Genomic DNA, 144,179 nt, shown 5'->3' on the forward strand with positions numbered 1-144,179 from the left:
CAGATAGCCCTAGTGGGGATGGGGTTGGGTGAAGGAATTGAAAAAGGCTAAAAGGTAGAGATAAAACAATGGATGGAAATACATTTAAAAATAATGGAAATAGGTGGGAAAAGAAAAATCTATATAAATTATCGGAAAAAAGGGGGATTGGAAAGAGGGCAGGGATGGAGGAGAGAGTGAGAGGATGGATTGAAAGGAGTGTTTGGCTGCTTCTGGCCCCAATTCATTACTTGTGCAATCATTTATTTGCTGATTAAACACTCCTTTCAAGTGAAGCAGCATTTCACTTGCACTTCCCTCAATTTAGTCTACTGTATTCGTTGCTCCCAATGCGGTTTCCTCTACATTGGAGAGACCAAACACAGACTGGGTGACCGCTTTGCAGAACACCTTCAGTCTGTCCATAAGCATTACCCAGACCTCCCTGTCGCTTGCCATTTCAGCACTCCAAACTGCTCTCTTGCCCACATGTCCGTCCTTGGCTTGCTGCATCGTTCCAGTGAAGCTCAACGCAAACCGGAGGAACAGCACCTCATCTTCCGACTAAGCACTTTACAGCCTTCCGGACCGAATATTGAGTTCAACAATTTTAGATCATGAACTCTCTCCTCCATCCCCACCCCTTTTCCGATTCCCCCCCCTTTTTTCTAATAATTTATATATTTTTCTTTTCCCACTTATTTCCATTATTTTTAAATGTATTTCCATCCATTGTTTTATCTCTACCTTTTAGCCTTTTTTGATTCCTTCACCCCACCCCACCCCACTAGAGCTATCTGTACCTTGCTTGCCCTGCTTTCTACCCTTAATTTGCACATTCCTTAGATAATATCACCACCTTCAACACCTCTTTGTCCTTTTGTCTGTGACATCGTTTGGTTATCTCCACCTATCACTGGCCCTCTATCCAGCTCTACATGTCCCACCCCCCCCCTTAAACCAGCTTATCTCCTCTCTTCTATTTTTACTTAGTCCTGTTGAAGGGTCATTCGGACTCGAAACGTTAACTGTGTTCCTCTCCGCAGATGCTGCCAGACCTGCTGAGTTTATCCAGGTATTTTTGTTTTTGTTTTAGAGTGTTATAAGTCTTTCTAGGCCTACCCTACAACAGCCATTTCCTGTGGTTACTAGATGTATATCCATTGGCTGCACTTCACACCTGCTCGGAACACACTCATTTCATGTTAATCACAGGGACCTGCAAATTACTGTGCTCTTTCCAACACGATGGGTGTACTTCCAATGCACAGCAGCAGTATTAGCGCACACACCCTCCCCCAGCCCAAGCATGATCAAGATCATCCCGAATATCCTACTGCTGTCCATTTGGCCTATTATAATGAATTAGAAGCTGAAAAAAACTTTGGCAGCAAACAGCAAATGATTTATTGTAGTTTACGAACATTGCTGATAATCATGTACAGAACATTCAAAGTTTCAATTAGCATAATTTACAAACAATACAATATAATGTCATAGTTCCTTCTGGAATAAAATATGCATTCAATTGTATTTACACAACCTTAATTTAAAAAAATCGTAGGTTTTGCATTATTTCATACATGACTAAAACTTCTCCTATATTAAATAGATGCATAACTAAAACTGCTTACAAACATATTCCAACAGGTTTTATTTCTGCAAAAGAACTGAGAATTTTCTCTCTTCTATAGAAATAAGATAGATTTCCCAACCTGTCAGAACAATTTCTTTACTGTCTGCTAGACTCCCCTTTTCCTCCAAGATCAACTGTCACTTTACAGAATCCTTCTAACTATAATGTTGCTGTTCTCTCATTCCCAGGGTTCAGTTTCTCCCTCATTTATTGAGTTGTTACCAATATCCTAGTCAGTTATTCTCCTAAAATAATTTGTAAACATAATGAACAAATGTGAAGTTCTCAATGTCAAGAAACTGTTGTATACTCCTGTCCTTTTACTTCTCTCTTTGCTGAAGCATGTTTTTCCAATAGACATGTCTAGCAAGTTACCCACCTTCCAGCCACTATCTTGTTCCTCTTATCACATAACCCTCCTCCCAGCACTTAGCTAGTTCCTCACAATTTCTAAAACCTAAGGTAATGATTCATCTCTCCTCATTGCTGTGCTGTTCTTGGAGGTCATCACTTTATGGTTTTTACATGAATCAACCTGCATTAATGTTGAAGGGGAATTTAAACATTGAATTTTTTGGAAATTTATACAATTTTCCACACAATAGTCCTTATTAAATCAATTTAGGTTGTTTTAAATCAAGGGACAAAATCTTAACAAATAAATGGTTAAACAGAATTCATAGCAGGATCTTTCAAACTAGAAAAATGATGGATGATTGAGATCTTTTGTAGAGGCATTTAATCATACAGGATACAAGTGGCATCATCCCATTACTAGCCATGTTACTGCTAACTGCTTCCATACATGGAACTTTGTTCTTTTGCTATTTAAACAAAACGTACAGTTTTCACTGGTGCTATCAACAGCACAATAAATAACATTGAATAAAGAATGGTGTTAAAACATGCCAACATGTATTATAACATTAACTAGCAAAGGCACATGCTAAATATTATCAACCGATTCCATTTTCCTTAAAGATTTTAAATGCTGGTTTAAATTAAAACGGAATGAAGAGTCAAAGGCACCCAGTCTAATGCTCAGATATCAGTGCAGTTCAGTGTAGACTTGTGAATTCCATCCCCAGACTTCCCTGATGTTTTCTCTTTATTGTTGTCATGGTCATCCAGTGCAGCACTCAGAGGTTTGGCCTTTTCATCAATTGAGTGACTGTTAATTGTTTTCTCTGTCATCTTGTGCAAGAAAGAAAATGTAAATATTTAAACCAGGAAGCCAGAGAAAAAAAATAATCTTTACTTTTCTAATGGCAGGTTGAGAAAAATATCCACAATGCTCCATCCAGCTTATTAATTATTAGCCTTTGTGTAATATCCCTGGCTGTCACCTTTGTCACAGGTATCATGAGAGTCACAGATTTTCGTTTATTACATAATTCATCTTACTTTTTATTATTGTTTACAAGATGCTGCCAACACTGGCAAGGCCACACTAATTGTCCATCCCAAATACAGAAGATGGCGCAAGGGGAAGGGGTGAGTGGAGGAGGTGGGGGGGGGGGGGGGGTGCATGGAGGGGAGACGGGAGATTTGGGTGAGGGTGGTGGTGCTGCAATTTTTTTTAAAGCTAGACTTGTTTTTTAGGGTCTTGGCTAATTCACTTTCTAGGCGCCTCCAGTGGGACTTGCTGTGCACTTCTAGATACTGGTGCACCTCATTTCAACTGGCATATTGCCCTCCAGTGTTATGGTAGGTCCCCTATAAGTCAGGAAAGTAGATTCTCTTGGAGTCTCTTACCCTGATGCCACCACCTTTCATCATTGCCTTCATTGGGTTTGGCTGGAGGTTCTACTACTTACAAGGCTAACCAAGAAGTCTCAGAGTCAACAGGAATCTGGTACAGCTGAATCTCTGCTGTTTTCCAGTAGCTTCCATCAGACTCTCACCAGAGATATTGTGGTATTTCAACTGAGCCCTAAAAGTAGTTCAGGGACCACATTTAGCTAGGGATGAAATTTCACTAAATGTGTAGCATCAAAAGAAGAAATACTTTCAGACTCCAATGCAAAAACGTTCATACTTGTAGCATTTTATTACTTTTGATGAATTTTTGTGTATATAAATGTTAGAAATGTTTGTACTGCAAAATTGAACACTTTCTTATTTCAGGCACCATGGGCTGAATTTTATACCGACCCCCCCCCCCCCGCCCCCCTTCCCAGGTGATGGGATGGCCGGTGGGGGAAGGGGATAAAATTGGGTGCCATGTAGAGCGCATGCCTGTTGCCTATCTACCTTGTTGGGTATTTTACCCATAGAGGAGGAGGCATCCAAAAGATCGCTCACCCATAGATGCACTGAGGCCCTTAACTGGCTAATTAATGGCCACTTAAGGCCTTTCTCCAAATGTTGCTGCAATTCTCCACAAAACATCCTGACTGCCCAGTAAAAGCAAGTGGCTGGACCATGGGGATGCTTTGGGCGGGGGGGGGTGCCTGATGCTGGTGGTGGTGGTGTGTTGTCTCTTGTTTGGGGAACTTGTGCCCATTGGAGGTTACCCCCCCTCAAGGTTTTCAACCCCACCACATTTCCCCTCTCACCCTCGCCCTGTCCAACCTGGCTCCCCAACTGCCTCGCCAGGGTCTGCCAACCTGGCCACAGCAAGACCCCAGACTCATTTTTATATTTTTTCCTTTATGGGATGTGGGCTTCGCTGGCTGGGCCAGCATTTATTGCCCATCTCTAATTATCCTTAAGAAGGTGGTGGTGAGCTCCCTTCTTGAACTGCTGCAGTCCCTGTGGTGTAGGTACAACCACAGTGCTTTTAGGGAGGGAGTTCCAGGATTTTGACTCAGTGACAGTGAAGGAATGGCAATACCTTTCCAAGTCAGGATGGTGAGTGGCTTGGAGGGGAACTTCCAGGTGATGGTGTTCACATGTATCAGCTGCCCTTGTCCTTCTAGATAGTAGTGCTCATGCGTTTAGAAGGTGCTGCCTAAGCAGCCTTCGTGAATTCCTGCAGTGCATCTTGTAGATGGTACACACTACTGCCACTGTTTGTTGGTGGTGGAGGGAGTAAGTGTTTGTGGACAGGGAGCCAATCAAGTGGGCTGCTTTGTTCTGGATGGAATTTCTTGAGTTTTATTAGAGCTGCACTGATCCAAGCAAGTGGACAGTATTCCATCACATTCCTGACTTGTGCCTTGTAGATAGTGGATAGGCTTTGGGGAGTCAGGAGGTGAATTACTCACCACAGGATTCCTAGTCTCTGACCTGCACTGTAGCCACTGTATTTATATGGCTAGTCCAGTTCAGTTTCTGGTCAATAGTAACCCCAAGATGTTGATAATGGGGGATTCAGTGATAGTAATGCCACTGAATGTCAAGGGGCAATGGTTAGATTCTCTCTTGTTGGAGATGGTTATTGCCTGGCACTTGTGTGGCACTTGCCAGCTCAAGCCTAGATATTGTCCAGGTCTTGCTGAATTTGGACATGGACTGCTTCAGTATCTGAGGATTTGCAAATGGTGCTGAACATTGTGCAATCATCAACAAACATCCCACTTCTGACCTTATGATGGGAGGATGGTCATTGATGAAACAGCTGAAGATGGTTGGGCCAAGGAATACTACCCTGAGTAACTCCTGCAGTGATGTCCTAGAGCTGAGATGACTGACCTCCAACGACCTCAACCATCTGCCTTTGTGCTAGGTATGACTCTAACCAGCGGAGAGTTTTCCCCCGATTCCCATTGACTCCAGTTTTGCCAGGGCTCCTTGATGCCACACTCGGTCGAATGCTGCCTTCATGACAAGGACAGTCACTCTCACACCACCTCTTGAATTCAGCTTTTTTGACCATGTTTTGTCACCTGATTCCAGGCTCCTAGTTCCTCTTCCTCAGGTGATACGCTGTAGTCCAGCCTGTGGCTACAACTCCCAGCGGCGTTGCTGAGACAAGCTGGGGACAGATATCCTGCCTCAAGTCAATTAAAGGCCCAGCGGCTGTTTAATGACTGTGGGGTGAACCAGCCCAAGTGCAGGCAAGCACCCCAGTCCCCTGCATAAAATTCAGCCTAATATGTCAGCCTCGAGCATTCCAAACCAGGTATAGAATGGGCTAGATACAGCAATAAAGGGTCTTCTCTTTTGCCTTCAACAGAAACCCTATTAAAGCAGATGACATTTCTTTTTCTCATACCATTCAACCTTGTGGCATCTATAGGTGATACAGATGACTTGGTATAAAATTAGGGCAATTTTACACTGTGGGTCTACATTAGTAACTGCTAAATTGATACAAACTAGATTTTCCTTTTGCAAGAAAGATTTTTTTAAATCTTTCATTTCTTATACAATGCTTCTGAAGTATATTCACTGCTGTAATGTAGGACCCTTATATATAGACAACAGACAATAGAGCATTGTAGATTTGAACCTGGTCCAGAAGTGAAAGGACAGAGCTGAAAACCCTTGTATCACCCAGTCTTTTGAGATGCAAAGTCTCCGAATAGTTTAATACGTTTAGATGCATTGAGATTAACATGGATATTGTGTTGTGATAGCAGTAACACTTAATGTACATAAATACTTCATCAGATCATTGTTCAAATCTTGATAAAAACAAACACATCTTGGAGCCACATTTGTACTGCTATTAAATTAAGCACAGTCAGATTGTGATATCAAAACAGACACTTAACTTTGTTGCACTTCGGAGTTTTCATTTTTCACTTCCATACTACAAATATGAACATATTTGTATAACACATTTTGAGGGATGTTTTTAAACTTACCTCTAACTGGCTTGATTTCTTTGTTGGCATTTCTAACAAGGTATCAACCACATTCTCATCCAAAGAATTAATACTGCAAGAAATATAACATTCATTCTTACGAAATGGACAAAAAAATTAAGCTTGTCTCTCAAGCTCTGTTATTTATAAATGTGAACCAATTAGAATTAACCCAGTTTTGTCCCAATTTGTACAATCCAAATCAAATCCACCAACTCCTTTAGTATGCTCCAATCATTATAGTTAAGAATTAATTCCAAGAATACTAATATTGGAATAGCCTGTCATGTTGAGAAATAAAACCTAGATTCAAAATTCAGAGATCCATAACGAGAATTCTTATTGTATCAAAATGCAGATTTGCATGATATGTTATGTTCCACTATTATCTTAGGCTACAGAATATGCTCCATGAAAATGCTCTATGGTATACCATTATACCTCCAAAGAGAGTTAAGAAGTTTCCATTCCACTTCTTAACTGCTATATAATAATACATTACACATAAAAAAGTGAAAGATTGTTCTACTCCTCTGGAAATCATTTGCACATTTTGGATTGATTTTAATGAGACACTAGTCCATTTTGAGGGAAAGACCTTATAATCGTACTGCCAGTATGCCTCAGGTGGCAAAAAGGGTGTTTCACCAACAGCCTGCCATCATTGGGATATCCAGAAGTTGACTCAGTAAGAATCAAGGCAGATGCAGGTGGTGGAGAATGAGAGGGGGTGCTCAGGGCATAAAAGGTTCATTGAATTGGGAAAACCCAAAGAGGCAGAGCCTAAGACCATCAATTTTCACCTCCATCCACTGTCCAATTATGCTCCTGCTTCAGCTCATGTATTGCTGAAAGGCTCATCAATGCTTTTATTATATCTACACTTGCCTATTCCAATCTACAGCTGGCTGGCCTCCCATATTCTACCCTCTATAAACTTGAGTTCATTCAAAATTCTGCTGCCCATGGTCCTAATTTGCATCAAGTCCTGTTCTCACTGACCTAAACTGGTCCCCCACGCTAAACAATACCTTGATTTTAAAATTTTCATCCGGGTTTTCAAATCCATGCATGACTTTGCCTGATACAGGCAGATATTTTAGCTGCCCAGCTTAAGTCCTTTGAAAGTTGACATTGTGGGAACATGGTGGCCCCCATTTTTGAGCCCTAATACCCTGTTTCCATCCAATGGCATCAATGCAAATCTCCTCCTTTATATCAATATTAATTCTCAGGGATTGTTTCAGATTTTCATGGAATTATTTTGACCTTCATATAGCTCCCCTTTCCCCTCTCCAGATAAGCAGTAGATTCCTAAAATTCGCAAAAGCTGTGTTTTTAAATTTTACCTTGCACTGTCTGAATTAGCTTCTTCAAAACCAAGGTCTGCAGAAGTAGTAATATCAGTGTTCCATACTGGATTAGCACTAGAAAAAAGAATAAAAAATGATGCATGGAATTGTAACATAAAATTGGGTTTGTTTACTTCATTTCTTTCAGATTTTTATTTTACCATTAATAGTCAACAATTTTGTTTTCCCCCTAAATTTCTTAAACGCTTTCTGTTGGAATAATTATTCACAGTTGGTTTACCAAAATCATTACAGTTAATCTTTTTTGTTTGTAGCCTCATTTGAAAACTTTGAGCACGGCACCTCTGAAAGGATATGCAGATATTTGAAGCACATGCAGCATAAACTCACTAGGATGTTACTGGAGTTTAGGGTTAAATTATGAGGGCAGGTTGCATTAAATTGTTTTGTATTTCCTTGAGTATAGGCAATTAAGATGTGAAAACAACTGATCGAGTAAATAACGAGAAACTATTTCCTCTGGTGAGGGAGTCAAGCACAAGGGAACACCTGAAAATTAAGGTTAAGCCACTGGGGAGCTAAGTCAGAAGAACTGTTGCACACTAAGGGCTGTAGAAATTTGGAACACTTTCCTACAAAAGGCTGTGGATATTGGGACAATAGGAGCTTTTAAGTCTGAAATTGATAGATTTTTGTTCAGTAAGGGTATCCAGGAATGTGGAGCAAAGGCAGGAAAATGGAGTTGAGATGGAGTTGGTGCAGATCACAAAATCTAATTCAATAGCAGAGCAGGCCTGAGGGGGCTGAATTGTGTTTCCTGTTACTAATGTTCCTATGTTAAAGGGTACTTGCAAAAAATGTAATGCTAAGTGCAAAGCAGTTCTCTTAACTTTAAACTCAACTACATTTTCAATAAAATTAGTAACATGATGAAATAGTACTCACTAGTTTATTAATTCTTCACTGTTCCTATATTCCAGAGTTGAGACTGCACAATTCATTTTACCACAAAATACCAATGTCCACTTAAAAATTATTGCCCTTATGTAATAAAAAGTGATCAAACATCTTACATTTCCGCATATTACACATGGTTGAATTATAACGTGTGAACGCAAAAGGCGAATTTGGACAAACAATACAAATCAGTGTTTGTAACTCATTCGAGTACAAACCCGTTTCCATCTGTTTCAGATGAAGTTACATTGTTTCATAGTTTACCATTGTGAGATTTGAACTCTTGATGAAGACGGATGGTGTCTGGTGAGAGAGGGTGTTCTGTACGTTATTCCAGTTGCCCTCATCTTCTGGGTACCAAGAGATGACGCAACCGCAGAGTTACATTGTTTCATAGTTTGCCATTGTGAGATTTGAACTCTTGATCACATCACTGGGCTCCAGGGGTTAAGAACCTCCTTTTTCAATTGGCCAATGGTTTGGCCTGAAACTATGTTCTGCCATGTAACTCTTTCAAGTACAAACACGTTTCCATCTGTTCCAATTCAGATGAAGTTACTTTGTTTCATAGTTTTGTCATTGTGAGATTTGAACTCTTGATCTTGGGGTTATAAACCCAGAACCATAACCACTTAGCTATTTAGGCCAAGCAAAAATTACTGTCTACTTCAGAGTTTTGTGAAAGAGCAGGCCATTAGTAACTCGTTCGAGTACAAACCTGTTTCCATCTGTTTATTCAGATGAAGTTACATTGTTTCATAGTTTGCTATTGTGAGATTTGAACTCTTGATCTTGGGGTTATAAGCCCAGTACCATAACCACTTGGCTATTTAGGCCAAGCCTAAATTTTGAAACTGATGGAGTAAACGGAACTGTAACTAAGCAGGATTTGAACCTACGCGGGGAGACCCCGATAGATTTTGTAGTCCATCGCCTTAACCATTCGGCCATGACTCCCCTTATAGTTTTGCCATTGTGAGATTTGAACTCTTGATACTCTTTCGAGTACAAACCTGTTTCCATCTGTTTCAGATGAAGTCACATTGTTCCATAGTTTTGCCATTGTGAGATTTGAACTCTTGATCTTGGGGTTACAAACCCAGTACCATAACCACTTGGCCATTTAGGCCAAGCCTTGAACTCTTGATCATGGGGTTACAAACCCAGTACCATAACCACTTGGCTATTTAGGCCAAGCTAAAAGGGACTGCCCTTTAACTCTTTCGAGTACAAACCCGTTTCCATCTGTTATTTCAGATGAAGTTACATTGTTTCATAGTTTGCCATTGTGAGATTTGAACTCTTGATCTTGGGGTTACAAACCCAGTACCATAGCCACTTGGCTATTTCGGCCAAGAAAGCCTTGTAACTCTTTCGAGTACAAACCCGTTTCCATCTGTTTCAGATGAAGTTACATTGTTTCATAGTTTGCCATTGTGAGATTTGAACTCTTGATCTTGGGGTTATAAACCCAGAACCATAACCACTTAGCTATTTAGGCCAAGCAAAAATTACTGTCTACTTCAGAGTTTTGTGAAAGAGCAGGCCATTAGTAACTCGTTCGAGTACAAACCTGTTTCCATCTGTTTATTCAGATGAAGTTACATTGTTTCATAGTTTGCTATTGTGAGATTTGAACTCTTGATCTTGGGGTTATAAGCCCAGTACCATAACCACTTGGCTATTTAGGCCAAGCTAATGCTGGCTGTAGTCTGTAACTCTTTCGAGTACAAACATGTTTCCATCTGGTCCTATTCAGATGAAGTTACATTGTTTCATAGTTTGCCATTGTGAGATTTGAACTCTTGATCTTGGGGTTACAAGCCCAGTGCCATAACCACTTGGCTATTTAGGCCAAGCCAAATCAGTGTTTGTATCAGGATTAGTGAAGAAGCCATTGAGATAGGTTTTCCAATTAGATCTCCGATCAAACATTCACTGGGTAATGTATGATGATCATTAGTATATGGACAACACCTGCTTTTGCAGAGTTAGCTTCATTTTCAAGCGTGAGCAAGTTCCCAGCCCAGAGTGAGCTTGACCTAAAACACAGTTTATAAAAGTTGATTGCTACCATTAAAGGAATATGGCCACATGAAGGTAAATGGCTCTATATGGGAATAAAGACTGGACAAGAACAACTACAAGCCCCCCCATAATCCTATTGCCTGCCATTGGTTACCAGAGACTAGGGTTGAGTTCCCAACACCACCGAGGCATTAAGGCCTAAGGGAAGGACGAATTGAGAAAGTTAGCCAAAAACCACACAAACAATTGCTGCCACAAAGATTTGTACATTCCACTGTTATGTCATAAAATGCAGCATTCAAAATGTGTAAACTATCTAAAAAGGAATGGCTTCTTGGAACCATATATAAATGTAAATGTTTCCTCTTTCTCTCATTAAAGCTATTTTTGCTGCAGTTTTTCTTCACTTACCCTTCCAAAATATATTTGTTTGTACCAGGAACAACAGGCCCACTCTGCTGTGCATCAATTGTAATTGTTTTAGCTGTGTTCATTGCAGTCATTGATTTTATTTTCCTTTTGTAACTGTGGAATGAATATTCAGACAACATAGTTTTTATATAAACAACAGAGAAGAGATCAAATGCATATCCTGTACACCAGATGCATGTTCAATCACTTTCACCGTATTTCAAATTCTATCTTACACAAGTGAACGTACATTTAACATGACTAGCTATGAGGAGAGATTAGAACAAAGAAGGCTGAGAGGTGACTTGATTGAGGTGTACAAAATTATGAGGGGAATAGATAGAGTGGACAGGATAAAATTGTTTCCCTTGGTGGAGAATTCTAGAACCAGCGGTCATAGATTCAAGATAAGTGGCAGAAGGTGTAGGGAGGATATGAGGAAGAACTTTTTTTACGCAGAGGGTATTGGGTGTCTGGAGTTCGCTGCTCAAGTTGGTGGTAGAGGCAGAAACGCTAAACTCTTTTAAAAAGTACCTGGATCTGCACCTTAAGTGCTGTAAGCTGCAGGGCTATGGGCTGGGTGCAGGAAGGTGGGATTAGAAAGGGCACCTGGGTGTCGTCGGGCTGGCATGGACAAGATAGGCTTTTCTATGGTTCTATATTACGTATTAAGTGGCTACTTCGTGTCAGTCTTGAATAAAGATAATGTTGCTGAGTTACCAGTAATACAACATAGATTCCTAAGGTTGAAAGGCTCAAAATGGATGCAGATATAGTGCTGGCTAGAATAGACCTCAAAACAGCCCTGATGGCATTCATTAGAGAGTGCTCAAAGATATCCAGTCTGTGTGTTGAGATCCATTTACACTGAGGTTGTTCCCATGGATTAGCAAGATGCCCATGCTGCGCCTATATCTGGCAGAACAATGTCAGAACAAGGAAACTATAGGCCTATTTGCTTGATTTTGGTTGCAAGCAAGTTGCTAGAAAGGATTATTTCGAGATACACCATACAATCACCTTGACAACATAGAGGTTACTGGAGAATTTCAGTATGGCTTCTGGAAAAGTAGATCCTGTCTTATCAACCTGGTTAAACTTTTTGAGGGAGTTATAACATTGGTGGATGTCAGAAATCCACTTAACAATGTGTATCTTGATTTTCATAAAGCTTTTCCAAGGTGTCAAACAAAAAGTTACTCAATAAGGTTGAGTCCCACAATTATTAATAGTCATGGTTCTTTGTGGAAACCAGTCAGTAGCGAAGTCCCTCAGGACTTTAATGTACTTTAATGTAGTTGTCTTGCACTATTTTTATCAATAATCTGGATGAAACTGACTATCTTCAAACTGGCATGCGACATAAAGATATGTCATAGTGTAAGGATCTTGGATGAGAAAAATAATTGCAAACAGGTTGAAATGCAACGGGTTCATATCTGACAAATGTTTTATAGTACAGATAAATGTAGTGTTATTTAGGGAAGGGTATTGCTTAGTATGTATACATTCTCCAAGTAAAAGCCTCATATTATTTCAGAAGCTAACTGGATGGCTGAGTGAGGAGAAGTCTATAACTTTTTTAACTCTGGATGGGTGAGCTATAAAGGATCAATTAGGCTCCTGGGACTGTACTGACCTTATAATCAAGTAATGTTAAACGCAAAGAATGGCCATTTGGGTGAGATACTGAGGTCAATTAATGTCCTCGGAAAACTACTCTAGCAAGAATTTAATATCCCAGGAAAATAAAAACATATGCCATTTTTAGCATTTTTGTACATATTTGGTAAAACTCATTAATTTATTCCAAACAATGCAAAGATCTCTTTCATACAATGTATGTGAATTGAAATAATTCTGAAAATAATCATTTTCTAAAGACATAATTGTTCGTGAAAATGGTCTAGCTGGCCATATGAAGGAGTACAGGATTGTAAGGGCAATTGGGAGAAGCCCTGGAATCTGAATCAAGTCTTCTTTCTATCAAATACTCAGATGTATGTACTTGCTCCAGTCAGAATACCCTCAGATCGCCCAACCACAGCTCTAACTATTGTCAACAGATTGGCCTGCCTTTTGGGTGTTAATATATGAATCATGATTAATCACTGCAAAGTGACACTTTCAGCACAGCACCTGTGTCAGCCTGTACATGATCAGAAGGCTGCAGTCTGGAAGCATATTTTCACAGTAGGGAGTCAGGAAGTTATCACCTACCATTTCCTCAATGATCATTTTTAAAGTAGCATTCTGTAGTGTAGGTGACATTGTGTTATTATATTCTATTATGTATACAGTGGAACACTGTACACCAGTAAATCCTGACCGATAAACCAGCCATGTAAGGAACAGAAACATTAGGGGCAATTATACCCCTTCCGAATATGTGGGGAGGCAGTTAAAATCACCCATGCAACTCACCCACCGAGATCTCTCACATAGCCCACTGCTTCTGTTTTTAACTTGCTCTTCTAAGCAGGCAAATGGGGCGTAAAAACAGTTTGCATTACGAAAGAAATTTAACACAATGCCATTTTAGTCAAAGGCCTGCAAGGAAAAACCACTGTGGTTTTCCTGCCAGCCCAACCTAGTGGGAAGAAGAGACCCAAAGAGAGAATTTTGTTATATTTTTGTGGGAGTCACTTCTTTTGCTTTTCATTAACAGCTCAGTAACTGCCTCAGAATGGTCGCCCCACTGCCTGTTATACAGATGAAGAGGCCAGCAACATTTTTAAAGGGGCTCAGCATTGGATGCCAAAGCACCAACCTGTCTCAGATGGTTTTAATATACAAATTGGGGTCTTAGGACCCTGGTAGTCAATTTAGGTTGGAAATGGGCAGGGTGCATGCCATGCACATTCAGACCAGTTCCACACTAATGGAGCCAAGGTAAGTTTGGAATTATTTTTGTGGGCCTGGAGGAGCAGAAGTAGGCTGACTGTGGAACTCCTCCTGTTGTAAGTGACATTAGCAAGTCAGCAAAAACCAGGGATCCATCCTAAAATCTTCCAATAGATCAACTACTCACTGGATAAACTTACTGAGCCATTGGGAGGATTTAAATAAAACCTTTTATAAAGAATGCACATGTAGATTTCCATTGATGATCTGTGTGATGCTGGTACAAATACCTTTGACGATTGCAAACCACAATGGTAATCATGATGGCTAACACAATAACGAAAGCTGCTGCTAAACCACCTATAGTAGCAAGAAGCGGTCTTTCGGGATCAGTAGGTTCAGTTGGTTCTTTCTGAAAGATACAAAATTCAGTGACACCATGTTAACATTAGAATTAATTTTATAGCAAGTGAACCAAAAAATTCATGTGTCAAGTATAAATGGGATGGAAATCTATAGGAGATGGCCACAATAGAAATCCTAACAATGATTTCAACGGATGAACCAATTCTCCCACATTCGATTCAGGATCACAATTTCCAATCCCCCCACCTGAGACTGATTGAGGATTGGTTGAAGGACAGAAAACAGAAAGTAGGAATAAATGGGTCATTTTCGGGATGTCAGGGTGTAACTCATGGGGAGCCGCAAGGATCAGTGCTTGGGTTTCAGATATTTACAAGCTACATCAATAACTTAGATGAGGGAACTCAGTTTAATGTGTTCAAGTTTGCTGATAATGCAAAGTTAGGTGAAATAGTAAACTTGAGAAGGATGCAAAGATGCTGAAAAGAGATGTAGACCAGTTAAGAGATTAGGAAGAAAGTGGCAGATGGACTATAATGTGGGGAAGTGTGAAATTAACAATTTATACTTACATAGCACCTTCAACATCATAAAATGTCCAAGGCGCTTCACAGGAGCATCATAAAACAAAATATGACACTGGGCCACGTAAGGAGATGTTAGGTCAGACCATCAAAAGCTTGATCTAAGAGGTAGGTTTTAAGGAGCGTCTTAAAGGTGGAAAGCATAGTAGAGAGGCGGAGAGATATATGGGTGGGAATTCCAGAGCTTAGGGCCTAGGCTTACTAATGACGTGAATATAGGATCATAAGCTGATCTTGGAATAAATATGACACCAAGGTTGCAAACAGATTGATTTAGCCTCAGACTGTTGTCATATGTATGGAGTTAGGAGCAGAACCAAAAACAATGGCTTCAGTCTTTACAATAGTTAATGGAAGAAATTCTGCTCATCCAGTACTGGATGTTAGATAAGTAGTCTAATAATTTAGCAACAGTGGAGGAGTTGAGAGGTGATGGTGAGGTAGAGCAGGGTGTCATCAATGTACATGTGAAATCTAACACTGTGCTTTTGGTTGATGTCACCGAAGGGCAGCATGTAGATGAGAACTAGAAAGGGGCCAAGAACAAATTGTTGAGGGACACCAGAGATAATGGTGCAGGAGAAGGAAGTGTACCACCGTGTATCTTGTCTTCTCATGTCCCGTTGTTTTCACCAGAACTGTTTTTGAACATTTCCACTCCAAAGTTTAGTTGCTGGACATTGAAATTCATTTGGTATTTCATCCATGTTGCCTATGTGACTTAACGGTTACCTATGTTTTTGCCACTGTCTGATGATGAATTGCTGGAAACTGCTAATTTTGGCATTGAGGTCTTTTGGTAGTGTCTGGGCAATCTTAGTATTTTGCTGCAACACTGGACTGTTTTGTTCTATAAAGTGGCTACACCACATAGCTGTTAGTCTCAAATCTTTGCTGGACTCAGGATTTGATTTGGCCTGCTTAAGTGCGTAAATACACATTGCATTTCTGGTGACCATGTAACCATTCTGACGATTTTATAAGGACCCATTCTGATACATGCTTCTCAAGATCAGGCTTGTGGCTGGTCCCTGTTCTAATGGTGCATTCAGTCTTGGGCATCTTCAGGGTGGATTCCTTCTTCTTCCATTCTCATGTGAGTTTTTCATTAACACCAAATTCCACCACTGTAGCACAGTTATTTGATGAGTTAGCAAGTGTTACAACTCTTACCTTGAAAGCAGCTTCATACTTCATTCTTTTTGCTGGAGGTCACATTCCTGTTTGTCACTCTCCATGCCATGCGTGGCCTGCTCTACGTAGGCATGTTTTGTATTAAACTCCCATGTATGGGGTAGGATTAGTAAGTTTGTGGATGACACAAAGATTGGCCAGGTGGTTAACAGTGAGGTTGAATGTCTTGGGCTACAGGAAGATATAGATGGGAGGGTCAAATGGGCAGCTCAGTGGCAGATGGAATTTAACCCTGAAAAGTGTGAGGTGATACGCTTTGGAAGGAGTAATTTGACAAGGAAGTATTCAATGAACGGCATGACACTAGGAAGTTCTGAGGGACAAAGGGACCTTGGCCTGTGTGTCCATAGATCTCTGAAGGTGGAGGGGCATGTTAGTGGGGTGGTGAAAAAGGCATACGGGACACTTACCTTTATCAATCGAGGCATGGATTACAAAAGTAGGGAGGTCATGTTGGAGTTGTACAGAACCTTGGTGAGGCCACAGCTGGAGTACTGTGTGCAGTTCTGGTTGCCACATTATAGGAAGGATGTGATTGCACTGGAGGGCGTGCAGAGGAGATTCACCAGCATGTTGCCTGGAATGAAACATTTAAGTTATGAAGAGAGGTTGAATAGACTTGGGCTGTTTTCGTTGGAGCAGAGAAGACTGAGGGGCGACCTGATCGAGGTGTACAATATTATGAGGGGCGTGGACAGGGTGGATAGGGAATAGCTGTTCCCCTTAGTTGAAGGGTCAGTCACAAGGGGACATAAGTTCAAGGTAAGGGGCAGGAGGTTTAAGGGGGATGTGAGGAAAAACTATTTTACCCAGAGGGTGGTGATGGTCTGGAATGCGCTTCCTGGGAGGGTGGTGGAGGCGGGTTGCTTTAAAAAGTACTTGAATGTGCACTTGGCACATCATAACATTCAAGGATATGGGCTAAGTGCTGGTAAATGGGATTAGGTAGGTGGGTCAGGTGTTTCTCATGTGTTGGTGCAGACTTGATGGGCTGAAGGGCCTCTTCTGCACTCTGTGATTCTGTGATCTTCTTTGCAATGCAGCCCATCTCGCCTGCATGATTCCATGTGCTGACTTAGAGTATAAGGCAAGTAAAACATGCATTTCTGGGATGAAAAATTGAAGCCAACTGTAAATATGAGTATAGCATTTCATAACAGAAAAGGGGTTCAACTTATATGCTGAATATGTGCAAAAGCAGAAATATTTTGGCGCCAAAAAGATTAGGTCATCTTTTACGCCAGGTTGACTTCTACGCCACGATCTACAGTATATTCTCTGGAGTTGAGAAGAATGAGAAGCAACCTCATTGAAACTTATAACATTCTCAGAGGACTTGTCAAAGTAGATGCTGAGAGGTTGTTTTCCTTGGTTGGAGAGTCTAGAATTAGGGATGGTTGTCTAATCATTTAGGACTGAGAGGAGGGGAAACATCTTCTCCAAGGGGGCTGTGATTAGGCCATGTGGCCTATTTCTGCTTGTATTTCTTCTGTCCCTAGGTTCAGTGATGGTCACCAAATAATTGTTACAATTGAAAAACAGGCTGGGAATATCCAGCGTTTCAATGGTGAATTAAAAACTATATGAAATGGGCTGATTCAAATAAAACCCAAATTGCACAGGCACAACTGTTTCTTTTTCACAATGTGATCTGTTTTAATGCCTTATCAGCTGTGCATGCGAAAATACATCACGCAAGTATTCACCCTATTGTGAATTTTTGGATTACACTCCCTCAATACCAGTGCTAAGTTTTTTCTCACTCTGCAATAAGAGAAAGCGAGAGAAAGCTATCAGATCAAGATAGGCTGTGAGGACAGGGAGAAGGAAAAGACAAAGATGGAAGCAAAAAAATAAAAACAGAAAGGCAGGCACAAGGCATAAAACAGGAGGAAAGAATCTAATCATATTGTTTGGTCATCCATTGTAACCAATGGGGGTCATTTTCATTTTCGGTAAAATGTAAAGCTGACAGCAGCAGATCCGATACTGGTTATGCAACCAGCCCAATTTCCATTTCCACTGATCTGGTTTAAAAGGCAGCCAATCGGCTCCTGCCAGTATTCTGCCCTCACCAAAATATGATTGACATAGGTTGCCATTTTTTACCAATGTTATTGCTCTTCAGGCAACTGAGTATCTCAGATATATAACTCATGACTGGAAATATCACACTTCCAATATGCCCAATTTTGACAGTTCTACTTTTCAGGTTAAAAAAATCCTCTCCGCTCATTTATTTTCCAAACTTATTTTACTACTTACAATATTCAAAAGGCCAAAGTCTATCAGTTCTTTAACAGCCTCGGGATTAAACTGCAAGATGCTGCAAAGTAGAAAATCACATACAAAGTGAGCAAAATGTGGAAATTAACTGGATGATATAAAATGGTAATCTCAGTCATGAAGTGTTGCTGACTACTATAGTGAAAGGCCATTCTAGCAATACTTACATTGAATGAAATCTGCCTTCTTGACAACGGGGGGATTTGATGCTTATTCATATGTTAATTAGAGAAATAAACAGCATCATATTTCTAATGTCACTCAGGGACTAACCTGGTTAATTGCAATTGTTTAAAAAATTGTTTGAGGCGGAAAGTAGAGAACTTTCATGAGGATATTAATTAAATAGGTTAAATAACTTAGTGACAATGCTAAATAGCAATAAAGAAAGAACAAAAATAAATTGAAGAAATTAATGTGAACATGTTAACTATTATATTAGAAATGTTACACAGCAAAATTACAACCCCACCAATTATGTTAAACCAAAAGCCTGTTTTGGTGGACATGAAAAGATCCCATGGCCATATTTAACGAAGAACAAGGAGTTCTATCGATGCCCTGACCAGCATACCTCTCTCAAATGACACAATAAAGATTAACTGGTCATTTATTAATTTGCTTTTTATACTGTATGGAAAGAAGCTGCTGAATTGATATTTATAAGGGAGATTGTACTGGGTACGAAGTGCTTTGGGACATGTGTATGTGAGAATGCACCATGTAAACACAAGGGATAGAATTTCTGTATTCTTGCGCTGTTTGTTTTGGCACAATTCACCCAAAATCAGCATAAAACTCTGCAATCTTTTGCGCAGGTTAAGTGCAAATTACATCATGTAAATTGAGTTTCCGCAATTTTTGAACTAGTTTAAGAAAAATCACATGTGATTTCAACAGCACCCACAAAATTGTCCATGCCCTCAGAATGAATAAATCACCATTGGGAGTTCCCATTAGTTGTGCTTATTTCCTGGCCTTAAAGGAGTCTCGGGGCAGAATTTTCTGCCTGGCGGGAGCGCGGAGCGGGAGCGGACCCGATCGCCATCGACGCTGCCATTTTACGCGGGCGGGCCAATTAAGGCCCACCTAGCATGTTTCGTGGCCCCCGGGGACAGCGGGAGCGGGTGGGTGGAGGCGGATCGGCAGTCGCCGCCAGGTCCAATGGCGGCCCTGTGGCTTGTTTAAAGGGCAAACTGCAGCCTCTCCAAGGCTGCCGTACATGGCCAGAGGTCAGGGCCAATGCAGATCCAGGCTGGCCATGCAGGAGGGTAGGGCGGGTGGTCAATATGCACCCCAGTTTTCGGACGAGTGCCTTGCTGCCCTCCTCAAGGAGGTGGCAGCACGGTGGGAGGTGCTTGTCCCCCAGGATGGGAGGAGGGGCCCACTCCACTTGACAAAACATGCATGGGGCGTAGATAGTGGAGGTCGTGAGCTCCCACGACGTGGTGCAGTGCACATGGATCCAGTTCCGCAAGCGCTTCAGCAACCTGCTCCGCAGGGGAAGGGTGAGTAGCATGTTGGCATCGTTCACTTCACCCATCATGTAAGCTTCTCCCGCCCTGGTGCCCCACCCATGTCTGAGTGGCCTGAGTGCAATGAGTCATTGGCGGCATGTGTCCTTAGCTGGGCGGCCCAGCAGATATTCCTTATGCATTGGTCAGCCTGAGAGGGTGGTGATGAGATGGGTTTTGCACCCGCACATGTGGTAGACTGACACCCACATGACTGTGGTGGGGGCACCCTGGAGCATCTGCACCCAGGCGCACTGCTCGAACTCCAGGACATGTCAAAGTCAGGGTGATGACATGGTGGGATGGCATATTCAAAGTGGCATGGCACAGATGGATCTGCTTCCCTCTGCACTCCACGTCATTGTGCCTCCTTGCTATAGCAGGTTAAACTGTGTGCTCCCAAGTGTGCTGAAGGCAGCATGTGGCCAAGGCAGGGGGGTGAATGGGGGGGAGGAAATAGCTGGCATATTTGTCTGAGTGTTCGGCAGCAGCGGGGTAAGGATGCATTTGAGCTTGGGTGGTCCAGTCGCAAGGAGATTGACAGTACAAGTATCACTTATTAATGCTCTTTTCTCATTTCCAGGAGAAGAATTCTCACAACACCGCCAAGTGGGTGAGGACTGGCAGTGAGCCAGCCCAGGTAGTGCTGCTTAGCCACTTCGAGCAGGAGGCCCTCGACCTGGAGATGCGCCATGTGCCCAGGTGCACCGGAGCCGGAGAGGCTGAAGTTCCACGGGCAGGTATGTATGACCAGCACTCACGTCACCAGTAGTCGCCCAACAGCCATGGCAGTGCTGATTGTTGAGCGAGTGACATTACTAACATGGCTTGCCCAGTGCGTGTGGAATGATGAGCGCTTGCTGAGCCAGGGGACAGGCATGTACATTGACATTTCCCGCAGGCTAACTGATCGAATGTCCTTACTCTTCTTTTCAGCATCAGTGGCGCAGGGCTGGGACCCAGAGCAGAAGGGGCCCCTCTAACACCTGAGGGCCATGAAGTTCCAACATCACAGGCATCACAGCATCTCTGCCAGGCAGGCACCAGCACAGATACTGGCACCTTGGTGGGGATCATTCGGCTAGTGTCCCGGGACACAGTGGTGAGGGCACTTCACAGTCACTGGAGGAGCTGGCGGAAACAGAGAGGCCCATGGCGCCGGCAGTGGGAGGACTGCAGGGGCCCAAGCACGTGCTCAGTCCATGGCTGATGATGAGCCTCTGGAGTTGTCCGCAATGTAGCCAACTCATGAGACGTAGCTGGCTGTGCGGGACCGTCTGGTGGAGATACATGAGGCTGTGCTTGGCTTGGTGTCAGTGGTGGAGGAGTCTATGCGGACTGTAGCCAATGCACTGACCCTCATGGATGAGCGCCAAGCTTCCTCCATTGAGAGAGTGACGACTCTCATGGAGAGGCAGCTCCAGGAACAGGATCAAGGGTTCCTGGGGTTGCGCTCGGACCTGCAATCCCTCACAGCGGCATTGACCTCAGGTGGTCAGTGTCTGTGTAGGCAGTGGTTTTGGCACCAGGTATCCCACCTCGGTGCCCATCCATCTAGGTAAGCAGGGAGGGCCGAATAGACCTCACGTCGGCAGAGCAGCTGCCTGTCGTCTCTGCTGGTGCCTCTCAGGGCGCTCTAGATGAGGCCGGCAGCCCCTCTGCCCCTTTGCCAGTGACCACAGCACCCAATGAGGCTGTGATGACTGGGTAGATGCCAGCTGCCGAGCTGGCAGCTCCCTCCCAGCCAGGGCCACCACAGGCCAGAGGACGTCCGCCAAGGTCATCAAGGCCAACAGGACAGCAGACAGAGCAGGCTGTCTCAAATGCTAGTGCCAGTGAGGGGGCACCATAATGACATAGTACCCACAAACGTAAAATTAAGGCACCTTAGGCACACCCCGGGTTCATCACTGGTAGTTTTTCTGTTGGCCCCCCTACGAGTTCCTTCTGATTGTGTTTGCAGTGCAGCACCATTTTATTTGTGTTATTTTAAGAGACTTTTGTGAAAAGCATTAAATTAGGATTGTCTGACATGGATGGGGGTACCTCTTTTCTTGGGCAGGTGGATGGATTCCTGAGATGTTGTGAGTAATTTGTGTGTCATTGACATTCATTGACTGGGCGCATCGTCAATGCTCCTATCCTGACAGATTTTGCACTAAAGTCTCCAGAAGGAAGGCTGCAGCCCAGGCTTGTGTTGGAGGTCCATATGTGCTGTGCTAGCTGAAGGTTCCTTAGATTAGAGCGTCTCGGGTGTCCCTGCCTCCCTGGAGTATGCCTGGGTCAGCATCTGCCCCATCGGCGTTTCCCTGTGCATGCTCATCCTCGGACTCACTACTGGACTCATTGTGTTCAGCCGCAGCCACAGCGTCTACATCTTTGTTCACGGCGTCCCCCCTTTGCAGTGCAAGATTGTGAAGAGTGCAGCATGCAACCACTATCACCGACACTTGATCTGGGGGGTACTGGAGTGCGCATTTTGAGAAGACCGATGGCTCTCTCCACCACAGCCCTTGTGGAGGTTTGGCTCCTATTATACCGCTGCTCATCTTTTGTTCTTGGATGGCGGAGAGGCGTCATGAACCACCTTCTGAGGGGATAGCCCTTGTCACCCAGCAGCCATCCATCAAGCCGTGCTGGAGCACTGAAGAGCCCCAGCACCTGGCAGTGTCTGAGCATGTAGGTGTTGTGGGAGCTGCCTAAGTACCTTGCACAGACTTGTAGATCAGCATCCTGTGATCCAAAAGATCTGCACGTTCATGGAGTGGAAGCTCTTCCTGTTGACAAAGGCACCGGGCTCATCTGCTGGTGCCTTGGTGGCCACATGTGTACAGTCTATAGCACCCTGGGGGAAGCCAGCAATGGCCATGGAAAAACTCAGCAGGTCTGACAGCATCTGCGGAGAGGAATACAGTTAACGTTTTGAGTCCGTAGGACTCTTCAACAGAACCAAGGAAAAATAGAAAAGAGGTGAAATATAAGCTGGTTTGGATGGGGGGGGGGAAACAGGTAGAGCTGGATAGAGGGCCAGTGATAGATGGAGATAGCCAAAAGATGTTATAGACAGACCCAAAATCCACAAATAGGACTGACCCGACAGACTGATCGTGTCAGCCTTTTCCTGCCCCGCGGAACTCATTTCTCGCTATCTTGACTCCATTCTCTCTCCCCTTGTCCAGTCCCTTCCCACCTACATCCGTGATTCCTCTGACACCTTACATCATATCAACAATTTCCAGTCCCTGCCTCCTCTTCACCATGGACGTCCAAACCCTCTACACCTCCATCCCCCACCGGGATGGTCTGATAGCTCTCCACTTCTTTCTCGAACAGAGGCCCGAACAATCCCCATCCACCACTACTCTCCTCTGTCTGGCTGAACTTGTTCTCTCACTGAACAATTTCTCCTTAAGCTCCTCTCACTTCCTCCAAATAAAAGGTGTGGTTATGGGTACCCGCATGGGTCCCAGTTATGCCTGTCTCTTTATGAAGTATGTGGAACATTCCTTGTTCCAGTCCTACTCCGGCCCCCTCCCACAACTCTTTCTCCAGTACATCGATGATTGCTTCGGTGCTGCTTCATGCTCTCGTCTGGACCTGGAAAAATTTATTAATTTTGCTTCCAATTTCCACCCCTCCATCATTTTCACGTGGTCCATCTCTGACACTTCCCTTCCCTTCCTTGAGCTCTCTGTCTCAATTTTTGGTGATAGACTGCCCACCAATATTCATTACAAGCCTACCGACTCCCACAGCTGCCTCGACTACAGCTCCTCACATCCCGCTTCCTGTAAGGACTCCATCCCATTCTCTCAGTTCCTTCACCTCCGTCGCATTTGTTCTGATGATGCCACTTTCAAAAACAGTTCCTCTGACATGTCTTCCTTCTTCCTTAACTGAGGTTTTCCACCCACGGTGGTTGACAGGGCCATCCACCATGTCCGGCCCATCTCCCGTGCATCCGCCCTCACACCTTCCTCTCCCTCCCAAAACCATGATAGGGTCCTCCTTGTCCTCACTTATCACCCCACCAGCCTCCGCATTCAAAGGATCATCCTCCACCATTTCCGCCAACTCCAGCATGATGCCACCACCAAACACATCTTCCCTTCACACCCCCGGTGGCATTCTGCAGGGATCTTTCCCTCCGGGCACCCTGGTCCACTCCTCCATCACCCCCTACACCTCAACCCTCTCCCACGGCACCTTCCCATGCAACCGCAGAAGGTGCAACACCTGCCCCTTTACTTCCCATCTACTCACCATCCAAGGGCCCACACACTCCTTTCAAGTGAAGCAGCATTTCACTTGCACTTCCCTCAATTTAGTCGACTGCATTCGTTGCTCCCAATGCGGTTTCCTCTACATTGGAGAGACCAAATGCAGACTGGGTGACCACATTGCAGAACACCTTCGGTCTGTCCGCAAGCATGACCCAGACCTCCTTGTCACTTGCCATGTCAACGCTCCACCCTGCTCTCATGCCCACACGTCCATCCTTGCTTACTGCATTGTTCCAGTGAAGCTCAATGCAAACTGGAGGAACAGCACCTCATCTTCCAACTAGGCACTTTACAGCTTCCAGACTGAACAATTTTACATCGTGAACTCTTTCCTCCATCCCCACCCCCTTTCCGATCCCCCCTTTTCCAATAATTTATATAGATTTTTCTTTTCCCACCTATTTCCATTATTTTTAAATGTATTTCCATCCATTGATTTATCTCTACCTTTTAGCCTATTTCAATCCCTTCCCCCCACCCCACTCCCACCAGGGCCATCTGTACCTTGCTCATCCTGTTTTCTACCCTTAATGTCACCTATCAGCACATTCCTTAGATAATATCACCACCTTCAACACCTCTTTGTCCTTTTGTCTATGGCATCTTTTGGTTATCCCCACCTATCACTGGGCCTCTATCTAGCTCTACCTGTCCCACCATCCCCAGCTCCCCCCACACCACCACCTTAAACCAGCTTATATTTCACCTCTTTTCTATTTTTCCTTACTTCTGTTGAAGAGTCATACGGACTCAAAACATTAACTGTGTTCCTCTCCGCAGATGTTGTCAGACCTACTGAGTTTTTCCAGGTATTTTTATTTTTCTTTGGATTTCCAGCATCCGCACCTTTTTGCTTTTATCTTAATGTCTGTGAACCTCTGGCTCACTGTGTCTGGCTTGCCTAGTCCCAGTGGAAGTGGATGAAGGTCAATGAACGTCTAAACAGAATGTCTGTAACCTGCTTGACACAAGGGTGGACAGCCGATTGGGAGACACCGCCAAGATCACCCACTGACCTCTGGAAGGTGCCAGAGGCACAGAAGTTGAGAGCAGCTGTGACCTTTAGAGCCACGGGCATGGGGTGTCCACCCACACAGTTAGCTCAGATCTCTGGACCAATCATCTGACAGATAGTGTTGACTGTCTCCCTTGACAGACGGAGCCTCTTGGCATTGCACCTCAGACACATTGAGGTAGCTGCTTTGCCACCTGTATACCCTGGCAGCAGGATAGTGGCGTCTTCTGTGGCCCCTTCTGCCTTGGACTACCTCTTGGCCCTTCGCCACTTGTGCCTGCGCCTGTTCTCCCAAAGGTGGCTCCTCTGGAGGCTGAGTGTGCATTCCTGGCCTCCTTGCCCCTTCTAGCCCTCCCTTCCTCCTCAGAAAAGATGCCTCCTATGGAGAGATCACCTCCCATTCTCAGGGTCAGGGAGGCTTCCTTCAACCTACAGGCCCCAAAACAAATCCTCATTGCAACGTGCTGACCTGAAGGTTATGAGTCCAGTCCAAGTAGTTGGTATGCGTTTTGAAGTTTTCCAGCTCTCACAGGCAAATTTCAGTAATTTTTGTACAATAACTTTTAAATCTGTAGAATCACAACCCCACTGAGCCCTCTTCTCCTGCTCGTGGATGAGGTTTAAACAAATATGTCCTACCCGCCTGCCCGCTGCGCCCGTGCGATGAGCTAAGATTGCACAGGTGCTGCAAAATCCCTGTCAATTGGAGTCTCAAGGGCCTTAAGTGGCCCGTTAATTAATGGCGGGCACGCAACTGAGATCATCATGCGCGCGTCCATCGAAATATCGCAATGGCATGAGGTGACATCGGGACGCTAGCCCGACGTCACCGCGCATCATTTTACGCGTTGGCGTGCGAGTCCCGCCCCCACAGGGGAACATTCTGCTCTCTAAAAATTAAGCTGGTTCTTTGGGCAGAAGGACACTTATAAGCATGCTTTAAAAGCTTTTGAATATGATTTTTCTTAATTTACTAAGAAGCTGACCTCTGTACAACTAGCAAGTGGTTCTGTATATTTTTTAAGAGACATTTTTAGTAATTAAAATCAGTGATGGATTGATAGGGTAATTAAAAATCTTTTTATGATAAACCCATTGTCAACTGTATTAATCAAATCGCACCCAATGAAATATATGAAGGCATATTTATAAAGCATTTTTTTCTTTCAAATGTTGCCTGGTTCTAGTAGTTCATGACAGATTTCGCATGCAAAGATATGCGGATGACTGAATGAAAACTCAAACTGGACACAACTTTGGGCACAATTTTGCCAACCGCACTCAAATCAGAAACTTCTTTCTTTATAGAGGAAGAGGAGTCGTGATGTATATTTTGGTAGGCCATTGCTTGTGTGTCATGGCAATAATCACAAATACTTAAGTATTAATTTTAAATATAAAATTCATTCATCCCACCTTTTCTTTACCTTGATATAAAACCCACAAAATAATTCATGGAAAGGATGTTCTCCCATGGCAATTTTGTTAAATTAGCCTACGTAAATTGTTTTTCACAGCATTAGTTCTCAAACCAATTCTTTTTCCCCCATGTCAATCTAGAATACTAGCAAAAGGCTAACAAACAGAAAAGCTGAAGCAGCCACAACAGTTGTTAGCTCAAGAAAATCACTGATTACAAACCTACGCCATGTGAAAAGTGCTCGTTAGATTGGAACTTAAGCTGTAAGTACAGAACATTCCTTTCATTTATACTAGAAGACAATTAAATATAGGTAAATAAAATTTTGAAGGATTAAGCACAAATGTGAAGGATAAAATTGGTTCTGAATTTCTGGCAGCCCCAGAGTAGAATGTTGAATATTTACATTAAGTGTATTTGAGTTTTGTTTTGGCACTTTTATAGTTCACATTTGATAGATTTCTAATCCATATAAAACAAGCAACATCCATTTCTGCCCTTTCTTTAAATTATTCCTTTCTCTACGATTGCATTACTATCCATTTCTGTCATTCCTCTTCCTTTGCACTGCCATCTGGTCCTCCATTCCCCTCAATGCCATCCATTTCCCTCTTCCCTCTCCCTTTAATCCTGCTTCAATCCTGCTCCTATTTCAATGTTCTGAGTGTTTTGCGGAGCGAGTTTGCCGATAAGAAGGTCCTGAGTCAAAATGTATTAATTGCCAGCCGTTCTTTGTCTCTCCCCCTTCATTTGGAATATTTTTATAAGCTTAATTACATACAAGTTACAAACAAATACACATAAGACATACCGATTCATATTTGCAGGAGGAATGGCTGTTCCATTGTTATATACAAAATACACCTCCATAACAGCTTTGGCTCCGTTTCTGTAAGAAAAATATTTCTTCCAATCATTTGATAATTAAAGTCCATCTTCAAAATATTAAAATAATGTGTTCAAAACAATTATCACATTATATTAGTTGATTGAAAAAATGTAGTTTATGTTGTGTGTGACATCTATTTTGAAAATAAATACTAGTTAGACATTGCATTTTCTGAAATCTCAATTCACTTATAGAAATTATCATAAAACTAGTTCTGTGTACATTTGACATGATTGTCAAGCGTGTACAAAAAGCATTAAAGTAAAATTCAACCATCTAACTATTTTTATGAGTATCGTCATTGAGCTCCAATCTGCAACTATTAATTAATATGTTGCTACCCTTTAGGTAAATGAAGCGCCTTTTTCTGAAATAGTATTAGAATATTGATACCATACCTGTCTAATGTTTGTGCTCTTTCATTGCCTACAGCATTTACACCTGCCACATATGGATTTGAATGTGTAGCTTTCCGAAGTACCCTATAAACAGAATAAAACACGTTAAAAGATCTGTAGGAAATTAAATACAATAAATTACAGATACCAAGTGCAACCAGCACCTATTTTGAGAAGAGGCTTGATAACTTACGCAATTATTTCATTCAAATTTTGCTGAACTTCCTCAGGTGCTATACCAAACTCTAATCGGGTCTTGTAACTCTCATCCACTGTAATTAACTATAAAAAAAGTGTTACAACATGCACAATAAGTGTAACAACAATTATGATTGTTTTACCTAATTTTGCATCACTTTCCACGCTCATCCTGCCTTTACGCTGTCTTCAGGTATCACAAAGCAGTGTGACAGTACTGTCAGTATTACGATTCCATATTCACCAACAGAAGACCTATGACATGTGTCTTAGTGCCACATTATCTTAAGATCAGAGAGCTGTGGGTGCCAATCAGGCACTTCCATGCAGCTGACTGATGAGGGCCTATCAAATTCCTGCCAGCTTTAAGCTGGCCATGATGCTTAGGTAAGAGAAAGTGGGGAGGGAAGAGACAAGCAGAGGAGGTTACCCTGGGTCAGCAGCAGTTCAATGCATTAATGTGGAATCAAGAGGAGGCTTGTTCAGCAGCCTCTAGGACGACTGGTCACGCCATTGCAGATCTGGAAAACCTAGTCAAAACCTGTGCAGTACATTCTCTACCTAAGACTTAACAAGTATAGCAAACAAGTCCTACAGCAAATGCAGGGCATTCATTTCAAAGGCCTGCATTCATTTCAGATGACTACCAGGGCTGCCTAAAAAAAGATAAATTTAGCAGTGGCTCAATTCATGCACAGATTGGTACAGGCCATTGCGCTTCTAAATTTCTCATTATTGCCATTGTTCCACAAGCATAAAACAGTTGCAACGATGCTGACTTTCTCCCCTAAAGCTCTTTCAGGTTGATGTACAAGGAATATTTGAGCGAAACTGACCAACACTCTATGGGTGGAATCGTCTACTCCTGTTTGCGGCGGATGTCATAGCAGGCAGGAGTGGAAAACATCAGGAGATCGCAAAAAATCAGTTTCATGTCGTAAAACCAGGGCTGCATTTCCCAACGCTGCATGTTGGGAACCTACTTTCTATACTTTAGCATCTCATTATAAGCCCCGCCTGCCAGAGTCAACCCCCACCCCCCGCCCCCCTCCAGGCAGCGTGATTGCACACCAACGTGTTTTGCAACTGCACATAAGCATTGTGCACCTGGCAATCTGCACTTTGCTTGAGACTTGGAGGTTTGTTTGTCTACCTTGCTTCGGGCAGCACTCACAGTCATCAGTACCAGCCTTCGCAGGCAGCACCACATCACTTTTAGGGGGGCTTACAGGCAGGTCTCTACCTACTAGACCAGCTGTAAGGTAGGGGTGGCTTTTCAATGACTGCAGGGCCAGGGCCTGCTTGGGGAAGGAAAGAAAGTGGTCTCATGCAAGGGAAGAGGCTGCAGTGTGAGGGTTGCACTGGGGAAGTGGGGTATACAAAGGTGTGTGTGGGGGAACATGTTGATTTACGTAAGTGGCCTCAAGATGGTGAGGGCTGAGGAGGCAGTCTCCAGAGGAGATGAGACCAGATGGAGATGTGAGGGTGTGTGTGAGAGAGTGACTGGTGATGTCCCCTGACTGGCAGTGAGTGAGATGCCAGTGAATGTGTGGTGGCCTTGTGAGTGTGTGAGTTTAGAGTGATGAGATGGTTGCCTTACCCTGGCAGCACAGATTAGATCATTCATCTTCTTTCTGCACTCGATGGTCAACCTTTTCTGTGCAGCACTGGCAATGACCACCACTGCTACCACCTACCAAGCCGGAGTGGTAAAATTGCTGGACTTCCTACGGCCAGAGAAGGGGTGGAGGACATCACAGCAGTCCTCCAAAAGGCATTCCAGTGACGGGTCACTAAACTCTTTTTGGTTTTCAGGGCCATATCTTCACTGCAGCAGTCCTGGGCTGCAAGCATTGAGAACTGTGTGCACACAACTGCATTTTAAATATGGCGCCCTGTGTGCGGAAGCGGTGAGGTAATGGCGTGGTGGGAAATTCAGAGGCCACCCACCAGCAAGATGGCGTGTTTCCTGTGGCTGCATAATTAATGAGGCATAAAGTGCAAAAACCCGCCATTGCGGCCATTGGGAAAGACGTCATTTTTCACGCCCACTTAGTGCAAACCTGGGATGATTCTGACCTATGTTCATTCAACAAGAGAAAATAATTTAATCATTTAGTGCACTAAGGAAGACATGGGGGAGAATTTTTACATCAGTGTGCAGGGCAGGCCCCGCATGCCAATGCATAAAATGATGCGCAGTTACGTCGGGCGTGTGTCCTGACATCACCACGTGTCATTCAGATCTTCCGTTTGGTGGGCACGCACCAGAGGCGACTGCGTGCCCACCGAACTGTCAAAGGCCTGTTAACGCCACTAAAAAACCAATTAACGTCATTATCAATGCTGCCTGTCCAACCTTAAGGTTGGCAGAAGGCGAAAAGCCCAAGCGGCCCTCACGTTTGTCATGAAACCTCATCCTTAAATTAATAAATAAATTTTGCTCAATTCATAAACATGTCGCAGCTCATGTGACACTGTCACATGAAGGGACATGTTTGAATAATTTTAATTTTTTTTTCAAACTTTAAACCTGAACTTAATCTCCCTGAAGCAGTTCTGCGCCTCAGGGAGATTTCTGCGCTCTTTCGCACGAATGCAGGCCCCGACTCTCCCTCCTCCCCCCCACCCGTACAGGTAATGCTGGGCGGGTCTTAATTGGCCCACCCACGTAAAATGGAGACACATAGCTGATTGCAGGGAGCAATTGTCTCCTCACCCACTCCCGACCGGCCTGCCTGATAGGCAGAGGTGTCTGCCCATGAATATCATAGCAAATTAAATAATTTTTACAATACTTACGTCTAAGTAACTTTTTGCAGTTAAAGTGGGCTTGCCTCCATCTCTAGCTTCTATAGTCACCTTGTATTGCCCCTTTAATGTTTTGTCCAGCGAAGATTTAATCCTATAAAATAGTAACAAAGGACCACTTTAAAATGATTAGGCAAGGTAGTTTAAAATTGCTCTTTAATGAGAAAGTATGCTGCGAAGCTGTGTGTCACTGTCTGTGTTAGGGAGAATGGCAGCAATTCTAAGATCTCACCTACATGAATGATATTTAACAAACTAATTGACAAATCAAAATTTAATATATATTTTGGATTTTTGACTTTGGAAAGAATCCTGAACATCAATAACAAAAAGGTTCAGGTCTCTGATCCCCATGCACTGGGTCTGAATCTTAGTCAAGCTGTTTGCTGGTGGCATCATATCAAGGTCAGCTGTAACACTAAGGAAGGCTGGGATAATGACTGAAAAAAAATTCAATGATTTTGTACATAGACTAATGTCCTGTTTATTTGTCATTTCTGAAACAGTTATAGCAAATTCAAAGGAAGGACCTTTATCATAGAAAAGGTAGAATTGTGTATTGATGAATTACAAAGTGATGAGAACAATTCATGGGAAATATCGCAATAAGGTGACAAAAATTCTGCAACTATTTGTAGAACCCCAAATGCACCTCCAATGCAAGATGCAAGCAAGTGATGGTGCAGCACAGTGTTTAATGGCTGCTGAAATTGAAATGGCTTTTCACGAGATGGCTGTAAGGTCCTCTATGCAATTCTACAGTGCTATAGGTTGGCATTGTAGCATTCCTACAAGGACAAGCCAAATTTCAGACCACAGCTGGTCAATACTGTCATTGCATGTGCCAGCATATGCTGCATGATAACTGCAGGTGTCCTTCCATTAAATAGCATAACTTATTATCTCATTTTCTATTGATTCCGATTCTGAGAAAACAGTTTACTTCAGTCACTGTCAGATTCATATGCAAGGGGCTACAAAAATGCTTGGAGGCATCTTGAGTTCATCCAATTCAGCTACCCTTGCTCTTGATCACATGGGCATGCCTTCTTTCATGCAGTGTCACTAAAAGAATGACATATTGTAATTGGAGTATTTTCATGAAGCATCCAACATAACAGCTTATGAGCCATTGATAAATCTTAGTGATGCCATTGTCCAGTGACCTTTGGAAAGTGGAGTGTCCTCCTGCACTAAATAGCTGCAAAAGAATGTCTAGCTACCACACTTCCTGCAGATGACACTGTGGGGGTGGACATAAAAGCATTTCTTGTGAAGCCTGACCAACCAGGCATCCATCTATGGGTTTGTCTCCTCAACTAAACAGGTGAGATGGAGGGATTCCTATTGGGTAACTTATTGACAAAGGCCCAGGTAGGAGATGAGGAGAACTTGTTTTACACAGCCAGCTGGTATGATCTAGAACAGACTGCCTGAAAGGTTGGCGAAAGTAACTTCAATAGTGAAAAGGGAATTGCATGGATACTCAAGGGAATTATTTGCAGGTCCATGAAACAAATTGGAAAGCTCTTTCAAAGAGCCGGCACGGACATGATGAGCCGAATAGCATTCTCCTGGAACCATGCCGACGCATGGTTGCCCACCATCTTCCAGCCTGCTATCGAGTCCACTGCCACCCCAACATAATTTAGCCCTAAGAATGGCTGAAACACACCTACCTTAATATTTGTCCATTCTGTAACCACCAGCATACTTGCCATCAGCTTGCAATCCTGAGTTTACATTTGTATTTGTCTACAAAAATGGACACTCCCCGGAATTAAGACCGAAAGGAAGTGCATGCCTGTTTGAGTTTGCCACTCCCACCCAGCAGAAATGCATCAGAAAGAAGAAATGAGACAGAGATCTGGTGGGACACCTGCCGATTTTCTCCTCCTGGCCGCCTGTTGTATGTCAGTCAGGGCAGCAGGGTCTGATGCAGAAAATCTAGCATGGATGGTCTAGTTGTGTCACCAATAATTTTCTGTTATTATAGTTGTATTGCTACTGTTTTTCAATGTGCACTGTTGACTTAAGATCACTTGTTATATGAATTAATAAAGAAATTTACATTACTTGATAGTTGCTGTGTATTCACCACCAACAAGGGTAGCTCTTGAAGCTTCAAATACTTCTGGCAATACTTTGTTTGGTTGCCCATCCGAAAAAATGAACAAAACTTTGGTGACAACAAAATTAATTTCTGCATTTTTTCCGGTATCATTGTCACTTGCCTGTCAAGAAAAGCTTTGCGTTAGTTTACATCTTATTTATTACTTACTACTGACTTACAGTTGATTTTAATGGTTCCTTCAGTAGCTACACTAAGAAGACATTAGCCTTTCAATGATAAACTGCCAGGGTTCAGGTTCAAATGTCTATATTAGTTACTATTTGGATGCTTGATGGGGATTCAAGCAGTCAAAGAATATTCATCAGCTGACAGGAAAAGTAGCAGATCTTGTAAATTATTTGCAACAATGGTTCCAGGAATGAGTTATGTGGATAGACTGGAGAAGTTGGGGCTGTTCTTTTTAGAGCCGAGAAGGTAAAATCATGAAGAGTTTTGATAGAACAACTAAAGAGAAACTGTCTCCAAAGACTGAAGGGACAATGATGAGAGGCCACAGATTTAAGTAACTGGCCAAAGAACCAGAGGCAACATGTGGAAAAACTATCTTGTTTATGCATCAAGAGGAATGCACTGCTTGATAGAGTTAAGGATGCACATTCAACTGTAGCCTTCAAAAGGGAGCTAGATTAATACTAGGATAATACTGGGGAGCAAAACTAGCTGAAGTGCTCTTCAAACCCACAGACTTCATGGGTTGAATGACCTCCTTCAGTGTTATACTGTTCTACAATTCTACAAAATTATATATTTTTATTGCCAGCGTACGCAGCAGTGATCATAAAATGGAACAGTCTTCACGCAGACTTCTGACTCGTTGTCATGGAACCTTATTTTCGGATCTGTCTCATGAACTGGCAGTTTTCACAGGTTCTGCAGAGAACAAGTCAAGCTGACAAGTACCACAAACATGGTACATTAGGACATGTTTCTAAATATGAAAAATATCCTTCAATCTAACAAATCCATTGATTCAAACCCACCAACCTACTTTTTTTGTCAGATGATAAAACCAGTCAGTGTAGTATGTATATTCTTACTGCACACATACAATATTCTTGTGAATTCAATTTTATACAGGCATTAACTGTTTAAAACAAATATATTAAAAACAAATAGTTTAATGCCTGTGTGACAATAGTATACATTTCAAGTGCATTAAGCATCTGAATGTGAACTTTGCGGATTGGGAGTTCGACCCTTCATTAATCATAGCTCTCTCTTCCTCAATTAATGCCTCTGACATTTGAACCTCTTTATTTAGGTAACTATTTGCTTTCCCTGATTATGAGTAACTCAAGCATATTATCCTTTGAAACCAAGTGATGTCAACACTTGAGATTTACATTCTTTACAAACTTTTAAAACTTTTGGAATGTAATTGGTCTATGCCAGTGGCTTGAAATGGGCTGGTAACAATATTGGCAGTTGATTCTTCACTTGGAAAATATTGCCAAGATTTTTACTTTCAAACTAAGGAAAAGTTACCAGGGAGACAAGGAAACGAGTCTCTGAGAAACAGTTTAACCATCATTCTGTGAATTTCAGTGGAAAGAAAATCAGGTGCTGTGAAACATCAGCTGCAATTTGCTATGAAGCCATTAATGCTGTTGCCATTGACCCTTCATCCCGGCTGATGCCCGCTCCCATTTTATCTTTGTCTCGAGATGTGTTTGGGCTTGTTAGCTGTAGTTATCATCAGGCTCTTTCGTGTCACTTTGAGCTGTAGTGCCACATTATTGTTTGACAAAAGCCAGAAAAATCAAATCCACAGACTGAAAATCCTTCAAAAACAACTTTATATTCATATTGGGGAGCTGATCATTTTCAAACTATTATTACATTTGTCAACAATATGTTACAATTTACAGGCAACATTTAACATATAGTTAAGAAGTGTTTTAATCAAATTTAAACATTAATTTGTGTTAGGAAAAATTGAAGGAAAATCAGAAACTATTTCTAAATCACATTTATCCTCATTCAACTCATGCATTTTCTGTCCATTCATTTCTGAAAACTGCCTACAAAAGCAAAATACTGCAGATGCGAGAAATCTGGAATAAAGCAATTCTGAAGTAAGGTCCTTGACCAGAAATGTTAACTGTGTTTTTCCCTCTCCCAAAATGCTGCCAGACCTGCTGGGTATTTCCAACATTTTCTGATTTTTTTCAACTGTCTACAAAAGGTAGTTAGTGACTCTAACAAATTCAGATCTCCAATATGAGAAAGATGCTTGTTAAAACAGGCCACATTCCAAGGGCCCTTTTTACAGCATTCATTTCGTGACAAAGTGTTGTTTCCTGTGTTTATCAGAAAACAGCTTTGTACCATAGTATATTAATGCAGTGAAAATGGGCACCGTTCCTTTGGATTTGAATGGTAAAAATATCAGAAATAATCTGTGTGGCTATTTTGTCCTTTTTCCAAACAAATTAAGCACTCACTAGTGCAGGTTTCATTGTTGTATTGGGTTAGTATGTTTGGTGCTCATGCAGGTTTTATATTAGAAAGACTTCAACAAACGGGAAAGGTAAACACTCTGTGAGGACTCAGAATAGTCATAAATCTGCACCAAAACAAAAACAGAATTACCTGGAAAAACTCAGCAGGTCTGGCAGCATCGGCGGAGAAGAAAAGAGTTGACGTTTCGAGTCCTCATGACCCTTCAACAGAACTTGAGTTCGAGTCCAAGAAAGAGTTGAAATATAAGCTGGTTTAAGGTGTTTGGGGGTGGGGGGGGGGGGGGGGGGGGGGGGGGGCACGGAGAGTGAGAGAAGTGGAGGGGGGGGTGTGGTTGTAGGGACGAACAAGCAGTGATAGAAGCAGATCATCAAAAGATGTCAATAACAATGGAACAAAAGAACACATAGGTGTTAAAGTTGGTGATATTATCTAAACGAATGTGCTAATTAAGAATGGATGGTAGGGCACTCAAGGTATAGCTCTAGTGGGGGTGGGGCGAGCATAAAAGATTTTAAGATATTTAAAAATAATGGAAATAAGTCGGAAAAGAAAAATCTACATAATTTATTGGAAAAAAAAAGGAAGGGGGAAACAGAAAGGGGGTAGGGATGGGGGAGGGAGCTCACGACCTAAAGTTGTTGAATTCAATACTCAGTCCGGAAGGCTGTAAAGTCCCTAGTCGGAAGATGAGGTGTTGTTTCTCCAGTTTGCGTTGGGCTTCACTGGAACAATGCAGCAAGCCAAGGACAGACATGTGGGCAAGAGAGCAGGGTGGAGTGTTAAAATGGCAAGCGACAGGGAGGTTTGGGTCATTCTTGCGGACAGACCGCAGGTGTTCTGCAAAGCGGTCGCCCAGTTTACGTTTGGTCTCTCCAATGTAGAGGAGACCGCATTGGGAGCAACAAATGCAGTAGACTAAGTTGGGGGAAATGCAAGTGAAATGCTGCTTCACTTGAAAGGAATGTTTGGGCCCTTGGACGGTGAGGAGAGAGGAAGTGAAGGGGCAGGTGTTGCATCTTTTGCGTGGGCATGGGGTGGTGCCATAGGAGGGGGTTGAGGAGTAGGGGGTGATGGAGGAGTGGACCAGGGTGTCCCGGAGGGAGCAATCCCTACGGAATGCCGATAAGGGGGGTGAAGGGAAGATGTGTTTCTGTTCCTCTCTTTTGCCTTGCTCACCTTCATTGCTTTCCATTTCCCTCCTGGTGTTTGACAAGGTGTTTACTAAAACCCGCTTTCACAGCCATATCTCCTTTCTCAGTGACTGTCTCCGTCTCCGACTTACCCCACGTGGATTTCAACTGAAATTCCACCCCTCATGTTTCGAACCCGCCCAGGATTACAGGTATCTCCGGGACATAAAACGTTTCTCGGACTGCTGTTCCCGTCACATTCTGAAATCCACACTCAGTGCCATGCGCTGCCATATGAACACACTCGACCTCCCCTCCAGCAGCACCGCCATACCCTTTTTCAAAGCTGCGCGTGCCCCCAGTTTCATTTTATTCTTCGGCTCATCCGACGCCTCAACAAGAAACTTTTTCTCTTTCTCTCAAGTGCTAAGGAACGCAAGCTCCAACAACTCATCGGCACCAACACCCATCTAGGACCCTCCACCCCTGCCCGTCCCTCCGTCCCCACCCCATTTTCCAATCCCAACCCCAGCCTTATATTCACTATACCCCCTGACCTTCCCCTCTCCGATGCTGAACGTTCAGTGCTCAGCAAAGGACTTAGTTTCATACCCTTACGACCTCACCTCAATGAATTTCAGGCTCGGCATGATGCTGAACTCTTCTTCCGCCGTCTTCGTCTCCGGGCTCACTTCTTTGGGCAGGAGTCCTCTCCCAGTTCAACGGATCCTTTTACCCATCTCCAATATTCTCCCTCGACCTGGACCCCTCCCTCTGGATTCTTACCTTATCTTGATCTTTTCATTGAGAACTGTCGGCGCGACATTAGTCGTCTCAATTTCTCTGCTCCTCTCATCCATTCTAACCTGTCTCTCTCTGAACTTACTGCACTCCATTCTCTCAGGTCCAACCCTGACATTGTCATCAAATCCGCTGACAAGGGCGGTGCTGTTGTTGTCTGGCGCACTGACCTCTACCTCCCGGAGGCTGAGCGTCAACTCGCAGACACTTCCTCCTACCTCTCCCTGGACCATGACCCCACCACTGAACATCAAGCCATTGTTTCCAGGACTGTCACTGACCTCATCTCCTCTGGGGATCTTCCTCCCACAGCTGCCAACCTGATAGTCGCCCAACCTCGGACGGCCCGCTTCTATCTCCTACCCAAAATCCACAAACAGAACTGCCCCGGTAGACCGATCGTCTCAGCTTGCTCCTGCCCCACAGAACTCATTTCTCGTTATCTTGACTCCCTTCTCTCTCCCCTTGTCCAGTCCCTTCCCACTACATCCGTGATTCCTCTGACACCTTACGTCACATCAACAATTTCCAGTTCCCTGGCCCCAACCGCTTCCTCTTCACCATGGACGTCCAATCCCTCTACATCTCCATCCCCCACCAGGATGGTCTGAGGGCCCTTAGCTTCTTCCTCGAACAGAGGCCCAAACAATCCCCATCCACCACTACTCTCCTCCGTCTGGCTGAACTTGTTCTCACGCTGAACAATTTCTCCTTCAACTCCTCTCACTTCCTCCAAATAAAAGGTGTGGCTATGGGTACCCTCATGGGCCCCAGCTTTGCCTGTCTCTTTATGGAGTATGTGGAACATTCCTTGTTGCAGTCCTACTCCGGCCCCCTTCCACAACTCTTTCTCCGGTACATCGATGATTACTTCGGTGCCACTTCATGCTCTCGTCGGGACTTGGAAAAATTTATTAATTTTGCTTCCAATCTCCACCCCTCCATCATTTTCACGTGGTCCATCTCTGACACTTCCCTTCCCTTCCTTGACCTCTCTGTCTCAATCTCTGGTGATAGACTGTCCACCAATATCCATTACAAACCCACCGACTCCCACAGCTACCTCGACTACAGCTCCTCACACCCCGCTTCCTGTAAGGACTCCATCCCATTCTCTCAGTTCCTTCGCCTCCGTCGCATCTGTTCCGATAATGCCACCTTCAAAAACAGTTCCTCTGACATGTCCTCCTTCTTCCTTAACCGAGGTTTTCCACCCACGGTCGTTGACAGGGCCCTCAACCGTGTCCGGCCCATCTCCCGCGCATCCGCCCTCACGCCTTCTCCTCCCTCCCAGAAACATGATAGGGTCCCCCTTGTCCTCACTTATCACCCCACCAGCCTCTGCATTCAAAGGATCTTCCTCCGCCATTTCTGCCAACTCCAGCATGATGCCACCACCAAACACATCTTCCCTTCACCCCCCCTATCGGCATTCCATAGGGATCGCTCCCTCCGGCACACCCTGGTCCACTCCTCCATCACCCCCTACTCCTCAACCCCCTCCTATGGCACCACCCCATGCCCACGCAAAAGATGCAACACCTGCCCCTTCACTTCCTCTCTCCTCACCGTCCAAGGGCCCAAACACTCCTTTCAAGTGAAGCAGCATTTCACTTGCATTTCCCCCAACTTAGTCTACTGCATTCGTTGCTCCCAATGTGGTCTCCTCTACATTGGAGAGACCAAACGTAAACTGGGCGACTGCTTTGCAGAACACCCAAGAATGACCCAAACCTCCCTGTCACTTGCCATTTTAACACTCCACCCTGCTCTCTTGCCCACATATCTGTCCTTGGCTTGCTGCATTGTTCCAGTGAAGCCCAACGCAAACTGGAGGAACAACACCTCATCTTCCGACTAGGCACTTTACAGCCTTCCGGACTGAATATTGAATTCAACAACTTTAGGTCGTGAGCTCCCTCCCCCATCCCCACCCCATTTCTGTTTCCCCCTTCCTTTTTTTTCCAATAAATTATATAGATTTTTCTTTTCCGACCTATTTCCATTATTTTTAAATATCTTAAAATCTTTTATGCTCTCCCCACCCCCACTAGAGCTATACCTTGAGTGCCCTACCATCCATTCTTAATTAGCACATTCGTTTAGATAATATCACCAACTTTAACACCTATGTGTTCTTTTGTTCCATTGTTGTTGACATCTTTTGATGATCTGCTTCTATCACTGCTTGTTTGTCCCTACAACCACACCACCCCCCTCCACCTCTCTGTCTCTCTATCTCTCCGCCCCCCACACACACACCTTAAACCAGCTTATATTTCAGCTCTTTCCTGGACTCGAACTCAAGTTCTGTCGAAGGGTCATGAGGACTCGAAACGTCAACTCTTTTCTTCTCCGCCGATGCTGCCAGACCTGCTGAGTTTTTCCAGGTAATTCTGTTTTTGTTTTGGATTTCCAGCATCCGCAGTTTTTTTGTTTTTATAAATCTGCACCAGAAGAGCGGCGCTTCTTCTGCAGGTGCAGTACCACTTCCAGATCAACACTAGTGCTTATGACTAATCACAGTACATCACAAAAGATTAACAACATTGATCGTAATTTTGACTTACCTTAACTGTTGCTACTTCAGCAGAAATTGGTGCTAATTCTGGCACGATAACTGAAATGCAAGATAATTCAATTAGTTACTGTACCTCAAAAATGGCTTTCATATAACTTCAAATGGAAGCACCTTTTCCTTAGTGGCCCTCGGATTGTACAGTCACTGAGGTCACTTTTGACTTTTTTGGTGAACTACAGGTAGAAGTGCACTTGTTGTCTGTCCACTCCTGTAGCAAAGAGGCTGCCGCTGTGTTTAAATTCAGTAGGAATGTTGTAGGGCGTCAAAAAGATGTCTTTATGCAACTCACCAATTAAGGCCTAAAAATGGGCTGGGGCAGCCGTTGAGAGGGTAGAGTCCAGAGTGGTGAGGGTTCCTAGGGTGACAGTGGGCAGATTATTTTTGTGTGACATCGAGGATCACTCCTTCTCCTCCAAGACCTATCATTTGAACCAGGTAGGCACTTTGAACACCCAGATGTAGGCCTCTTTAAAAATACAGCCAGCCATATTCAAGCATGTTAACAGGGTGGTAATGCTACCAACTTCATCGTGACGTCATTAACTGTTGTTAATGCCAGCCAAAGCTGATGAAAATTGACCCCACACAGCGGAACCCTGGACTCATATCAGAAAATTGATTGTGAAAGCTGTTGGATTTTTGTAAAAACTTGACTTTCAATGTCCTCAGTGCAACTAAAGATGGGCTATAAACACTCCTTCATCTGTGTTGTCCACATCCCAAGAACAAATGCAACTGATAATATAACAACTAGTAATATATGGTGGAGGTAGATTGATTCCCTTGCCAAACAAGAATCTAAGGTTATCAGGGGTAGACGGGGCTATGGAATTCAAAACACAAACACATTAGCCATGATCTTAATGAATGGCGGAGCAGGTTCAAAGGGCCAAATAGCCTATTTGTGCTCCTATTTTGTATGTTTGTATAATGTATGCTTAAAAATCGCTAGGCCTGCAACAGTGAAAAGAAAGGATATGATTTACATTCGGAGACTCTACAGAAAACTGGCTATAGTGGATTGGCTGCCTGTCCTACATGGTGCACAATTTTTCTTTAGATTGACTTCAGTGGAAAGGAAAGTTGGGCAGTGTGGATAGCAGGTACCACCACCTTTCACCAAGTGAAAATTACTCCCAAACTTTACCTGTTAGAAGTCAAATAAATTAGACAGTAGACATAGTACAAATTAATATTATCTGATGTTGAACGAGGAGAAGAACCTGTGTATTATGCTTGTGATCATGTGCCAGTGGCATATGGTTGTAATTAACACCTTTGTAGAATTCAGTAGAGTTATGGGAAGTGCAGAAAATCACTGCAGAAATTAGCATTCTTTTACATCAGTCAGCCTGCCTCAAGCAGCCTGAGCAACTTGCAGCCAGTAACATTCCCAGCAAGAAGCAGGAGTTCGTTGTTTCAATAGTAGCTTGGAACAAAAGTATTGAAACGATCAGACTGGTCTGGCTGTGGGCAATGATTGACAATACCAGTTTTGACTGCAGGACCTTAAAATGATTACAATATCAATAAAAATGAATGGGTTAGCATCTTTGTTATAAAGCAAAACAAGGATTTATACAAGTGCATTAATTAGCTTTTAGTAATATTGTGCAACATTACTTCAAAATAAGATGACATACCAGATACTCTTTCAAAGGCAAGAAACACAGGTACGTTGTCATTCGCATCCACAATATTGATTGTAAGTTTGCCTGTCAATGTTTAAAAACATCAATGATTAAAATGTAAAGTTTTATATGGGAACTCCAATTCTAATTAATTTATTAAACTAACCCTCTGAAGACAATTTTTTGAAGAAACAGTACATATGGTAGGATGCAGTTCTCACAAATCTCACAATTCTCTAATCAACAAAGCTCAGCCAGGCTGAGAAGTATAGGTGGAGAAGTCCCTTAGGAGGCTGGCTGCCCACCTCGTCCAACAGGTGCTGGCAAATGACTAGTGGAACGGGGGAAATCATAAATTCTCGATGAATAATTTAGCAGAAGCCTGCACTCAGTCAACATTAACAGTAACAATAATATTAATATGGTGCCTTTAATGTAAAAAAGGTTTTATTCCAAGATGTACTTCCTCCTTGTACCAAATCACTGAGTGGATAATTAAAATCTCCTAGAATATTATTATGTTATTTCCTGAACTGCCTTTAACTTCCATTTCCCTCCCACAATTAGGGGGCCTATAACCAATGTAACAATCCCTATCTTATCTTTGATCTCTAACCATGATGATGACTTCTGTCTGTTCCAGGACATGATGGACTATGCCCAGGATGCATGTCATTCTGGATTGAACATGGTCTGTTGTGGCTGTCGAGGCCATTTCATAAGTGGCAGTCCCTTCCGCAGCTGGCACAGAAGATTAACGTTGGCCTGAGGTAGACTGATGTTTTTTTTCTTCCACCAGGCTCTCTTTTCCGCCATCTGGTCATTTCCTTTGTCTTTTGCTTTTTTCACACCCTTCCTAACTGACTCTGGTTAGCAGCAAGGGCCTCCCATGAATTAACTCCAATCCCAGTTAACTTGAGGTCTCGCTTACAGACATCCTTGTATCACAGATGTGGGTGACTTTGTGGTCCCGTTTCGATACCAAGCTTGCCATTGAGCATGTCTTTGGGGATGTGGCTGCCATCCATTCAGTTCACGTGATCCACCAACAGAATCGCTGCTGACTCAAGAGAGTAAACATGTTGGGGATGCCCACACACTGGTGTACTTCCATATTCAGTACTTTGTCTTGCCAGGCAGTATTTGTCAGCTGGCAGGGGAGGTGGAAGCTGCTTTTCTTAGCTTGGATAAGTTGTCCATGCCTTGCTACTGTAAAGGAGGGTGCTGAGAACACAAGCTTGTACACATGGGGCAGATTTTTACAATTGGGTCTGCGGGCGTGCGCCCGGAATTCCCAAGCGTAAAATGACACGCAATGATGTTGGGGGTGCTTCCTGACGTCATCACGCACTCGCACGATATTTCGTTCAGTGGGCACGCACCAGATTCAGCCGCGCACCCGCCGATAATTAAAAGGCTTATTAAAGCCATTAACAACCTCATTAACTTGAAATTTACACTGCCCATCCAACCTAATGGTTGGTGGGAAGGCAAAAAGGCCAAACGGCCTTTACATTTTTTCGGAAACCTCAGCCACCAGCAGGATGAGGTTTCCTAAAGCTAATACACATTAAATAAAAACTTCATTTTGGAATTAAAAACATGTCCCATCTCATGTGACAGATTCACATGAGGAGACATGTTTTATTAAATTTTTACTGTCTTTATTAACTTTTTTAAAAAGCGCTTCAATCTCCCTGAGGCAGCTCCGTGCCTAAGGGAGAGATTGAAGCAATTTTTCGTGCGCATGCGCAAACTGCCAGTCCCGCTCACCCTCTTCGCCCCGCCCTCAGAGACAACGCTCAGCACTGCTGCTCGCGATCCACGCAGAGTGGGCCTTAATTGGCCTGTGTGAAATTGCGGGGTGGAGCCGATTGCGGGCAGCGGTCAGTTTCCCAGCCACCCCCGCCAAGCACCCCCGCCAAGGGCAAAATCCTGCCCACAGAGTTTTATATTTTTGGTTAGTTTGCTGTTGGTCCACACTCAACTTTGACATGACAACTGTGGCCTTGGCAATCTTGGTGCTGATTTCAGCATCAAAGGACAGGTTGCTGGTAATAAAAGTACGTGAAGCTGTCGATGACTTCCAGAGTGAGGTTGTCAGTGTTGGTTCAAGGTGGAGTCTCTACATCCTGGCCCATAACTTTGGACTTCCTGACGTTGATTGTCAATTCAAACTCCTTGCAGGCCCAGGGACCAATCTACAGGCTGTTATAACTGAACTTCATTATGGGATGCCAGCATGGCAACATCAGCAAACCTGCTGGCATTCCCTCCTTCACCAAAATGTCTCTTTCCTCTATTCTGTCTCTCTTAGCATCCAAAATATTCATTTTCCACTTCTGCCCCATTTTCAGCCAAGTTTTATTATTGCTATTAAATCTATGATTCTGATTTTAATCACCTGCTCACCAAGATTAGATTTTCTTGCTGTAAAGCTTAATGGATTTCCAAGGCATTAATAAGCTACTATATTAATTCAAACAGGACCTTCATTGTGCAAAGGGACTAATGCCTGTTTCAGGCATGGGCACTGCATGCCAATGTTTTTGGTTTTATCAATATGGCTGGTGGCACACTTCTAGCTTGTAATGAGTGCGCACTTCCTGCCAGCCATACTAGAAAGTCAGGAGGCCATTTAGCACCTGAAAAATGGATGCTGCACTGCTAGATTTCTAGGGTTAAATGTTCTGTCAATATTAGGTGATTGATCAAAACCAACACAATGTTACTCTCGTTGAAAACCAGGTTGACTGGGGCTTTGGGTCTTGGTGGAGTTGACACAGTCAAAGCCCATTTTGGTTCTCAGCTTCTGTACTCAGACGTTTCCACTGTACTTCTGTTACAATGATCATAAATACATGCACTTATTAGAGACATATTAAATTGAATAGAGCTCTCACTTTCTGATATATTACTCATGTAAGAAACTCGAGGGTTGCAGCTGCTACTTTGCCATCAGAAGTGGAATGGCATTACAAGCTGGAAGTGTGCCGCCAGTCATATTGATAAAGACAAAAACATTGGTATTCAATGCTCATGCCTGAAACAGGCATTAGCCCCATTGCATGATGAAGGACCCAGTAGCTGTTTGAATTAATACAGAAGCTGATTAATGCCTTGGAAATCCAGTAAGCTCTGCAGCAAAAGCATCTAAACTTGGTGGGAGGTAGAGATTTTGGGGGGGTGGGTGGGGAAAGAGGGGCCTTTTAGCATCATTGTGTCCTGACATTAATCTCATTCAAATCCTGATAGTTACAATCATTTACAAAGTTGGAGTGGAAAACATGCACATTTAAAGATGCAACAAAGGTAGCTGCTGAAATTAGATGATTGAAATCAGAACAGCATACGACTATTCCAACAGGGAAATTGCAAAGGGCCAAAAAAAATGGCTCCATAATTTTTGTTCCTTCCCTTGAAGAAGGAAGAGGCAGGATTGAAAAGGTGATCCCCCTGAAACTGACTTTGTCTCAAAGACTGAGAAGGATATAATGACTGTATATATTTTAAAAAGAACATCCAATAATATATTTGAGCATTAAAAGACTGGCTTACCAGTAGTAGATGGATAATTTTTTTCAGTGTAAAGGTCAGTAACACAAATTGTAATGTCCACCTGATCATACTCCTCATAGTCAATAACTGAAGATTCATTCATGTAGAGTGATCCATTTTCATAAAGCCCAAACCAGTCTTTGCATGGCGCATCTGGCTGAGCATCAATAATTTTAGACTTCAAACAAACCACTGAAACCAGCTTAAAAATTAAGGAGTGATTTGTATCAACATCAGTTGCAATTATGTCCCGCACTATTCCAAGATTGGTGTTATTTTCCATGACATCCAAATCCTTCATTGATTCCGGATCTAGTACAGGAGACTCATCATTCATGTCCAATACACTTACATAAACAGTTGCATGTGCTGACTTAGATGGAAATCCCAAATCTGAGGCACTGACTCCTAAAGTGTAAAATTTTGGTCCTTTGTCATAGTCTAGTGCTATTGTTGGATCAACAGTAATGTTTCCTTGGTACTGTTTTGGATAAATTTTATTGATTAACATTGTTCTGATTAGAAGGGTTCCTGTACTACCAGTTTCAATACGGTATATCAGCCGGTTGTTGATTTCTGTTGCATCATTGTCACTGGCTTTAACCAATGTCACAAAGGCTCCTGTATGCATGGTGAGAACAAATGAGAAAGGTGAGCATATTGCTCTAAGAAGAGATGTTAACATTAATACGGTTAATCAAGGAAAAAAATGAATATGTCACATTTCTTTGAACAGCATTACATTGAAGGTATTACTGTTTTATTTTGTAGTCTTTAAATTACAAATAGAATGGTTAAATAAGCCAGTGATAATTTATTCTGAACATGTACAGTTATTAAATCTTCAGTGAAATGTAGACAGCATGATGCATTTTGCTATTAAAAGATTTTTATTTGTATTATCAAATGAATGAAACTTGTGTTCTCCCCAGTTTTCATGTACCATTATCAATCAAGTGCTAAGCAATGACCAATCAAATCATAAAATTACAAAAACAAAAAACAAACATTATGGGCAGAATTTTCCCCCGTGGGTGGGGTGGCCGGGGGGGGGGGGGGGGGGGGGGGGGCGGGGGGGGAGTTCAAAACCGGGCGCGTGGAGGTGCACCTCCGATCGGGGCCCCCAATTGGGGGTGCGCTGCTATTTTATGTGGGTGGGCCAATTAAGGCCTGCCCAGCATGACGTCCGCAAAGAAGCGCTATGCGCTCCCTGTGCAGGTGGTTGGGGGTGGGGGGGGGGATTCCCTCAGCCGAGAGTGTGCTCTTTCAGGTACATTCATCTCCCTGAGGCTAAGTGCTGCCTCAGGGAGATCGGCTTGGCAGTAAAAAATATTAAAAACAGAAAAAAAAAAATTCCCTGACGTCCTCTCATGTGACACTGGTCCACTAATTACATTAATTACTTTGTCAATAGCCTCAAAAGGCCGTTGACAGGTCAGAGGGTGCACAGCTGATTCAGCTGAGCCCTCGCCGATCTGAAAATTTAAATGGGGCGGGGTGACGTCGGGAGTTCTGCCCAACTTCATCCCGCGTCATTTTACGTGTCGGCGAGCGGGCCCCTAGTTGACCGGGAAATTCTGGCCTACGTTTACAAGTACTGACAATGTTTATGGACTAAAAGTAATACTGGAAACATTAAAGGGCTGATTTTAAATCTACCTTCCTGGAAACTAGGCAGGTGGGTGGTTAAAATGGCCCATATGGGACTTAACCATTATGACCCTGCTGCAGATTCCTTCAGCTTTAATCTTAACCTGCTCTTCTGAGCAGACAAGTGGAGCACCCACCTGAAGCAGCAGAGTCCATCTTTAAAAATGCAGATATGGCTTTCAGTATCATCAGGACATGCTTATTATTTTAACTAGAAGGTTCCCTGGGGAAGCTATCAGTTCATGCACCAATTGGTAAATCAGGACAGGAAACTTATGCTCTAATGCACAAATATGAAATTTAATACATAACAAAGATCATCTCCTTATAGCTGCTATTTCAAAGTCATACCTTACCTAATGTGTTTTCCATTACAGAGGCATTATAGACAGACTCAGTAAATACTGGTGAATTGTCATTTTCGTCCTGTTGATTTTAAAAGAAAGAATATTTAAAAGTGTGCAAATTTTCTTCATTACTGCAAAATGTATTTTCATCCAAAAAAAGTACACAAACAACTTGAACCATTTTTAAATATTTCCTAATACAAATCACCTGGCTATATTTCAGCCTGATCAAACCTCCCCCCACTTCCAACATAATTAGGTTTAAAGTAGTTACAAAAGGGACAAAGAGAAATGGAAGGGGAACATACCCAATTGGCAAAGCCATTTTCAGTGATTTGAGAAGGAATCCAGCACAGGTGGACTGGAAACAAAAATTGGTGAAAAGAAGTAAATCAGGAATGGCAGGTATTCAAGGTGAAGATAGTTTGGGTACAAACCAAGTGTTTTTATACAAGGAGGAAAAAATATGACACCCAAAACTAGAGCTAAAGTATAAGCAAGGAAATGGAGAATAAAGTATAAAAAGGAGGTTTATGTCAAACATCAGGTACCAAATGCAGTAGAAGCCAAGGCTGGATTTTACCGTTGGGTGGGTGGACTGCTCACCAGCACCCCCTCCTGTCGCAAGAATCAGTCAGCAGCCAATGCATCGAAAAAATCCTACCCCACAGTTATAACATGTTGGTGGTGGGCTAAATAGGCCGAGAGTGAGACTTAAATCTCGAGGGCTGCTGGCTAATCATCCCAATAGTGCCAGAACTCAGTGGGCACCACAGCAGCCATGACGTCTGTACCCAGCTAAGTCGGAGGTCTTGGGATCGGGCAGGCCGGGGGCGGGCAGTGGTGCGACTGGCATGGGAGGACTTGTTCCGGAGGTCAGGTGGGGGGAAACAAAGTGGGGGGGGGGGGGGTGATGGTAACATCTGGGGATTGCCCTCAATGTGCAAAGTGCAACCCCCTTATATGCCCTCCCTTCACCTTTCCACCTTTACAAAGTTTTTCATTAAAAAATAGCCTGCCTATTCTCGCCTGCCTACGCCAACCAGTTTATGACATGGACAGCATATTATATGGGTCAATTGGCTTGTTAACAAGCTCAATTTACCTTTTAATTACTTATTTAAATATGGCAGGTGGGCTGACGATTTAACGCCTACAGTGTTATGGGGGACAGCTCATGGGTGAGTGGGAAGGTGGTGGATTTGCCACCCTCATATTTTACATGCCCCCCTGCCAAAAACACACCCAGTGGGGGGCTGTAAAATCCAGCCCCAAGGGTACAGAGTGCAGGGTGAAATTGAAAAAAGATATAAGAATAGTAAAGAGAAAGTGTGAGGAAAGATATATAGCATACAATGATAGCATATAATGGAACCCAAAAATTTCTTGTAAACATATAAAAATTAAAAGGATACACAAAGGAACAGTCGAGCCGATTAAAAAACAGATACCTTCTTGTGGAGGCACAAGGTATGTCTGAGGTACTGAATGAGTACTTCATATTTGACCTCACAAAAGAAGAGGATGAAATTAATCTCACAGTAGAGGAGGACAGAATAAAGATATTGGGTAGGATGAAAATAAATAGAAAAGAGGTGCTAAAAAGATTGTTTTCACTCAAAGTTAACAAGTTGTCAGGTGCAGATGGAATGCAAAGAAACATAAGTAGACCATTTAGCGCCCCCCCACAAGTCTGTTCTGCTATTCAAATGGGGTCACGGCGGATTTGAAGCCTAACATCAGAAATCTGTCCTTTCCACATATCCCTTAACACCCTTGATTAACAAGAACCTATTAATCTTTGTTTTAAAATTAACAGTTGATATGCCAACAATTGCCATTTGTTGAAGAGAGTTTCAGAATTCTACCACTCTTTGTGGGTAGAAATGTTTCCTAATTTTACTCCCAATCTTCCGCAAGCATGGCCCTGAGCTTCCTCTTGCTTGTTATTTCAATTTTCCATCTTTCTCCCACTCTGAACTTCCTGCCCTTGGCCTGCTACAATGTTTTAATGAAGCTCAAGGCAAGCTTGAGGAACAGAACCTCATCTTTCAGTTCAGAATTCCAAAGCCTTCTGCACTCAATACTGAGGGCAGAATTTTGCCCTCGGATGGCAGGCGGGCCCCACCAGCTCAGCAATGTGCGGCCAGTCGACCCCCGCCACCGAAACGGGGCCCGCCGCCATTTTGAGTGGGCGGGCCAATTAAAGCCCGCCCAGGGGCCTGCCCGACAGGAAGGGCATAGCACTTCCTGTGCGGGGGGGTGGAGGGAATCCCCATCTGTCAAAGTGCATTCTTTCGCACGTGTGCACGAAAGAGCGCACGGCTCCCTGAGGCAAAGTCCTGTCTCAGGGAGATTACTGACAGTGGAAAAAAACTTTAAAAATAGAAAAATTAAAAAATTATTAACATGTCCCCCTCATGTGACAATGTCACACGAGATGGGACATGTTAATAAATATCACATAAAATGTATTAAAGTTTTTAAAAACGGACATGAAAGCTCACCCCGCCAGTGGATGAGGTTTCATGTATTATCAGGAGCCCACTGGGGCTCCTGGCCTGCCCGCCAGCCTTAAGGTTGGACGGGCAGGCCTTTAATTATCTTAATTACTCTGTCAATGGCCTCAATTGGCCAGTGACAGGTCGGCGGGTGAACAGCTGATTTCGCTGTCCGCCCACCTTCCTAAAAATTTAAAGGGACCGGGATGACTTCGGGGGTTCCTCTCGACATCATCCCACGTCATTTTCCTGTCGGCAAGTGGGCCCCACCCTCAAATCACTAACAGGAAAATTCAGGCCTGAGTGTTGATCGTAACGTCTGCCTCCATTTTTTTTTTGCTGGTTCAGCTTTGTTTCTTGTTTCTTTATTTCTTCACTTTGCATTCAGATGGCTGCTACCAGCCATTCACACCTCACCTGGATATATCTTTTGTTTTTTTATTCTTTTTGTACCATCGAATCTTTTGTCATTTAATTTCTCCTGCCGTCCATCCTATCATATACCTTCCCTTTTATCCTTCCTCCCCCTTTCCCCTGCTCAAAAGCTATTACATGTTTATCTTTCCTCAGTTCAGATGAAAGGTGATCAACCTGAAGCGTTAACTGTGGCATCAAGGAGCCCGAGCAAAACTGGAGTCAATGGAATCGAGGGAAAACTATCCACTGGTTGGAGTCATACCTAGCATAAAGAAAGATGATTGTGGTTGTTGGAGGTCAATCCCCTCAGTTTCAGGACATCACTACAGGAGTTCCTCAGGGTAGTGTTCTAGGCCCAACCATCTTCAGCTGCTTCATCAATGACCTTCCATCCATCATAAGGTCAGGAGTAGGGATATTCACTGATGATTGCCCATATGCAGAAAGGTCTGGACAACACTCAAGCTGGGGCTGATTAGTGGCAAGTAACATTTGCATCAAACAAGTGCCAGGCAATGACCATGTCTAACAAGAGAGAGTCCAACTATTGCCTCTTGACATTCATTGGTATTACTATTGCTGAACCCCTCACTATCAACATCCTGGGGTTACCATTGACCAGAAACTGAACTGGACTATCCATATAAATACTGTGACTACAAGAGCAGGTCATAAGCTGGGAATCCTGCAATGATTAACTGCCCTCCTGACTCCCCAAGGCCTGTCCGTCATCTACAAGGCACAAATCAGGAATGTGATGGGATACTCTCCACTTGCCTGAATGAGTGCAGCTCCAACAACATTCAAGAAGCTCAACACCACCCAGAACAAAGAAGCCCACTTGACTGGCTACTCATCTACCATCTCCAACAGCCACTTCCTCCACTACTGACATGAGTAACACAGTGTGTACCATCTACAAGATGCATTGCAGCAACTCATCAAGATTCCATCTAAACCAGTAACCTCTACCACCTCGAAGAACAAGGGCAGCAGATGCATGGGAACACCACTAACTGCAAGTTCCCCTCCAAGCCACACACCATCCTGACTTGGAATTATATCACCATTCATTCACTGCTGCTGGGTCAAAATCCTGGAACTACCTCTCAAACAGCACTATAGGTGTATCTACACCACGTGGACTGCAGCAGTTCAAGGCCGCAGCTCACCACCACCTTCTCAAGGGTAATTAGGGATGGGCAATAAAAGTGCTGGCACAGCCAGCAACATCCTTGCACCATGAATGAATAAAAAAATTCTGTTTCTCTCCACAGATCCTGCCTGATCTGTGTTATGCCGCTAGACTCAACAAGGCAGTTGTGTTGAAAATTGACTCTCCTATTTTACAGTAAAACAGGATGCCCTGGAATGCGGGTTGGTGTGAAGTTGTACTAAACTCTGCACAATGACAGGCCCATGTGACTTGGTTGCCATAGGGGCAGGGCCCATGTTGGAATTCATAGAAACTCAAGTGGCAGCTTTCACACCTGAACACAAAGGAGAAGGCAGCTGTGCTTGCTACTTGCAAACTCTCAGACTCTTAGAGGCAGTCAGACTGGAAGCAGATGTTGCTATGCCAGGCAGAGTAAAAGGACTGCTTTTGAGTTAATCACCAAGTGGAGTCCTGCTGAGGATGCAACCCCTGTTCAAAGGAACAGAGCTTGTCATGGAAAGTTGAAGACCAAAGAATCACCAGTAGATTCCTTTCTGCTGAAAGTCCATTCAAGCATGCTTAGAAGGTTTAGTGAAGGGGATTTTGTGTAAAAGTGCACTGGAAGATTCACCCTGGCAGGGCAGGGAGAGGGAGCCTGTTGAATCCCCAAGAGACATTTGGGACTGTAAATACAAGATTACATATCTACTGAGAATGTGCTTTAATGTATAAATGTGGCGTGGGGTTTTCAGTTGTGTTAAGAAGTTATTGAGGAATACCTATTCTGTAGTTTAGTGTATTAGTTGCCAAAACTAAGTAATGTTTAGTTTACGTTGATCTTAGTGTATTTGTTACAGTAAAAGTCTTAAAACATAGAATCTTGTCATGCAATTCTTTGTGTAGGTCACTGGGAAATTCATATCTCCTTTGAAAAATTATCCTTCTGTACAGGGATCATAACACCTGCTGAGTATTTCCAGCATTTTTTGTTTTCATTACTCCAGACTTTGTGGACTATACTCTGCTAGTTATAGATTCCCCAACCTCCCTATCTACTCCCTGTAATGCTTTGAAAACTTGAATCAAATCACCTCTTAGCCTTCTAAATTCCAGGGCATACAGTTTGTTCTCATTCTTCTCATAATTCAACCTTTGGATTCAAGTTATCATTCTGGTCAATGTATGCTGCACTCCCACCAAGGTCAATATATCTTTCCTGAGGTTTGGTGCCCAGAGCTACCTGAGATCTAACCAGGGTTTTGGAAAGTTGAAGCATTACTTTTACCCCTTGCATTCTAGTTGTCGAGATATAAAGACCAGCATTCCATTCATCTTTTTGATTTGATATTTCTATTTATAGCATTTTAATCATTCATGTACTTGGACCCCCATGTGTCTTTGGATCTCTGTGGTTTCTAGATTTTCACCATTTACAATCTACGCTGCTATATCCTTTTTTAGGTTCAAAGTGAACAATCTCATGTTTGCTTATATTGAAATCCATTTGTCATAGTTTTGACTATTCACTTAACCTTTCAATATCTCTTCATAATGTTACAATAATGGTTTTCCATCTGAACTACCTATAATGCGACCGATTTTTGTACATAGGCAAATTTGGATATGTGGTTTTCTATCCATCATTAATAAATATGGCGAACAGTTGAGGACCCAAAGGTGAATGTGCAAGGACACCACTTGTCACATTCGGGCACCTGCTCATCCCTACTTTCTGTCCCCTGCCATAATCTAACAGAACTGTTCCTGAGTTGAGAGAACTTTGGAAGATTATTGTTAGGGCACCTACAATGTTCTCACCTACCCTGGGATGGAAACCATCTGGTTTTGAAGATTTGTCATTCTTTAATGTCATTATTTTCTACATTACTGTTATTCTGCTTATGTTAATTTTGATAACTCCTTAAATCTGATTCAGTATTTGTTTCCTTTGGATGTCTTGCATGCTGACTTCTTCCTCAGCTGTAAATACTGATGAAAAGTAATTATTCAGCATCTCCACCAGTTCCTTGTTCTCATTAACAATATCACTGTTATCAGCTGCCATGGAGCCCACATTGCTTCTGATTGCTCTCTTTACCCTAATGTAATTGTTAAAAAAAGTCATATTGACCTTTGCCAGTTTCTTTTTATACTCCCTTTTTGCAGCTCTTATGACCTGTTTTGTCAGCTGTTGCTGTTCTTTGAATCTTACCCATTCACCAGGATCTATTTTGCATTTTTGTAGTTTTATGTTGTCTCTTATCTCTTTACTTGTCCATGACTGTCTTTTATGGCAAGTCGAGTTCTTGTCTTTGAGGGGTATAAACTGGTTCTGCATCATATTAAATTATTTTTTGAACACCTTCCACTGATCTTCTGTCATTTTATCTTTGACACATTTGTCCCTGTCTCACCCCATTGAAGTCAGGCTTACTTAAATCTGGAATCTTATTAGTCATTTTGTGTTTCTCCATTTCAAACAATACATTAACCTCAGTCAGATTATGATCGCTATTAAATAAATTTTTCATGCATCATTAAGCTGCTAACTAAATCTGGCTCATTACTAAATCTAATATGGCAGGCCCACTTGTTGGCTCTAGGGCACATTGTTGCAGAAGGCTATCCTGGGCACAATCATGAAATTCAATAAATTTCTTATATGTGCTAGTCTGCTTATCCCAATCTATATGAAAATTAAAATCCTTCATTCAACCATTCTGCCTTTGCTGCATGCTTGTCTAATCTCTGCATTTATACAATTTTCACAGCTGCTACCAGAGATCCAGTACTAAATTCCGACTATAGTCTTAAATCCTTTTCTATATCTTAATTCTATCCATAAAGTCTCCGCTACCTGCTCACCTCTCATTATATCCTCCCTTATCATTTAAGTTATTTCATACTTCATCACTAAGGTTACTCCTCCCCCTCTTCCATTTCGTGTCAACCTTATAACCTGGTATTTAGGAGTGTTGACTGTCTTGCAGCCATGTTTCAGTAATGGCTACTAAGTCTTACCCTCCAAGTTGAACTTGTAATTGCAATTCATTGTATCCCATGTTTCTGAGGGAAGCAAGGATGGAGATGGTAAAAGCTCTGACTACAACCTTTCAATCATCCTCAAATATGGGAGTAGTGCCAGAGGATTGTAGGACTGCAAATGTTAAACACTGTTCAAAAAAGGGGAGAGGGATAAACTTGGTATCTGTAGGTCAATCAGTCTAATATCATTGGAGGGCAAACTATTAGGACCATTGTTGAGGACAAAAATAATTCTATTTTGGAGAAGCCACAGGTTAACAAGGGGCAGCCAGTACAGATTTGTGAAAAAGAAATTGTGCCTGAGTAGCCCGACTGAATTCTTTGATGAAGAGAAAGAGATGAAGAAGGTAATGCAATAGATGTTGTACATGTAGGAAATTGATAAAGTACCATAAAAATAGACTTATTTGCAAATAGAATGATTTGGGATTAAAGGGACAGTAATAATTTGGGTAACTGGCTCAGAGGCAGGACACAAAGCGCTGGATTCTCCTATCCCAGCGTCCCAGGGACTTAAGTGCATCAGGTGGGCTTTAAAAATGATGGGCAAACCTGATTCAAGGATTCCCACCCCTTCCTGGTGCTGCCAATATTTAGCGGTGTGGGATAAGGGGGAAGGTCGAGAGCCAACACAATTGTGCCAAACTATTGCAGAAGAGGGTATTTCAGGACTTTTGCAATTTTCATGGATGTGGATCAGTTTTGGAAGGTGATGCGATTCACAGCAGCACAAAGATGCTGTGAACCATGGGGGGGAACCGTGGTTTGGAATCGAAAACCATATAAAAAGGGGAGGCAGTGGCATAGTGGTATTGTCACTGGATTGGTAATCCAGAGACCCAGTGTAATGCTCTGGGGACCTGGGTTCAAGTCCCACCACAGCAGGTGGTGGAATTTGAATTCAAAACAAAAAAAAAAACCTGGAAATAAAAGTCTACTTATTGTAAAAACCCATCTGGTTCTTTAGGGAAGGAAATCTACCTGGTCTGGCCTACATGTGACTCCAGACCCACAGCAATGTAGTTGACTCTTAAATGCCCTCTAAACAAGGGCAATGAGAGATGGGCAATAAATGCTGGCCTAACCAGTGACACCCATATCCCATGAATGAATAAAAAGAAACTAAGTTCAAGGGCTGTTACAAACGACACCTGAAATGCTGTATTATAAGTTATATATGTTTTTAATACAGTGAGTAATGATAAAGCTTTGTTTTGAAAAGCTAAATGACTGTTGAATGAAGTGATTGCTAGATTGCCAATTCTAACATCTGGCAAGCTGTCAAGGGAATGAACAGCATTGTGAAGATTGAAAAGTCTTCAGATGTATTTGAGTACATTATCCACTAGGTAAAGTGCTATTGTACAATGTGGAATAGTTAGATCCAGATCCAATGGTGTAAAATGTGCTCAAAGGTTTGATTTTTGTTCCTTGAAGTTCAGCTCGGCCATCCATTTAGCAGTTTCAAAACTTTGACAGATAGTTGAGCTTTCGTTATCTTTGAAGTTCAGGTCAGAGGTCTGCTTGGTTGTTTCGGGCTGTTTTCAAAGACTTGAATGGATTCAACTCAGGAGGATTTTCTGACACAGTTGTTCAATGAAATATCATAATGAATGTTTGGCTGACTTCCAAACTCACTGATGGATTCAGCTTAGGAGCAGTTATTTACAGTCATTCAATGGAATCTCACTGTGAATGTGTGGCTGACTTCCAAACCTACTAATGAATCCTGACACAGCTGTCAAAGGGAATGTGAGCTGGTTATTTTAATAGATTTATGACCTGTTGAGAGGATTGTGGTTTTAAGTAGATTTCATGTAATGTTTGTTTTGACACATTTATGAACTTTGCAAAGACTTCCCAACATTATTACAGAGCTTTGTTTATAGTGGATATTGGGTGAGTGGGTTGGGAGCATACAGGGAGGGGAAAGCTGAAGGAGGGATATGGGGGTTATGGTGGGCAAGGGGGGATAAGGGGGGTATGGAGAGAGTGAGGTGGTGGGTGGTGAGGGTTATGAGACCTCACACTTATCTCCATAACTGGACTTATGTCTCAGCAAATGGAGGCAGATATTTTAACCTGCCTCAGCATCAACCTCCATCTCCACTTTCAGCTTAAGGTAACAGGCCCTACTCCAGTCTATCCCTGACTCCCCACCATGAAAACAGCATTGGCAGGCACTGCCAGTCAGGAGATGGGTTTGCAACATCAGGAAATCTCCCAACTCTTGCCTCCAAGATGAAAATCCGACCCAAAGAGTAGCTATGAATGGATTTCTTTTCTGACTGTAGGAATGTACTGGGGTCCCCCTGGGATTGGTATCAAGATCATAGCATATCTTCTTATATATAAATGAGCTGTTTCTGATTTTTGAGAGTACAATTTCAAAATTTGAAGGTGATACAAACCTTTGCAATGTGGTAAACAGCAAGGAGGATATTAGCAGACTTCAGGAGAACTTAGGTGAAATGGGCAGTCAGATACAGATACAGCTTAATATGGGTAAATGTGAAGTAATATGCTTTGGGAAGGATAACTTGAGAGACAGTATAATCTTAATGGTACAATTTTAAGGGATGCACAAAATTTGAGGGGCCTAATGGTACATATTCAAATCTCTGGAGGTGGCAGAGCAAGTTGATAAGATGGTTAAGAAAGCTTATGTGTTACTTGACTTTGTAAATAGGAATATTGAATAAGAAAACAAGGATGTCATGTTAAACCTTTGCCAACCACTGATTATATCTCAGCCGGAGTATTGTGTACAATTCTGGCCACCACATTTTAGGAAGAATATCTTTGAGGGGGTATGTGGGAAGTTTACCAGGATGTTAACAGAGATGAGAGGTTTTAGACATACGTTGACATTGGAGAAGCTAGGATTGTTCTGGTTAAATCAGAGAAGGTTAAGGAGAAATTTAATCAAAGTATTCAAATTATGATGGGTTTTGATAGAAAAACTGTTTCTTCGGATAGGAAGGTTGGTAACAAGTGGTCATATATTTAAAATAATTGGCTAAAGAACTTGAGGGAAAATAATGAGGTTTTTCTTTGTAGACAGAGGGCTGTTAAGTTCAGGAACAGGCTGTCTGAAGGAGTGCTACATGCAGATTTCAAAGGAACTTCCAAAAGGCAATTGGACATTAGTCATCATGCTTTACGATGACTAATTTGCAAGGTTATGGAGACAAAGCTAGAGATCTGAAACTATATTGGCCAGTTCTTTCAAAGAGCTGGCACATGCACGTGTTATAAGATTCTCTGATTCTAAGTGTCTCTGATATTAAAATTATTCTGATTTTCTTGTTGCAAAATACAATAATTTCACTAAATACCATTTTAATTTATCTAACTAATTGCTATCTATGTGGATTTCTGACCCTCATTAGTTTTCTTTAAACATTCTGATTGATAACATATATCGGATTATTTATAAATACTTTAAAACTCACAAGTCTCAGCACTGATCCCTGTTACATCCCCAGTCACCACTGTCCAGCTAGATATTAATTGTTATGTTTTCTTTCCTGTTATTTTATCAACTCATTATCCAATTTACAATGTCCTACCAGTAATCCAGGTGTTTCACTTTAACCACAATTCTCTCTCGAGTCATAGGCCTCAATTTTAATTAAGGGCTATATTTTGATGGGTTAATTGAAATACAAGTTCCAATTTTAACTAGAGGATGGGCTGGGTTGAATTTGGGGTTGTGTCATAAGCTGTCTGCTCAAGCTCTAGAGATCCAATACATTTCTATGACTCAGATAATGCGTGAAATTTTAAAATAATTCCAATAATTGTTTAGCTATAGCTACTCTTTTGCAAATATATGCTAGCTCCAAATTACTTTCTTTACTTCTTTTAAATGCACTAAGTGTTACCTCCTTAACAAAAATATTTTATTATAAATGCAACCAAACAGCTATAAGTCCTAGCATATTTGACTTCCTACTGAAAAATTAGGACATGAACTATTTTCCCATTTTCTATTTTTGTCTCTCTATCCTGTGACCTATGACAAGTTTCTTCTTTGTAAAATTCTATTTCAATGCTGCAAATTATTTTATTACAGGCCAGTAAGTACATACAATTGATTGTATTGTCCTGATCTTATCGCACAGGATTAGAAGGGGTGGTGCAATCTTGCAGTGGAAGAACCCAGGAGAACGAGTTTTCTTCATATCCTGCCAAATTTAAACCACAGGACCTGATTATCATCTTTTGTGCCTGTTTCCCTGTGGCAGCCAGCTAGGTTGAAAGATTGGCTGGCTGTGGGGTGGGTAGGCCCTCAGCACCTTGTCACAGCTGGGGAGTTGTTGGATCCTAGCCACCAGTTTGTTGGGACTTATGGATCCTGGTTGCATGCTTGTTGTGGGATGGCTGAGTTGGTACAATAGACAGAACTGATCAGCAGACAGTTCTTAGGTACAAAGCAGCTACACTTGTGTGCTTTCACATCTAACCCTATCTCCATACTACTGACTATTAACTACAAACTACTGACTACGGAGTTAGCCCGCGCTACTCTTCTATTGGTTACATAAGATCATGTGATCTTCTTTTATAACATACTTCTTAAAGTTATTCCACACATTACATAAAACCATAATTACCACAGGAGTAAAGAGGACAGGCGGAGGGATTGAAATGGCAAGAAGGAGGTGGGAAGAAGATTAGAGGCCAAAAGGGAGATGGAAAGCTGGGATCCAAGGAAGATTGGGGTCCAGAACAGAGTGGATGTTGGAGACTGAGGTCAGGAGAAGATCAGGGCCTAGCAGAGGGATGTTCAGAGGCAAGAGGAGAAATAAAAAGAGTTAGGAGTTAATGGGAAGATTTGAGGGGTATCCGAATGCGGTGATGAAGGCCTAGGAAACCTGGTTGGCCAGGTTTATATTTAAAATGGTAGTTATATCTGAGGCATGCAGCCTCATTATAATATTTAAATGAACAACCCATCTCTCGAGAGGGTTGGCTGACCAGCCCAACACCAGCGCTTCCCCTCACTGTTAAAACTGGATGTAGGTGGGTTGGAGGCAAATGAGGTAGGTATTCAGATTTTTAATATTTTTACATCCCACTCAATCCAAACCCACCACTGTGGGAAATCTAAAATTCTCCCATGATCTAGATTTCTCTGTCTATCATTATTTTAATTCTTACTCTAGTTCAATTTTAGCAAACAACTTTATCATTTCACAAAAAAAATCAGTCAAAGGCACTGTCACTTAATGTCAACTGTTATGAATGCAAGGTCTTATAAGACAATTATGTATTGGACTGTCTTTTTAATTCAAGGTTAATGACAAACTGAAAAGGTACATGTGACTAGCTGCCAGTTCTGCCCAGCGATAAGACATTGTGACCTGGTTACCAAGGCGACCAAGGGCCCAGGTCAGATATCCGTGAAACCCATGTGCTAGGTTTAACGCCTGAAAACAAAAGACAGAGCATCTGGCATTGCCATGGGTAAACGTATAGACTCTGAGACAGTTGTTCTTGCTTTTGTGTAGACTTACAGACACCCAGTCTGATTGAAAAGACCTGAGACACAGAGAGAGGGAGAGACAGAAAAATAACAGCCATTACAAACGGCCAGGGAAAAGCTGATCTCTGCTAGCTACTAGGCTGAATGCTAGTGAAAGCCTGTCGTCCAATTAAATAGAAGGAATCTGCACAGATTTAAGGTCACTTAAAGATTCATTCTGGTGATACCAGGGAAGGAATCACTAGAGTGAGCCTTGTTGCTGGGAGATGTTTCAGTAATTCTCAGAAGACTGAGGGACAGGACAGACACTGGAAGTTACTGGATGTTGGCGAAATGGAGAAGTGAAACCATTGAAAGCAGGGAATCACTTTGGGTTGTTCTCTGTAAAAACTGAAATTCTACGGATTGCATGTTGTAAAGTATAAATGTTTATATGTGACGTGGAGTTCTCAGTCACGTTAAGACATTAATAAGGATGATCTTTTCTATAGTTTAGAGTATTAGTTGCTAAGTAACATTCAGTTGATGTTGATTTTAATATGTTTGTTACAGCAAAAGCCTTAAAACTTGAAATGTCACTTGGTGGTACAGAACTTGAGTACTGCTGAAAAAAGTAACATGCTGTTGAAGCTTTTTATCTTTCACACCTCAGGACAGATGCAAGAATGCCAAATTTCAGATAGCAACAATTAATACTCCATGAGAAAGGGGTGCTGATTGGTTGGCAAATCAACTGATTGGTTGAGGCATTACCACGGAGAATGCACCAGGGAACTATTGTCCCTCACACTTTTGTTTAATTCATAAAAGGCACAATGCCTGGATATGTTCCTTTCTCCTGCTGAGGACAGGTACCTGCCTATGAATACATGTAGCTTCCAGCAAGCATAAATAAGCTACACTGTGACAAAAACAAAAAATGCTGGAAAAACGCAGCTGGTCTAACAGCATCTGTGGAGAGAAAAACAGAGTTAACGTTTCGAGTCCGTATGACTCTTCTTCAGAGCCAAAGAGAAGTAAAAATGTGATGAAATTTACACTGTTTAACGGGGATGAAGCAGGTGAAGCTGGATAGAAAGCCAGCAGGGGCAAAGGAGAGTTTGCCAAAGATGTCAAGAACAAAAGGACAAAAGGGTGTTAATGGTAGTGATAAGGGCTAAAGGAGGTGCTGATGGTGGCATTAAGGTAAGAAAGCAGAATGTGATAATAGCAGGACAAGGGTAAGCACTCTGGAAAGAACAACATGAACAAGTGATCGAAGGTGTACAGCAAAGCGTTTAGTCTCTCCAGTGTAGAGTAGACTGCATTGGGAGCAGCGAATGCAGTGGACCAAATTGAAGGAAGTACAAGTGAAGCGCTGCTTCACCTGAAAGGAGTGTTTGGGCCCTTGGTCTGTCTGCAAGCATGACCCAGACCATCCTGTCACTTGCCATTTGAACACCCCATCCTGCTCTCATGCCCACATGTCCGTCCTTGGCCTACTGCAATGTTCTAGTGAAGCCCAATGCAAACTGGAGGAACAGCACTCATCTTCTGATTACAGCCTTCTGGACTTAACACTGAGTTCAACAACTTCAGACCATGAACTCGCTCCTCCATTCTCACCCCTTTTTTATCCCTTTTTTCAATATTTATTTTTTAATTTTTATTTTTTATCCACTTAATTTCATTTTAATATTTTTTCTTTATTGTTTTATCCCCACCTTTTATCCTATTTTCAATCCATTTTACCTCCCCACCACCCCACCCCACCCCCACAAGGGCATCTGTCACTTGTTCATGTTGTTCTTTCCAAAGTACTTACTCTAGTCCTGCTATTATTACATTCTGTTTTCTTACCTTAATGCCACCATCGGCACCTTCTTTAGCCTGTACCACTACCATTAACCGTTAACTATTTTTCTCTCCACAGATGCTGTTTGACCTGCTGAATTTTTCCAGCATTTACTCTTTTTGCTTCAGATTCCCATCATCCGCAATATTTTGCTTTTATTTTAAGCCACACTGTGGGCCTGACTGATAATCTTAAATTGGTTGTTAGTTTAATTCTTAGAACACTCAGCGTTGTTCAGCAAGCACTGTTCAATCACCAAATCAAATCTAACATTAGACATTATGTTCTGAGTTTTGCAAGCATGGGCTGGTTGAATATAGTTGGTATTCTGCCTATTGTGAACAGCCAAAGTGACTTGCTGTTTGCTACAATCTGCCAGACACGGGGGCATATGGCCTGCATAACTGGCATCACACTCACATTAAAATTCACAAACCATGTTACTCATTTGTGTGGTAGGCAGAATGTGTTTATGGCTTGATGGCAGTATCCTGTGAGTGGAAAATACCACTTGTGTTGCTATGTTTTGGTAGCAGTGCGAAATGGCTAGCTTCATCAAATTTTTGAGATACTTACACTTCCAGACTAATCTGAGATAGACTGGGCACTTTTCAGGTCTGAAAATGGCAGCCTCAGGCCCAATCATGAGTATGCATGATACACAGTGAACAACGATCTGATCAGAGTAGCCATCGTCCCACAGGATAACTTTGATGTGCCCTACTTCGGCATCAAGCATGTAAGGTGAACAAATGGCTTCAGCCCTATTTATGATGTTGCCGATAAGGCCAGTCCTATTGCATGTGGAGCTGTAGGAATACCAACGTGTTTATTGACCGGTGAAGATAGGCTTGCGATTGACAGTAGTAGAGAACATATTAGCAGAATTTTTGACTAGCATGTCAAGGAAAGGGAGCGCATTTCACAGATGAATTTGAGCATAGAATGGAGCCCATTAAGATATGAAAAGAAATTCTTACATGCAGCTATAGATTCAAATATAGCAAACGTATCATCAGCATAAAACGTGGAAATATGCAAGCGATAGGAGGTTAGGGGTCATTCCATCAAAAACGTGCTTCTCACAAAAATGCTAGTGAGAGCTGGGCATAGCAGAGATCCCATGGCAACATTGTCTATTTAGGCATACAAGGTGTCTTAAAAGTGAAGTCAATCTGTGCAAGTTGCTAAGTTCATCAGTTCAGTGAACACTGATGCAGGAAATGGCGATACGTGTAGATTGCCATGATATAGTGACACCGTGCAAATGTCTATGGCTTCCTTGAGTGGCACATCAGTGGCTCACAATGTAAAATCAGCAAATAGACAGTATTGCTTTCAATATGCAGGTCTTGTTTAGTCTTCGCAAAACTGAAGAATTCTTCATTGTGTGTGTTGAAAACTCACTCAGAGCAGGTTGCAGCAACTCATCATCCATTTGGCCAATTTATGTTGTGCAGAACCAGTCATTCAAGGCCTTCCGGACTTAACATTGAGTTCAACAACTTCAGATCATGAACTCTCTCCTCCATCCTCAACCCTCCTGATCCTCTTTTTTCAATATTTATTTTTTATTTTTTATAGATATATATTTTTTCCCACCTATTTCTATTACTAGTTTTTAACTTTATTTCCATTCATTGTTTTATCCCACCTGTTAGCCTATTTCAATCTTTTATCCCCACACCATCCCCTCCCCCCTAGGGCCATCTGTCACTTGCTCATCCTGCTTTCTGCTCTTAATGTCACCATTAGCACATCCTTTAGCCAGTGCATTCAACATCCCTTCGACCTTTTGTTTATGACATCTCTTGCAATCTCTCTATTGCCTCCACCTATCACTGGCCTTCTATCCAGCTTCACCTGTCCCACCCTCCTTAAACAGTATATATTTCACCACATTTCTACTTCTCTTTTGTTCTGAAGAAGAGTCATACAGACTCAAAACGTTAACTCTGTCTTTCTCTCCACAGATGCTGTCACACCTGCTGAGTTTTACCAGCAATTTTTGTTTTTGTTTCAAATTTCCAGCATCCATAGTATTTTGCTTTTATCACTCATGTGTTTTGGGCAGCCTGTACATACAAGGATGCAGTAAATCATAAAGACAAATCTTATATGCTACAAGGCAGTTCATTACCCTTATGCAAGTCTAAAAAACATTTTTGTAACTCGCTTTCAAACAGGGCTTTGCGGTCATGCTTGGTGGCAGGTCTAATGGATATGAATTTGGATCCGTCGTTAAGAATAGCATTTTGTCAATACAGTTGTGCTTGTTATGAATGACTATTCCAGTCCCTTTGTCAGGTTTGCAAATGTGTATGTCTGGGTTGGGCCTTGAAGCCTCACAACACCACCAGACATCCACGTTGCATGTGAAAATTGGACAAGTCATTTTGTATCCCACAATATCCGTGGGCTAGATCAGCTCGGTGCACTTTCAAGGATTCAGCATTTTCACTGGGCGCAGGTTTGCAGCAGGACAGTTGAGAATAGAGGAGTTCAAACCCCACGAATATCTCTTCCCATTTGATGTAGAACATAAGTTTGCCAAATGTGAAGTCAAACTCCTCGCTTTCAGAGAGTACATGATCAGACAGCTTCACTACATGTTTAGCAGCGTCATTAATTGTGCTGCCAAAACACTTCCACTTAAGTGAGTTTACAGTGTGGGCATGTTTCAAGTGGGTATTCCTTATGATGCAGTCATCTATTGACAGAATACAGCAGCACAAATGGATCAAATAGAAAAATGAAAGAAATTTGCGCACCTCAGGCCAGGCTCAACACAGAGCATGGCGTAGATTAGTAACACTGCAACTAAATTGTTGCTCCCTTTGAAATTTGGCGTTCTCGTGTCTGACCTGATGAGTGCAAGACAAAAAGCTCTGACAGTGTGTCCTTCTTGTGCAGTAATATTTGAACTCATGTTGTGTGATTTCTTCAAGTTCGTCACTGGGAATTTAAATCTGTTGGTCAATAGTCATCAGCCTCTATGGGGAGCATAACATAACTAACTAATCTACCATTCATTCTGCCTCTTGTGCATCGTGAATAAAAATGATTTCCCAAACCTAGTACTGCTCCAAAAACTGAAGATCCAATCATATGCTAAAATGCTAAGCAAGCATCAAAAACTAAGCCATACCAGTGAAGTAAAAAGTTTTCAAGCCATGCTCTACTACCTCATATTATATTACAGGGTTCATTGAATAAAACCTCTCAAGAATACAAAGGTTCTATTTTGGGTGTCAAAGCAAAGAATGGAGAAAAGAGTGCTTTTTGAAATTGAAACCAAAAGAAGGTTTCTTTATGGTCTTGCTTCTGGGTACATAAATACTGCAGATGTAAATTTATTTCTATTCTTATTTTTAAAATTACAACCAAATATGTAAAAGACACTCAAAAGCTTACCTCTACATTGATAGTGACATTGACAGTTGTTGAAAGAGAAGGAACTCCTAAATCATACGCTTTTACAATTAGAATAATTTTTCCATCTAAAGAAGGTTCTATGTCCTCTCGATCTATAGGGCCAACTGATTGGAGAACACCGGTGATTGAATCGATAGTAAAATTTTGTTGGTAGTCACCGCCAGCTATAGTGTAGCGAATCTCACTGTTATTGGTGCCTTCCTGGTCATTGTCAAACGCCTTTAAAAAAAAGGAATTCAAAACAAAATTAGAAGGTGATTTTTCTGATTCTCTCCTCTTTAAATTGCTTCTCATCACAAGGCTTCATCTTTCAGCTATAGTGTAGAACAATGCGATTCAGTGACCTCTTTATCATGCTGTTAAGGTTCTCTCTCTCTGTGTCTTATCTTGGTAATATTTCACTAAATTTTGTGTCCTAATCAGGCAGTAACATAGTTCAACTGCTGGAACAGGTATATCTTGTCAACCATCAAAGTTTGACCAGCACACAATCTTTACTTTCTCAGTTAAAAAGTGATGTCTCATGACATTTTCTACAATTAGTGGAACACAAGGTCACTATCATATTTTGATTATGCCCAGACAAGATAATTTAAGTGTGTCTCTTAATCTCAAAAAAGCTGCCAATGCAACATATATGCTATCCACACAAATTTGTCTCTACATTAGCAATCTCATTCCACATGGCTCTCATGGCAAACAGAAAAATGTTGCACTGATGTAATAGGGTTGTTCTTTTTGAGGTTGGGAAATAGCACATTCTTGGGACAGCTTAGAGGAAACTAACCTGTGTGACATCTAATCTGATAGTACTTGATGCAACACACACCCCTAAACTGAAAAATATCCTATTCTCTAGAACTAGCTTCATTCAATCTGAAGACAAAATTTGCAGAATTAGAACAAAAAACACAAATAAAAACATGTTGGATTTGGACCTACTTCAATTTTAATGTTTAATTCATTGTCATTGTTTTCCATGATGAATGCAGCATAGGAATCTCTTGCCATTACTGGGTGGAAATCATTTATGTCTTTCAGAACAATTTCAAGCGATGTTGTACCTATACGATTTCCACCATCTGTTGCCTGAAGGATCCCATAATAAACAGGACGTTTCTCTCTGTCAAGTGCTGTGCCATTCTCAACTGTAATTACACCTGTCATACTATTAACTTTAAATCCGTTTCTTCTGTTAAAACAAAATTAAATTAAACTTCAGCAGTCTAGAATTCACATACATGTTTGTTAATTCAACTTTTCAGCATTGAATTTTCTATATGCCATAGCAAAAACTCTAGTGATCCAGTCCACCTGTTACTCTTCCCCCACCTTAACCCCATGCTAAATATCGCAGATGAGGATATTTACATGTGTGCAAGGGGCACCCACCTCCAAATTAGCATTTCAGCCAAACCATCCCGATGAACCTGCCACCATTTTGCAATAACATCTTGGCATTCCAAAGTAAGGGTGGTTCAGTGCACAGGCTGAAGTCTCAAAGGATTCCCAAGGTCACATTTCAATGTCCCCTCAATGTGAAGACACACACACTTGCTTGGGATTGACTGCTGTTTCAATAGGGCACAGTGAGTCCCATGTGCAATCCTCCACAGCAGGTATTCTTGCTCCTTACAAACATACAACACTGATGGTCATAACTGAGGCATACATATCTGGTGAGATTAGACCAAAATGATTTTGGGGTGCAAGGAGAATGGCTGGAAGAACTGGGTGTCCCATGCAACATTCTGCCTCCTCTCAGTCAGAAATCATTACAGGACTGAACAGGTTACAAAGTCCAAACAGAAACAGAATCCACTCCCATTTTCCCACTCCTCAGCTCCTGGGATGACTGCCTTATTCTTCAAAAGGGAATAGAAGTTTGAGGCTTTTATTTTGGCGCAAACATTTTTGTGACTTTTTTTTCCCTCAAATGTATTCTCTTCCTGTCCTGAGGATGATGAATATTGCTGGGTTCACAATTCTACAGTGTCAATTGCCTCCTTGTCTATTTATGTGTGATTGGTGCAGGATGTTACTCAACAATGGGAGCATTATGGCTAAGATAAAGTCTGTTCTTGTCCTTATTGTCCACACTTTGCATTCAGATTGACAAAAGACTATAGATAGAACTTGAGTTTTCTGTTTTTTCATTGCTCAGGCCTTCATAAAACAGCTTAAGATTTCATTTTTGTACCTTTTATCAGACTTCAGTTGAAGGATACATACCCAAAACATCATGTTCTGTCTTGTCCCTTTATGATGCTCACTGACTTGCAGTGCATTACCAGCAAATTAGAAACGCAAGTTAATATTTAGGGGTCCATTTTAATTGTTCTTACCAGACCAGTAATGAGCGGGCAGCAGGCTGGTTGCCAATTTTACATCCCATGCTTTTCTTTTCCCAATGGGATCAGTTAAAAACAATCCCTCATTTTTCACAAGTGAGACATATCCACCAATGACTTCCATTCCCCAAGCAGAATAATTGATTCATTTCTTTTAAAATCTATTAAAGTCAGTTATAAAAGCTACTAATTCTAGTTAATGATAATGAAATTTTGATATATGAATACATACATGCTCTTTGGTGACAGGCTGTAGGTAATTATACCAAAAATGCCACTGTCAGAATCATTTGCCTGTAGAACAAATGTAAACAATACTATAAGTATTAATGATGACATTAGCACCAATATTCTAAATTTTTGTATTATGTTTTCTTCAAAACATTTATCCCAGAGACAAGTCAATGAACATTTTGATTAATCCAGACATTTGACTTATGAAATCTGCAAGAAAATGTGATTAATTTTGAGGATAAAAATAATCATTTCGAAGAATGCTTTCTTATCAAATCAACAGAAAAATCAAACCATTCAATGTGCTGAGAAGATGGGCAGAATCGGCCCAGATTTGCACTAAGTGCAGTAGCGGGCAGCAAAAACTAAGTCTTACCTGCTGGCGACAGTGGCAGTTTTTCACGCTGTATCATCCCAAACCCGCTGGATTAATTATGTATTCCCAGATTACACACCATTTCGATGGTGGCAGGCTCTGATCACGCCAGGCACCACGTTTAAAGTACAGCCGCGTTCAGTGCTTCCAGCCCAGGACTGCAGCAAAGAAAACATTGCTCCGAAAGGCAAGAAGACTGCAGCCCTTGAGCGCCTTTTGGATGCCGTGGAGGCCACTGTGATGTTCCCTATCCCTGCTGTGGCTGCAAGAGGGGCAGCAACATTACCACTCTGGCATGGAAGGCGATGGCAGTGGTGATCAGTGCCAATGTTGCATAGAAGAGGTTGACCATCCAATGCAGATAGAGGATGAACGATCTCATCCATGCAGCTAGGGTACAGCAACCATCTCAGCACGCTAAACTCACACTCAAGCCCGTCACACTGGCATCTCACTCACTGCCACCTCAAGGGACATCACCACCCACTTACACACACCCTCACATGTCCATCTGGCCTCATCTCCTCCGGAGACTGCCTCCTCAGTCCTCACCATCTTGAGGCCACTTGCACAGATCAAAATGTGTCCTCCCACATACCCTGGGTTACCCTCTTTCCCCAGTAAAGCCCTAGTCCTGCAGCCTCTTTCCTTGCCTGAGGCCATTTCTCCCCCTACAACAAGCAAGTCCTAGCCCTGCAGCCATTGGAAAGCCACCCACCTTTAGCTGATCTGGTAGGTAGAGATCTGCGTGAGCCCCCCTAACAGTGATGTGGTGCTGTCTGGCACTGATGACTGCAAGTGCTGACCAAAGTAAGGTAGGCAAACAAACCTTGAAGTCCCAAGCGAAGTATAGCTCACCAAGTGCAAGTTGCTTATGTGCTGTTGTGAAACACTTTGGCATGTTTCCCGCCGACAAGGGTGGATGAACCAGCCGGGCGGGGGGTTGGGGGGGTGCAATTCCAGCAGGCTGGCCTAATAATGATATGCTGAAGTAAAACAATCTTCTACCCCTAAAATTCATCCTCTCATAATTCTGTATCATCTTCTGAGACTCCCTCCCACCACTTCAACATCGCTACTGTAGTCTAATCATTTCCTGGGACTGTCCTCCATCATTCCCCCACTCCCCCCTCCCCAATCCCCAGCTTTGCCCTAGTCACCACTGACAGTCCAGAGCTTCAAACATTCCCCTGTTTCTCTCCCCTTTTCCTCATTGTTCAAAGACATCTGCTCACCTATAATCCAAAGGGACCACCTCACCTGGTGCACGCCACCTCTAACCAGTCATAAATCAGGTGGCACAAGTTAGTCATTCTCTGCTGACATAATCTTAAAGGCCTGGTTTAACTTGGAGAACTTGTGACTTAATCTGTATTCATGGCAATGCAAATGTAGGGAAAAGAGGTTCCTGCCACTGGATGCCGAGAGTCCTGACCCGCCACTGAAATGCTGCTGACTTAACCCCTTAAACTCAACCCGCCACCATAAAGCCAAGATTTCATCTCCCACCTGCCTGATAAGTCACCCGCCATAATTTCTACTCCCAGTGGTGCTATAAGTTGTGCCCCATGGACACGATAGCTCAGGGACCCAGGGAAAGAGGTCACAAGTTCTCAGAGGTGAAACAGGAGATTCTGGTGGAGGAGGAACATCAGAGGAGGATGTGCATCTCACAAACACACTCCTCATTAACTGTACCAACACCAGCATCACGGCCTCAACACACTGCATCCACCATCTAACTACAGAGTGACTTTCACACAGCCCACATTATTGCATTCTTCACAGGCACTATCACATGTCAGACACATTTCATAGCTCTTCAGCCAAGTGAAGCATCAGATACACAAATGCAACTATCAAAACTATCACCACTATCACCATTCACTATCTACACTCTTTCCCCTTCAAGAGAAGACAAGATATAACAGGTACCAGCTGCACCTGACCATGGGGAAGGAAAGAACAACTCCATGAGATCACACCCATTGAGAAGCCAATGCCAGTGGTAATCAAGAGGGGAGTGGCAGGTGCTTTAGCCACCGGCAGAGCAGGAGTCACAACAGTTGGAAGTTATGTGGCCATTTTGGCTTCCTTAAATATACATAACTATTCATGATTCCTAACTCGCAAACCTATTCTTATTCACAAGCTCCATATGGTCTCATCAGATATATTCTCCAATAGTAGCCTCATACACTGCACCTTGACTCTTCTATGCTCATCATTGCAGGCTCCAGAAGCAAAATCCACATTGAGGCTCCCTCAACTCCAGAGGAACAGGAAGAGAGAGGAACAGGCTCCAGAAGCAAAATCCACATTGAGGCTCCCTCAACTCCAGAGGAACAGGAAGAGAGAGGAACAGTCACTACAGCTCCTCCAGAAAAGGAGCAGGAGGAGAGTAAAGAAGAAGGCACTACATCAACTGTTACCACTGTCATTGGCACCAGTGCAGAGACTGGCATCACACAGATCTTCACAGTGGCACACACCAGGCACAAATATGCTGTAGCCTTGCCCAGTAGAAAGGATGCCGCAGGATAACACCAGAGGGCAAGGTTGCATAGTAATTCTGCTGTAAAGGAGTCAGAAGAGGTCTTTGCAGGGCCAAGCTTCAGAAGAGATCTGATGGGTTTAACAAAGTAAATGCTTGGTGCAATGGTCATGCTGCCTAAAAACTCATGGGTCTTGCTAATGGAGGGGGGGAGGGGGAGCACGGGGGGAAGGTGGTGGTTCACCTCCACTTTGTTTTGTGGCTTGGCCCAGATCCTGGAACCATACCCTCTTCTCTGTGAAGAAGCTAGCTAATGCTAGCCAACAATCTGTCGAGCCTAACATCATGCAGCCTCTGATGACAGAAGTCACAAGTTCCAAAACAGTCATTTAAGATTCCATGGAATGATAAAGTGCAGCAATGGAAGCTCAGGCAGCTGCCAGAGTGGCTCTGGGCTCCTTGGTATGCAGAGTCTCTCTGATATCCACAGAGCTGCCTTCACCCAGATCACTGCATGGGTTGAACAGATGCCCCAAAATAGAATCATGGAGAATCCTGAAGCAGGAACCTACCAGCCCTTCTCCTGATGGCAGCATTCCTGTTCCCTCTTCCATGATAACCTACACAGTTACCTGTCAGTCAGGCAGCCAAGACTGCTCAATCCCAAGCAATGAGAGGCTGGACCATCACAGCTCTCAGCCTCTCAAGAACATCTGAAGAGGACATCTGAACTGTCCTCTTCAGATTCTTAGCAGTCGTCTACCTCACCTGCTGCTGCAGCTGCACTTCATAGTAGCAGTAAATTACACAACAGCACTTATGGATAGCCATGAAGGGTAAGCACCAGGGTGAAGATTTTAATATTTCCAAGTGATGTAGGTTCTCACAAAGTTTATTTCTGATGCATAGAAATTGTGATTGTGGTAATTGGGTAGTGGTGTAATCAGTCTTTTTAACTGTGTTTTTTTATGGAAGGAGTTGAAATTATTGACTGTAGTTGATGGACTCTCTGATGGATCCTAAGTTGTGGAAAGCATGTTATGTGACAACAATGTACCGGAGTCTGATGGTGCAGCATGTCCCTCAAAAACCGTTCAATTAGATGGTGCCAAGTGTCCCTCACAAGCACAGCCCTTCCACCTGAAAGCCTCTCATCCAGCCCCAGACCCCCTCCATCTCCTCTTCCTCAGCTTCTTCCTCTTCCTTTTCTTGTGGCTCTTGAACTCGACCCTCTGGTACACCCACTGCTGGTTACGATTGGTTTCTCATGATCAGCAGATTGTGGAGCATGCTGCAAGTTGCCCTGAATCTGAAGCCTGCCTCAACTTCCTGACCCTCCTCTTCCTCTCTCCTCCTGAAGCTGTGCTCCTCTGACTGGCCCCATCTTCTCCTCCTCCATTGAAGCTCAATTGCTATTTTGGCCATTTTGGAGACTCTTCAGTGTTTCAAGTACTCAGGAAAAATAGTCTCCATTGTGTTAATTTGGGCTTGCACATACATATATTATTTCAGAGATTTAGAATAAAGATGCACTATTTCAGTTTAGATTAAATAGAGGTAAAAGAAAACGTACTGTAATGTTTCCAATTTCAGTTCCATTGTTTGCATGTTCTTCCACAAAGAGGATGTATGTTTGGCGTGGGAACTCTGGGCTGTGATCATTAATGTCAACAATGTTGATTGTAAGACTCACTGTGGAGCAACATTTGGTCGGATTGGTTGTATCATTTGCAACAATCTAGCAAAGAATTTTAAAATAAAATTATTATTCAGTTATCATTCTACACACTGCATTGTACAGCAAAGTGCCGATTGCAATTACATGCTAAATAATTTTATTGCTAAATTTCACTCTCTTGTATGAGTGACTACTTCAGAATTATTTTAGCTCTCTAATGACAATTTATTCTGTCTTTAAACTGCCCTTTGGCTCCAATGCCAGACTGATACATTTTGACATGCCATTCCCAAAACATAATAATTGAAATAACTTGCACAAAGACATTTAATGTTGAAAAAACATCCCAAGGCACTTCAGAAAGAATGGAGAAATGGACACTATACCAAGAAAAGAGACACTAGAAAGGGTGTTTAAAACATAGTTGAAGGGGTGGTGTTAAAGGAGCTTTTTTGAAAAGTGAAAGATGGAGAGATGGAGATCTTCAGAAGGCAATTCCAGGGCATGGGGTGTAGATGATTAACTGCAAAGGGAAGGAAGGATCAAAAGAGAGCAAGTCAGAGAACAAACTTACAGAGATTAGGGTTAGCCATGAAGGAAACACCACAGATGAACATTTTAAATTTGAGTTGTTGTAGCACCAAAAGCCAACATAAGTCAATGAGGACTAAGGTAATGGGTGAGCGGGACTTGATGCAATTTAGGTTAGAGGCAGCAGTTTCGCTAAATGAACTGAAGTTACGGAAGGTGAAGGATGGGGTGTGACCAGGAGAGCATTGAAATAGTGCAAAAAGCTCGGTGAGGGTTTCAGTAGCAGAAGAGTTGAATTGGGGTGGAGATGGATGCTGTTTTACAGGTAGAAGTAGGCAATCTCCATGAAGAAAAGGAATTTGGAGGGAATATCAAGTCAAACTTGAATAAGACACAGGCTGGTTCAATTTCAGCACTGGTACATGAGAGGGGTTGGAACCAATGTCCAGGATAAGGAGACTGAAGAAGAGCCATATGGACTCAAAATGTTAACTCTGTTTCTCTCTCCACAGATGCTGTCAGACCTGCTGAGCTTTTCCAGCATTTTCTGTTTTTTATTTCAGATTTCCAGCATCTGCAGTATTTTGCTTTTATCCAGGATAAGGATACTGTGATGGACGCTGAAGATGATGGCTTCAGTCTTGTTCATGTTTAGCTGGAGGAAATAGTGATTCATTCAAAACTGGATGTTGGACAAATTGTCTGACAGAACAAAGGCATTTCTGGGAATAGACAGATGGTGGAGAGGTACAGCTTGATGTCAGCATAAACGTGGAAGTTCATACCATCGCTGCTGATGATGTTGGTAAGTGGCAGCTTGTAGATGAGTCAGAGAGGAGAGGATAAGGTTCATCTAAGTGGATTCCAGAGATAATGATGCAGGACAGGAGGAGAAGAAAGCCATTGCTGGGGATGTTTTGGCTATGATCAGATAGGGAATAGTAGTCCCAGTTAGCTGATCAATGGCGGAGAGGCATTGGAGGAGGGGGATGTGGTCAGCTGTGGCAAAGACAGCAAGAGGTCAATAAGGGTGAGGAGGAATAATAATCATAGGCCCAGTTATATAGGATTTTGCCCTTGGTGGGCGGGCAAGCCCCACCGGCTCGGCGGCGGGCGTGCAGCCGAACTCCGCCGCCAAAACAGGGCCTGCCGCCATTCTGAGCAGGCGGGCCACTTAAGGCCCGCCTAGTGGCCTGCCTGACAGGAAGTGCTATGTGCTTCCTGTGCAGGGGGGGCGGTGGGGGTGAGGGATTCCCCATCTGTCAAAGTGCGCTCTTTCACTACTCCCTGAGACCAAGTGCTGTCTCAGGGAGATTACTGACAGGTAAAAAAAACTCCAAAAATAGAAAAATATTAAAAATTATCAACACGTCCCCCTCATGTGACAATGTCACATGAGATAGGACATGTTAATAAGAAACACAAACTTTAAGAAACTTTTTAAAAACGGACATTAAACCTCATCCTGCCAGTGGATGAGGTTTCATGTATTATCACAAGCCCACTGGGGCTCCTGGCCTGCCCGCCAGCCTTAAGGTTGGATGGGCAGGGTCTCTAACAATCTTAATTAGCCTGTCAATGGCCTTAATTGGCCATTTACAGGTTGGCGGGTGGACAGCTGATTTCGCTGTCCGTCTGCCTTCCTGAAAAATTAAAGGGACCGGGATGACATTGGGGGTTCCTCCCAATGTCATCACGCATCATTTTCCCGTCGGCGAGCGGGCCCCACCCCCCAAATTGCCGACAGGAAAATACTGGCCATAGAATCTAGTTTGTGACTTTGATTAGGGCAATTTCAGTGCTGTGCCCATACAGAAACTTCATTGAGGAGATTCAATAGGAGTTGCAGGAAAGATGGGCATAGATTTGGGAGGCAACTCCATGGTCAAAAGGAGTTATAAAGCTTCCAATGTGAGCTGGCTCATCAGTTCTTTGAATTAATGATCAATTCAGAGCCTTGTGCAGGTTTTTAAATGAGAGCATTTAGAGCTCTGTTTTCCTCAGAGATGCAACCACTGCTCAAATGCTGTTGCAGCTGCACTGGAAGATGCAGTGTGATGATGGTACAGGTCAAGTATCCATTATGCATAAATCTGAAAACCAAATACATCCAAAAACTGCAATTTTTTTGAACTTCATTGACCTTTAGCGCAGGAAGTCCCCGACCCGACATGAATCTCGCTGACCACATGCAGCCTTTAGCGCAGGAAGCCTAGTTGTTTGTCTGCACATCGAATTTTGAACCCTCTCCAACAAGCATAATGGCAGATGGTGCTACTGGTGGGAATTTATTACAGATACCCTGTATTTATTATTCAGTGATACATCTTACTTTTCTAGCCATTTAATTTACTTTAGACTTTAGCTAGCCTAGGCTTATGCCATTGTAATGGAGGTAGGTCTAGTCCTACGTGCGGTCTCCAAAAACTGAAATTATCTGAAATCCAAAACACGATCAGCCCCAAGGATGTTGGATAACAGATATTTGACTTGCATTAATAAAATAATTTTATTAACTCGAGCTAAGTTTGACCAGGAGATGGAAGTGACTGGTTCCGAGTAATTTCAAAAAACTTCTGCCAGAAAAATTCAAATCCTAATTTTAATGTATTACTGTCCAATACTCATGTCTTGTGAAATCTCATTCAAGCTGGAAGGAGTTTAAAAGCTTGAATTACTGCAGACTATTCAATATATAAATATTGTGGACATGGTGCATCTACACTGGTTGCCTACATAAACATGCTGATATAATTATGGATAAAAAGTGAAGCAAGGTTTGCAAGTGAAATAAATGGATACCCTATCCCTCTCACTATACAATTCTTTATAATCTACATTCTATCGATCATCTCCACATAGTTCCACGTTCAAAGCATTGCCGGCCTCTATACCTGTCTCAGCTCTTCCTTCTTTGTCACCTCCAGACATGACTGCTCTAATGCTGTCCACCCATTCTTCATCCTCCAAATTGTTGAAAATTCACCTCCCCACATCCCATCCCACACAAGGTTCCAGTCAATCCCATTCTTCCTGACCTATACTCATTTCCTGCTCCACAACATTTTATTTTTAAAATCCTTAAACTCAGCTATGAATTTCTCCACGGTCTTATGAACCTTATCTTGGCAATCTCCTCTATCTCTACTGCCTCCTCAGAGCACTCCATTCCTCTGGCTTTGGACTTATGTGCATTCCCTCCCTTTTCTTTTGCCCCACCATTGTTGGAACAGCTTTCAGTTGCCTCAGTCCTACTCTTTTGAACTCCTTAACCTCTCTTTCACCATCTTTAACAATCCCCCAAACAACACATCTCTCTGAGAAATTTAAGCTCATTCTTTTAATCCGTTCCTGTCTTAGCATTCCTTTTCCTCCACATCCATTCGTGGAGTACCTAGGCACGTTTCTTTATGTTGATGGAACTTTACAAGTGCAGATTGCTATTTTTGAAGATATGTTTGTTTAAAAAATGAGACATTGCTGTGCAAATTTCAGTTTCAAATAAGTTATGAAAAAACTATTTTAGTAAGTGATATTTTTAGGTTTAATAATTATTAGTTAAAATTATGCTTTATATGAATGTAAAAAGTGTTGCTATATTAGCAATAAGTTCATCTGAAAAGTTGTCACTTTTCTACCTTGCATAAACTCTAATGAGACCCAAGAACACTCTAAGGTGGAAAAATTAGTTTTCCACAAAGGTACAGAATTGGCATTATTGAATTGGCAGCGTGTTTCACACTGCACCTGATCTGAATATAAAGTGTGATGTAACATGGCAGCTGATTCACTAACATCTGTTTTGCCTTTTCCAAAGCATTATTTCACCCCTTAACTGTCTTTCACTAAGTAATAATGGTAGGAGAAAAATACAACTTTGCAACTTTATGAAAAATGATATTCATATTATTTGAAACAAATGTTACCTCAATGTTTAAAACTCTCCTCTGTTCATAATCAATGGCAGATGAGTTGCTCACAATTATCTGTACCTTTCCCAGATTTGTGATCTCTTTTGGGGAAATAGTAAAAACTGATGCATCTTGTCCATGGAGGGACAGTGTGAAGGTTCCATTCACGCCCTATAGTAACAATATTGTTATTTTACGCAGAAACAACACAGATAAAACAAAATCACAGCTCAGGTTTTTCAACAGAGATTTACAACATAATCATATATTTCCCCTTTGGAACAATGCAAATTGCACAATTCAGCTTTGTACAGAATAGCCTTCCCCATCAACAATCTAATGAGGTTCCTGTCGGCAGAGCTTGTCTCCAATTATCCAGAAGTCCTCACAGAGGTCCATACCCAAGAATTATCCAACATTTGTGCCCTTAGCTTTAGGAAGCTTACTAGACTAAACTTGCTACAAAAAGAGTCGACATTATCATACTGAAGTTTATTTTTAATTGGGTAACAATATTAAGTATAAAAAAAAGCAAACACTACAGAAATTCACCTCAGGCATCACGGTTCAGCTTGTCTGTGGGGCCTGGCCAAAACCAGTAGGCACTGACACTCAAGTAGATCATAGGAAGTCGGTTGGTGAAGCAGGGAGCAGAGGGGAAGGCAAAGTAGAGGGAGGCAGGGTGTGCCCGGACCAGCAACAGCCCGCAGTATTTTTGAACAGCCAGGAGAAGCACTTGTGGCTCCATGAAAATGAAACTATTAAAATGTTTTATTTATAATTTCAAGCAACCTGCAGAATCACTTTAAAGTTATCAGAAGCACATGTAAATCTACCAATCGAATATTTCAAGTATAATCTCGACATGCATAGTGGGAGTTTAAAAAGGTTACAAAGTATAAAAATGTATTAAAGTGACATTGGAATTCTGTACCTGATCAGGATCTCGAGCCACTATAGTTAAACTGTTTATTGGCACTCCTGTAGAGAAATGCTCAGGAATTGAAGTGTTAAATGAATTTACTTCTGAACTTTGAATAAAATTACACGTATCAAGACTGCAATTATAGAAGGCAGGTGTGTTGTCGTTGATATCGGTCACTTTGATGGATACACTTGTATTTGCAGAGGCATAAGTTCCATGGATATCAAGACATTTCTCTTTGGCCTAGATGAAAAATAAATACATGCTTAAATTAGATGCATTTGAAGCTGGGATTTTGGAGATAAATTTAAAAATAAAGGGCTGCCAAAATTTGTGCATTTATGGGCTGTTTATTTGCTATTGCAGTTCAGTTTTTCTTGGCTGTTTTGCATTTACTTGTAGTTTTCATTCAGACTTGATCCTCCAGGAATAGAAAGTCAGATTTCAAATTCTAGCCTTTCTTGTTTTTTGAACTCAGCTAATCACTACAGTATATTAGTTCTTGGTTGGGCTGTTAGATGATTCTTCACATGGTACAGTGCTACATTCAGGGACAGCAAACAATAATCAGGATGAACTAACATACCCTACTAAGTGCATCTTTTGTTTATTGAAATGGTGCAACACAGACATATCTGTGAAGAAGTTAGTGATTCAATATAATGGTGTTCTTCACATGGCAAAGAAAAAGATTTATGATATCTGTAGAGAAAAGGGAGAATATCACCATTGGGCCAAGTGCAAGAACTAAAAGAAAAACAAGTGAAAGGGTAGATTTTGCACCGAGAGCTGAAAAAAGATATTGTAAAAAATGCAGAACATAATAGCAAAAAATTCATCCAGCAAGCTGGTAGTCATGGGCAAAATTGAACACTAAAGGATCACTTCCAACTGAAAATCAGGACGACAGCAATTTGTTTTAGTAATTTTAGTAAATTTGGTTGTAATGTTGGTGACACAATGCCAAAGAAAAACTCCTTTAGGATTCTTAATCATCTCACAACATTAATAAAGCTGTAGGCATAGAAATTTGTTTAGAACAATATCAGGCCCAGAATCAGTGCAACATGGGTTCCAATCATAAGGACCAAGCTCAGCCTAAATTTGGGGTTCAGGCTAGATTTCAATAATCTAGCCGCTCAGGTAGCTTGCCCATTTGAAGAAATTATATCAAAGCACCTACCTTACCATCAACGGATGAAGACCCAATTGTGAGTGCTGTGGAATTGTGGAAGCACTCCTGCTCCACTTACTTCCACAGCAATGATTACTGATAGATTTTTCAAAAATATATTTTCATTTTCTTGGTAGCCGCAGCAGACACCGAAGAAACTTAAACAAAGCTGGCCCTACGTCTGCTCTGCTATTTACCAAGCAAGTTTGATGAGAGGATCTCATACAGGTTTAAGCCCCCCTTTTACAAGGGGCCTAACAATAGTTTAAGTGTCTGTCTAGAATGACTACAAAACAGCCTTTAATAATGTGGCAGCACCTGTAAAGCTGGCACAGATCAGGTACATCATGGCACACCTTGAAATTGGTCCTTTTTTCCCCATTTTCTTCCAAAAAATGGGAACAATCAGGAACAATTTACATTCCATTGTTTATTCATCAAAATAAATAAATAAATAACTGTTCTACTTTTTAACCTTTTGATATTGTTAATGGCATCTGGAATCCTGAATGGCTGAAAGGAATACATAAAGGGAAAGCATATAAAACATGTCAAAATCTTCCTATAAGTTTTGAATTGCTGCATTTATTTTACCAGGAGATGTTATAAAATGGTTTAAAATTCCAATTAAAATATTTTCCTTTAATCATGCATTTCCTGATGGCAGTGTTTAGGTGAATGGAATCTCTTGCACTAATATGTTAAGGCATCTCAATAACGTAAAATATATAGGATATCACAGAATCAGTGTGCAGAAGAGGCCTTTCTAACTATTATATCTACAATATATTGTATATATTGTATTTCTACTTACCATAACTTGCAGTTCCACAACTGAATTAAAATCAAGAAGTTCCTCTCTGTTGAGAGAGCCACTTACAATTATATCTCCACTCTGAGCCTCAATTTGAAATAACCCTGGAGGGTGTGAATCTGCATATAAAAAGCAACAGCTGACATAAACATTGCTAAAAACTTTGCACAAATAACAGTTTTAAGTCTTTAATAAAAAAATACAAAGGTCAATTTTGGTTCCACTGCAAATTGCACAATAAAGTTGACACCTGAAAAATAAATAAGTGTAATATTACACTACAAAACAATTTGTTTGCCTTACTTTGAATTGTATATGTAATTTCATCTTTAATTCCTCGGTCACCATCGATGGCTAAAACTTGAAATACAGTTGTTCCCTGAAAAAGAAATTCAGAAGCAAAATACATTTCTGTAGTTAATTCAGATTACTGCATGAATTGCATAAATGATTGACAATATTATGAGGTATTAAAGAACGTAATGCATTAGTCTTTCCAGTAGAGCACTTCTATTTGGGTTAGCTTGCACATTGTTTAATTATATGCTTGAAGGTGTTTATTCACATTTTATTGCTCCAAACCTTCTCTAATACACTGTCTAGTGTAATCATATATTAGAAGCACTAATGCAGACAGCTGCTTTAAATGGAACATTAGTGAAGCACCCACAATAAATGTATTTCAGAGAGAAGCAGCTTCACCAATGTTAGTAATCATGTAGAAATATACAAATATCTAGTATCTCAGATTCTGAGAAGGTTAACCAATTAAAGTGCAAAGCTATCATGCTTTAAAACTCAGTCCACCTTTCACTTGACACTTTGGGATAGTTTTTACTGGAAATTGGAACAATGCACTGGAGAAAAGTTAGGTCCTGTTCAATATGTGTTTAAATTAATCTCCATTCATAAAGACCTCTTCATTTAAAAAAAAACTGTTCTAAATTTACTTATATTAAATTACACTGAATGCTTGTTTTGGCAAATTCACCTAGGTGTGTATTATTTTATTTAACAAATTGGATCTGGAATTAAATGAATGCTGAAAAACAATATTGAAAGAAGGGCTAATAGAACAATTACAAATAGATTTTGAAACACTGAGTACACAATATCTTTATAGGGAAAAAGTGGGCAATGTGTTACTGTTACATATAGCTAACCAGTGTCTAAAATATATGAACAGCATGTCAGCATTTATTTTCAATTCAATTTCTTTAATTAGCTGCACTGTTATCTGTGAGCCAGAAGTTTGATACTTGTGAAGTACCTTGACTTTAATTTTCTTATATTATCTATGCAGGGCAAATCCCGTTCTTGCTTTATGTGAATAGAAAAACATGCAAATTCAAGCCAGGTTCTTTGCTGTGCCTTGAATGGCATTCTATTTTCCTTCGTTGATGCTGCTTTAGTTCAAATAGTTCAGTTTATTAAATCTTTAGGGTGACTTTAATATATTTAATAAAAATATGAAGCTTAAGCAGCAGACCCATGACAGCTGCATCTCAGGACTCCAAATGATTGAGTTAACGTTAGAAAGGAGAAATATGAACAATCTTACCTCTTGGGTGCTCTCTTAATAAATGTGAGGTACATAAGGGATTACAAGGTAGGAAGAACTTAACAAGGGATTTTCTTTTCAGAATTTGCTCTTTATGGTGCACTGACAGAATCCAAGTTGTAACTTTAACACCCAAGAATGGATTGGTTGGTTCTGGTGGGGACATCAAAATATTAAAAAGCTGAAACTTGTCCCCAAAACACCCCCAACCCCTTCGCTTCTGGTTTTAATGGAGGTGGGAAGGAGCGTGGGCGACTTAGCCACTTCCAGGAGGTGGAATTTTTAGTTAAATATTAAAATGAAGTTACAAGCCTCAGATCTAATCTTCATTTTAAATTTCACTCTGGTCAGTCGGGTTTCATGGGCCTCAGAAAATCCAACTGCTAAAGGGAGGTGAGGACGGCAGAATCCAGCAGCCTAAATGTCTTTCAAGTGCCTTTCCGCTTACCTGCTGAATGCTGCTAATCTGCTTCCACTCACCCTGCACCCTCTGTGACTGAACACTCCACTGAACCTTTCAAATTCCCGTCACCAATGCCTTTGATCTTCCCTCATCAGCCTTTCCAATTTCCCCAATCCTTCAGATATTTCCCCACAAACTTTCAGATGTTCCCCAGATGCCTTTGATTTACCCCCAAACCTTCCATTCTTCCCCAAGACCCTTCAGATCTCCACCACCAAACACGTTCAATCCCCCAACCCTTCTGAGCTCCCTTTTCTGATGTCTCTAATCTCCCCTTTCCAATGTGGCTCAAACCCTTCCATTCTCCCCTTTCTACCAAAGTCTCCAATCTCCTCACAGACCCTTCTGCTCCCTTTCCCCTTCTCTCTGCTTTCCCCGGTGTCTCCAGCCTTCCAAAGCTTCCATCCCTCTGAAGCTTCTGACCTTTTGATGTCTTCAGACACCCGAGTCAACCCACAGCCCTAAACCTAGGATCGCTTCCTTCCTTCTTTCCACTCCCCAATCATCCCAAAACTAGCATGTCATTTCCTCATTCTGATATCGGGCTCAGTGCAGGACAAAACATCAGCTGAATTAGCACTAATACCAAAGGCTGGATTTTATGCACCACCGCCGGTGGGTTTGAAGATGCCGAGGCAAATAAAATCCAGTGTATGACTTTCCTGCCACCAACCTGCCTGCCCCCGAATTGCATTAAATTTTACAGGGGGCATTGGAGGAATTTGGTAGCTACCTCCCCTTATGCCAATTGAGGCCCTTAAGTGGCCAATTAATGGACACTTGAAGACATTATCCCGCTTCCCTCACTACTTTACCTGCAACAGGTGGAGGCCTGCGCCAAGCAGGTAGCCGGACAGCTTTAGCTGTGGGGGCTGGTGTCAGGCAAGTGAGGGTGGGACCTTCTTTGTGGGACCTCTGGGCCCATCAGAGGCACCCCTCCACAAGATCACACTTCCCTTTTTGTCTTCCTCTCTTGGCCTCTCAAACCTAGCCCCCCTCCCCTCTTTCCCTCCTCACCAGGGCCTCCATCTTGAACCTGCGGAAATCCCCCCCCACCCCGCTTTCCTTTGTGTCCAGCTCTTGCAGCAATTTCCATTGGGTCTTGCCTGTAGCCTCAGCAGTGGCCACCACTCCCACCTGGCACCTGAAATCCCATCTCCAGCCTATTAATGGCCAATACCGTTAAATGGCAGCGAACAGCTGTTCTTCCTGTGGGCAGGCGCCCCACTGAGTCTTTAAGCCGGTGGGGGGGCGGAGTTCATGGCACCCCATAAAATCCAGCCCCAGTGAAAGCTAAACTTTAGGCCAATATTAAAGAGCTTGTTTAATAAGATGAAAACTTCAGAGTTTCTGATATGGTGCAATCATTGAACTGACTCCCAGTTTTACATTCAGTGCCTCTTGCAATGTTGGCTCTCTCTGATTTGATCCTGTGGGCTTTATGTTTTTCAGGACACTTTAGCAAAATTCTCTTCTGAAATCAATACTGAAAGAGCACTGAACCTTTAAAAGGCCAATGGCTTTCAATTCCACACATCCTTTAAAATTAAGAATGAGGAATAATGAGTTACACAAGTAGAAGAATTACATTTTACTGAATAGACTGCAAGAACGGGTTGGTACTGTACATAGACTTCTCTATTCTCTATAGATTATATATATTCTCTACTGAGAATAGTGTTGCCTTTGCTAAGGTGTAGTTTCAAGCATATTTCAATGCAAAAATAATGAGGATTTTTATTAATGGAAATTGAAACATAGGAATTGCTGGACAAAATAAATAAAATCCATCTTGTTTGCCTTTTGACATTCGAATACAATAATAATGGAGTTGTTGTCGAATCATAACAATCAATCTTAATTAGTCTACAAAAGACCCAGAAATGATATGACCAAAACTCCAGTGTTGGAGAACTTTGGGGCTGAAATCACTATTTTTCTCCCAAGCACACGAGACCTATGTATAACATGTCATATCTCAATCACTCATGCACTGTATCCCAAAATTTTATTTTCTGAAAGAAATCTATCCGATTTGCATTTGACTGAACCAATATGAACTGCTTCCATTGTCTCCATCAAAAATCTGTTCCATAGCTAGTCCACTCACTCACTGCAATATTGGGAAGAATTTTAATACTCAAGAGCAGGTGAATTGGGAGTAGGAGGGTAATTAAAATAATTATTTTTAGATTTTGACTGCAACCCTGTTTTAATGCACCTGGGTTTAACAGAGGTGTGTATAGGTGTCTGCAAATCACCTGCTGGCTGCAGTCAGGACCTTAATTAGTTCTCGCTTATTGCAGCAAGTAACATCCTTAGGAAATATTAAAAGGACTTCTGGCATTGAGTTTAGCTTTAAAATGTAACATCTCCAGCACAAGCTTCCCATGACTTAGAAAACCCCACTGCTGAACAGAGGCAAGAAGGCCTCTTACCCAGCAGATAAGTATCTTTCCTAAACTGCTTTTGGGCCAGGAGGAGCAGGAGTGTTTCATCATGATCCCTTAAGGAAACTTGCTTCCCTCATTATGATCCTCGCAATCTGGTCTCCACCAGCTTCACCATCTTCCCCCCAGCCTTCAAACTATGATCTCTTCCCCCATAAACTTGCACCCACAGTCTCCCCCATAAACTTGCACCCACAGTCTCCCCCGTAATCTTCCATCTACAATCTCTCCCATGGTTTTATGCTCTCAATCTCCACCCAACATCCCACACCCCCCCAACAAGACTTCTATTTACTCTCTCTCCATGAATTTCCGTCCATGATCTCTACCTTCATCCCCCATCAGACCTTCCATTCACAATCTCCCTGCCACTCCTTTCTGCCATGAAGAGGAATCATACGGACTCGAAATGTTAACCCTGTTTTTCTCTCCTTGGATGCTGCCAAACCTGCTGAGCTTTTCCAACATGTTCTGTTTTTATTTCAGATTTCCAGCATCCGCAGTATTTTGCTTTCATTACTCCTTTCTGCTCCTTGGCTACACTCGCCTCACAGCTGAATAGCTAACCAGAATTTCAATCTGGCTGGCTGCTGTCCAAAAAATGGAGGGCGGGGGTTGGAATTAATTTAGGTCCCTGCTGTTAAATTTGGCAGGACCTATGCATTACCAGTATATCCGGGTTTCTTGGCCACTTCTATCACTCTCTGATGTTACTGCCTTCCATTCTCCCTGTAAATATCAGGGCCACTGCTTCCACTGATTTGTTTTGAATTTACCCCTCTTCAAATGCAAGCTTTGTCCTCTGGTTCTAGTGTTCTGGACAACATGATATAGTTTCTCATACATACCACTGAAGAATTCTCAGGAACTGTGGTTTGATAAGGAATGTTGAGAAAAATAGGATTCATGTCAGGGACATCTTTTACATTAATAAATGCAAATACAAAGCTTCTTTGGATAATAAATCTTCCATTATACATTCCACCATGGTCCTATAAAACAAATAGTACATAATTTGTAATTCAAATAATTAGAATAAAAAGAAGACATATCGATATGAATAATTTAATCTTACTGAAGCTTCGATCTTTAACTGATAAAATGTGCTTTTCTCTGCGTAACTCAGTGTATCATTCAAAATAACACTTCCATTCTGTTGCATTCCAAAGAGATAAGGGGCATTTGGCAGGACCTGTAACAGGGTAAGAAATAGAGTTTATTCAGCAACTTAGGGAACATCAAATAATTTATGAGTAATTGCTACATGACTCATACAATGAGCGGAATGAGTCATGTAATACAACTGCAGCAAGGTCATAAGCCTTCAGTTGGTACTGTGCATGGTGTTCTGTTTACACAATGGCTAAGGTATTGGTGCTGAAAATTGCTATAAATTATTGTGAAAGCAAAAAATAAACTTTTTTAAGAGAAAATAATCATGTAACCAGAGGCTCTTATCTAACATTAGCTGTTAGATCACATAACGATACTGGAATTGAGTGAGGTGAGTCTGTTGCCAAATAGTGATGCCATATGGTGTGCAGATGTTGGCAGGTTTACAACTTTGTCCTTTATTGTAGGTGTTTCTTTTGGTCAGTTACTAACAGTCACAGATTGGTGAAAAAAAATCCACTGGTGATTTTTATGATCAAACAAGTGAGTGAAGTTTGTGTTGGAGTATTTTCCACTCTTTGGGATATTTTCCATTTATTTACAGAATTAACTCTTCCTAAATCAGAAAAGACAAAGCGAGAGGAACTGTGCAATGTTTATCGACTTGGAATATTTTCACAAACTCAATGAAGATAAATTATTGATGCAAAGGGGTGGCCCTGTTTTTCCTTTTATCTCTTCTATCTCCCTTTTCAAATCAAAAGTCAAACATTTATTATTATAGCTAACAAAGCAACTCTTCCAAAAAATAAGCAGCAGTTCACTCAACAAGGTCAAGAAGAGAAATCATGGATCATTGTGCTTATCCTGTTTCCGGGCCCCTTTCCCCACCCCCCACCCCTCTCCACCCACCCCTTTAACCTTCCCCTTCAACCATGCATGTATTTCCCCTTTCATGGTTCATTAATCAATCCACCAAATAATCACAGAAAGGTCCTTGTAAAATGATAATGCCCATTGCTGACATCTGGTTACAAATATCATCTGATATATATGCAGCATAGGCCATAAATTTTAAGAGCAGCCATGATATAGTGCAGCGGTAGTTTCTGTTCACCCTCTTGGTGATCTCACAGTGACTACTGAACAAATCAGAGATACAAATTTTATTCTAATAGCATCATGCATATATCGTTATTCTGTCAGGAAAAAAAATCTCTATTATTTATAACCCTGACTGGTGACTGCCTTGGCCCTCATTAACATGTTCTGCACATTGCAACATATGTACACGGTGATAGTAAATTCATATTGGAGGAAAGATTCAATTCTTGCAACCCAGGTTACAAGAAAATCTTTCAGGTTTTGTTTTATATATTTCGACTAAAGGTTCTGTATAGAAAATAAATTGTTGGAGAGTTGTAGAAGGGGAGGAGGGGTCAGACCCATTCACTTGTTGTTGCCTAAACTCCCTCCTCCCTCCTGGACACAGCACTCACTCACCTCACTGAAGATAGCCCTGTATCACTAAAAGCAAAGTTCCAGTTTCCTAGGAGTGACTTGTGCTGCGGACACAGACAACAGCCAGGTCCGGTCTGGTGTGAGGCTGAGTGACAGCTCCCCTGGGCCTGCTTCAGCCTCATTACTGGCAGAGACTCCCTCCTGTTCTTTCATTTCCTGTTTCTTCTCCTCTTTTTCCCAGAAGATGCCGTCACAAATCGTTAAGTGCAGCTGAAAAGCTCCTGCATGGTGGCCAGCAGGAAAGGCCAGAATTACTGCTCCAGCTCCTCCAATCACAGGTTCCCTCTTTCAAGCCCTTGCAGCTCCTCCAATCATAGATTTTGCCTCTGGCAGAGCAGCAAAAGCAGTAGGGAGGAACCGGTGATTGGTGGAGTTGGAGAGTTGGAGCAATGACTAAATTGAATACTGAATGCATGGTCTTGTCTTGTCTCATCGGTTTCCCAATTGATTACAATCAATGGGTTTTAGCAACTTCAAGGGAAGATAACAAGAGAGTTTCAAAAGAAAGCCCTCGGCAGTACACTCACACTTACAGATCTGTTTATGTATTATAACTTGTTCATCCCTTTTTTATACATGAAATGAAATGCATTGCTAGGCAACCTTTTACAGACCAATTAGCCTGATGGCAAGAGGAACAGAAAGCTCCATGCAGAGCCACTGGAAAACCAACTTGGCGAGAAATCACCAGAAATTAAAGAACTAATGAAAGAATTTGCACACATTCACCATGATAAAAACAGAACCTGTGATTAGAGGAGAAGTTCTGACTTTTCCGTGTCTGCTGCTCCCATCACAGCTCTACTGTTGGTTTCTGCTCTCAGAAGCTGACTGTTTAATTGACAGTCAACATTGTGTTTCAAAAGAACCTTGCAGTTGCTAAATGTGGGAAAGGCCTTCGGGCAGCTTATGGTTGACTGACTTTATAAAGAAATCAGAGCTGTCAGTTTCACTGCAGTGACTGCACTTCAAGAGTGGGTCATTAGCTGCAAAGAGCTTTAGGATGTCCTACGGTTGTGAAAAGACTACTTAAACTGCACAAGATCTTTTCCATTCTGTAGAAGAAGTAGAAGACTTTCTTCTGCCTAGATGCATGGTATTATTCAATGTAATTATTTCATAAAGGTTTGTAATTGGGTTCTATTTTATTAGTAATCTCACAGGGTAAAAATATCAAATGACTCCAGAGGAACAGAGTTAAATGATTGAACAATATAGGTCATCACTGTCAGTGAGAAGCATTGGAGCCCTCAGGTGTCTCTATGCAATACGACTTTTAAGAGGCCAGAGGCCAAAGGTTGAATGGTTCACAACTGTATCTGTGTTTTCTTGATCAGCAAGTCTGAAGACTCTGCTGATTGCTGCTTCTTACTACAATATATTTTCAATATCTACTATGCAATATAATATTATCACAATATTTCAGTACCTCAAAAAACTCATAAAAACACCAAGATAGATTGGGATGATAGGTACTTAGACAAATATGACAAGATTGCAGTGAGTGGAAAAGACTCGAGAAACATGTACAGTGTAAAACAGGTTACGGATTCACTATGAGCCCATTATACACTCCTGCAATTTCACCCCACAAAGCCTGCACACAGTAAACTTCTGTTAACAACAAAATAAACAGAACTCCAAGACCTGCTGTTCGCAAGAAATTATGGATGACAAAGGCCAACTAACCCAAGCTCATCTCATCCATCCAGAATGATCTTAAAAGTCCCCACCCACCAACCTCACAGCATCCAATTGGCTCCAAAATGATTCCAGGGAGTTCACTTTCCACTTTTTGAACAGATTTTCCACCAAGCGCACTCTCATAATAGTTGCTGTGAATAGGAACTGCTGCTGCTGACCTTTGGGCAGCTTCGTCGCTTTTCTGGCAGGCTTTAGGAAAAAAAAATCAGAACCACGAAGCTGCCTGAAGGTTAGAAACAGCAGCACAGCAACTGTCAGTGAAACCGACCTGAAAGACTGGATTAAAAAAAAAATTAGGGCTGTCAGACTGACAGTTCCGATTTTTTTTTTAAAGCTGGTCTTTTGGGTCGAAGCTCGGGCTGCTCAGGCTGGACAACAAGAATTCCATTTACAACACCCAGTCTGGGTTCCCCTAGCCAGGGTGTTCTGAATCCTGTGCACCCACTCTCCTGGGTCCTGTCACTCAAGCTGACTACTGTTCAAAAGTATTTTTAACAGCGAGTCTTATCACGTCACTCAGGAAGTCTGAAGCAACACATAATAAAAATTAAGTCGGATCTGGTGTAATTTCTCACATTGCATACAATAATACTTACTTCCACAATCTTATACTGTACTGCTCCAGAAGGCCCTTCATCACTATCCACCGCTTTAACAGTAAATAATGTTGCACCTTTAGATTCATTCTGTCCAAGAAAATTATACAAAATTAATTATGAAATAAGGTAATAATTAAGACACTTCTATCACATTATTTAGCCTGCTAATTACAAAGAATTCAATTCATCTTCAATCTTCTAAAGTTTTGAGATTATGTCGTAACTCTAACTATAATTGTAAATATTATTGCATTGTATTCAAAACCCGATAAGTAGTTGATGTGATGACTGCAACAGCTCAGAAAGTGGATGCCTTGTTGCAGGACATGCAAAATCTAATGGAGATGCTCTTTGAAAGTGCTCAACTGTCTCATGCCGAGCACACAAAGCCAGATTGTCTGCATGGTGTGAAAAAGAACCAACTTAGTGCTGTGTTACTTACAAGTATACAAAATTGTCAGGTAAGAAAAGACCAGTTGGTCTATCAAGCCTGGCCCAATCCATGATTTATTTGCTGAGTAACCCTACTAAAGAGTCTCATTAGATGTAAATATCAGTGTCATATTTACTTTGTGGCATGGTTACACTTATATCATCCAGTTTATGCTTGCCACCAGATACTCCAGATACTTTCTCCAGATACTTTCATTGTATTATAGCAATATGATTATAACCATGCTCCAAGTGGAATATACGACATTTGGTCTGTTCATTCAGTATCAGTTGCACCTGGTAGTTTGAGGCTGCCATGCACCAAACAAATAGAAATGAGATCAGTGCTTTTCTTGATTTATCTCAGAAGCTGGATATCAAGCTGGCGAGATGGCATTTGCTAAGGCAATACTTGATTGGACTGTGTAGGCGGACACAGCCTCACAAGCTATGATATGATGACACACATCCACTATTCAGCAGAGCTGACAAAATAATTTGTCTTTTATTATTTTTGTATTTGAAGAGCTATAAGTTAGATATTCTATAACCAAGTGAAATTTACAGAATTGACTTTACGCTATTTAATCTTTAATTTTAAAAGAGCCAGATTCATAGTTTATAGTCTAACACACTTCAATGGAGTGTTTATTCTTTCAACATTAGGAACAGATGTAGGCCATTCAGCCCCTCAAGCCTGCTTTAACATTCAATTAGATCATGCCTGATCTGCACCTCAACTCCATTTTCCAGCCTTTGCTCCAGGTCATGAAGATATTAATGTATATAATATTTTGGAAAATATTTTCTTTTAAAATAGAGGTTTAGTCTGCGGGTGTGTCTTAATTGGATTAAAGCCAACTAGTCTGGGTGCTTGATGGGAACTAGCTTTGATATGGAAGAGAGATAGCGTGCATTTGCATTTTTTGGATAGAGCATACAAGAAGTGGGGTGAAAACTTAACGCCTTTCTAGCAGCTACCAAGCAATATGTTCATATTACTAATAAAATTGGTATTATGAAAGGGGTTTCATTGTTAAAAGGTGAATTTCAAAGATGCTGTTGAGACAATGAGAGTTTGAATTCAGTCAGTGGTGGTAGGTATAACTTTAGCAATTTTCAGGTGTGCAGAACAGAGGCAATGTGAGATCAAAAGGCAGCTGCAAGTATCCAACTGGCTCCAAATGAACCAAAGTGAAATAATCTCATTTTGAATTCTTAAGGTGAAAATGCTTTGCCTGGTGTTTGATTAAGTCTATTTTAGTTTGAGAATTTGTTAAAAGTTATGATAGTAGTAATTTGTAACCATGTGTATATATATATATTTTTAATATGTGTAAATTAAACTAATTGAAACATTCTATTAATGTAAAACCTCAAGAACTGATGGTCTGATTCCTGAATTTCACATCTCATACATAGCACTTAAAATTATAGGTTATAACAGTTGTTTAAAGTTTCCATCTGGGATTTTTAAATATCTCCACTTTACCAACTGCATCGGTCATAATGCTCCATTTCCATTCATCCCCTTACCTAACAAATCTATTGACCTACTTCAGTATTTTAAAATCAAAAGATGAAGATGAGGAAGCTTGTGTCAGTTCAGTAAGCTAATCAAAGTAACAGGTGTTCTCTGGGCAATACTATCTTACCACATGTTGAGAATGTAAAGTAATATTACAGTTCATGGGAAGTGAGATCACCCACTGGAATGGCAGTTTGTAACTAGTATCAGAGAGACATCTAAGTAAACCATAAAAAATATAACAATGTCCCCCAATGTAAGAGAGGATGATTTTTTTTCCCACTGACACAGGAGTCAGCAATGTGGTTTCTTGAAGTAAGATTTGCCAATTTATTAACTCTTACCAATTTGTGCCTTACCATGGTTAATTTAATGAAACTGAAATTGGATTGACACACTCTTATTTATTCTATTGCATCAATTTGAGTTGGATTGAAACCAAGTCCCAAAGCTAAAAGGACAGTGTTACTGCCTCGTACATGACACAGTGTTCTAAATGTTTCATGATAAAAACTGAAAGTGACTCACCTCATTAACAGATATTGTGTATGAAGGTTTTAGAAATATGGGTGCATTATCATTGGCATCTTCAAGAATGATTGTTTGTGACTGGAGATCAAACAAAGACATACATTTTTAGCTACAAAAAAATAGCAACTATTAAAAAGTAATAACATCTCCAATTTTAACTCAACCTGTCTAGGGGGAAGAGGGTGTAAACCAGGTGTCTGATCTGAAACCACATATTCCTGACAGGTCTGTTCGATTAAAATTGGGGTCCATTTTTATGGACCAAGATCTTTCAGTCTCTGGATGGTCGGAGACTGTTTATAGCCAGAGGGTGTGCTACAGGACCAACGCAAGGACTCCTCAGGAATTGCCCAGGAATCTAGCTCATCCAATGGGCAATTGGAATCCTCCAAAAATAGCTCTGACATTGAGTTAGAGTCAGAGGCTTTGGAGGGTTGTGGCTTGTTTAGCTGAACAGTTACCAGGTGATAGTAAACAAGAAAAAAACATGCCTATCTCCTGGGTAACCATACTGACCCCCTGACTCCCCATTGACCCCATTCCAACTACCCACCTGAGCCTTCAACTCTTCCTGACCCTACCCAACTCTCCAACTCCCACCTTGACCCTCAAACCCCCTTGACAGCTCCTGGCTGGCAATACTCCCTCAGCAAAACCTAGGAGCTAAATTAAAAGATAGAACCACAAAGGTAATTATCTCTGGATTCCTACCTGAGCCACAAGCAAATTGGCGTAGGGTAAGTAAGAGCAGAGATTCTAATATGTGGCTCAAAAATTGGCGTGGAAGAAATGGGTTTTGCTTCATGGGCATTGGCACCAATACAGGAGAAAGAGAAAGATGTACCAATGGGATGGCCTTCACCTGTCCTGGCAAATCATATAACTAGGGCTGAACAGAGGGCTTTAAGCTAAGCAGTGGTGGGGGAGGCAGGGGGTAGCAATAGTGGAAGGCCTACATGAGGAGAGTTTTGGAAAGTTGAAAAGGGAGGACAAGGCATTAGTGCAGGGTAACAATACAAGTAATGATAAACAGATTGTGACAGGAATGGAGAGAGAGTACAAACGCAAGAATGCATCAGCAAACAAGGTCGGAGTACAGAAAAATGGTAAAAATACAGAACTAAAGGTTCTTTACCTAAATGCATGCAGCACTCATAATAACAAGATGGATGAATTGAAAGCACAAATAGAAATAAATGAGTATGATATGAGAGCCATTACAGAGACATGGTTGCAAAGTGACTACAACTAGGACCTGAATATTCAAGGGTATTTGACATTTCAAAAGGACAGTAAGAAAGGAAAAGGAGGTGGGATAGCTCTGTTAATCAAGGATAAGATCAATACTGTAGTGAGAAAAGGGGGAGAATTTTCTGCATATTGGGGTGGGCTGGTCGGGAGCCGATCGCCGCCCACGATCGGCTGCGTGCTGCCATTTAACATGGGTGGGCCAAGTAAGGCCTGCCCAGCATGATGCACGGCCAGTAGCACTCAGCGCTACCTGTGCGTGTGGGAGGAAGAGGGAGAGTTGGGGCCTGCGATCTTTCACGCATGTGTGCGAAAGAGCGCAAGAATCTCCCTGAGGCACAGATCTGCCTCAGGGAGATTAAGTACATGATAAAAAATTTTATATAATAAAGTTAAAAATTATTTAAACATGTCCCCTAATGAGACAGTATCACATGAGCTGGGACATGTTTGTTAACTGTGCAAAAATTAATAAATAATTTTATAAAACCTTCAGTAAACTTCATCCCGCCTGTGGATGGGGTTTCCTGAAAAACGCAAAGGCCGCTTGGGCTTTTCGCCTTCCCGCCAACCTTAAGGTTGGACGGGCAGCGTTAATAACTACTTTCACAGAACCACAGAATCTCACAGTGCAGGACAGGCCCTTCGGCCCATCGAGCCTGCACCAACACGAGAAACACCTGACCTACCTACCTAAGCCCATTTACCAGCACTTGGCCCATAGCCTTGAATGTTATGATGTGCCAAGTGCTCATCCAGGTACTTTTTAAAGGATGTGAGGCAACCTGCCTCCACCACCCTCCCAGGGAACGCATTCCAGACTGTCACCACCCACTGGGTAAAAAAGTCTTTCCTCACAACCCCCCTAAACCTCTTGTCCCTCATCTTGAACTTATGTCCCTTCGTGATTGACCCTTCAACTAAGGGGAACAGCTGCTCTCCATCTACCCAGTCCATGCCCCTCATAGTAATTGGTATTTTAATGGCCTTAACAGGCTGTTGACAGTTCGGCAGGCGTGCAGCCATCTCCAGCACGTGCCTGCCAAACGTAATATCTAACTGACGCCAGGACACATGCCCAATGTCACCATGCATTGTTTTACATGCTGGAGTGTCGGGCCCAACCCCACAAGTGGATGTCAAAATTCTGGCCATGATCTTGGTTTGGAGGATCAAGATGTAGAATCAGTTTGGGTGGAGATAAGAAATAGCAAAAGAAAGAATTCACTAGTGGGTGTGGTTTATAGGTCACTGACAATAGTTACGCTGTAGGCAAGAGTATAAATCAATAAATAATGAGGGCTTGTAAGAAAGGTACTGCAATAAACATGGGAGATTTTAATCTTCACATAGATTGACAAATCAAATTGGGGAAAGTAGCCTGGAGGATGAGTTCATAATATTCAAGACAGTTTCTTAGAACAATACATTCTGGAACCAACCAGGGGACAGGTTATTTTAGACCAGGTAATGTATAATGAAACAGGAGTAATTAATACCCTCACAGTGCAGAATCACCTGGGTAAGAGTGGTCATAACCTGACAGAATTTCACATTGAGTTTGAGGGGAGAAATGTGGGTTGGAAACTAGAGTCTTAAACTTAAAAAGGTAATTACAAGGGTATGAAGACAGAATTGGCTACAGGGGACTGGGAAATAGGTTAAAAGGTAAGACTGTATAGAAGCAGTGGAAGGCATTTAAGAAGTAATTTCATAATTCTCAACAAAGATATGTTTCATTGAGAAAGAGATATTCCATGAGATGACGCACCATCTGTGGCTAACTAAGGAAATCAAGGATGGCATCAAATTGAGCAAAAATATATACAATGCTGAAACAATTAGTGATAGGCCAGAAGATTGGGAAAATTCTGGACACCAGCAAAGTATGACTAAACAAAATTAAAGAGGGAGAAACTGGATGGAGATGAGAGATAACTAGCAAGAAATATAAAAACAGACATTAAAAGCTTCTTCAAGTATATCAAAAGGAAAAGAGTAGCAATTGTGAGTGTTGATCTCTGAGAGGATGAGACTGAGGAATTAATAATGGGAAACAAGAAAATGGCAGGGATTCTGAACAGGTATTTTGTATCTGTCTTCACAGTAGAAGATACAAAAAGCATCCTAAGAATAGTGAAAAAGCAATTAAAACAATGCCAATCACCAGCGAAAAAGAGCTAGGAAAACTAATGGGATTTAAGGCTGACTAAAGTCTCCCTGGACCTGATGGCCTGCATCCTAGGGTCTTAAAAGAAGTGGCTGCGGAGATAGTGGAAGAATTGCTTATAAGATTCCAAAATTCTTGAGAATAATAATGTGAGTGGAATGGAAAACCGCAAATGTAACACCTCTAATTCAAGAAAAGGAGGGAGTAAGAAAGTAGGAAACTTTCGGCCAGTTAGCCTAATCTGTCATTGGGAAAATGCTAGAATCTGTTATTAAGAAGATAATAGCAGAACATTTAGAAAATCATAATACATTTAGTCAGTGTCAACATGATTTTGTGAAAGGGAAGTTGCGCTTGACAAATTTGTTAAGAGTTCTTTAAGGATATAACAAGCAGGGTGTATGAAGGGGAACCGGGGTATAAATTTGGATTTCCAAAAGGCTATCAATAAGGTGCCACATGAAAGGCTATTGCAAAAGATAAAAGTTCATGGTATTGGGGATAGGTAGGAAAACTAGTTATGAGGAGAATACAAAGAGATGTAGATAGGTTAAGTGAGTCAGCAAAAATTTGGTGGATGGAGTATAACAGGAAAATGTGAGGTTGTCCACTTTGGCAAGAAGAATAGAAAAATCAGAATATTGTTTAAATAGAGAGAGACTGCGGAAAGCTGTGATACAGAGGGATCTGGGTGTCCTTGTGCATGAATTACAAGAAAGTTAATTAGCAAGGCAAACAAATATTCACCATTATTACAAGTTGGATGGAATATAAAAGTCGGAAAATTCTTGCTGCAACCACAGGGCAGAGATGAGACCACAGCTAGAGTAATGTGTACAGTTTTCGTCTCCTTACTTAAGAAGGGGCATACTTGCACTAGAAGCAGTTCAGAGAAGTATTACCAGGTTGATTCCTGGTAGGAAGGGGTTGTCTTATAAGGGAAGGTTGAGCAAGTTGGGCCTATACTCATTGGAGTTTAGAAGAATGAAACATATAAGATTGTGAGGGGTTGACAGGGTAGATCAGGGATTCCCAAATCGTGGGTCATGTACAAAATGATGATTTGAGCTCACAAACTTCGAGGTGACAATGGCAGCTCTCAAATGGAGACTTTGGCTGGGACGTGGATATTTTTCCCAAACAGTTCGCCAATGGGACAGCTTTTCTCTGCCCTGATTGGTTGTTCTTTCAATGCCCCAATTGGCCCTTCAGTTCTGATTGGCTAACTGGTGACTTCCTTGCACACACTCATAATGGAGGAGGTACTTTGAACATGTGCTGCGGCGAATGGCAGAACAGTTCTGGGATCGGTGCCAAGGCTCCATTACATACTGCGCACAATTCTTAGCTCTGGGGCCCCATCAGATTCTTCAAAACTGTTGTAGACAAAACCATGTACCCCAACTCAACAACTCCCTGCCTCCCTGCTCAACAACTACCCCGGCCTGGTCAACAATTTCGCCATCGCCGCTCAACAATGTCCCCCTATCATTTTGACAACTCCTCCAGTGTTCCCACCCCTCGTGCCCCACATCTTCCTCCCTCCCACCTCAACTCTGAGGTGGCACCAATTTTCAAGCATTAAAATGGAGTCACAGTGGGAAAATTTTGGGAAGCACTGGGATAAATGCTGAAAGAAAGTTTTCCCTCGTGGGCGAATCTAGAACTAGGGGGCACGGTTTAAAAATAAGGGATCTCTCATTTCAGATGGAAATGAGGAGAAATTTCTTCTCTCAGAGGGTCATCACAGAATCACAGAATTGTTACGGTGTAGGAGGAGACCATTCGGCTCATCGTGTCTGCACTGGCTCTCTAAGCATTTTAACTTAGCACCAGCCCCCTGCCTTTTCCCCGTAACCCTGCACATTGTTTCTATTTGAATAGTCATCCAATGCCCTCTTGAATGCCTCAATTGAAGTTGCCTCCAGCACACTTCCAAACCTCAACCACTTGCTGTGTGAAAAAGTTTTTTCTCACCTCACATTTGTTTCTTTTGCAAAACACTTTAAAACCCTGCCCTCTGGTTCTAAATCCATTTACGAGCAGGAACAGCTTCTCCTTATCTACTCTGCCCACACCCCTCATGATTTTGAACATTTCTATCAAGTCTCCTCTCTAAGGAAAACAGTCCCAACTGCTCCAATCTTTCCTCATAACTGGAACCATCACTGGAACCACCCTCGTAAATATGTTCTGCACTCTCTTCAATGTATTCACATTCTTCCTAGTGTGGCGCCTATACTCAATACTCCAGCTGAGTTCTAACCAGTGTCTTACATAAGTTCATCATAACCTTGTACTCTATGCCCCTATTAATGAAGCCTAGAATACTGTATGCTTTAGAAACAGCTCTCTCTACCTGTCCTGCCACCTTAATGACTTAAGTACATATACACCTAGGTCTCTCTGCTCCTGCACACCCTTTAGAACAGTATCCTTTATTTTGTACTGTCTCTCCATGTTCTTTGTACCTAAGTGTATCACCTCATGCTTCTCCACATTGAACGCCATCTGCCACCTGTTTGCCCACTGCACCAATGTCCTTTTGAAATTCATTTGCCTTTAGAATTCTCTTCCCCAAAAAGCAGTAGAGGCTGGGTCACTGAATATGTTCAAGGCTGAGCTGGACAGAGTTTTGATCTCCAAGCGAGACAAGGGTTCTAGGGGACATGCAGGAAAGTGGAGTTAAGGCCACAATCAGATCCGCCATGATCTTACTGAATGACAGAGCAGGCTCAACTGGCCGAATGGTCTACTCCTGCTCCTATTTCTTATGATCACTTGATCTTATTCTTAACCTTGGCCTATTTACCATGCTCTCGCAGTTCAATTTTCCACTAGATTTAAACATTTTTATTATTAAATAAATATAACAAAACTCACCATGCTCTTTCTATTTATTTGATCACTAACAGCAATGGAAACTTCCAAAAGAGGCTTAGCCTAGTATTAAATACAGAAGAGGACAATTTAGCTCTGCAAAAAATACTACTTCTGACACATTTTATTCATAAAACTAAAAATGTCTGAACAAATCTTGTGCGCTTAAATGACTGAGATGGCAGAATTTTAAGATTAAGCTGAACCTTATTATTTAAAGCAGTTTGCAAGTGATATTTATAATATTAATCAGACTATAAGACTAATTAAATCTTTGAACATATGAGAAAGAGCTGACACTTCACTGGTCCAGACAGTAACATCTTCCTTCACATCCTCTCCCAACTGACTCAGGAGGTCATGGCTCCCCAAGATATTAGACCTTAGGTCTCATTATAATGGTATCAGAGCACATCAGTGAACAGTTGTGCCAGGTTTGCCCCTGGTGGTGCTGCAGTGGCCTTCAGATAAGTAGATGCAGGGGTCAGGTCCAGGATCAGAGCCAGCATCCAGGGTCAGTTCAGTACCAGTCATAGCAAGTTCCAGAAATTGTGGGTCTCAGAATTACAAGGCTATTCACGAGGACCTAGAGATTAATGACATGGTCACAGGGGCCAGTCAGCCAGGCCCCACTGAAGGGAGTGGGTGGTCGATGAGGTTGGTGAGGGGAGTGGGGTGGCTGGTGAGAGGAGTGTTGCTGCAAGGGCAACCACTGCTGCCAGGGAGGAGCAGAGGTGGAGGGGGGATTCTCCGTGGTACATAGGTTTGTAGAGTGCCTGATTAGGAGGGCGCTACTCTCTCCCCCCCACCCACCCACCACAGCCCTAGGCCCACAGGGAGGCAACCAGGGTTTACCAGGTGGTCTCCCTACATGATGAGAGGCCCTTGCACTGCTAGTAAAATACCAGTGTTGACGGGCAGAGGTCTTTAACTGGCCAGTTAAGTTGCTCAATTAGCCTCTAGGGTGGCAGGGCCATCCGCTACCTTCACCTCATCATCAATACATGCAATTCCAGGACTGGTGGGAACTCTGGCTAATGTTCCCTTTCCTATCCCAGAAACACGAGGGTCAATGACCATTCTGCACCATCAACCCAACTGTGTTCAGCTAACTCAACAACCATCTTTTGAGAGATGAACAGGCGAACCCTGTGAGAATTCTCCTCGTGGACTCTCTGTACTGTATATTTAATTATTTTTTGAAGCCTTGCTTTCATTTTACATATTCCTACATGAGAGGCATTGAGCAGCAAACAGCAAGCATATAAAGAACCCAAAGCGACTCTGAATCCATTGAAATGTTTTCTAAAGATAAATCATAACACCGAACCACAGTTCAGAGCTAGAACCAAAACTCTTGTGCTTTAAAATTGCTATCAAGCTTCACTTTTACTAAATTACCTCTCGGTCCAATTCCCGTGCAACTGTGACAATGCCAGTATTTCTGTCCACTTTGAAAAATGTAGAATCTGTTCCAGTCATATAATAGGTTAATGGGTCATTTTCTTCGTCATATGCTAACATCCTATATGCTTCTGCACCTGAAAAATGATAAAATGAACAATTAATCATTCATTCCTTTATTCAAGTATGAAAAACAGATATTCTTACACTAATCTGGATGTCATACACCCTATATCTTGTTTTGTTTCAGCCTCAGCAAAAAAAAAAAATTAATACAAATATAAACACAGAAAATGGATGTAGACTTAGAAACAAAGGGGTGGACATTCTCCCAAGGAAGCACCAGCTGGCCATCTGGTAGTCCTGATGGGTGCCCTGTTTATTGTGAGCACAATGCCTCATTAACATATAGCCACCCATAAGTGAGCTCCCTGGGAGGCCTGCTAGCTTCAGGTCATCAAAGCCAGCCTCAGAGCCTGGAAAAAGCAAGGTCCAGGTAAGGGGTTCAACACTCAGGCAGGCATGGGTGGTGCAGAGGAGGGAACTCCTAGTCCAAGTGCAGCAGATGATCAGTTTGTTTCTGCCAAAACCTGGAGCGAGATCCCTGTTACTCCTGGCTTCACAAAAATAACATTAAACACAATTTCTGGCCTCCTTTTCAGCTGACCCACCTGCTGAAACTGTGTGGAAGAAGCGCAGTGCCTGCTCCATCCAGTTATCATTGATAATGGCAATCTTGGTTCCATATATGTCACAGGACCCTGATCTTCATTTTAAAAGTAGCTGCTGCCTAACTCAGGCAGGTGCTCATGCCACTGAGAAATAGGCCCACAGGATGATGCTGTCAGCCACTGCATTAGCAGGAACTGGCGGTAATTCAGTCACCACTGCATTGGGTGCTACCACCCCAATGGCAGGGATGTGGAGGGGGTGGGGGGTGTCAGGGGTAAGGGGTCAGGAAGCCACAAGATCTCCCCCATGGCTACAGAGGTCTGGATTTTTCTCTGCTATCCCATCCCTAATGAGGTGAATAGTGGCAGAAATAGCAGGAGAAATTGTACGGAGGGGCCTACTGCTGCCCCAAACAAAAAACTTTCCACCACCACCCTCCCACTGCCCTCGCCAAACACCTCATGGACACCACTGCTGGCCGCCCTTCCCCACCCATCACTTCCCAATGCTGTCAGGAAAGCAAAGCTCAGGGCCGATATTTTACAGAGCTTCAAGGAGCTGGCTGGTAGGCGGGGTGGGGCCTGAAAAATCAGGAGGAAGGGCAGAGAGCAGGGCACAGCATGCCTGTCACCTTTAATTAAGGCCACTTCACACAGCTGTTGGCATTTTACCAGCGGTGGGTGGGCCCTTTGCTAGGTAAATTCTTCCAGCCTCTCTCCAGCCTCGGGATGGAGGTAATTTCCTCCTGATTGGGCCTAACTGTGGCCCCTGGAGGCCTGGAGAAACAACTGCCCTGCTTTCACCAACCCCACCTGGCCAGGGCCTTCCTGACTGGCCCCAGCAACCCCAACCCACTTATCCTGGACCAAGGGCGGCATTCATGCTGCTTCTCCAGCTGGATGCAGTCCCAGTATTGGCCACCAGCGGCTTGGGACGTCCTCCCTTAAAGGGACAGGAGCCCCAACAGCAGCTCATTAGCTGTCTGATGAACGTAAAATCAGTCAGAGCTCTCAAAAATGGCCAGTTGGGGTTGCCCCATCTGCCCCTCTTAGCATCATGCTCTGGGAAGGCCAGTGAAATCTGATGAGAGTCACAGCTGGGGTAATGGTGGAAAGATGGAGGTACAACATCTAATAATGACCTCCTCTGTCTGTTATTTTATTAACTTGCTGAAGGGCTTTCTGTAGTCCACAGGGCATTCAGAGTACTTTAGCCTGGCCTCCTGTCTCTCTGGGTGCTGCAGTGGGATTCCTGCTGTGTAGCAATGGCAGCTTCCACATGCTGGTGGGAATGCCATCAGGGGCTCTGTCCAGCGTGACCCAAGAAACTAGACTAGCATTGTTTTTAGGGTTTGGGGAGCAGGCAGAAACATCTAGGGGATGAGTAAAGAAAAATAACCCCACACCCTTTCAAACAAAAAAACATACAGAATGAAAGAGAATTGAAGAAAAGGAGTGCTAGACCATAAACATCAGAAGCAAATTAATAGTAACTACCAATATATTAATGGTACATGAGCCTTTTATAACTGCACTGATCATACATCAGAAGCTGCATTGATGGGAATTTACTTTCCCTGCTCGCATCAGAGCTGGATAGTACAAAATTCCTGCATCATTTGTAGTGGGAAAATTAAACTGCAGTACATGATTTGTGTACTGCTGAACAACATTAACACTACAGATAATAGCACTATCCATGGCAACTCTACACAAATAAACTGTAGTGTTTAATTATGACATAGTAGATTTTGTGAATTAGTAAAGTCTGCTCTTAATGGACCTTGGGGTTAAGTAGAAAATTTAAGGAATTCGCTTAGCATTATAATTCTGTTCAACTAATTAACAGCCCTCCACTGATATTTGGTTTGTTTTACCAATGTGGACAAGTGCATCAGCAGGTTTTTTATTTGGAAATCTCTCAAACAGCTGATCCGTGCTGAATGGCACATATCAGCACTCTGACAAAAAGCATTTTCAGTAACCCTCGTCTTCCTTATAACAGGGGCAAGAAAGAGAAAATCTCTCTGCGTAGAGAACTCCCTGCTAGGTAACAAGAATTACTATGGAAACTTCATTTCCCTTTGTTGCTGAAGTCATATCTTCCAAGCACTCTCACAGTTGGTCAGCTACCAGAGCAGCAAAACATTTACTTAAAAGAAAAGTCAACGAGGAAACTGTGTGCGAAATCCTAACACCTAAGGAGATATGACCAGCAAATGTCTCTGTGTGAAATAAGATTATGAGTCAATAGATTTCACAAGGGAAAAAGAGCCTCCTCCGGACTGTCTGACTAATAGGTTCAAGATGTAGGGATGTATTGTTCTCAGGTTGATCGGTTGGAGGTGGAGTGTGAATTGAGCCACCCATGTGAATCCAGAGTTAACCTTCTACCTTTCCGTCTCAGAAATCTCATTAGCAATGCAATCAAAACTTACAGCAGTAATACTGCTACTAATAGACACACTGCTACTAAGAAGGGAGGGAAATTCAATCCTCGTGCACTTTCTAAAAGGCTGCAGCCAGTCAAAGGGGTTCAGCCATTTTCAAGAACCATAGAATTCCAGATGTTTCAAGGAGAAGCAATGGGGTTTTAGCAGCAGCAATTGCTCCCAAATTTTCACGTACACCTGTAGAGGTATTGCTAGCTAAAATCAAAATTAGTAGGAAGAGATTCTTGAGCACAAAGGGCAGGAACAGAAGGCATCATTACAGAGTTGTTCAGACTGTTTCAAAGGAGATAGTTGAACCAGTGATAGGGATCTCCACTACCACAAGAAATGCCACATAGTGCAAGATGAGATTCAATAACCTCTGAAGGATAGATAAGGTAAGTCAAGGCATTATCGCCGATTCATATGCTCAATCATTCATGCAGACTTCACTGAATTTCTGATCTATTATACTCTTTTTCTATCAGTGCAAAGGTATCAGGAAACTATCTTATGCAAAGAGTAACATCTGCAAATCCTCCAGCATTATCTTTTCTAAAACCAATTCTGACAACTCACAGAGGCTTCTGCTGATCTTCAAGAGCATTCATTTAAAGGAACAATGCACTTCCACCTCTCAAGCCACACTGTGACAGGTGTTATGGAGTGTGGGTATCACCGTAAAGGCATTATTTATTGCCTTAGTTGAACTGCCTTTGAGAAGATAGTAGTGAGCCACCTTCTTGAACCACTGCAAACCATGTGACGACAGTACACCCAGAGTGTTACAGAGGGAGATCCAGGATTTTAGCTCAGCAATGATGAAGTGAAGTCAGGAAAGTGTGGGACTTGGTGGGGAACTTGCAGGTATGGTGTTCCCAAGCACCTCCTTCCCTTGTCCCTCTAAGGAGTAGAGGTCACAGGTTTGGAAGCTGCTGTTGAAGAAGCCTTGGTGAGTTACTGAAATGCGTATTGTAACTATTGTCATTATGTGTCAGTGGTGGAGAGTGTGAATATTTAAGGTGGTGGAACATACGAACAAGGAGCAGGGGTCGGCCATTCAGCCCCTCAAGCCTGCTCCACCATTTAATAAGATCATGGCTGATCTGATAGTAACCTCAGATCTACATCCCACCTACCCCAGTAACCATCACCGGCTTGCTTACCAAGAATCTATCCACATCTGCCTTAAAAACATTCAAAGACTCTGCTTCCACTGCCTTTTCAGGGAGAGTTCCAAAGACTCAGAACCCTCTGAGAGAAAAAAGTTCACCTCATCTGTTTTAATTGGGCGATCCCTAGTTCTAGATTCTCCCAAAAGAGGAAACATCCTCCCCACATCCACCCTGTCAAGACTCCTCAGGATCTTATATGTTTCAATCAAATCGCCTCTTATTCTTCTAAACTCCAGCAGAACAAGCCGAGCCTGTCCAACCTTTCCTCATAAGACAACCCACCCATTCCAGGTATTAGTCTGGTAAAAACAAAAAAAACTGCGGATGCTGGAAATCCAAAACAAAAACAAAAACAGAATTACCTGGAAAAACTCAGCAGGTCTGGCAGCATCGGTGGAGAAGAAAAGAGTTGACGTTTCGAGTCCTCATGACCCTTCGACAGAACTTGAGTTCGAGTCCAAGAAAGAGTTGAAATATAAGCTGGTTTAAGGTGTGTGTGGGGGGCAATAAATTTCCGCAATAAATTTCAAAGCATATTAGCAAATGCTTTCTGGAAATCCAAGTGCAGTACATCCACCAGTCCCCCAAATGTGGTCTCATTAGTGCCCTGTACAACTGAAGCATAACCTCTCCCTATTTTTGTATTCAATTCCCCTCGCAATAAAAGATAACATTCTATTAGCTTTCCTAATTACTTGCTGTACTTGCATATTAGCCTTTAGTGATTGTGCACTAGGACACCCAGATCCCTCTGGACCTCAGAGTTCTGCAATCTCTCTCAATTTAGATAATAAGCTTCTCTTTTATTCTTCCTGCCAAAATAGAAAATTTCACTTTTTCCCCAAATTATAATCCATTTGCCAGATTTTTGCCCACTCACTTAATCTGTCTATATCCCTTTGTATGATATCCTTATGTCCTCTTTACAACTTACTTTCCTGCCTATCTTTGTGTCACCAGCAAATTTGGCAACCATCCCTTCATCCAAGTCATTGATATAAATAAACGCTTGAGGTCCCAGCATTGATCCCTGTGGCACAGCACTCCTTACATCTTGCCATCTTAAAAAAGATGCATTTATGCCTACTCTCTGCTTCCTGTTAGCCAGCCAATCTTCTATCTGTGCCAATATGTTACCTCCTACACCACAAACTTTTATTTTCCGCAATAAATTTCGTAGCATATTAGCAAATGCCTTCTGGAAATCCAAGTGTAGTACATCCACCAGACCCCCTTTATCTACAGAACATGTGACTCCTTCAAAGAACTCCAATAAGCTGGTTAAACATAAATTCCTTTTCACAAAATCATGTTGACTCTGCCTGATGGCCTTGAGTTCATCCAAGTGCCAAGTGGATAAGGTGCCAATCAAGTTGGATGCTTTGTCTTGCATGATATTAAATTCATTGAATGTGGTAATAGCTGCACTCATCAGGTGTTTGGGGAGTATTCCATCACACTCCTTATTTTTGCCTTGTAGATGGTGGAAAGGTTTTAGAATTAAGAGGTGATATGCTCACTACAGTATACCCAGCCCCTGACCTATTATTACCTGTGCACCTGTAGTATTCATCAAGGCATCAATTTCAACAGTGGCATCTGCCACTCTAAATGCCACTAATGTTCTTAGAACCTCTTCTTATTCCTTGATGCTTTGTCCTGAATGGTGTCAAATTTCTTGAGTATTGTTGGAGTTGAAGTCAGAGAGAGTATTTCATCACAGTCTTCAGCCCCAAGAGCCTTTTAAAAGCTGCACAAGGGTTGAATTTTCCTTCCTTTTAGTAGCAGTGGGTCTATTATTAGCAATTCATGAATTCACCAAGGCTCCTTCAACAGCACCTTCCAAACCCACGACCATTATCATCTAGAAGCACAAGGGCAGCAGATAGATGGGGACACCACCACCTGAAAGTTCCCCTCCAAGCCACTGACCATCCTGACTTGGAAATATATCGCCGTCCCTTCACTGTTGCTGGGTCAAATACCTGGAACTCCCACCCTAACAGCACTGTGGGTATACCTACACACTTAGACTGCAGCGGTTCAAGAAGGCAGCTCACTACCATCTACTCAAGGGCAACTAGCGATGGGCAATAAACGCTGGTCCAGCCAGCGAAGCTCACATCCCGTGATGTTTGCCCTACATTGATACTGAGATTTTCTGAAATTTCTCATCCCTGGAACCATTCTCATGAATCTTTTCTGCACCCCCTCCAATGCCTTCACATTCTTCCTAAAGTGTGCTGCCCAGAACTGGACACCAGAGGCGACTTGAGTTGAGGCCGAACCGGTGTTTAATACAGCTTTAACATAACTTACTTGTTCTTGTACTGAATGCCCCTATTGATAAAACCCAGGAAGCTGTAGGGTCTCAACCTGTCCTTCCATATTCAATGATTTATGCACATATACACCCAGGTCCCTCTGCTCCTGCATCCCATTTATAATGGTGCCCTTATTTTATGTTGTCTCTCTCTGTTCTTCCTACCAAAATGAATCAATTCACACTTTTTGCATTAACTTTCACCTGCCACTTGGCTGCCCATTTCACCAATCTGTCTATGTCTTTGTGAGCTTTGACACTATAACACCATAAGACATATGTGCAGAAGTAGGGCATTCGACCCATTCAATGAGATCATGGCTGATCTGATAATCCTCAACTCCACTTTCCTGCCTTTTCCCCATAATCCTCATTTCCCTTACTATTAAAAATCTGTCTCTCTTGAATATACTTAACGACCCAGCCTCTACAGCCCTCTGCAGTAAAGAATTCCACAGATTCACTACCCCCTGAGAGAAGAAATTCCGTCTCATCTTTGTTTTAAGTGGGCGCCCCTTACTCTGAGATTATGCCCTCTAGTCCTAGACTCTCTCACAAGGGGCAACACCTCTCAGCATCTACCTTGTCAAGCCCCTTAAGAATCCTATGTGTTTCAATAAGGTCGCCTCTCACTCTTCTAAACTCCAGTGAGTACAGGCCCAACCTACTCAACCTCTCCTCAACAGAAAATCCCTCCATCCTCGTGATCAACCTAGTGAACCTTCTCTGGACTGCCTCCAATGCCAGTATATATTTTCTTAGATAAGGGGACCAAAACTGTTCACAGTATTCTGGATGTGGTCTAACTAGTGCTTAGTTTTAGCAAGACTTTCCTATTTTTATATTCAATCCCCTTTAAAATAAAGGCCAACATTCCATTTGCCTTACTTATTACCTGAACTTGTATGCTAGTTTTCTGTGATTCATGCACGACGACCCCCATGTCCCTCTGTGCTGCGGCTTTCTTCACTCTGTTTCCAATTAAGTAATATTCAGCACCTCTATATTCTTTTTGCCAAAGTGCATAACCTCACATTTTCCCACATTATATTCCATCTGCCACATCGTAACCTGTCTATATCTCCCTGTAGACTGTGCTATCCTCACCACTTGCCTTCCCACCTATTTTTGTATCATCCACAAACTTGGTGATAGTACATTCATTTCCCTCATCTGAGTCATTTATATTGTAAATAATTGTGGCCCCAGCACTGACCCCTGTGGCACTCCACTAGTTTCAGGTTGCCATCCTGAAAATGCCCCCCTTATCCCAAGTCTGTCTTCTATTAGTTAGCCAGTTCTCTATCCATGCTAATATACTATCCCCAACACCATGGGCTCTTATCTTATTAAGTAACCTTACGTGTGGTACCTTATCAAAGCCTTTCTGGAAATCCAAATATATTACATCTACTGGTTCCCCTTTATCTATCCTGCTTGTTGCCTCCTCAAAGAATTCTAATAAATTTGTCAGGCATGATTTCCCTTCATGAAGCCATGCTGAGTCTGCTTGATTATATTATGCATTTCTAAATGCTCTGCTATTGCATCCTTTATTATAATCTCTAACATTTTCCCAATAACAGATGTTAATCTAACTGGCTTATAGTTACCTGTTTTTTGTCTCCCTCCCTTTTAGTATAAGGGTGTTACATTGGCAGTTTTCCAATCCTCTGGGACTTTACCAGAATCTAAGGATTCTTGGAAGATTACTACCAGTGCATCCACAATCTCTGCAGCTATTTCCTTTAATATCCTGGGATGCAGCCCATCAGGTCCAGGTGACTTACTGGCCTTTAGCCCCATTAGTTTCCCTAGTACATTTTCTCTAGTGGTAGTTATTGTATTTATTTCCTCCCCCTCCCCCCTTTTTCCCCCATGATTGTTTAGTATTTTTGGTGTGCAATTAGTGTCTTCTACCATGAAGACTGAGGCAAATTATTTATTCAACTCCTCTGCCATTTCCTGGTTCCCCATCATTATTTCCCCAGCCTCATTCTCTAAGGGGCCTATATTGACTTTGGCCTCTCTCTTCCTTTTTATATATTTAAAGAAGCTCTTACTGTCCATTTTTATATTACTAGCTAGTTTTCCCTCAAAAGTTTATTTTCTTCCTTTTTTTTTGGTCATCATCTGTTGGTTTTTAAAACTTGCCCAATCTTCTAGTTTACCACTAATCTTTGCCACATTGTATGTATTTTTCTTTCACTTTGCTTCTATCTTTAACTTACTTGGTTAACCATGGTTAGCTTATCCCTTTCCTACAAACCTTCTTCCTCATTGGGATATGTCTTTGTTGCGAGTCATGAACTATTTTCTTAAACGTATTCAATTGTTCATCAACCGTCTATTCTGCTAAACACCTTTCCCAGTCCACTCCAGCCAAGTCTGCCCTCATTCCTTTGTAATTACCCTTATTTAAGTTTAGCACAGTTGCTTCCGAACTAAGTTTTTCACTCTCAAACTGAATGCTAAATTCCACATGTTCTGGTCACTGTTTCCTTGGAGATCTTTTACTTTTAGATCATTTATTAAACCTGCTTCCTTACACATTACCAGGTCCAAAATAGCCTGATTCCTGACTGGATCCACAACATATTGTTCCAGGAAGCAGTCCCAAACGCACCATGAATTCTTGCTCATGGCTACCTCTGCCAATTTGATTTTCCCAATCTACATGAAGATTAAAGTCACCCATGATTAATATACTGCCCTTTTACATGCCCTCATTATCTCCTTATTTATTCTCTGTCCAACAGTATAGCTACTGTCAGGGGGCCTATAGACTTCTCTCACCAGTGTTTTCTTCCTCTGTTATTTGTTACCTCCACCCATATGGATTCCACTTCTTCCAATCCAAGATCATTTCTTGCTATCGTACTTATTCCATCTCGTACTAACAAAGCTACCCCAGCACCCTTTTCTTCCTGCCTGTCCTTTCAAAAAGTCAAATGCCCCGGACTATTTAGTTCCCAGCTTTGATCTCCTTGTAAACATGTCTCCGTAATAGCTACAAGATCATACCCATTAACCTCTATTTGTGCTGTTAATTCATTTATCTTGTTCTGAATACTACATGCATTTAAGTAAAAGAGCCATTAATTTTGACTTTTTACCATTTTTTCCCCCTTTGACCCTATTTGGTGCTGTTTTTTTAATGTTTGTACACTCTGTCCCTTCCTGTCATGCTCTGGGTATCATTACCTAAGTAGCTGCTCCCCACTTTATTTAGTTTAAAACCCTGTATACAGCCCTAGTTTTTTGATTTGCCAGGACACTGGTCCCAGCATGGTTCAAATGATGCCCATCCCACCGGAACAGCCCCCTTCTACTCCAGTACTAATGCCAGTGCCCCATGAACTGAAACCCATTCTTCCCACACCAATCTTTGAGCCACGCATTTAGCTCCTTAGCTTTATTTACTTTTTGCCACTTTGCCCGTGGTTCAGGTAGTAATCCCGGGATTATTACCTTGGAGGTTCTGCTTTTTAATTTAGCTCCTAACTGTTCAAATTCTTTCAGCGGCACCTCCTTTCTAGCCCTATTAATGTTGTTGGTACCAACACGGATGATGACAACTGGATCCCTCCCCTCCCACTCTAAGTTCCTCTCCAGCCCTGAGAAGATGTCCTTAACCCTGGCACCGGGCAGGCAACACAGCCTTCAAGACTCGCGCTCACGGCTGCAGAGAACAGTATCTATCCCTCTAATTATACTGTCCCCTACTACTACTACTATGATGCTATTTCCTCCGCCACTTGAATGGCTCCCTGTACCATGGTGCCGTGATCAGTTCACTCATCCTCCTTGCAGTCCCCACTCTCGTCCACACAGCTTGCAAGAACCTCGTAACTGTTGGACAATTGCAGGGGCTGAGGCTCCTTGAATGCTACCCCCTGGGTCCCCATACCTGCCTCACCTGCAGTCACACCCTCCTGTCCCTGGTCACAGACAAATTCAAATTATCTAACCTCTGGGGTGTGACTGCCTCCTGGAGCTAAGTGTCCAGGTAACTTTCCCCCTCCCTGACATGGCGCAATGTCTGCAGCTCAGACTCCAGCTCCTTCACTCTGACCTGAAGTTCCTCGAGCTGCAAACACTTACTACAGATGTGTTTGCTCCGGATCATCTTGGTGTCCAGCAGTACCCACAAGCTGCAGCAGCAACACATCACCAATCCTGCCATCGCTATCTTATTTTATTTAATGTATTAATTAATTACTCTACCATCCCTGCTCTTTACACTTTATTGAAATTAATTATTTACACCAGTATCGATATTATGCTTAACAAGCTATTAAGAAAGAAAATAAAGAGTAGAGATCTAAACGCTAACTCTAGAACTTAACCTTAATCTAAAGACTAGAAATTCTCACCAATCCATCTCATCAATCAGCTGCTCTCCACCATCTTTTTAAATGAAGTCACCCCGCTCCTTGTTTAAAATAAAGTCCACACGCTCACCCATTCTCTGTTTTAAATAACGTCCACACGCTCACCCACTCTCTGTTTATTCTCCTTTGTTCCACAATTTCCAACTTTTGTATCATCCGTAATCTTTGCAATTGAGTCCTGTACACCAAGGTCTAGGCGATTAATATATATCAGGAAGAGCAAGAGTCTTAACACTGATCCCTGAGGAACTCCACCATAAACCTTCCTCCAGTTCTTTCACCACTACTCTTTATTCCCTGTCACTCAGCCAATTTTGTATCCATGTTACTACTGTCCCTTTTATTCCATGAGCTCCAAGACATTCTTCACAAGTCTCTTGTGTGGCACTTTATCAAATACCTTCTGGAAGTACATCACATACACAACCTTACCCTCATCAAGCCTCTCTGTTACCTCACCCTTTCTGGGACCTCATAAATCCCTTTATCTTGAACCTAGCAGTCAGAGTGTCCAAAGGGGCTTTATTTCCCTGATGATATCTATTGACTCATAATTTTATTTCACACGTAGGCATTTGTTGGTCATATTTACTTAGGTATTAGGACTTCACACACAATTTGCTGGTTGACGTTGCTTTCAAGAAAATATCTTACTGCACTGCTAGTTGACAAACTGGGAAGCGCTTGAAAGATATGACTTGAGCAATGAAAGGAAATGAACTTCCCACTATAATTTCTGTCATCTAGTGAAGAATTTTCCACTCAAAAATCTTCCCCCTCTTGTCCCTGTTGTAAAATAAAACTGATTTGAATTAATGTACATAGTTTGCAATAGTGAACCTACCTATCTGTGTGTCTTCATTAACACTTACAACAGTCATATTGGAGGCAAATGTTGGTGGATTGTGTGCTGAAGCTAAAATTAAAAAACAAACATGGTTAACTGCCAGGAATATTACTTCAATGTAAATAAAGCATTTTACAGCATATCAAAAGATAAATATACAAACTGCCTGCTACTGTTGTCAGTGTTAAACTGGCTTTCAACTGAAGCTGAAAAATAGCCAGAAATCTCTATAATGGCAATTCCATGTTTAGTGGCTGGAATTTCATTTTGTGACCATTTTCAATTTGAAATCAAAAGCCTGCAACAACTGATATGTTTGAGCTGATGGGCAATAGGATCACACGATTTTGATGTTCTACCATCAACTGCAGGTGCTCATCATACCCCAAGAGGCAGTTTGACGATCTTAGCAAGGAGCTCAGTCAGCCGGAAAACTGACCAATCTCTTGTGGCATGTCCAGAAGTGGTGGATGCGATTGGAGATGAGGGGCAACAGCAGGCCAGTAATTGCCTGTAATTTTTATATGGAGCCAACAGAAATACTCCTGCCCCTCCTAGCTCCACATTCAGGTAGATTTTTAAAAACTTACCTTACTGTTTATTCTATAGTCCCTCTAATGTTAGGTTGTTTTAGAAACTGATCTGTCAAAGCTTATTTAACACAGGTTTCGAGGATTTATTTGCCCATTATAGCAGAAGGGTCCTACAACAGGCACAGGCTCCTTTTTGCGCATTTAAAATGGGACAGCACTACTTTCAAGTGGCTCACAGGAACACTGGAAGCAGCATGGTCGAATATGACTGCAGCCATGCTACTAGTGCATATCACACACAAGAGGCCAGCTTGTGATATTGGACACATGAGAGTGTCCTTTTTTCATCTGAAAAGCATGCACTGAGCATTCAATTTCTAGATAACTTTCCTTACAAAGTTAAAACCCACCCAGGATTACAGGTATCTCCGGGACATAAAACGTTTCTCGGACTGCTGTTCCCGTCGCATTCTGAGATCCACACTCAGTGTCATGAGCCGCCATATGAACACACTCAACCGCTCCCTCCAGCAGCACCGCCATTTTCAAAGCTGCGCTTGCCCTCAGTTTCATTTTATTCGTCTCATCCGACGCCTCAACAAGAAACTTTTTCTCTTTCTCTCAAGTGCTAAGGAACACAATCTCCAACAACTTATTGTCACCAACACCCATCTAGGACCCTCCAGCCCTGCCTGTCCCTCTGTCCCCACCCCATCTTCCAATTCCAGCCCCGGCCGTGTATTCACTATACCCCTGACCTTCCCCTCTCCGACACTGAATGTTCAGTGCTCAGCAAAGGACTTAGTTTCATATCCTTACGCCCTCATCTCAATGAATTTCTGGCTTGGCACGATGCCGAACTCTTCTTCCGCCGTCTTCGTCTCCGTGCTCCCTTCTTTAGGCAGAAGTCCTCTCCCCATTCAACGGATCCTTTTACCCACCTCCAATATTCTCCCTCCACCTGGACCCCTCCCTCTGGATTCTTACCTTCTCTTGATCTTTTCATTGAGAACTGTCAGCGTGACATTAGTCATCTCAATTTCTCTGCTCCTCTCACCCATTTTAAGCTGTCTCTCTCTGAACTTACTGCACTCCGTTCTCTCAGGTCCAACCCCAACATTGTCATCAAACCCGCTGACAAGGGTGGTGCTGTTGTTGACTGGAGCACTGACCTCTACCTCGCGGAGGCTGAACGTCAACTCGCAGACACTTCCTCCTATCTCTCCCTGGACCATGACCCCACCACTGAACATCAAGTCATTGTTTCCAGGACTGCCACTGACCTCATCTCCTCTGGAGATCTTCCTCCCACAGCTTCCAACCTGATAGTCGCCCAACCTTGGATGGCCCGTTTTTACCTGAGTTTTTCCAGGTAATTCTGTTTTTGTTTTCCTTACAAAGTGCTATTTGAATTATTTCCAAAACCAGCAAGGACTAAGGTTCTCCTGTCTTCTGGCTAAACATCACCACTACATTGGCCTTCTGCAATCTACCATGAAGAAACAATTTAATTCTCTAAGTTCTCAGTTTAAATTTAATATCATACCTTTCAGAAATAAGGAAAGAACTAAAAGAAGACTGCACATTATTTTATGCGGTGACATCTTCTGCAAAAAAAGTCAATAGTTACATTAATTATTTTTCATTTCAAGATCTAAAAATAGTTAATATAATGCGACATTTCAAATTTGTGCTTTAGGTCCGATAAATAATTTCACTTTACACAAATAAATACTCTCTTAGACAACTGAAAGCATATTATAAGAACAAGAATTATTGTAGAATTTTATGGTGCTCATTCAACAATTCTAGAACATCTATTAAATATTTATTCAATATTACATATGCACAAAACAATATGCTTTTGAATTTGTGTCTGCTTTAGAGACTTTCAAATGTTCCCCAAAAACAGTCTTGAGCATTTTATTTGGAAATTGACTTGCACTAACCGATATCAACTTATAGCACAGCCAAGAGGTGTCACAAAAGTAAGCCCTTGAGATCTAAACTGGATGTTGCTGAAATTGTCATGGCGATTCTCTAATCTCTTAAGAACATTTGAAAATTTGGGCAGACACAATCAATGCAAATTGTGAAGCTGCTTTATTTTACAGCAAGTTAGCACACTGAACAACAATTGTGATCATATCCACTTAGTTCTGTTAAGACATCTGTTTTTACATGACATGACAAAATAATGATCTCACTATAGTTACCCATATCTGCAGGTCAGATGGTTTGACTTAAAATGATGCCAGGCTACTTAACTTCCATGCGACTATGTTGCAGCCTTGCTGTTTGATTTCCTCACAGCATTCTGTTTCAAGAACCATACTTACTGCAGGTGTGTATGGGCGGAATCAACCCAGATTTCCACTATGTGCGGTAGCAGGTGGGATTGTTATGACCCAGCAGTTGGTAAAGCTGAGTTATTTAAAAAACCCAGAGGGAATATTTTCCAATAAATTATATACATTAATAGCTTCAAGTCAGGATAAAGGACATTTTACCCACCTGCCGCAATGGCAGCTTTTCACGCCGTATTGTTCACCTCCTGCCTCATTAATTATGCAGTCACAGGAAACATGCCTTCTTGCTGGCGGGTGACCTCTGAATCGTCCGCCACACCGTTACCTTGCCGCTGCCTCACTCAGGTGCCATGCAGCCACACACACAGTTCTCAATACTTGTAGCCCATGACTGCCCCATTGAAGACATGGCCCTGAAAGCCAGGGAGAGTTCAATGATGGGACTGGGGTGCCTTTTCGAGGCCTGCCATGATGTCCTCTACCCCTGTTCTGGCCACAGGAGGTCAACAATCTCACCACTCCAGCTTGGGAGGCGGTGGCAGTGGTAGTCAATGCCAACGCTACACAGAAGTTGGCCATCCAGTGCAGAAAGAGGATGAACGATCTCATCCGTGTCATGAGGATAAGGCAATTATCTCATCACTCCAAACCTGCACACACGTATCCCATCACACATTCACTGGCTTTTCACTCACTGCCAGCTCAAGGGACATCACCACTCACTCATTCACACACACCCTCACATCTCCATCTGGCCTCATCTCCTCTGGACACTGCCTCCTCAGCACGCACCATCTTGAGACCACTTGCCCAGATCAACATGTCCCCACACACACCCTGGGACACTCCCCTTTACCCAGTACAGCCCTCGTCCTGCAGCGACTCCCCTTGACTGAAGCCACTTCTCCCCCTTCCCCAAACAAGCTCTACTCCTGCTAACAGTGATGATATAGTCAATGGAAATAAGGAAATGATGGACAAATTGAATAGTTATTTTGAGTAGAGGATGTAGATAGCATGCCTGACATCCCAATGAAACTAACATTGAATCTGACAGATGAGGGAGGGACAGTAAGAGTTTTTCCTTTTAGTAGCTGTTACTTTTTTTGCCATTTTTAGTCACTCATCATATCTCTCCCAATCAGTGCTACTTTTTCCATTCTTTATCTCTTAGTTTTATGTTGTCCCTCACCTCCCTTGTTGGCCATGTTTTTTGTGTGGCAAGTAGAGCTCTTGACATTTAGGGATACAGTTTGGTTCAGTTTCAAGATAAATTATGTTTTTAAACACTTCCCTCTGATCTTCTGTCAATTTTCCCATTAACAGAATTATCCAGTTTTCTGTGGGCAGTCCCTCTCTCATCTTTTGAAGTCACCCAATGTTAAATCCAGTAGCTGTTTCATGTTTTTGCCTTCTCTACATAACATTAAAGTCCATCTTATTATGATGACTATTAGAAAAATGCTCACACACCATTTGGTTGTTAACTAAATCTGCATCGTAGCGCATCATTAAATCTAATATAGCCTGCTCCCTGGTTGGCTCTAGGACATATTGTGCAGAAAACTATCCTGAACACACTCAAGAAATTTACTACCTTTCAAACATGATCTAGTTTGCTTAACCCAATCTATGTTAAAGCTAAAATCCCAACAAAGCCACTCTACCTTTACTATACGTTTGTCTAATTTGCGCATTTAAACCTGCTGCTACTTCACAGCTGCTAGAGGACCTATTTGCCCACTTTTCGCCCACCTTCTGCTGAAGAGCGCAGGCTGAACTAAGTTTTTAATAGTTATTCAAAACATTCAGCTGCTTAGACATGGTTAATATGGGTTTTACCCCAATACCCACACCAATGGAATTTAAATTAGCAGACCTAGGGAACCCATATATAACTTCGTCTTGGTACTATAAGTGGCATAATCTTTTTACAAAGGGGAAACACCAATGTAACTCACTTCAAAGAAAGCTCTAGACCTTTATTTCTTTTTCCCTCTACTTCACTTTAATAATGGTGAAAAAATTAAACTGTGAAATGAAGCTTGAAGGCACTGATCTCCACACATGGCTACTATAAAAAGCAGCAGCAGCGATAAAACAAACACTTAAAAACATCTACTGACAGTCCTGAACCATCAGGAGTGCTAATTTACATTGATAGGAAACACTTCCAATGGATTCAGAGCTTCTAGTGATGTACCCTTTCAAACAGAGTACAAGTTTCCATAGCAACTGGCAGACCTAAATGTTCTGCTGGGTTTTTTTCCAAACGCTTCAACACTTTAGAGGATTTTAGTAAGCGATTTTGACTAATGGCTACAAATTACCTCTACACATTTTCTGTTAATTCTTTGGAACTGTTTCTGCGCCTTCTGCATCTAAGCAGCTGAATGTTTTGAATAACTATTCAAAACTTAGTTCAGCCTGTGCTCTTCTGCCTCAATAAAATAAATAGTTGCAGAAACTGTACCAAAGATTCTTTCATAAGGTTGCTCAGTTTATTGTGGTATCATGCATAACTACAGTTAAAGCCATAATCTGAATCCTAACCTCCTGTCCAGTAGATATTACGTTCCCCTTTCAATTGATGCAGCCATTTTCAGTCATGTGAAGTAAAATATTCCTGCCTATGTTCAACAAAAAACTATATGAGTGATTAAGGTGCAATTAACTTTGTGCGAGTAATTGGCAGTGAGGAAGACCATGGCAGAGCAGAAGTAACATGAGCTGTTGACATAGTGGTGCATGGAATGTAGCATGACCAAGCAGAAAGAGAGGAAAATGGGAGAATATAAAGGAAGAGATACAGTACCACAATCTGCTAGGAATGTCATTAATTGTCTTTTTTATATATAGTTTTATTCATTATCTACATGGTATATTGTAGGTTAGAGGAGACATCCTTGCAGTGTCTGATTTTTCTTCCATTCAAAGTCACAAGACATAGGCTTACTGATGTGTGAGCATTAGGAAGAAAATACTCAGCTGATGCACACTGCACACCATGATATCCAAATGAAATCAATGAAAACACAAATCTTACTTCAAGTTGTATTGACATTGCATTGATGATGCCCCAACAAAAGGAGGATTATGCTTGAATTTGAAGACTGGTTGTGAAATTTTGACTGAAATGATAACTGAGTACATGACACTTATCCAGGGACTGTTTAACAGAATCAGGTTATCTTACAAGAAAACATTCTGTAGATGATTCAACAGAAAGTCAGCAGTAAATCTTTTGGAGTAAAAGGTTTGGAAAATCATTGTTGGAGTAGAGTAGGATTCTTCACATGTATACTAGCTATTTTCACATATTACCAAGTGGAATTGGTACATCTATGTTCACTGCATAGGTGGTAATCCAATTTATTACAATAATCAGAGAGTTTGTTTTTGCACAGTTTTGGCTTTAGGTTATTTACCTTATATTTTTAATGCTGTGGATAAACAGCGACCTTTAGTCTGGAACTAGAAAATACATCACTGCCTACTTATCCTTTGTGTTGTGTGTGGATTACTAACAAATTCATCATAGCCAATTATCTCAAATCACTCCCTGAATTCCTAAATGAGCCATTTTGTTTGAAACTTTGAACCAGTGTTAAACATCAAACATGGAGATAAGATTGTAGTAGCCTGGAGATCAGCAATGTAGTGGAATGACATTTCAAAGTACAGTATATTATCAATTTAGAAATAGATAATGTGAATTGAAAGATACATCCTCAATTAGAGCAAATATAAAACCTTTGCATAAACAGGTTAACAGTTTAATTGATAGCAATACAGTCTTTTTGACAATATTAACCAAAATGCTTCAGATTTCCTTCTATATTCCAGTAAAGTAACTGTACACTTCAAGAATGAAACTAAACACAAGTGCAATTCAATAGACAAACTAAGTCAATTAATCTGATTCTTTTATTGGACCAGCATTAAACCTCAGCCTCAATAAAATAAATAGTTCCAGAAACTGTACCAAAGATTCTTTCATAAGCTAGTTCAGTTTATTGTGGTATCATGCATAACTACAGTTAAAGCCATAATCTGAATCCTAACCTCCTGTCCCGTAGATATTCCACACATGTTCCATCATCGGATTATTGTTTAAATATCAGCTACTTTGCATCATATTTTATCCCACACATGATTATAAATATATTCATATCATGAGATCACAATGAGAAAAAGTACTTTCATTGTCACTCAAATAACTGTAATCTGCGTCCTCATCTAAAACTAAAATTTACATCAAATATTTATTATTTTGGTTCCAGTCACCTAGCATGTGGTATAAACAGAACACAGAAGCAACAGTTAAGTAGCTCTATATCTTCACTAGAATTTATTCTCAAGATTTTGGATCAGTCCGTTGTAGATATAAATTGTCTCTCAGAGGTCTTCATATATTCCCCAAGTCCAAAGTGAATTATTTAGCTGTACTTTTTAACTAACTTCAGAACTAAGATTAAGTGCCTGCTGTGACTCAGTGCTAGTTGTGAATTTTAGTCCCACCACAGTGACCTGAGCACATAAGTTAGGTTGGCACTTCAGCGTGACACTGAGGGAGTACTGTTCTGCTGGTGATGTCATCTTTCAAACAAGACCTTAAACAAAAGCTCTGTCTACCCTCTTAGTTGGACATATACAGCACTGTTTCAAAGAAGGGCAAGGGAGTTCTCCAATATATGTGCACCTCAACCAATGCCACTAAAGCAGATTATTTGGTCATTATCCCATTCTCATCTGAGGGAACTGATTGCATGCAAATTAGCTGCCACGTTTCTCTACGTTATGACAGTGACCATATTTCAAAAGTACTCCATTGGCTGTAAAGCTTTGGGATGTTTTGAAGTCACAGAAAGTGCTATACAAATGCAAGTTCTTTCTTTCTAACTTACCTGATAAAAATGGAATAAAATTACAAGAAAAATATGTATGAGAAAGGTCAGTCAGCACATCATAGGTCATCCATCCAGAATAACCCTTAAATGATTACAGCGTTCCCACCTCCGTTCCTCTATCTGCATGTCCAGTTTATGTATTGATTATATTTTGTATGACAAAAACCTTCCTGAGATTAGTTGTACATTTGCATTTTACATGCTTAACCCTGTTCACCACATGTTCAACTCTTGTCATATTTAATTGAAACCAATTTTCTGGAAAATTTACACCACCTTCAGATATCTCATTACAAGGCTGAAAGACCCAATTTCCTCCAGTCTTTGAAACTGAAATCTCCAAGGCCAGGGATCATCCTTGTGGCTCTGTTTTGCATCGTTCACAAGGCTTGAGACTCCCTCTTGTATCTTGGTGACCACAGCACTCATAGTATTGTCTAACTAAAGCAGATTACAACTCGATTGCAGCTTCCCCTTACTTGTGCTTTGTATTCTGTTGTTTGGCTAGATGGTTCACCACTCACCAAGAAAGGTATTAATATGGGAAATGATAAACAGACCGTGACAGGAAGGAACAGAGAAGACAAATCTCAGAGTAAATCAACAGATAAGGCTAGATGTTACAAAAATAATAAAGGGACAAAACTAAAGGCTCTGTATTTGAATGCACATAGCACTCAAAACAAAACAGATGAACTGACAGCGCAAATTGAAATAAGTACAATCTGATAGCCACTACAAAGATATGGCTGCAACATGACATAGATTAGGACCTGAATATTGAGTGTACATGACATTTAGGAAAGACAAGCTGGGAAAAAGTGGAAGGATGGTTCTGCTAATTAATGATGGTATTAGTGCAATAGAGGGATGATCTGAGTTCAGAAAACCAGGATGTAGAAGTGGTTTGGGTAGAGGTAAGAAATGATAAAGGCAAGAAGTCACTTGTGGGAATGGTGTATGGGCCCCCTAACAGCAACCACAAGGTTCAGCGGGGGCATAAAGAAAGAAATAATGAGATTGTCAGAAAGATACAGCAATAATCATGGGGGATTTTAATCTACACATAGACCGGAAAAGTCAGATGGGCAAAGGTGGCCTAGGTGAGGAATTCATAGAATGTTTTCGGGATAGTTTCATGAAACAGCACATCGGGAGCCAACCAGACAGTAGCTATACTAGACCTGGTATTGTACAATGAGATAGGATTAATTAATGATCTCATAGTGAAAGTGCCCCTAGGTAGGGGTGATTATAATATGATTGAATTTTACATTTAGTTTGAGGGAGAGAAAAGTGGGTCTAAGATTAATATTTTAAACTTAAGGGCAATTATGAGGGCTTAAAAGCAGATCTAGCTAAAGTGAACTGGAAAATTAGTTTAAGGAATAGGTCAATACAGATGCAGTGACAGACATATAAGGGGATATTTCAGAATACACAGAATATATAGATATATTCCAAAAAGAAATAAAATGTCCAAGGGGAGGACCCACTATCTGTGGTTAACTAAAAAAGTTAAAGGTAATATCAAATTTAAAGAAAAAGCATATAACTGTGCAAAGATGGGTGACAGGTCAAAAGATTGGCCGGAATATAAAACAAAGCAAAAAAAACTAAAAAGTCAATAAGGAAGGAAAATTAGAGTACAAGAGAAAGCTAGCTAGAAATATAAAGACAGATAGTAAGAGTTTCCATAGATATTTTAAAAAGAAAAGAGTTAACAAAGTGAGCATTGGTCCTATAGAAAGTGAGCCTGGGAGTTAATAATGGAAAATAAAGAGATGGCAGATGAACTGAACAAGTATTTTGCATTGGTCTTCATGATAGTGGATACAAGTAACATCCCAGAAATAGCTGCAAATCAGAAAATGGGACGGAGGGAGGGACTCAAGAAAATTACAATCACCAGGGAAGTCATACTGAGCAAATTGGTGGAACTGTGGGCTGACAAATCCCCAGGTTCTGATGGACTTCATCTTTAGGCCCTAAAAGAAGTGGCTAATGAGATCATTGATGCATTGGTTTTAATTTTCCAAAATTCCCTAGAACCAGGGAAGGTTCCATTAGATTGGAAAGTAGCAAACGTAACTCCTTTATTCAAAAAGGGAGGGAGACAGAAAGCAGGAAACTATAGGCCAGTTAGCTTAACATCTGTAATAGGGAAAAATGTTGGAAGCTATTATTAAAGACCTTACAACAGGGAACTTAGAAAAAATCAAGGTAATCAGGCAGAGTCAATATGGTTTTGTGAAAAGGAAATCATATTTGACCAATTTATTGGAGTTCTTTGTTGAAGTAATATGTGCTGTGGATAAAGGGGAACCTGTGGATGTACTGTGTTTCGATTTCCAGAAGGCATTTGATAAGGTGCCACATCAAAGGTTAATTGCGGAAAATAAAGCTCATGGTGTAGGGGGTAACATATTCACCTGGATAGAAGATTGGCTAGCTAACAGGAAGCAGAGGGTAAGCATAAATGGGTCATTTCATGATTGGCAAGATGTAATGAGTGGCATGCCACAGGGATCATTGCTGGGGCCTCAACTTTTTACAATTTATATAAATGACTTGGATGAAGGGATTGAAGAGATGGTTGCTAAATTTGCTGAAAACACAAAGATAGGTAGGAAAGTAAGTTGTAAAGAGGACATAAGGAGACTACAAAGGGATATAGATAGGTTGAGTCAGTGGGCAAAGACCTGGCAAATGGACTTAAATGTCAGAAAATGTGAAATTTTCTATTCTGGCAGGAAGAATAAAAAAGCATATTATCTAAGAGATTGCAGAACTGTGGGATGCACAGGGATCTGGGTATCCTAGTGCATGAATCGCAAAAGGTTAGTTTGCAGGTGCAGCAAGTAATTAGGGAAGCTAATAAAATGTTGTCGTTTATTGCTAGGTGACTTGGATACAAAAGGAGGGATGTTATGCTTCAGTTATAGAGGGCATTGCTGAGACCACATCTGGAATACTGTGTACAGTTTGGTCTCCTTATTTAAGGAAGGATGTAACTGTGTTGGAAGCAGTGCAGAGAAGGTTTACCAGGAATGGGCAGGTTGTCTTATGAGGAAAGGCTGGACAGACTAGGCTTGTATCTGTTGGAGTTTAGAAGAGTAAGAGGTGACTTGATTGAAACATGATTGATCCTAAAGGGTCTTGACAGGGAGGATGTTACCTCTTGTGGGAGAATCTAGAACTCAGGGCCAGCATCTTCTGGTCGGCGAGCGGGGGCGGGGCCCGCTCACTGACAAGTAAAATGATGCGGGGTGACATCAGGCATGCATCCCGACATCACCCCGCGTCATTTGGATTGTCAGTTCAGAGGGCACGTATCCGAGTCAGATGCCCACCCACTGACCTGTCAATGGCCTATTAAGGCCATTAAAAAACCAATTGAACTCATTTATGGACCTGCCTGTCCAATCTTAAGATTGGCAGGCAGGCCAGGAACCCATGCGGGCTTGTGAAAAAACATGAAACCTCATCCACGGACGGGATGAGGTTTCATGAGTGACTTAAAAAATGCAGAATATTTCACAATAAAAGTTATGGATATGTCTCAACTCATGTGACAGTGTCGCATGAGGGGACAGAGCAGGGAAATTTTTTTCTAAACATTATTCAAAGCTTTAAATTGGAGCCAATCTCCCTGAGACAGCACTTTGTCTCAGGGAGATTGTGCGCTCTTCACACGAATGTGCGTCACACTGGGTAGGCCTTAATTGGCCCACCCATATAAAATGGCGGCATGCCCCTGACCAGGGGTGCTGAACTGAAGCCCGCCCACTCGTGCCCGCTCCCGCACTTCCCCCCCCGCCGTCAGGGGGAAAATGTTGCCCAGGGGTGTCACTGTTTAAAAATAAGGGATCGCCCACTTAAGACAGAGATCAGGTGAATTTCTTTCTCTCAGAGGGTCATGAGTCTTTGGAACTCTCTTCCTGAAAAGGTGGTGGAACCAGAGCCTTTGAATACTTTTAAGGCCGTGGTGGATAAATTCTTGATAAGGGGGTGAAAGGTTACTGGGGGTAGGTGGGAATGTGAAGTTGAAGTTGAAGTTAAAATCAAATCAGCCATGATCTTATTGAATGGTGGAGCAGTCTCAAGGGGTTGCGTGGCCTACTCCTGCTCCTAATTCGTATGTTCATTCTTTTGGCTTTGTTGATCGCTGTTCTGAATTGCTTGAGTATTTCAAACATTAGGTCTATAAAGTTTCCTAGGTGCTCTTTAAATTTCTATCTTAGTTACTTCAACACTATGGGGGATGTGGGGGTATTGTGGTAATGTCACTGGACTAGAAATGCAGTGATCCAAGTTAATGCTCTGGGGACATGGGTTCAAATCCCACCATGGCAGCTGGTGGAATTTAAATTCAATTAATGTTGGCCTTGCTAGCGATACCCACACCCCTTGAAAGAATAAATTAAACTCATGGAGTTAATGTGTTGCCCCAATTTTCTTTCCTCTGTGTCCATAAGATAGAAACAGGAACTGTATTAATGCGTTCCAGCTCACTTTACCATTTTGTTCCAGGTTCACAATTCACACACTTTTATTTCACTCAAATGTGAAGTCCGACTGCAAGGCTTTCTCTACATAGCACACACTATTTACAACAGTTTTTTTTTAAATTGAACAAACTATATATCTGTCACATATCTTAATTTTATCTTCTATGAGGACTGTCATTCTCTAGTATTATTTTAATCCAGATCCATTCCATTAACATATTCGGGGCAGTCAGTGTAAATCGCTAAACAGTTCCATTTGTTTCAATGGCAGCTGGTCTATCTCACACAATGGGGAGCAATCAGAGACATTGAAGTCAGGAATTGCTATTATTTGCCTACTCTAACTACTAAGTTGCAAGATGTGTTTGAACATTGTTAGACTCCTCTGAATATTTTTTCCTTCCATGACACATTTTCAGGTAACTCTACAGGGATTATTGAAACTTAACTCGCTGAACCTGAAACCGACAGGATCAGATGGAACACCAGTTTTACAGCCTGATCAATATTATTTTCCATTGATCTCAATGAAGTATAAGATCATGAGGAGTGTAAAACGAGAGTTGTTCTTGTTCCCGTTAGTTTCCCAACAGCCAGGTTAAGATAAAAATGACCCCTATGCTAGTCAATTTTTGAATTCCTTCGTCAAGGTTATCAACAAATACTGTGAATCAGGGTCTCAAATTTGATTTAGAAACCAGTCACATCGGCCCAAATACTATTATAGTGGCTTCATTAAAAATAATGAGTGTATTGATTTCAGAACAGACTGAAAGCCCTGGGACATGAGCAAATATGTCAGGAAATAGTTTCTTTTCAAACCACTTTGGAATTTAGAAGGGAATTCTCTTTCAGTAATATCAATGGAGCAAGGAAAACCTAGCTAAATAGAATGATTAAGTGGCACTGGCACCTGTGTTGCACAATAAAGCATTTCTTGAGAAATTTGATATTAATTTGCTGAATAAAATTGACATCTGTAGAGGAAAATTGAAGCTGCAATATTCTGTTTTTTTGTTCCTTTATGCACAATTTCCTTACTGGAAATGTGGCATCACTCAATTTATCCTGCACTGTCACTGGAACAATAACTTAGATAGAAATATCAAAACACACTTGAGTTTAGCTGTTCAATGTAGAATATGTAATATTAAGTAGAAAATCTGTAGTGCATAAAGGTGCTTATCTGCAATACTTACTTGCAACATATATAATACAGGAGCTCAGATATCATTTGTGGTGTTTTCAATTTAGCTGTTTGAGGAAATCATTTTGAAAAAGGCTGCTGCTCTTACTTTCAATGATTGGGCAAAAATCATACAAGCCTTTTTTGAAACTCAAAACAGACTTGAAACAATTGCTCAGTGGGGAGGAGGTAAGAAGTGTCAGGCAAAAATCAAATGAGGCAAACTAAATATGGATGCATGAAATGATAACTGAGGATAAATAGTAGAGTTGTAATTTCCTGTTTGATGGCTAGTAAAGCTAATAAAACCTCTTCATGAGGCGAGGGAAAGAACAGAGTCCTCTTTGGCAATCAAAGGTATCACAGATATCAATGCACCACAGCTGGGAGGAGGTGCCAAGGCTGAAAATGGAGTAGGTTACTTGCAGGATCTGGGAAAAGATTTTATGTTGAAGGAATTTGAGGGGTCAATCATTTTAAAGAGCCCAAATCACAAATTGTTTATGGCTATTCATGCTTCCTACATCTACTCATCACCCTTATCAAACCATCGCACAACTTTACAGCTCGTTAGTTGTACTTCATGCATCCCATATCTAAGCAATCATTTCAACAACCTGAGCAGGGTGACTCAGAGCAAGAAAGCAGCTCTACATATAACTTTACATCTCTGCCACCAAAATTAGCATGCAACAGGGAAGTTACACACAGCCCAGATGATGCAGTTAGTGAGTTTGAGGACGTAGCGCTGATGAGACAGAGTGTATACATGAGGAGGAGCATTAATATACTGGTTGAATGGCCAGTCATCACTGACTGCTGTACTTCCTTGAGTGAAAAAGCATGGTGAAATTGAGCAATTATAGAATGCTGATCCCGCTCTTCAGGGGAAAATGTAGGTAGGAGTTCATATGCACACAGAAATTTCCAAAATAATTGGGAGTCCTTTTCTATATAAAATAACTTCTATAAGTTCTGTATCAAGGGACTGTGTGAATTTTGAAACCCAAAGTGATTTTTTCAGTATCAAAAGATAAACAGTCACAGGAACTGAAAGCACACGTTGGTGCTGCAATACTGTGCTAGGGAGGGGGTGGGTTGTGAGAGCATATCCAAATTTCAGAAGGGGTCTCAGTATTACATTTAAAAAAAAAGGTGCTTCTTCACTGAGAGGGAAGGGAGAAGAAAAATCATCAGGTGGCACAGGACTAAAGAGCCTTCAATCAAACATATCCAATAGCAGCATTAACAGAAGGCGACAGGCATTTGGCACAAACTGGTAAGTGGTTTCTGGGATGGGGGTGTTTACTTAATTTGGTTAGCAAAGGGGAAGAAAGGAAAAACTAAGATAAATAGAAATCCAGTTGTCAATTCTGATCATGGAGAAATGGGCAGTCTTGTGTATAAACAATAGTGAAAGTAAATTTGTTTTATGTTGGTCGTAACCCTCTAGCACTAAATGAATATTTTTTCACTAGAACACAATGCATTTTGAAATAAACAACATAAACTAGAATTCAAATATATGCACTGGTTTTTAAAAATGCTTTCAATAATGGTAAATTACCACACGCAAACTTTGAATTGTGCTACCTTTATGTCACCAGGTTTAGCAGACATCAACAAACTAACAAATTATCACAGAGTAAGTACAACAAAGTTTTGAATTTGTCTACGATGTGATTACTTACGGTTTGTACTGGAGCCTTCTTTTTGGTAAGTCTATTCTCTCATTGTTGGTTGATACTGATGGCCTTTTACTTGTTTTATGATTAAAGCAGTAGACCTTGCCATGTTATAAATGGTAATGATTAACAAGTAACAACCAACAGCAAGTGCTCTCAATGCCTGGAAACTCTTCCATTTATTGTGCGTCAGAAAGAAGAAAAAAAACATCTGATGTGAACCTGGCTATTTGTTAGAAAACCATAACAGGAAGATTGAAATGTATCACATATCCGGAGCAGTAACACAGATGCAGCACAATACTTGTTATTTAATTTGTGGCATTTTTGCTGTCTACACTAACAATTGCCAGAATTGTATATGCCAGGGACTTATTCTCTAGATAAAAAAGTAGATGCATATGCAGCAGAGAGATTTTGCTGCTGCTTCCACCATCAGATGCTGATGATGAACTTTGTTGAGAGATTAGTTGATCAGTTAGTATCAAAATACTACAATTGGTACAGCTAACAGGCAGGACTACATATGTGATAAATAGCAGAATCAGCATGTAACAGGTAGAGTTAAGCGGCCCCACAACTAACAGATCAGATCTTAGCTCTGCGGTCCTGCCACATCTAGTCATGAATGGTGGTGGACAACAAAACAACTCACTGGAGTAGGAGGCTCCACAAATATCCCATCCCCAATGAAGGGAGAGCCCAGCACATCAGAGCAAAAGACAAGGCTGAAGCATTTGCAGCCATCTTCAGCCAGAAGCACCAAGTGCTTAATACATCTTGGCCTCCTCCTGAGGTCCCCAGCATCAGAGATGCCAGTCTTCAGCCAATTCATTTTACTCCACATGATATAAAGAAACAGCTGAAGGCACTGGATACTGCAAAGGCTGCGGGCTCTGACAACATCCCGACCTTATTACCAAAGACTTATGCTCTAGAACTAACAAAACCACTAGCCAAGTTGTTCTAGTACAGCTACAACACTGGCATTTACCTGACAATGCATAAAATTTACCGGCTTTTCCTGTCCACAAAAAGCAGGCAAAATCCAACCTGGCCAATAACGGCCACATCCATCTACTCTCAATCATCAGCCAAGTGATGGAAGTTGTCGTTGTCATGCTATCAAGTCGCACTTATTCAAAAATAACCTGCTCGGTTTGAGTTTCACCAAGGTCACTCAGCTCCAGATATCATTACAGCCTAGGCCAAACATAGACAAAGTAGTTTAATTCCAGAGGTGAGGTGTGAGTAACTACCCTGGGCATAAAGGCAGTATTTGACTGAGTGTAACACCAAGGAATCCTAGCAAAAGTGAAGTCACTGGGAATCAGGGAGAAAACTCTCCACTGATTGAAGTCCTAACACAAAGGATGATGGTTATGGTTGATGGAGGCCAATCATTGAGTACCAGGATATTTATGTTTCTCAGGGTAGTGTCTTAGGCACAACCATCATCAGCTGCTTTGTTAATGATCTTGCCTCCATCATAAGGTCAGAAGTGGGGAGGTTCACTAATGATTGCATGGTGTTCAGTACCATTCATGACTCCTCGAATACTGAAGCAGCCTGTGCTCACATACAGCAAGATCTGGACAATATTCTGGCTTGGGCTAATAAGTAGCAAGGAACATTCACAACACAAACTGAACATCTCTAACAAGAAAGAATCTAACCATCTCCGCTTGATGTTCACCAGCATTACTTAACCATCACTGAATTCCTCACCATCGACATCTTGGGGGGTTATCATTAACTGAAAACTTAACTGGACCAGCCTTATAAATACTCTGGCTCCAAGAACAGGTCAGAGGCTGGGAATTCTGTGGTACGTACCTCACCTCCTAGCTCCCCAAAGCCTGTCTAAGATCCATAAAAGTACAAGTCAGCTGTGTGACGGAATACTCTCCACTTGTCTGGATTAGTGTCACTCCAACAACGGTCAAGAAGCTTAATCCAGGACAAATCAGCTGCTTGATTGGCATCCCATGTCAATTTACAATTAATCACATGGCATGGCACTCACCTTGTTAAAGACAATTGCTAGTTAAACAGGCGATGGACAATAATTAATCCCATCTAAACGGAATAAAAAGATACAGCTGGAACACTTTGTGAGGAAGTTATTTGGAAGTCAGTAGCACTGAGGAGTTGTCTTGAAAATAAACCATCTTGAACCAAAAGAACAGCCTGGATTAATTCTTCCACCACAACATCTTATTGTGAGTAACTTGGTAGCAGAGGATGAATTTTAAGCTTTGCTGATTGATTGCTGTATATGAAGATTTCTGTCTCAATCCTCTAAGGGAAAAGAACTGTACTGTTGCCGACAATTTAAGATATGGAATAGTGCAAAATCACAAGCTTTAATTATCCACCAATTTATTTTTTCTGACTCTGAACCTTATCAGCAATGGAAGGCTGAAGTTGAAATGTGGACCTGGGTTACTTCCGTACTCCAGAAGAAGCAAAGTATGGCTTTGGCGTTATAATTACCAGCCAAAACTAAGATAAAGAGTAAGGTATTTTCAGAATGGGAGATGGATGATTTGGATCATGAAGGGGGAATGAACTTTCTGTTACAATTTCAGGATAAGTTTTTACAAAGAATGAGTTATTGGAAGTATATGAGGCTTCGATGATCTTTGATAGGTTTTGGAAATCATATGATCTGTCCATGGAAGAATATATCATGGATTTTGATGAATGGTACAGGAGACTACAGAGATTTGAACTTGAAATTCCAGAACGTGTATTAGCATTTTAAATGGACTGTGCTCACATTTCTCACGTTGATAGTCTTTTAGTACTAACAGACATTCAATTCCCAGGGAAAAAAAACCTCTCTTAGATCAAATGGCTGTTGCCCTAAAAAAAATTTCTGGGGAAACTGGTGTTCCCTGCCATTTTCTTAGCAGATGCGAACAACTATGCTGTGAAGCCAAGGATGGTGGCCGAATTTTGAGGTTAATCAAATATTAGATGAAGATCCCAATACAAAGATAGGGTTAATGACAAGAGGTCTGAAAATGGTCATAAAACTAGCCAATTTGAGAGTCAAGACAAAGTGTGTCTGAGATGGTGACCATAGACGTTTAAACCCAAAAAATGCATGGGAATGGTTTATCGGTGTTTTCGGTGTGATTACCAGTACCATTACACAATGAACCGCCCGCAGTGAATGAATCGTGTTTTTGAAGTGACCCACGAGACGGATTCATCTGAAAATGATGATGGTGAGTGCCATGATGGAATTGTATTGATCACTGAGAGTTTGAATCCACTGATGAGTATCTTGATGGTAGATTCCTTCAATTGTGCAGTTCTGGACAGTGTTTTAATTTCTATGGTGTATGTCATGGGCTGGCTTGACTGCTATCTGGAGTCTCGCAATGAGGCAGACCGGCAGAAGGTCAAGTAGTATGAAAGCTCTACCAGCTTCAGGTTCAGAGATGACAATACATTAACATCCTCCAAACAGGTGGTCCTCCCTTGAGATAGCAGCAATCAATCTGTTTCAGTGCTGATGTGGTTTCTAGCGAGATACTGCTATTGTTAAGTCGATCTGCGATGAAGGCTCAGATGACGCTAGGTATGAAGAATGATACAGAAGTTGTTTGGCAAAAATGTGGATCTCCATTTTACCTGGTCAGGCCATTATAGCTTGCCACTAAAGAAGCCAGAGGTATCTCATCAAAAAGTTCATGAAGTTTTGTTAACTGCTAAGAATAAGAATTTGGTAGACAAAAAGGAGATCATTTGGAAATTACATAGTTTGCACATCCGGCGCCACAGAAACTGAAGACACTACTTCGAGATGTGGGAGTGGTTGATAAAGGATACAATGACCTTATTGAACAATTCGCTGTTCAGTGTGAAATTTGTCTGAAACATTGCAAGACACCACCGTGTCCTATTGTGAGCTTGCCACTAGCCAGGGAGTTTGACAATGCAATGGCAATGGACTTGAAAGTCTGGGACAAGGGATAGGGGTGTTTTTTACTACACTTCATAGATATGGCAACCAGATTTAGCCTATCCACTATCCTAATACATACTAAAGACAAGAGGACCATTGTCAATAACGTCAGAAAAATGGGTAGGAACACCAACCAAGTTCCTCACAGATAATGGCGGGGAATCGTTAATGAGGAATATTGAGATGCGCGAAAATTTAAACATCATAGTTATGCACACTGCAGCTGAGAGCCAGTTTAGTAATGGTCTTTGTGAAAGAAACCATGCAATAATAGATGACATGTTACATAAAATATTGGCTGATCAACCAGATTGTAAATTGCAAATAGCGCTAGCATAGGCGGTGCACGCAAAGAGCTCTCTGCAATTGGTTGGGGAGTAAAGTACGTACCAGCTGGTGTATAGAAGAAATCCAAAGTTGCCTTACGTGTTATTGGATGCTCCTCTGCTCTAGAAGGGACTAGCATTAGCTCCACCTTTTCTGTTCATCTGACTGCTTTGCACACGGGCAGAAAAACTTTCAGTAAAGCTGAAGTTTTGGAGAAAATTCGGCGAGCCCTACAGAACCACATAAGACCATCAGGAACACAGTTTAGACAAGGAGACATGGTGTGTTATAAAAGGGAAGGCTAGAAAGAGTGGAAAGAACCTGGCATGGTAATAGGGAGTGATGGGAAAGTAGTAATTATGCAACATGGTAATCAAACTGTTAGGGTACATTCTTCACGGTTAATTGTTACTGGCCATACCTTTTACAGGTTCGGAACAGGATGTAGAACATGAGGAAGCACCATGCACTTCACATATGCATGCACGGTAGTTATGAGGAGCAGATGACGGCAGATACAGGGTTAACTGACTATGAACAAAGTAATACTGAGGTACAGGACAACACTATTCATTCAAAAGGGCAACTACCCAAAGTAGAAACAAAGATAACTTATATGTCAGAAGGGACCAGTGTGTGGAGGGATGCCACTATCATAGGGAGAGCAGGAAAGGCCATTGGTAAATACAAACAATGGCTAAATGTGCAGGATGAAGGACAGGAGACCAGACCTATCAATTGGCAAATCAAAGTAAAGGTTTGGAAACCCAGAGAGCGCAGTAAGAGTTCTGACAGTGGCCCAGAAAGTGGTCGTGACCCTAAGAAAAAAAATCAGACTTATAGGGTTCTGCTCGCATGGGAGAAAGATCGTATAGTAGTCATCCAGAAAGGGAGAGGAATGTGAGTAGAGTTCATAACTGCACAAGAACGATGACTAGAGAGCAAGTTAGGAATCTCAATAGAAGTAGACATCCTTATGAGAGAGATTCTAGTAGCTGCTGATAAATTGGAAAATAAGTTGATGAGGAAAGCAGAAAGGAATGCGTTAGGCAGTTGGAAGGAATTTGGATATATTCTGAAACACCTGACAGAGGACAGCCGGCTTTATCTCACAGATGGATCTGTAGTGAAAAGGTACTCCGAGACGGCACATAAGGCCAAGGCAAGATTAGTAGCCCAAGGCTTTGAAGAGAAACTAGGAGATCAGGATGTCGGAGTGGACTCACTTACTGCGAGGAAAGTGAGTTTGAAGATTTTTTAGCTATTTTGGCATCCCATTCCTGGGAGTGCAAATCGATTGATATGAAGGTTGATATGAAGGCTGCATTTTTACAGGGGGACAAATTTCACAGGAAGTTTTTTTTTGAAACCACCCAAAGAGCCCTGGGATGTAGAAGGAAAGCTATGGAAATTGAACAAGTGTGTTTATGTATTGAATGATACACCAAGAGTATGGTATTTTTCCGAGGTCTGTCCTGTTGAAAACAGGCTGCATTCAGTTAAAGGCAGATCCCATGATGTTCTACTGGTACGATAAGGAGAAACTAGCTGGAATCTTTATCCTGCATGTTGATGATTTCCTTTGGGGAGACTCTGTAGAATTTGAACAATGGGTAATCAAAGATAAAGAAAGAATTCCAGGTCGGAAGTCAGGCTTCAGGGGCCTTTAAATACATAGGTTTAGACATTAAGCAGAGCAAGTTAGGAGTCACATTAAATCAACAATCTTACCTAGAAAATGTTAATTATACCCCAATAACTCGGGTTAGATCCTCACAAAAAGGAAGAAATTGGGCAGTTGAACTGGTTGTGCATTCAGACTAGGCCTGATGCTAGTAATGATGTTTTGGAGCTGAGTACCAAGATAAAACATGTTACAGTTGAAGTTCTGAGAGCAAATAAAACACTAAAAAAATTGAATTCTGAGAGAGGTGTGCTCAAGTTTCCAGTCTTAGGCGAGTCGGGAGGTATGAGATTGGTCATTTTTAGCAATGCTTCACATGCCAATCTTCCAGGTGGGTACTCTACCACAGCAGGGTTCATCATATTCTTGGTGGGAAAGAATGATAAATATTGCCCACTGGCTTGGGAGGCCAAAAAAAGGGTAGTGAGAAGCACCTTAGCTTCTGAAACGCTGGCCTTAGTAGAAGCGTCAGATATGGGGGTTTACTTATCCAATATACTGACAGAAATATTATATAAAGGGCAAAATGGGAAATGTTTTCCCATAGAATGTTATGTTGATAATCGGTCTCTTTGTGATCATGTTCATTCGATGAAAAGTGTCGCTGAGAAAAGACTAGGATAGACCTAGGCAGCATAAAAGAAACATTAGAGAAGAGAAATCTCTATAAGATACAAAGTTGGTCAATCAGACTCTTTTTCAAAAAGTGCCTGCTCGAAGAAATTATTAAATGTATTCGAAGAGGGTGTCTTCGTTTCATTTCATCGTAAAACAAAAAATGTTATGATCTTTTCAAAGCTTTAAAAAAGGGAATCTGTCAACCACCTTGTTAAAGTCAATTGCTAGTTAAACAGGTGATGGGCATTGATTAGTCCCATCTAAACAGAATAAAAAGATACAGCTGGAACACTATGGGAGCTACTTGGAAGTTAGTAGCACTGAGGAGCTGTCTTGAAAATAAACCAGCTTGAACCAAAAGACCAGCCTAGATTAATTCTGCCACCACAAACTCTTATTGTGAGTAGCACTCTATCCACCACCTTTAAACATTAATTTCTTCTACCACCAGCACACAATGGCAGCAGTGTGTGCCATTTACAAGATGCACTGCAGGAAGCCACCTAGCCTCCTTTTGACAGCATCTACCAAATCCATAACCTCTACCACCCTGAAGGACAAGGGTAGCAGACACATGAGGATACCAACATCTGCAAACTCCCCTCCAAGCACACACCTTCCTGACTTGGAGCTTTAAAGCCATTCTTTCACTGGTCGCTGAGTCAAGGGAGTTCCCACCCTAACAGCACTGTGGGTGTACGTACACCACATGGACTGAAGTGGCTTAAAAGGCAATTCACCACCACCTTCCCAAGGGCAATTAGGCATAGGCAACAAATGCTGCCCTTATCAGCAATGACCACACCCCATGAAAGAATAAAAGTAGTAAATAGTCAGTACTGGTTTCTGACACCAGGGGCTGGATCTTTGCCACAAAGGTGGGAAACAGCAGCTGGGTCTGTTTTTGTCAGAAGCCCACTCCAGTGGGAAATTGACTCAAGTTCAAATTTTCATGGCCCTGCGCACAAGAAACAAGAAACCAAGATTATAAGGAAGTGTTGCATAGACAGTGTTAAGAGTGACAGAAAAGGGTACAGGAGACTGAAGCCAGGCAAATTCAGAACTGACAACAATGGAGTGAATTTGTTTGACTCCTTAGTTGCTGCTGAGCTGACAGATGGGATTTCAGTAGTAGTAGCAGAAGTACAACTGTGGTGTTCAGATGAACAGTTGAAGTAAGAGGTGCAGCAGAAGGCAGTTTCAGTAACCAGCCCAGAAGCAACTGTGGCTATTAGAAGACAGCAGAAGAGAGGGGCTGCATGTAGGAGGCCATGCCTAGCACATAATGTATAAAAGCCAGGAGTCACTTGTTTTCAGGGCTGCACTTGCCCAGCAAGGTTGTTGCAGGTTTCTATAACCTCTTGTAAGAGGTCCTGTTGCCTGCTGGACTGTAGTGTTATGCTTTGCCAACGTCTGTCAAAGTCATCAGAGCCCTTAAGCCAGGGCTTCCCAAACTGGGGGTCGTGAAACGAGATTCTGCAGGCCGCGAGCTCTGAAGCAGCAATGGCTAAACAGCAATATTAACAGCTGCAAAGCCCCTTTAAATCCTTGCTTTTTTTTTAAACTCTGGGCACAGCCTAAATGAGTGATTTATTTTTTATTTATGTATTTTAGGACTGATTCCTGCCCCAAAAATTCCATTGTAAAAGCTAAGTGTTTTAAAAATTCCTTGAGACCACCCCCACTCTCACAGATGTCCCCCCACTGGCTCTCGGGTCTCCCTCCACAAACCCCACCACTTCACAACTCTCTCACTTAAGGGTCATGCTACTTTCAAGCCTCAAAATGGGGTCAAAGTGGGAAAACATTTGGGAAGCACTGCCTAAAGTCATTTTGACAATGATCCCTTCAAATTTTCAAAGCTCACATGCATTGCATAGAATCACAGAACAGCTGCAACAAAGATCGTTTGGGCCATCATGAAATTGTATATTTTCTGTAACCATATGAAAGCAGCTACTGCTGGTGCCAAGACCTCCACATAACGGACAGTGTTAGTAGCACCCAGACAACCACTGTTACCCGTGGTTGTGTCATCCAGGAATCATTCATAAATCTAAAAGGCACAACAACATGCAACTCTGGCCGCCATTTCTCCATCCATTGGGGGTGATTGACAGTGAAGTAGCCTGAGCTTGTCCTTCAATGAAAGTTTGTACTATTTGGCCTTCCACAAGAAGAATAGTGTTAGTTCATTGAAAGCGAACAGATCTAGGGCATGGATCCATATCAGTTGTCTTACATACTGATTAAGACCATTATGAATTGTAGTGGCAGCATTTCAGTTGAAGGACAAGTCTGTTTTAATACAGATCTTTTTGCATCAGCAAGTCAACCCCCTTCCCAGTGCTGTGAGATGCAGGCTCCCCTTTATTCAAATCTCAAGACCCCAGTATCATGCTTTAGTGCAATGATATCTGAGCATAGAATTACATAGAATATACAAGACTGAATAAGTTCATTCGGTCCATGCCAGCATTTATGCTCCACTTGCAACTCCTTCCATCCAACCTCATCTAGCTCTAACAATGTAACCCGTTATTCTCTTCTCCCTCACATTTATCTAGCTTCACCTTAAATATGTGATGAAGTTGTGCAGTTTAAAGGCATTAAGAATGTAGGTGTTAGGACTGGGGTCAATAAAAGGAGGGACTGGTGTCCTGGGGAGAAGAGGGACTGATCAAAAGAATCTCTCCTTGATAACTTGCTGCTTTACAGTTCTGGTAATTGGCAGCACTGTTGGGCCATGCACTTTTTCTATAGCCACTTCTTCTGGATGGCAAAATTGTAAAGCAAGTAACACTTGGCCTGCACCCTCTCCCACAATGGGAAAAGTCAAATTTCTAGTCATTGTCAGGAACTGCTTAATATGCTTTAAAGCAACTTTAGTACTTCTAAACTCAGAAATTGGATTTAAAAGTACTGAAGACTTTCGGTAATTGTCAGGAATATAGCTTTTCTCAGTGCAAGTATTGAACCTGAGTGCAAAAATTTGAACTATGGTCAGGTTGCAGGACAGGGCTTGGGTTCCAGATGTAAGGAGGGAGTGGGGTTAGTTGCGAGAGGTGACATTAGTGAACAGACAGGTAGCATTAGGCCTCTGATTCTAAGGTTCGTTGGCATCATATCCCGGAGGTAGAGATCAGAGATCAGTACACACCAACCGCACCATCTTTGCAGATTAAGCTTGGAGAATTTGATTAGAGTTAAGTAAAGTTTCTAGGTAAGCTTAATAATGACAGACAGGAATGATAGAGCATGACAGAGGTAGCACGACAGAAAAATATTACAGGAAGTGTTACTTCCACAAGAATTGTGTTATATGGAAGAGTTTTAATATCCTACATATAATTGGTGCTGCAGGAAAACTGCAGTCTAGAAAATGCAGCAAGAGCAAATTGGAAAATAGAACATTTCAATCGCACATTTTTACCAAAACAAAAACAGGAATAATTGTTCAAGTAAAATTTTCTTTTATGTTTAAAGGAAAAAAGAACACTCAGATCAGGATACAAACCTTGACACTAATCAATAATAGGATCAAACTCTGGATGACTCAGAATTAAGTCATGCAAATGTCATTCATTAAGGAAGTACACTATTGAAAATGTATTTGATTTGACAGAAAGTCATGTTTCATCGATGGTTAGCACTGAAGATTAATTCCCATTTAATCTTGACATTATATGTCCATCTTCGCTCAAAAAGATCTGCCTATGGTTTAAAAAGTCTGTTTCACAATACTGAAAAATGAACCAACAAGTGTTAAAGACAAACAAACATTTGGTTGGGGAGGAATACCCTAGACTCCACCTCCAAAATAAATAGGTGGTTTGAACCTTTCCACCACCACCACCGCCCCCCACCAAGTCATGCCCTGATTTCAATCTCCACCTCACTTTCAGTACTGCTGCCAGCAGATTTCAGTAATTAGATAAGCATTTGATAGGAATCTTCCTGAACTCTCTCACCTGGTTTTCCAGGCTGTTTTGCCATTGTAAGTAAAATCCTATTCTCTAAATAAAATGTTATCAGCGTGCTAACCTTCACAGAACACATTTGATTATTGAATAATGCATTGGTATAAAGATTTATTGGCTTTCAAAATGACTTATTTACATGTTGTTTATACTGTGTTTTACTGATACATTGAGTGGTGGTAAAATATTGAAGTGTATATCAACACTTTTGATCCAGCTTACTGTCACTGTTGCGTCTTAACATTAAAGCGACATGAAGCTGCCATTTCATTATTTGATATTTCCATGTCGATGCAGCCAGCCACTTACAAACCCTTTCTTAATCAAATTGTCTGGAATACTAAGAAATTAACAAATATTAATCTGAAAAGGCCAAAAATGCATAAATTGTCAAGGGTAAAGGTTATAAGAGTAGGATCAGTGATTGTAGGGCAGAGATGTCAAGTATATGGTATCAGGATGCATTTCTTAAATAATTCAATCAATAGAGAAAAGTTACCCAATCTCTGGCTCATTGATTTCAAGGTTTGGTGCAAGATACCACAGGCTAAATAACAGCCTATCCAGGGTGATAGCAGGATATAAGGCAGTGCAATTTCTAGAAGACTAGATGAGTGCCATCTGTAGGCTTGACATTATGGAAAAGAGAACATAAAAACGGTTAGATATTAGCTGCATAATTTCTGTTACCAAGGTTACAGTTTGTTTATGCCATTATCTTGTACATTATATAGTCTTCGATCATTTTATTTTACACTAGGTGTATTCTTTGCAATTTATAACAGAAGTAATTCTGGACCAGTCTCAAGGCTCACATACTATCAATTGCAACAATCACCCTTCAATTGATTTCTGAAGAATGTTAAATGCATTACTGATGAGGTCAAACAAAAAGTAAATAACAGTTAAATAAGTTTGCTTCTATACTTAAAGTTAAAATATTATTTATATAAAGTACACCATGGGGAGCCAGTGGTTTACTGAAAAATAACACTGTCTCCTGGCAACACTAACCTCCATGTGTGTACCTGTCTGCGCATGCTCAGAAAAACAATGGCAGATTTTGTCCTTCCAAACTTGTAATGTCAGGGTCTATTTTTCAATTATAAAATACCATTGTAAATTAATGTGGCATGATCAATTAAATGAGTGGAGGAGTGCAGTCATACAGGTAAGAAACCGTAATATAAATGGGTCCACAGAGATTTTCTTAAGTACAGACTAGTCCAGCCTGAAAAACATTCCACAACATTGCACACCTTTATACTGCAGATCTTTTATTAGTCTGTGTGAGCTCTCCAATTGCTAGATGAAATTTTCCAACAAAGAAACAAGCAAAAGGAAAAAGGATAAATACAGAAAGAATAACCCATAAATGGAAAATGCTGGATAAAACAAGCAGGTCCTGCAGCATTTGTGTAGAAGCTCTGGTTAACGGGGTCAGAGCACTGAACCTTGTCTAGAACTGAAAGCTAAATCCTAGATTCTTCACCCAAAGATACAGGCCAGGATTTTATGGCCCCGCCACGGCGTGATTTCCCCCCGGTGGATGCGGCGAGCCTTTTAAATCTCCATTCAGTTTGGCAGAACCCTAATACACTGTTGGGTGGGAGGGGCCATGAAATCCTGGGCATAATTACAGTTTATTTTCCTTTATTTCTGTCCTGGCTGCTGCCCACATCACAGAGTAAACAGTACAACTGCACCTGTACTGCACTGGCAGCAAATGCAGCCAAAAAATAAACCACCAGGAGTTTGGCTCCATTAGCTATTGGATCCTCTGATGTACTGTAGGTGAATTTTTTTTTCTATACTTGAAACAATCTATTTTAAAAATCATTTATAGTAATTGAAAATCTTCAGTATTCTATGTGCAGCTATAAGATTTACATTCTATGACATGGTGGTCAACAGCAGTATCGGGTGATCTTCCTAGTGACTGATGACCATCCACTCACATTGCCTTGGATTGAAAGATTTCTGACCTTAGTGTTATGTTCACCAGTAGAAGGAGAACTGCATAAACTTCTGTTAATTCTGAACTCTCTAACCCATTATGAAGACTAATTGTTACAAATTCAGATTTGCCATGAACATCTTATATTGTTCAGTGACATCAATTGTTCCTTAACATGTTAAGTGTTTTACTTTTGTGGCAGTTTGGGATAGCTGAAGTGCATCCCCAACATTGTTTTATTCTGTGACACATCCATGTAGCCCTTGTATTCTGTTTTTTGTAAGCACTTAGCCTTACAGATGGCACTCGGTCTTCTAGATATTTCACACCATGATATAATTTGCAGAATAGTGTAACCATGGTGTGTGAAAAAAAATACTCATTTATTATCTCTATCAGATATTCATGTCTTTTGCACCTATACTTCTTTGATTACTTCTAAGGTAAAATGATTAACTCTTGCTGCAGTGAGCCCATTATGAATTGTTAAACTGCTTTATTTCACAATGAGTGAACATACAGTGCATCTGTCAGGATTAGATTCACTAAGTTTAAGCTGTACAATTGTACATCTTCGTAAATGATACAAAATAAAGAATGTCATTTCGTGCTTTTAAACATGGAGTCTTCCAACAGTTCTTCAGTAATTTTGACTTTTATATCTGCCCAAACTATTGCAATCTACTTTTTAAAAGTTTGCTACAAAGTGACTATCCTTAACCCTGTAGTGTAAAGGGTTAACGTTAAATATATATACAGTCTACATCATCAGTAATGTAAGATCACATGACAATAGAGCATGCTGGGAGATAGTTCTATATGAAGCCTTGTGCTAAGCCTTATCCTGCACATAGAATGTCTAATCGAAGTTAAAGTTTACTGACAACTTCCCTCCAGCAGTCTCTGTTGATCCTAACCAAGGCCAACCAAAGCTAAGACCCACAACGATGATAAGAGATGGTGGCAGCGGTAATGGCAACAGAAAAAGTACTGAGTGCACAGCCCAGTGACTGAAAAAGCAGCAAACAAAATGACTGAGGAAATGACAATACTGGAACAAATGCCAATAGAACTTAAAGAAAGTGCTAGAGTTAAGAAAAGCCATGGAGATGATTTTCCCTCTACCAGGGTCCTTCGAACACATGGACAGCCTGGATCAAGCTGAGAAGTGGCAAAACTCTCCAGGTATGGAAATGCTTCAGGACATGTCAAGAAGCCTAGCAAGGAATGGGTCAATACACTTCTCTACACCATAGGAAGTAGTGCAGATGGCATAATGGTCAGACAAGGCATAAATGAAGAAACCGCAACATATGAAGATGTTATAAAAGCTTTTTGATACGTATTTCAGCCTTAGAGGGAACAGAATCATAGGGTGAAGTTCAACATACTTACCCAATGACCAGGAGAGAGTGTAGATTCCTTCATTAACGATTTATATCAAACAGATGAATTGTGAATATGAAGCCCTGAAAGATTCATTCAGGATTGCATTTTTATAGGAGTCTTAAGAGGAGATTTTTATCAGATTTGTTACAGTCAATAACACTGTCAAAGGCTATGCAATTAATAAGACCGGTAGAGGTGAGAAAACAAAAATTGTGTACTTATTTGAGGTATCAGAGAGATTTTGTGGAGCAAAACAACTGACACAATGCAGTTTGTAAGACACAGGAGTAGCAATACACCTACTCAAAAACAGGGAAAGAGCAGAGAGGGCACAGTAGCTGCCATTCTCACTGGCGGGAAAAGGCTACATTTGCACCAAGTGTCCCAACAAAAATGCATTGTGCCATTCCTGTATGAAGAGGCCATTTGAAAGCTTTATGCTGCAGCAAAAACCTCTGAGCTCAGAAATTTAAGGACAAATCAATTAAAGCGAGTAGCATTCAAGAAACTGAAGATGCAAAAGACAATGAAGTGTATTCTGGGGAGAAATTACAGGATCTAATAGACCGCAGACATTATGGTCATAAAACAAACTTCAAATGAGACATTGGAACAGGAGTTTCAGTTCTTCCCGACACAGAACAATGGCTAAAGCAGGACCTCTTCCGGCCACCAGCCGTACAACTGCACGGTCTAGAAGGCATTCAACTGAAGGTCAAGGGTTAGTTGACTTCTATACTTCAGTACAAAGGAAGAGAAATCACAAACTTTGTATGTGATCCAAAACCAAGAGTGTTTACTGTTAAAGCACGCAGAGATTTACAACTCATACATAAAGTAGATGAATTGGGAAGCCAAGGAAATTCGACAGAATTCAGGGAAGAATTTCTAAACTTATTTAGAGATCTTGAGAAGACTAAAACAATTACTCTGAAGTGGGGACACCAGAACCTAATAGAACCAAGTGAAAACCTTGAGGAAACCAGGCGGAGAATTTCCCATGAACTGCAGGTGAAGGAATCACAAGTTCGTTACTTGGAAGGGCAGCTTGCATCAAGCCAGAAATTGATGGACAAACCTGAGCACAAGAACAAGAGAGACGAACCTGAACAAGAGGACATAAATTTTCTTGAAGATGTGGAGTCCTATATTTCACTGACCACAAAATTCATTCTAGCAATAGGGGAGGCTAAATGAAATTTGAAAGGGGCAAAAAGCAGATGAAGAAAGTATTCAAATTCAACTACATAAAAGAATGGCCAGAATACATTCCAAATAATCTCATCCTGAAGCAATGAAGACAACTCAGTGCTGTGGATGAATTTCTGGTCTATGATGAGAGATTGTTCATACCAGTGTCCTCAGACTCAAGATCCTTTCAGAGAATACACCAAGGACACCTGGCATTACAAAGTGTCATGCTGGAGCTCAAAATTCCATTGGTGGCCAAGATCTCTCAATCATAAATTTATTTCAAGCTGCATCACCTGTGCGATGCATCAGCTATGCGATCCATCACCAGCAGCAAAGAGAACCACTGATAGTATCTGTGTTTCCATCCAAGCTGTGGGAATGCCTTGGAATGGATCATTTTGAGCTCAAAGGGAAGACATTCCTTATCGTTGTTGACTATTATTCCAGTTGGATTGAGGTTAAGCACCTCGGAACCTGTCATTACATTACTAAAATAAATTTTTGCCACCAAATTTCAGACAATGGCCCACAGTTTGCCAATGAATGTTTTAAGCAGTTCACAGAAGCCTATGGGTTTGTCCAGAGTGAGCTCACGTAGATACCCACAAGTTAATCGGGAGGCTAAACGAGGAGTAAGGACGGTAAAGGCTTTGTTGAAGAAAAATGATGCAATCATCTTGGTACTGTGGAGCTACTATTCCATACCACTCCAGAATGGTGTGGCTCCATTAGAACTTCCAATGGGAAGATGACTCAACTTCCTGTTCTTCCGTATACAACTTATGCCGTGGCTCAAAGCAACAGATATAGAAAGAGTAAGAGAGAAGGAGGTTGAGTATCATGCACATCAAACCAGAAACTGTAACCAATGCCATAAGAGTATATAACTTACCAGAATCCCAGGCAGGGGAATCAGTATGGATTTGTGACTACAATTGCAAAGGACAGGGGGGAAGATGTAGGATCATATAAATAATATATTTTAATAGTCAGAAACTATGGGGCTTGGGGGAGAGATGTAGTGTAAAGGGTTAATGTTAAATATGTTAATAGTCTACATCATCAGTGATGGAAGATCACATGACAATAAAGCATGCTGAGAAAGAGAGAGAGTCTGATGTGAAGCCTCTGCTAAGCCTTGTCCTGTGCAAAATTAGAAGAATGTTTAATAAAAGTTAAAATTTACCGACAACCTTATCTTCAGCAGTCTCTATTGATCCTAAGCAAGGACAACCGAAACTAAGACCCACAACAATAATAACAGAAACCAGACTATGGAACCTACCAACCTAACATGGCAATGATCTTTACCGGCCCTAAATAAATAGTCATCACTGTAGCAATGCATCTGAATGAACATGGCAATGTTACATTATCTTTCATTGTCTCCAGCATGTTGGTTCAGAAGTAATATCTGGATACTGATCTACATCTCCCCTCCCTGCCGAACTGAACAGCTTGAGGATTTAGTTTATCTCAACAGTAACATTTTAACGTATGTAACACCTAAGGGCAGAAATTTTTGCTCGGAGGCCGGGCATGTGCCCAACCAGGAAGTGATGCACGTTGATGTCGGCCGAGCGTGCCAACGTCAACGCGCAGTTGCACAACAGTTCGGTCAGTGGGTGCGCGCTGGAGCCAACAGTGTGCCCGCCTGACAATCAAAAGGCCTGTTAAGGCCATTAAGTAATCAACTGAATTATAATTTTCACTGCCCGTCCAACCTAGTGGTTAGCAGGCAGGCAAAAAGGTCCCCTTTGCATTTTTTGGAAACCTCATCCACGGGCGGGATGAGATTTCCAAAAGCAAGTAAAAATAAAATAAAAACTTTTAATTTTTCATTACTAACATGTCCCCTCATGTGACTCTGCCACATGAGCAGAGACATGTTTCATTTTCTTTTTCATGCATCTTCATCTCCTTTTAGGCAGCCTCAGATTATGCAGCGCTTATTCACACACATGGGCGAAGTTCTCGCTCAGTCTGCTTGCCCTCCTCCCCAGCCCCGCACCACCCACCCCCAACACACAGACAGTGCTGGCGCTCGTGTTTCATGCTGGGCGGGCCTTAATTGATCCACCAGCATAAAATCACGGTCCGGTGCCGATCGCGCCCCCACCAAGCCTGCCCGCCAAGGGCAAAATTCTGCCACAAAGGTTGAATCTGTCTGGCAACAGAGGCAGTACATAAATGAAAATTGTTGTTGGTTACATCAATAGTAGGAATAGGTATTGTGTAGAAAGAGTAAAATGTTGCTGTGCTAATTTCACCATATTTCATCTACAGTCTCCAACATGCAGATTATTTCTGCTTCAATTAATTTAGGTGGAATCAAGGTCATTTTCCAGCATGCTGTATCTCAGAATTGTTTTGTTCTGTAATTTTTCATGTGGTGTGTTCCAGGTCTTGGTTGAGTGAAATCCCTCATCAGCTCACAATGTTGCCAATAATCTTGCAGCTTTTTTTTCCCCTGGGAATCATGACTAATGAGTTGGGGTATGGAGAGACCTTCTTCTTAACCCTCAGAGCGAGCAAGGAGGAAGCTTACATCAAAGTACATCTGTGGCAAGAACCTAGGCGCTGTCTTTTAACATGGCAAGGCTGTTTGCACTGCAGCTACCACACAGTTCTGGCTGACCAGCAGACTCTCCCGCTCTTACAGCTTGCCATAGGTGTATTGGAAGGATTTGCAGGCTGATAATCAATCTATTTGATCACGTTATGAACACCTTCCATGGCCATCAAATCCCGGAGCTGAGCTTGAACCCAGAGTTTCTGGCTTGGAGGTAGGGATGCAACCAACTGCGCCACAATACTCCTTTGAAGAGACCCAGACTTAATTGAAATTTTCTATTTTTCTTTTCCATCTGTTTTGTAGGCACTAACTTCTTGTTGGAATATTGTTTCATAGGTATTTGTGTCCTGGTAA

General features: G+C 41.7%; 1 protein-coding gene across 1 annotated transcript; it reads right to left on the reverse strand.

The window, feature by feature from the left end:
- Positions 1-2,656: 2,656 nt before the first annotated feature.
- Positions 2,657-115,038, reverse strand: cdhr2 (cadherin related family member 2). Its single transcript, XM_041194386.1, has 31 exons — positions 115,023-115,038; positions 110,986-111,057; positions 99,144-99,283; positions 97,746-97,805; positions 91,442-91,522; positions 88,951-89,040; positions 85,092-85,208; positions 84,865-85,008; positions 79,846-79,921; positions 79,543-79,661; positions 77,564-77,797; positions 76,645-76,800; positions 72,083-72,247; positions 67,638-67,699; positions 65,997-66,246; positions 65,034-65,273; positions 47,185-47,254; positions 45,179-45,799; positions 41,633-41,704; positions 39,979-40,028; positions 32,957-33,114; positions 30,872-30,974; positions 28,065-28,153; positions 27,872-27,955; positions 27,396-27,473; positions 18,332-18,392; positions 14,213-14,334; positions 11,079-11,192; positions 7,719-7,796; positions 6,370-6,442; positions 2,657-2,809 (listed from the first exon to the last, which is right to left on the reverse strand). The coding sequence occupies exons 1-31, from the start codon at positions 115,036-115,038 to the stop codon at positions 2,657-2,659; spliced, it is 3,948 nt and encodes a 1,315-aa protein (XP_041050320.1).
- Between the last annotated feature and the right edge of the window lie 29,141 nt (positions 115,039-144,179).

This window comes from Carcharodon carcharias, chromosome 8, assembly GCF_017639515.1.
Source record: "Carcharodon carcharias isolate sCarCar2 chromosome 8, sCarCar2.pri, whole genome shotgun sequence".
NCBI classification, from domain to species: domain Eukaryota; kingdom Metazoa; phylum Chordata; class Chondrichthyes; order Lamniformes; family Lamnidae; genus Carcharodon; species Carcharodon carcharias.

Coding starts and splice junctions, on each gene's coding strand:
- cdhr2 (XM_041194386.1), bottom strand. Junction 99,284..110,985: donor TAATGAAGACACACAGATAG/GTAGGTTCACTA, acceptor ATCATTTTTCAG/GTGCAGAAGCATATAGGATG. Junction 76,801..77,563: donor TGGCTCGAGATCCTGATCAG/GTACAGAATTCC, acceptor TTGTTACTATAG/GGCGTGAATGGAACCTTCAC.